The sequence below is a fragment of the Rhipicephalus microplus genome, chromosome 1, assembly GCF_043290135.1.
Source record: "Rhipicephalus microplus isolate Deutch F79 chromosome 1, USDA_Rmic, whole genome shotgun sequence".
NCBI classification, from domain to species: Eukaryota; Metazoa; Arthropoda; class Arachnida; order Ixodida; family Ixodidae; genus Rhipicephalus; species Rhipicephalus microplus.
Window position 1 is genome coordinate 218,349,359 of NC_134700.1, and position 144,179 is coordinate 218,493,537.

General features: G+C 46.2%; 1 protein-coding gene across 2 annotated transcripts; it reads right to left on the reverse strand.

Annotated features, from left to right (window-relative positions):
• Positions 1–47,722: 47,722 nt before the first annotated feature.
• On the reverse strand, positions 47,723–84,937 carry LOC142769254 (kin of IRRE-like protein 3). 2 transcript variants are annotated; one of them, XM_075872347.1, is made up of 5 exons: positions 84,713–84,937; positions 56,907–56,924; positions 52,020–52,230; positions 48,801–49,281; positions 47,723–47,773 (listed from the first exon to the last, which is right to left on the reverse strand). In XM_075872347.1, exons 1-4 carry the CDS (start codon positions 84,839–84,841, stop codon positions 48,827–48,829), a joined length of 813 nt encoding a protein of 270 aa, XP_075728462.1. In that variant the 5' UTR covers positions 84,842–84,937; the 3' UTR covers positions 47,723–47,773; positions 48,801–48,826. The 2 variants fall into 2 exon arrangements, with proteins under 2 accessions (XP_075728462.1, XP_075728467.1); XM_075872352.1 differs by lacking the exon at positions 56,907–56,924.
• Positions 84,938–144,179: the final 59,242 nt, after the last annotated feature.

Sequence of the window (144,179 nt, forward strand, 5' to 3'; positions counted from 1 at the left end):
TTTTCTATATCACGCTTCCTTGAGCTGGCGAAGACTCTGCGAATTGCCTTTATTTCAGAGAACGCTGGCGCGTGAACACACACACACACACACACACACACACACACACACACACACACACACACACGCGCACGCACGCACACATGGCCGCCCACCATCAAACCGAATTAGAAGGCCTATTATTGGTGTTTCCTTTTTGGTTTGTTACCTCTGCCCTCTTCATTTCTAAGCCCATACCACAGCGAAAGGCTATTTATACGTTTTCTTTGATTATTACTTATGTTTTTTGTCTCATTCATACCGCCTCTTCTTACAACCCATGCCGATACTCTAAATAAACATGTTTGGAAAGTGTGTTATTCGTCTGAAGTTTCCCATGCTAGCAGGACTAGCGTTCCAACAATGCGTCAACAGATGGTGTTTCACATGTTGAAAAAAATCGTGGAAATATGTGTTAATGTGAGATGTAGTTATTGAGCCATTATATTTCGCAAACAAAAATTCGGTGTTGGCTAGAGGGCGCTTCAAACGTAGGACATCTAAGTTTAACCCTCTACCACTGCGCCATTCCCAGTGCCGCCCGCCAGAGACCAACTGGCTGCCGATAGTCCTTTTTCGTTGACAACCTAAACTGCTCACGGACCTTTTCGTTTCGCGAACCGAACCCACTTGTATATATGCTCTCATTGTTTTCGTTCCGGGTTCACTTCTGCTGGGGGGAGTAATCTGTAGAGTCATCGTCATCAATATTAATCATCATCATCATCATCATCACTAATAGCAACCACACCATGACCCTGCGCGAGCTAGGCATAAAACAGAATGAGTTCACGCTCCTGGCGTGTCGGACGCTAGCAGCCGCCGCCACTCCGCTTCAGCCCTGAAATAAGGGGCGAGATTGGCACGGCAACCTCGGCCGCCTTCATGACGTCGTCTCACGTTTTCTCTACTCTCGCCCCTACAGTGTACTTCCAAGAAAGCTGTCGGGTAATCTAAGTGAATAGTTTAGAATTATGCAGGCTCGAGCAATATACCTACTTCCGGTATTATTCTTCATCGTCGTCAGCCACTGCATAAAAAATGCACTAAATTCCTAGCAAGGGTGTAGCGGATACAAAGCTTTTCAGAAGAATGACTACGGATAGCATAATGAATTTTTACCTTACGACAAAAAGTCTGATTATGGCATAGCGGGTACCCAGTAAGTGACAGCAGTTACCCATAGAGTGTTTACAAAAGGCTCTGCAAGACCGCTCTTCCAGCTTTCACTGTGAGTGTGCTGAGCGTTTCACGCAAGCATGGCATTTTCTTTTTAAAGACGACGAGGGAAAACTTTTAGTCTGTCTGTCTGTACATTTGTCTGTTTGTCCGCTCTAACGATACCTCAAACAGCACTAAACGGCCAACCCCATCCGCAGCGCCCACCAATATTGCTCAAAGTTTAGCGTTCATAGTTGTGCGATTGTCGATTCAAAAAGCAAATATTGTGCCTATCTGAGGCGCCATACACAACACGTCTATGTTTTGTATGTCTGCCTTTATACAAGAAGAGGCACACACAAGTAGCTCTAAGGACTGTAGCGTTTATGGTGCTGCGCTTACAGAGCAACGCGATGCTCAAGAAGGTGTTTCCAACACTTTGCTACGACGACACGGTGGTGGCACCTGCCCATCGCTTTGCATTCTACACCTTATCACCTCCGAGACTGGCGCACATCTTTCTCCGCGGTCGCGCGTGCCTTCGTTTTCGAAGATAACTGCCAGATGGCGCTTGTATCTAACGTGCCTAGATGCGCTTGTTCGCCTCCACTACATGCTCGAGGCACTCTACCGCAGCGCCTTCAGAATACCATCCACCGCTTTTCTTGAGCAGAACATCAAATAAACGTTTTGTTCACTTTCTCCAGACGTAAGACTATCGTCTTTCGACGACATTAGAGAGTTATAGTGTACCGGGTTTACCGGGTTACCGGATGTATCGTGATACTGGAATCAAAGTGCGCATGCGCAGATACGTACGTCACCCGTACCGCTTCCCGTACGCGCGGTATTTTTCGGATTTCACGTTACCGTGGTAGCGTAGGTGTACGTAGTGTACGTAAACATGGCGGCGCTCTCGGACGCCCGCTTCGAAGTGATTTTGGCGTAGTTGTTGAAGGATTCACCTTGTTCGCAGCAAACGACTGCTCCATGTGGCTTCGCTTGCCTTCAGTTAGCTTCGATGACCGAATATTACGGATAAGTTGGCGTAGTTTTTGAGATAGCTTCCCATTTAGAACGCGTCTAGGCCTAACTACAAGATTGATGTAAACAAATCGGCAACATAGATGTTTTCGCGTTTGGTACGTGGTTAATATTTATTTACTTTTACTGTCACCCAAATAAACTTCTAACAATGCTTCGCGTGGTGGCGTAGTCAAACATTCTCGTTTTCTTTTCATTTTAACTGCTCAACTTATTAACCACCTAATAGGTGGCGCCCCCATCCAAGCTGGGGCACGTAAACCACGTAAACGCTATCCCGCTAAACTATAAGACGCTGCCCACAACGAAAATTTGCTGCACTGTAACACCATTCCCTTAATCTACGCTATCACGCTAAGGCTAAACTATAACTGTCTATTTTCAATGTAACATGTAGATTCGGGCCAATTTTTTTTACATTTTCAACCAACCCAAAACAAAAAGACCCTTTTAAGAAACTTCTTTGATATGGTCTCGGAATGCGCGTTAAACTTCCCAGACGCTTTACGGAATTTCTATCCAAAGGGTAGCAAAAAGGAGGTTTTATCTGATGAATTTTTCAGGGGCTGCGTGACGATGGACACGTCGAAATTACTCCTGCCATCACGCGAGCGTACACTGGCTCAAAACTCGTGAGACAAAATTTCTCTGAGGCAGTGCCCTCTGCTACCATAGCCACCTCATAAAATTCACCAGTATCCTGGTAGTTGTAAAAGCTGTGTGCTGGCAGTCTGTAACCATCTCTTTTGTCGCTATACTGATCGTTTCTTTTCGGACATGCTGCCCATCCACATCAGTAACTACTGGCGGCAGCATCTCCGACTGTACACTCTGTGCTTTGACGAGTGCGTCTGCTCTCTTTTCCCACTCACTCGACAAAGTTGCGTTTATTCTACGCTGAGAAGTTAAATTTTTCTTTACGAGTGGGTCATCCACCGGATTTTCATCCATGCTTGTAAAGCGTATACATCATACTGGCCATGAACACTGTCCTTACCATCTAACTCAGGCGCGCGTTCAGTAATTCTAGCACTCGCATCATCTCGAGTTCCTTCTCTCTCTGCACACTGAACACTCGCACTTTTTGCCAGCGCAGACTGAAGCTCAAGCTGATTTAATCCAATCTCAAGCAATAGGCATTTTATTCCATCGGCACGCGTCTTTTCTTCACTTGCGTCACGAATTTTTTTGCTTCAGTTCAGTGCTTTCCATAGTTTACCTGGCACTGTTTAACAATTTTCTAAAATTCTTGAAGCTCGCTATCATCTACTCCTGAGGCACGTCAAGCTTGAATGTTGTACGGCTTCCGTATGGCGTTCCCCACGTCCGCTCCCAATTCCACGCACAGCAACAGCAAATCGGGCTTGCGCAGCGAATTGACATCCAGAACAAGCTCAGACACCAAACTCTTTGCCATATGTACTCTCGATGAGTATCACTAAGTACAGTGACACAAAGGCGCTGATTATTGATGAAGAAACCTGCCAGGTTCAAGAATATGTGGGTGACCACGCGCACCGGCTATCAGGAGATAGTGCCACGTGTTGCGCAGTAAGGGTGCGCGTGGACCACTTGCGCTCTTCAGAAAAGCCAACCTGCGCACACTCCGGGAGAAAGACGCCTTGGATGTCATGAACAACGGAGGCTGTCACTTGTGCTAGCCGATTGCTGCTGCCCGGAATCATGGTCGCTGAGTAGCTGTCTCGTCCCTAAGCCGACCCTACCGTATACCGTGTCTAGTTAAGTAAACAACAATTTTTTGTTTGTTTTTGACGTGAAGCTTCCACAATCCTTACTTTACGCATAAGGTCGGGGTGCAGCAAGCCAGGCATACTCAGTTGTCGCCCAACGTAGTTTTTGCTCCCCCCCTCCCCTGGGAATGGCACGGCAAACGTAGGTCCGGATTTTGGTTTTGGTTGCCGGGCTTTCGTTTGCAGGAATCTTTTTGTGCGTGTTTTTGTTGGGCAGTATTTGTTTTTTCTCCATGGTGCAGACAGACGAAAAAGAGCTCCGTTCCGGGACGATCTTGCCTACCGGCGACAAGGAGGCTTCATCTCTCAAGATGGCGGAACAGCTGCTTGCCCATCAGCTGGACACACTTCAGCGTGTCGCTGAGTTATGCAACTCGATCTTGGACAGCGTAGCAGTCTGGCCGTGGTGCCACAGAGGGTAAGTGAGCTACAGCACCAACCGCAGGTCGAGCTGCCTACGTATACGGGCTACGGAGACCCGAAATCAGTAGCTAAGTTTCTAGACGAAAAGCTACTGGCACCTCGGAAGCATTCGTGATGAATCTAATCCTACCGTTAGTCTTACGGGTAGCTGTAGGACAATGGTGGAGGCTACAATCGCCTTTCACCACGTGGGAACATTTTTAAAAGCGCTTCCGAGAGGAATTTGTGCCCCCTTTGTACGAGCGGTGAGTCCAGCACGAGCTGGAATTGAGAACCCAGCATCCAGACTCATGTTTGCTTGAGTACGTCCGAATGATGCAGGAATTGCAGCACCGACTGCCTCAGAAAGAGACAAAGTCCCTCGGGTCATTCGACAGTCATCCCAGATTCAGGTCATTTCTTTACGGGTGCACATTTGAAACCATTGGGCATCTCGCACGCTGTACAAGACATCCTGTTAGCTGAGCGCACTTACGTTCCCTCGCCTGTGTCTGCTCTTGAGCCGCCACTGGCTTGGCGTGCCCCCGTTTCCAGTCCCTCAAGCAAGATGCAGAAGCCAAGCGCAGTCACGGCTGTCTCCTGAAGCCCTTTCGCGTATGAGCAAAGGCAGCGCGGGGCCCCATTCAATACCGTATCTGGGGTCAGCTGTTCCTGGGAGCAAGTGTCTGCGGAGCAGAGCCCTAGTACAGAGCACTCGCTCCTTACTCAAGCTAAAGAGCGTAGTGAGCTGGACCCCCAGTCCCAATATGCCGGGTTCACAAGTCCTGCGCGAGCCTACTGCGACAGGCGCTCCTGCTCCGTGGGCAACTTCGCCAAAAGGCACAATTTCAATGATAGGCTACCTGGCCAACGCAGATTGCGGAAGTCGTATTCCACCAGTGCGGTCGAAATGGTCACGTGAGGTGGCACTGCTTGGCACGTCGTGGCGCACATAAAGGTCATTCAGAAAACTTCTACGGCCGGCGACACTAAACACTGGCGGGCGGTGAGTCGCAGCCCATGGCTATCAATGACAGAAGCGTGGAACGCTGCCCGGTACGTGCAGACGAGGAACAAGCTGGTGAGTCAGTCATATAGTTCCCTCTGTTCGCTGCAGGACACAGGCGCAGTCGCCAGAAACCACAATGAACGTGAAAGCACTAGGAATTATCTTACCAGCCCTTGATACTGGTTGGGGAATCTCTTTAATCGGTGACGCGTTGCTGGAACAGTGTAAAGCTAAAAAGCAGAAGCTTCGTAATGCAAATATTCATTTGAAAATGGCATCAAATCACCTGTCAATCGCTGAAGCTTGCGTTCGCTTGCAAATAAGCTTTAGTGAAACAACTAAGCGCCAGCTATCTGTTTGATTGCCTGGTCTATCAGCGCCAATGCTTCTCGGCCGGTATATATTCTTGCAGGTGAGGGGTTTCACACTCAACTTTCCGGAAAGAGGCATCCGCCTTCATGCACAATCCGAGACAACGCCCTTTGCTGAGAAAATAGACTCTATGCCGATACCGGTAAGCCCGAAAAACGTCGAAGCAGTGCCAACCACCCTGCTATCAGCCGTCGTGCAGTCCCTCGGGAACTTCACGGGCACAGTACACCAGTGGAATCAGTTGGAGGCCGTGGTGACACCTTTCTCGGGAATATTGACAAAACGTCCCGGGAGGACCGACGCTCTAGTTCACCGCATCAACACTGGGAACACCCAGCAACCTTGGCATTGTAACCAGAGACCGCCGAACAAGCACAAGCGAGCCCTTCTCGATAAAGCGCTCGACGAGATGCTCGACAGTGGATGCGTGCGACTCTCGGAAATCCGTAGGCCTTGCCAGTTGTACTGGTACCAAAGAAAGACGGTACGGCATGCTGAATCACCGAGCGCTCAACGCGCTCATGGTGAGATCCTTATCCTATGCCAGCAATATCGAGCATAACCGACGCGCTTGTACTGTGTCGTATAGTATCTTGGCCAGGCATGAAGCAGGACGTTTTACGTTGCACGCGTTCTTGTTCAGTTTGTCCAAGGCAACATTCAGGTGGCAGTTTACTGATAGGATAAATGCGATCAATTGAAAGTATGTCACCTTGGCAAGTAGCAGCATGTGTCACAATGGGCCCTTTTCCTATGAGTCCGCGTCAAAAGCAGTAACTGCTTGTTGTGACTGACCATTTCACGAAATGTGTTGCATTATTTCCTTTGCGCAAGCTGCCTTCTTAAAACCTTCAACAGGTTTGAATCGCCTGCCAATATGATTGTGAACAACGCAACGTACTTCACCAGAAATGTGTCGCAGATTGCTATGACGGCTTGGAATTCGTCACAAGCGCACGTCTGTGTATCACCCGCAAGGAAACATCGTAGAAAGAGTAAACCGAAATCTTAAATGTATGCTTGTCGCACATAAGTAGCATAACAAGGGTTGGGATCTGAATCTTAAAGACATTTGCCACCAGAACGACAGCGAAATGATCAACAGGTTTCAGTCCTGTGCAACTTAGCCAGGGCAAAAGAAAAGCTTTCCGCAGAACAATGCTCTGACACGTGCAGCCACTATTAGGAGACCTTATGTAAAGTTTACAGGTGTCCTGATGCAGTGGCTGACCGACGCGGTACAACAAGCTAGACAGCACTGTGATGTATGTCGCATAGAACAAACCGGACAATATTGTAAGCGCTGGAAGAACATCAATTTTGAACTTGGCGATTTCGTGTTACAACGCACACCCCCCCTCGAAGACACTTCGAAAGGTTTTTCAGATTCCCTAGCGAACAGGTGGAACGGGCCTTATAGAATAATTCGGAAATTCAACCTTTCGTACATCTTGACAGATTCCATGACTAATCAACTGTATGGCCCTAGTCATCTATCCGATCTCAAGCGTTTTTTTTTTGCGCGGCAATCTTCAGCTGCGGGGGGTCCAGACATCTTGCCGGAACTTGACCACCTATCGCCAACGCGGCCGAGCGAGTGTAGAATCTGCGTCCGCAGTAACGTAGCAAAGAGGAATGTGGGAAGGTGGCGCGTTTTCTTCCTTGGTGTTTCTTCTAGTTCACTACAGTGTTTTTTTTTCTTGGGCTGTTATTTCGCCTCGTTTTTTACCGCAAGGTGCAAATACTTTAGTTGGTAACGAAAATGAAATATTCATTGGTGTGTTTTTTCTCGCCACAGGGTCCCGCCAGCAGGACATTACCTGCAGACCTCCGGTATCCAGCCCGCCTTCGTGAGGAGGGGGGGATGTGGAAACCACGTGCGCCGGCTATCAAGAGAAGGCGCCTCGTGTTGCGCAGTGGCTGTGCGCGTGGCCCATCCACCTGCACTCTTCAAAGGGCCTTTTGTAGGCGCCGGCCTGCGTGCTGCCTGAGGAAGAAACTCCTTGGCTGCCACGAAGTACTGAATCTCTCGCCTGTACTCGCCGATTGCTGCTGCCCGGTATCATGGTCACTGCGTAGCTGTCTCGTCCCTGGGCCGACCCTGCCGTATACTGTGTCTAGTTAAATAAACGCAGTTTGTTTTTGGCATAAAGCCCTCGCCGTCCTTCCTTTACCTACGGACGGGTCGCAGCAAGGCAGATACCCACTAGCATTAAATCTATCGTTAAAAAGAAAGCCTGGCAAAGATTGAAGGAGTTAAGTCTGACACACTGCAATTATGGGTTCCGTTGCTTTGTCCACGTTTCAGCTAGCTGTAGTTGTAAGGTCTACTGCAATATCACCTCTGCCACCAGTTCTTACGAACAGGCCCTGCCGGCATATTGGGTAGCGTGTCGGGAGGGCCAACGCCGAGCTGGGAGCATTCAGACAGAGTAAGGCAGAAGGCAGCCAGAAGGCAGCCATAAGGAAACAAAACATTTATATTTAAAATGTATACAAAAGGTGGACGCCGATGCTAGATGCGCCGGCCTTTTGTAAGCGCCGAGACGCTCGAGGAGGAGGGTGCAGCTCCACGGTTCAGACACATCGGAACACAGGTGCATCGATATCGATCGAAAATACCTTCAAGGTAGTCTGGTAGCGCAAAACGACAAATCTTACAGGAATACGCTCAGCGTAAGCGTAAAAATTTGAGATGACAAAGTTTGCTTCATGACAAATCATGAAGCAAACCTGTCTGTAACTCCTTTTTTATGTTTATATGGTTTCGTAGAAGCACTCGGACAGTCTAATCAGAAAAATGCAGAGTTGTTTTGAACTCGGAATTGGCTTACTCGAAAGGTCCCATGAAATTGACGCACGTGAAGCAGTCTAGCAGGGTCTCGGAATGTTCCATATCTTCTTTTTACTGTTTTTTAATTGCGCGATTGAATATGCTGTTCAGATTTATTTAGTTCATGGGTGAGACATTCGCATGGGGTCCTAGGTTTCAAACACGACAGCACCATAAAACTTTTTAAAATTTTGTACACCACGAATTTGTTATGATAATCACGCCCGATGGCCATTCGCGCTTCTACAGCGCAATACTACTTCAATATTACATGTTGTAATGTGAATTTTGTATGCAGGACGCGTGTGCTTGTAAAGCATGAGCATTATTTCCACTGCATGTTTAACTATTCTTCCAAGCAGAGGCATGGCTGTGTGTTTCAATAATCAAAAAAGAGAGAGGCATGGCTGTGTGGTAAAACCCTTGCTTGCCACGCAAGTGGCCCGGGTTCGATTCTCACTGAAACCCGGAAATTTGTACTGTTTATATTATTTTCATCTTTCCCAATTTTTCGGTTACGCACAAGATAATTTTTCGCTCACAACCAACGACGCCAAAGCTGGAGATGACGGATGGTATAGGCGTGCGCATGGGGGGAGATCAGAGGGGGGGAGCAGAATCCAGCCCTATACATTGACATATTAGGGAGGGGAGTGAGAGGGAGGAGGGGCAAATTTAGTCCCATACACTGACATGATTGGGTGGGGGGCGGCGCAACCAACCTTCGCCCCCCCCCCTCACAAGTTGAACCCTGTGCTCACCTATGATGGACGGATAGACACAGACTTTTGTCTTGAGTTGGCATAGAAACGCTTACGAATTTTAAACGCTGATGGTACTGCTTAAAAAGAAAAAAAAACATAATGTAAGATTCAGTTACGCCAAAATCTTTGAATGTCATCAACGTAACCAATGAATAAGTTAATTAACACCATTTTTTTAATCGAGCATACCTCTTGATACTTCCTTCATAATTGCGCTTTGGTAGGCCCTCTTAGTCAGTTATCATCTTAAATGCCAACCTGACGCATATAAAGTTGCTTTTCTCGCTCTCTCTCAGCTTGATAAGTTTGTTTCCCCGCAAACTCTCACACCTTCGCCCTTATTCGCGAGAAGTTGGCTTCTCAGCAGTACAGATCGAAGGAAAATATTTTGGGCTATCTGTGGCACCTGATGAATGAAAAATATGCATAGTACATACATCATTGCATGATGTGACGTCAGACAAAAAGTTAACCTTATCGAGGGTAATAAGGAGCTCAACATTTTCGAGTGCTTTTCGACACTTCTTGCACTGAAGCTAGCGTATCAGGGGAACTTTTTGTTCCGATTGCTCTTATGCTCACAGTAAAGGTATGTTGTTGCAAGTTGTGACATCAGACAAACTTTGAACCTTATCACAGGTGATAAGGGCCTCAACTTTTTCGACTGGTTTTTGACATCTACTGCGGTGAAGCCAGCGTATCAGGGAAGATTTAGCTCAGAAAAGGCGCATATTGGTGCATCGCTACAGACTGTGACGTCAGACAAAGTTAAGCCGTATCGTGGGTGATAGGGGCCGCAACTTTTTCATGTGCTTTTTGACATGGATTGCGGTGAAGCTTGCGTATCAGGGGTGCTTTTTGTTCGGGTGGCCCTTATGCTCCCAATACAGGTACGTCTTTCCAAGATGTGACGTCAGACAAAAGTTCAGTCTTATCGACGGTGATAAGGGCGTTAACTTTTTCGAGTTCTTTTTGATAGTTGTTGCGGGGATGCGAACATGTGCGAGGACTTTTAGCTCGGCAAATGCGCATATTGGCTGTATCGCTAGAAGCTGTGACATCAGGCAGAAGTTGAGCCTTATCATGGGGGATGAGAGCCTCAGCTTTTTCTACTGGTTTTCGAAACTACTGTGGAGAAGCCAACGTATCAGGGAACATTTAGCTCGGAAAATGCGCAAAGCATCTCGGAAATGCCCTGCAATGCTACAAGCTGTGACGTTAGACAAAGGTTGAGCCTTATCATGGGTGATAAGGGCCTCAACTTTTTTCGACTGGTTTTTTCACATCTACCACGGAGAAGCCAACGTATCAGGGAACATTTAGCTCGAAAAATGCGCAAATTGGCTGCATAGTTACAAGCTGTGACGTCAGACAAAAATTTAGTTGTATCGTGGGTGATAAGGGCTGCCACTTTTTAATGTGTTTTTTTTACATGCATTGCGGTGAAGCTAGCGCATTAAGGGAGCATTTTGTTCGGATGACTCTTACGCTCCCAATACAGGTACGTCTTTTCAAGTTGTGACACCACACAAAAGTTCAGTATTATCGAGGGTGATAAGGGCCTTAACTTTTTCGAGTACTTTTTGGTAGCTATTGCGGGGAAGCCAACGTGTCAGAGAACATTTAGCTCGAAAAATGTGCATATTGGCAGCGTCGCTACAAGCTGTGATATCAGACAAAATTTGAGCCTTATCATAGGTGATAGGGGTCTCAACTTCTTGAGTGCTTTTCGACATCTGTTGCGGTGAATCTAGCGCATCAGGGGAATGTTTTCTTCAGATGGATCTTATGCGCACAGTATAGGTACAACATTGCAAAATATGACGTCAGACAAAAGTTTAGCCGTATCGTGTGTGATAAAGGCCCCAACTTTTTCAAATGTTTTTTTTTTACATGCATTGCGGTGAAGCTAGCATATCAGGGGAACGTTTTGTTCATATGCTCGCAGTATGGGTACAACATTTAAGGTGTGACGTCAGACAAAAGTTGAACCTTATCGTGGGTGATAACGGCCACCAAGTTTTTCAAATGGTTTTAGACATGTAATGTGGTGAAGCTAGCGTATGAGGATAACTTTTACAGTGAAATCTGTTATGAGATCATAACTCGGGTCACCCGCAGCGCCGTAGTTGTCCGCCGCCGCGGCCGCCAGTGTCCATAACCTCATCGCACAAAATTAGAAAAAAACATCAACCCCAAGGCACAGTAGGGTTCGAACCCGGGTCGACTGCGTGCCAGCCCAGTATTCTACAACTGCGCCACGCCAATGGTTGAGATTTGTTCGCAAACTTGCCTTAGGTAGGCTTGATATCGGGAAAGTAGTCGCCTTAATACGAGTAATAAAACGTTTTAGCACAGCAAAAGAAGAACAAGGCGTCACACAAGGCGAATAGCGTAACGAGTGGGTCGTCTAATTACCCAACCCAACACAAAAGTTTGAGAAAGAAAAACAAATCTTGAATAAAGAGTACCATAGTCATAGTCTGATTCGAACCCGGCTCCGCTGCATGCCAGCGCAGTATTCCACCACTGAGCCACGCTGGTGCTTGTAACTCGTGCCCAAACTGGCCTTAAGCTGGCTTGGTGTCGGGAAAGGAATCGCGTTAATATGAGTAATAAAGCGTTTTAGAACGTCAGAGGAACAACCAGGCGTCACACAATGCGAATCGCGTAACGAGTGGGTCGTCCAATGCTCCAACCCATTACAAAAGTTGGTTCTTGTTCAACTTTTAACGGTGGTGCATACCCACTTCTAGCTCGATAATTCATCGTCGTCAGCCACTGCATAAAAAATTGCACCAAACACCTAGCAAGTGTGTAGTGAATACCACGTGTGTTTAGAAAAAATGTTTAGCGATTTTGAGTACTTGGTACTGAACTATGGGAGATGCGAAGAATGATGACGGATATCATAGTGAATGCCTGTCTACTACACAAAAATTATGATTATTTATGACGTATTGGTTACCCAGCAAGTGCGCTCGTTGCAGTTACTGTAAGAATGTTAACAAAAGGCTCTGACAGGGCAATCATCCCCCTTTCGCTGTGACAGTGCTGCGCGTTCCACGCAGGCCTGGCGTTTTTTTTTTTTTGGTGGGGGGGGGGGGGGTTGAACCACCCAACCATTGTCTATGCCCATGATGCAGTGGTTGTCCCTAAAAAAAATTATTACCACCAGCTTCAGAACCAGCCACTGAACAACATGGAGAGCTGCGCAATAAGCAAGCTGCACATTTTATTGCGATAGGAATTATATGGACACTCTCTGCTGGATTTCGCCGGCGGCTCAATCACCGTCACTCGTCGTATATGTATACGTATCTACATTTACGAAAACACAAGAAAGAAAAGTTATCCACTAAAAGACTCCGGCGCGTGGAATGGAACTTGGGACCTCTGAGACATGAGTGCCTTTCTTTGGACAGTTCCTCGACAATGATTGACGTTCATTAACCCAAGGACCACTCTACAGTTGGTGCTAATAGCTTTGCGTCGCGCTAAATATGAACAGCTCGTATTCGACATTAGGTTTCATTTCCGTATATCACATGAGAAAGGGCGCAACGTGATGATTCAGTGGCTGTCTAAGTTTTTGTGGCGTAATACGGAACGAACGCGCCGATAATGCCACTCAGGCCGCTTTTGAAAGCATATAGGAAGAGAGTACACCACTTTCAAGGTCTGGCACTGCCAGAAGCCTGCGAGTGCTCGTACTTGAATTACCGTTCTCTTAATGAAGGGCGCGAAGCATCCCCACCAACCAGACTAATCATAGACAGGGACTAACCTGCTTCACCGTCCCCATTAATCAACGTCCTTCTGAACGATAAGGTGTGAGAGACTAGAGATATAAGACCCGTTTGTGAATCTGCATGCATGAACGTTAGTAACGCAGTGGGTGGAGAACCCGGAACATATCGTCGCGGACATAGAGGTCGTTTGTTCCGCCCCTAGTACATCCGAATCAACAACAGTTTTTCTTCGTCATCTATATTTTACTGACGTATTTCTCTCAGGGAAGCACGTCGTTACTATAGAGTCCGATATAAAAAATGTTTGGGCTGAAAAAATTAGCGGAGACTAGAATTTAAAACTAAGTGGTCCTAAAAGAATGCGCTCAATAACGTGTAACGTAGCTTCTTTCCCCTTCCTTGCGTTGCCTTCACCACACTCACTAGTACGAAAAAAAAAGGGAACAAGCTTCAAGGATGCGTCAGATACCTGCTATTTCGTTCGTATTTGACGGATCTTAAAAATGTTTAGGGTAGTCTATTCACGAGGCTGTAAGCTCTTTTAATAAAGCTATTAAGGCTATTACTTCAAGTGTCGCAGGGCCCTTTTGAAGAATTTTGTGTAGTGAACTTCATGAATTCAACTTCCCCGAAAAGCAAGCCTTGACGTAAGGTGAACTTGGTTCGACTTTGCTCCTTCTAACACATGCTTAGCATAACCTGTTAGCGCTAAAGAACTCGTCGAATGAAAGTATTTTTTTTACTTGAACCTGTCATATCGCGAGTGAACGGATCAGTAATCAAGCAAGAACAAGGTGTTTTATTTTTCGTGTGTCACGATTATATGCTAGGCGGTGACGTGATGATATGATAGTCGACACGCTTGCATGACGTAGGACATCTCTCTTTTTACCAGTTGAACCTTTGAAGCGTCCACCGTAGCCTGCTCAACCGGCGGAGTGGCAGTGGTGCCTCAGGTTGGCTAGAGGGCGGTGACCCCGCCGGCGTGGGGTCAGCCCTGCTGGCTTGCATGAGCGAGGTTTTGTTAGCGGGGAATGTTGTGGAGCACCCTGGCTGCAAAGTCTTCGTGTCTTTTGGGGAGCGCGGCAGCAGTTGGTCCGCATGACGCCGTTGCTCGCCGTCCAGTGTGAACACAGTCGCTATCCGAGCCCCTTGGCAACCCTCTCCCGGCAACCATTTCAAGCAATGGTAAAAACTTTTCAGCGACACCAGCTGTCCTGCACAGCACGGCATGGTAGAGAGGCGCTCTTCAAACGGCGGTTCATCAGCTGCACTCGAGAGGCAACAGTCTAGCCTGGCCCGTAGTTGGCAATTCAGCAGTAGTTCGGACGGAGACTTCCAAGCATTTACCGGTTGAAATGTTTACCGCTGTTTACCGGTGAGAAAGGCGACTTGCTTTTGCATGAACTTGCATTTCCCTCGCCGTAGGCGATGCCCATGTTGCCTCAGCTGCTGTAACACTTGGTCCAAGATCCTGCAGTCCTTTGCCTTTTCCGAAACGTTTATGTCGTTCAGATATACCTACACGCTGGGGATCCCACCGAGCATGGCCTCCATGCGCCACTGGAAAATTGCCGGCACTGACAACACTCCGAACACCAGCCTGTTGAAACAGTAGAGACCCTTGCGAGTGTTCAAAACGACTAATTTCTTCGAGCCCTCGTCAAGGAGCAACTGATTATAGGTGTTCCGCAGGTTCAATGTGCTGAAAACTTCTCCGCCGTTGAGATTCGCAAAGACGTCGTGAACCCGCGGCAGAGGATATTGCTCCATAATGGTAGCTACGTTGACCGTAAGACGGAAGTCGCCGCATAATTGCACCTGTCCATTCGGCAGATTGCACCGGCAATAACACCTCTTCGTTTACCAACCGATGTAACTCCACCGACACGCTTGTTCAAGCACCTACGGCACCATTCAATCCTTACAAAACCGGGGTCTTGCGCCTTCTTCGATGGTCAGGTGTACCGGTGGCCCTCGGAGCAAATCCAAATCTGAAGCAAATACATCACTGTACCTAGCTATAGCAGAGTTTCAAACATTTTGCCTGCATTTTCCTCTTGCACAAACGCCACATCGTCTTCAGTGAGTACCGGCACACCTGTCGCATTGAAGCTACGGATAATGTCACGGCCGGAAAGTACTGGTCCCGGACAGTCGATGACGAAGAGTCTGGCCTGAATGGTCTTTCCCATCATGGTGACATTCAGTTGCAATGCAATTGTCCTTCGATAAGAAGTGGGTTCCTGAACCATGACAGCTTCAACTGTGGCCCGCAAACGTGGTCATTTGCCACGGTGTTGCTCAAACACTGACCGCGGAATAACTCTCACAAGTGATCCCGTGTCTACCAACATAGTGAGGGACACTCCGTTCCAACATATCAGGCGAAAAATAGGCTTCACGTGCGTGTTCTCCGTCACTTGATGCGCAATCAGCGTGTACAGCACTTTTCTGCTTTCTTCAAAGTCAAGGAACTGCGTAACAACAACAGACGTCTTACGTCATCGTCTCGAACACCACATACAATGCGGTAGCGCACCATGTGGTGCAACATGTCACCGAAATTGCAATCTTCTGCCATGTGGCGAAGGGTGGCCGTGAAATCCCACCCTCGCTCACCTTCTGTCTCTGTTCGTGTGAAGAATCGATAGCTGGCTGCTGTTTCGTTGACATGCGGCTCGTAGCAGCTCTGCAGATGCTTGATAACCTCGCTGTAGGTGAGGTCATTAACACTTTTGGGGTGGCATAGTCCCTGAAGTACTTTGACAGCTCCATTAGACAGCCGCCCCCAGCAGGACTCGTCGTTTCGCCTCATCAGTGATTTCTTGTGCTTGAAAGTATGCTTACAAGCGTATACTGTGTGGGTGGACTAGCCTTCTCCTTCTTCCATGAATGCAGGCGCTTGTCCCGGTGCCATCACTACCTGCTTCAACAGCCGCACTTTGCAGCCTCCTCCCACCGCGTCGATTCGTGCCTCGTCGCCACAAATATGTCGCGAGTGAATGGCTCAGTAAACAAGCAAGTACAAGGCGCTTTATTTTTCGTGTGTCACTTTTATATGCTAGACAATGATGTCATGACATGATTGTCGACACGCTTGTATGACGTAGCAGAATCTACAGAGTTATTCTTCTATCATAAACATGGCATCGAAGCTAGGGGGCACGTTCCTAACAATGTGCTTGAGAATGCGATAACGCAACCTTCAACGCGAAGTCACGGGTCGGCATCCAGCCGCGTGGTTCATTATATGATTATCTAGCCATGTGCGTGCACTGTGCGTGCACTGTGCTAGCTCACCATCCAATTTACTGGAGCGCGCTCTGAATGATCGATGGAAGTGCGCAAACGAGCGTAATTTTCACTCGTCCCGTGTGTCCGCCTCTTACGGTCGGTTTTGCGCACTCTGGTGCATCCTGAGCTGGATAGTTCCTATACGCTTCACTGCGGAACGCTTTCATTCGATACCCCATTGATTGACGCGTGCATGTGATGCAAGCTAAATTGCCGTATGTTGCTGCCAGAGCCGCCATTAATAAAGCAGTGCACATGCTCTTCACTGATCTCTGATCGTTCACTGGCGATGAACAAATGACACCTTTTCGGCATGGTCCTGTGCGTAAACACGGTGATGAGTCGCCCTCGTCGCCCGGCCTAGTAATTGAAGAAACTTCTGCCTCAAAGGCACTCCACTCAACGAACGATACTCCTCATCGATCGTCCACGAAGCTTCTATCCACACCCCCTTCTCTTCCCCTAGTTCATTTCAGCGAGCCCTTAAACTCCGGAGTGGTTTGAGCTCGCCGGTGATCTGTGATGGGTGAACGAAAATGGTCATCATCATGAGCCCACACATGCTCTTTCAACACAAAGGCACTTTATGCCAGGGTTTCCTTAAACTTCAGTTACCTATTTCCGGAACGGAAATGATGCCGAAAAAACGCACACTGTGTTACGATTATATGATGCTATATTAAATTATGTTAACATCACCATTGACACCACCAAGGCTAAGAATGGCATGACCAATAACCTAACGCAATATTTCTGGTCAGGTCACCTGACCCGAACCTGTTGAGGTGCAAACAGACTCTGCTGAATCGGTTTCCGTCCCGGAAAGTGCATGAGAAGTAAAACGTATACGCATATAGAGGCACAAAGCTCGGCCGCTCTTTCAGCTATGCATGTCTGTTTGACCATGTCGTAAACAGGCATAGACAGCGGCAAAAGCATGGTCTGTGAGATGTATACGCTGAGCATTGCCTATCATCGAAGCGACGAGCCACAACTGCATAGACGTGGTAACGGTGACATGGATGTATACTAAGCTTTTCGAAAGCAAGTGGTCGCAAAATTGCCCGGCCTTTGTTTAAGTTGACGTCAGCTATAGCGATTCATTGAGGAGCATACCTGCGATGGTGTACGGGCTTTCTTGGGTAACGAAGGACATAATCCTGCGTTGAGTGCTCGTTACCCACCAGCCATCAGGTGCTTCTTGAAGAGTTACAAATGTTTCTTTTGTTTTTGTGCGCAGCTTTACCAAAAGTACACCAAATTAAACGGCATCCCACTATTGAAGGCTCGAATATGTCCTGAATACCCCTTACATTCTCAGGTGTAAAATTAGTGTACGGGCCCAGTTTTTACAGGGTAGCTGTCTTTTCAGTCCACTTGCTGGTGCCGTAAGCAGTCTTTAAAGGAAGTTACGTTAGGATGAATACAAATAAACATGAACGCGTCTTTTCACTGTGGCGCGTGGTTTCAAAATGGTTCTTCGTGGTCCGGACACTGGCTTCATAATTGCTGGGTTGTGCACTCATTACCGCGAAACGCACATTTCTGTGAACGATATGAGTGCGTCGTATACCAACAATGAAAAAATATAGTTGAGAAGCAGCCTATAGACGGTTTCCGTGTTTGTAAACAAACTGGTTCGCGCCGAACGGCCTACCCCAGCAGACTACCGGTGCGGCACTTCCGGCAATGCCTTTTCAATGGCTTCGGCCATGTTTTCGTGGTGTGTTTTAGTTTGCTGCTCTGTTGTTTCTGGTGCATTCATTAGGATGTGTTTGCAGCAACGTCTATAGCGGCTACATAAAGAAGCTCACTGCTCGCGTGGTCACTGGGCGCCACGCAAAATATCGTGGCGTTCTGATGAGCGCGGCCTCCTGCTCCGTGTTTCCCCTGAGAGCCGTCACGCCTATACAAACAGAAAATGCATAGACCGCAGGAGAAGTTTGTCCGCGAACTTAGTTGGGCCAGTTCATTCTGAATGGCAACAATCTGGATGCGCTTTGAAGACGCGGACCGAGAATAGACAACGCACACCTGTTTTTTTCCCCTCTCTGCGCCTTCGAAGCGCACCCACAACGTTGGCACAAGAGTCGCTCGATTCATTGTGAAGTTGTTCAATTAATCTTTTCGACTAGAACTGGAAACCTTCTTCCTGTTGAACATCGAACATATTTGTGTTTTCGTCTAAGCATACAACCTCAAGATAAAACACTTCTTTCCGCGCCTGTGTCCCCGCGGGCACTTTTTAAAGAGATCAGTGGCGACCGGAATCGCTCGTTATCCGAAGTGTTCATGTGACTAAGAAGTTATAGAATGTACTGATGTGATCACGTCAACTGCGGCTGCAGGGTCACGCGAACTAATGTGGCTTACTCACGAGTAAGCTATTCATGACTGGAACTTTCAAGTTGAAGCTACCTAAATTTACAGTGTATGTTCACACCCAAAAGATACATTAGCGAGAATGCAGTGATGTTCATTAGCAGCAGAAAGACAGGCGATGAGTCATTTGCTCGCACAGATGAGAACACACTCGACGTTGTCGCTTTCAAAAAAAAATCAAATGCAACGACAACGAAACGTGGACACCACGATGTACCCTGTGTGGCGATTCATGATAAGCGCGGATACATTGTGCCCCGTGTTGTTTCGAACAGTGCACATAATTTATATCGCCCAAACCATAAAATAAACACCTTTGCATTGAATTTTCAGTGTTAGCTTTCACGTTTTGCTGCCGATTTCAGGCGTCAGTACATGACTTATGTGCCACGGGTGGAACACGACAGTGGCTACATGATGTGTTCCCAGTAACCGGGCGCCTTCGACCAGTGTAACGTCTAAGTATCACCTCTGTGCCACCCGTCTGCGCTGAGATGTCATTGCCTTTGATGAAGTGCAAAACAAACCTACGCGCTCTTAGTAGGAATCCGGTTTTCTCGCGTAATCGCTACAATGCAGGCGCTCTTTCTATCGTCATCGGTCGGAAAACAGAACGTTTTGACTAGCATATAAAATTAATTTAGGCATGTTGACTGCATCCTGGCTTGGCACAGCTGTGCTCAAGTTGCCAGCGCTTCATCGCAGTAATTTTATCCGCATAAAACATCAGAACCCAAGCAACCGCGGCCAGCAACAAACGCTAAAACCACGCAAAAACAAGCGAAACTGGAAGTTTCCATGAGTGGTTTTCCGGAGAAGGCACGATGTTGCTGGAGACCGGCATGCTTTGGCGAAATCGTCTATCGCGAGAGGACAAACGAAAGAGTTCCAATGGCCAAGGGTGGAGAGGAGGTGTAACTGAATGGTAGAGGGAATAAACAAACAAGAAAAACAAATAAATTTGCTTGGTGATGCAGGTTTTCAACCCGAGTCCTCATGGTCCAAAGCAAGCGTGACAACCACTGGTTGTTTGTTTCTTGGTACGTTGTACTGGGAGACCGCCCCCGGCACGCAAGGCAGTGAGAGCATTGTCCCACATCTAAAGGATAACTGGCCCCGGAGACACACTCTAACCAGTGTCGTCTGTCGTATTATGGCTTTTTTAAAGACGATAGTTTTTTTGGGGGCACTTGGACGCAAAAATTTTGTTCTGTCTGTCTGTCTGTCTGTCTGTCTGTCTGTCTGTCTGTCTGTCTGTCTGTCTGTCTGTCTGTCTGTCTGTCTGTCTGTCTGTACACATGTCTGTTTGTCCACCGTAACGATACCTCAAACGGCACCAAGTTATACCTTAAACGGCCAACTCTATCAGCAGTGCCCACCAATATTGCTCAAGTTTGAGCATTCATACTTGTGCGATTGTCAATTAAAAAGCAATTATTGCGAATATCTGAGGCACCATAACAACACGTCAATATTCTTTTTGTGTGGATTTATGCTAGAAAAGGCGCACATAAGTAATTATAAAGACCATAGCGTGTATCACACTGTGCTCACAGTGCAACACGATGCTCAAAAAGACTAGTGTTTCCAACGCTTTGCTAAGACGACATGTACGGTGGTAGCACCTGCCCGTCGCTTTGCGTTCTACTCTTTATCACCTCCGAGACAGGCACGCATCTTTCTCCGCTAGCACGCACGCCTTTCTTCGTTTTTGAAGATAACTGCCAGATGTCCCTCATGTCTAACGTGCCTCGATGCGCTCGTTAGCCTTTGCTGCGCGGATCGAGACTCTCTAACGCAGCGGTTCCAGAATACAATTCACTAATTTTCTCGCACAGAACATCAAATAAACGTTTTGTTCACTAACGCCACATGCAAGACTATCGTCTTTCAACGACATTTGCAGTGGAAAATGCAGATACGGGTCAGAGGAAACATTTTTTTCCCTAATATTTCTGCGCCTGTTTTGTACCAAATCTTTTATCAGATCTTCCACTGTCCTCACCCGTTTTCTCGGCACAAGGTATCCAGCTGTTCTGATAACTGGCTAGCCTTCCTGCCCTTCCTTTCCTCCACTTCCTGCTCCATTCCCTTATTCGGAAGATGTTTCTTAAGCAAGCGATAATGTCGATGCCGTGTCCCGCGAGCAGTGAATATGAATAAACAACTCGACGAGTCGCGCCGCGCGACATCCATCCTCCATGCAGCTACAGAAACATGCACCGGGAACAGAGTTTCTAGCGTCAATGTACACGTAGGGCATGTCACTGAATTAACGAACACGTATTTGCACCCCCGCTAGTGCTTCAAAGCTTCTCAACGACGTCTTTCGGGTAGACTGCCGTCGAGTGCTCACATCGATGCCGCTCTGCAAGCTCACTACGCTGCCTGGTAGGTCTGGGTAATTAGTGCCAATAAATATTCACAGGACCACCGCCCGAATATTGCCACTCCATCTACGTAACTTATTAACAATTTACGCTGTAGTCTTTGGAAATGTGAGCTAAATATTAGAGGGTCAGGCTTAGGAATGACAGAACAGCGTATATAAAAGCAGACCAAAAACCTAAGAAAGGAAAGTGGTGCTGACAACAATTATCCTATAACATTATCAACTTATGGTGTCATATTCTTCGAGAATGATAGTGAAATATATAAAGTATGACAGCAGTATTAGGTCATGACTATACTTATTTTCCAAGTGTTCATGCCATTGCAACAAAATTTATTATGTGAGTGCTTGGACACTGATGAGACATAAGCAAAGGACACATGTAAATTTCTTTTTTTTAAGAACTTAAGGGCATGATCACAGGATCTAGTCATGTTCGCCATGGTGTTATAGTTATTGTGCTCACCCGTTGACCTGAAAGTCGCTGGTTTGAATACCAACCACAGCGGTCTCATTTCGACGCAAGCAAAATGCTAGATGCCCGTGCACTGCGCGGTGTCAGTGCACGTGCAAGGACACCAGATTGTCAAAATATCGGGAGCCCTCTCCTTCGGTGTGTCTTATAAACATGAAGTTCTCTTGTCAAGGAAAGCTTCATATAGTACTAAATGTGTTTAATGACTGTTTAATTTAATGACTGACTACTGAATCAATGAAGAGTGATAAAGAATTATCACTCTTCGATCACATCATGTACAGTTCTCCTCTAAAGAGAGTATGAATGAGAAAACAGGTTCCGGTGTACCATATATCCGGCCTTTTGGTAAATGAGCTGTGTTTGGCCTATACTAGATGTTTGCAATGTAAATTGCACATTTCCGATTCAACTCGAACAATGAATGCATGATTGTGACTGCATATGCGTGACTGCTACGCGAACTTACTACGGCTTTGCTTTCCTTTGATTTGCCACCACTATTACAAGGTCATAGATTGGCAATCCATATTAAATGACCATCTACACGAAAAATGCTCTGGAGCTATATCCCTGAGCCACGCACGGCTTGAAACAGCGAAACTAGACGATGCTGAATAATTATCTATAGTTTCTTCTATGCTGTTTCTAGTTCTTAGGTAGGAGGTGCTGCATCTTTGTAGGTTGCTTCTAGGCCATCGATAGGCTTCATCTGCGATCATAGGCTGTTTCTGCGCTGATTCTCAGCACAGAGAGGTTCGAGTGAAGCCGCAGACAGTCGCAGACACGACATGGATGTCCATAACTCAGAGGCAAACTATCGCACTGAAACAAAACATTCGCAACCTCTCATAGATCTACAGGCGTAACGTCGTTGGCGAGAGTCTTCCATCGCTTAGGGTTCTTGTCAGAGCTGTCATTGCCTTGCTGGTTTGGCTTCATAGTATTTTCTCGCTGTACGCACTCCAGGTTTTCGGTTCGCCGCCGTTGCTTCGCAGCCATTTGTGACGCTATCTGTTGCCTGCTTCCTTTTTAGTAGACCAGTGGTGAGTAGTAGGAGATGCACAATATTCGTAGCGCCTACCCGTTTATGAAAATAGTTTTCTGGCAGGCTACACACACAAATTATGGCTAGCCAAAACAGCTTCGCTGTTGCAAGATTTGGTAGGTGTTTGAAAGTGTACTCGACCAAACGAAACCTTAACGATGTGGATGTCTGTCAGACCAACCTTATTTGTTGGTACCTTATAATTCTCTGTTATGGTAAGCCCCTGTACTGGACGAAAAAATTGCAAACTTGGTGAACCTTTGGCAGAAACTCTTGCTAGCGTGTCGACCTGTTGACCTCGTGACATTTAATCAAAGTTTGTTCATTACACGATGTCTGCCGTCGCATTATCCTGACTCTTACAAAATTTACATTGCATCTTGTCTAGTTACAGCACCACGTACAGTTTGTCAACTTTACAGACATATGTCAACTTTACAGTTTGTCAACTTTACAGACCGGTGCATATACATATTGTCACGACGTCAAAAGAGAGGTCTTTCCGCAGAGATTGAGACACCAGAAGCAGGTAGGTCTTTTTATTAGAACGCGCAAGTGAGTTCTTCTTTTTCGTCCATTTCATGGTTCTTCGTGCCACATGCACAACTGCCATCATCTTTCTTGAGCAAGCACGTGACATATGCCTCTTTCCAAAAAAGGCATCGTCGCGATGCGCAACTTAGGCGCTCTACCAGGCGTATGAAGTGGTCGCAGCAACATGGTAGCCGGGGGCTAATTAACTCGATAAATACGGTTTCATACGCACGACGTGCACGACTTCGTGTAAATGCTTTTGGTGCTTAGAACTGCAATCACTGTCGGGAACAACTTCGTACTTCACGTCGTTCAAGCGTCGCGTGACGCTGTATGGGCCAAAGTACCGTCTTAACAGTTTTTCAGACAGTTCACGTCGACGTATCGAAATCCCGACCCAGATCTTGTCACCTGGTGTGTAGCTAATAAACTTGTGTCGGAGGTCGTACCATTGTGCATCTTGATGCTGCTGATGACGGATGCACACACACGCAAGCTGTCTGGCTTTCTCGGCGCGCTTAGTGAATTCTTCGGCGTCTACGTGAGTGTCGTCACACGCATGCAGCTACATGGCATCCGACGTTGTCGTGACTTCGCGACCATAGATCAGACTGAACGGTGTCATTCCAGTGGTTTCTTGCGAGCGGTAATATAGGTAAAGGTCACGAGCGGTAATATCCGATCCCAGTTTTTATGTTCCGTGTCAACGTACATGCTGATAATGTCTGTGAAGGTCCTATCGAGGCGCTCCGTCAGTCCATTCGTCTGCGGATGGTATGCAGTTGTTCTATGGTGAGCTGTACCGCTGAGTCTGAGAACAGACTCAAAAAGCTCTGCGGTGAAGGCAGGTCCTCTGTCTGTGATCACTGCTGTTGGAGGGCCATGCTGAAGGACGATGTTTTCGATGAAGAACTGAGCGGCCTCTGCAGCTGTGCTGCGCTCCATAGCTTTAGTCTCCACATAACGGGAGAGGTAATCGGTGGTTACAATAATCCATCTGTTCCCTGTTGTGGAAGTTAGAAAGGGACCCAGGAAATCCATTCCAATCTGGGTGAACGGCTTCGCTGATGCTTAAACTGCACGTAAAAGACCGGCTGGCTTGCCGGGAGGCGCTTTGTGTCTTTGGCAGTCGGTGCTAGTTCGCACGTGATGGTTAACAGCAGCAGGTAACTTTGGCCAGTAGTACTTGCATCGTAGTCGGCACAATGTTCGGGTGTAGCCTAGATGACCAGACGTTGCTTCATCATAGCACGCTTCCATACTTTCTTTTCGAAGAGAGGCAGGCACGACGAACTAGTGCGGGTTGCTGGTTGTTGAGTTTTTCTTATAGAGAACATCGTTTCGCAAGCAAAGCTACAGTCCTCTACCAAATAACCTCGGTATGTTTTTACGTCGTCCTTCTAAATATTCAATGAGTGGTAACAGCCCCGGGTCACTGCGCTACTCTCGTGCAATAGTGGCCGTATTGACAACTCCCAAGAATGCCGCATCGATGTTTTCGTCATCAGGAGCGACAGTCTCCACTGGCGACCGTGAGAGACAGTCGGCGTCGATGTGCCTCTTCCTACATTTATAGATGATGGTCATGTCGAACTCTTGAAGCCTTAGGCTCCAGCGTGCCAGACGGCCAGATGGATCTTTAAGGTTGGTGAGCCAGCACAAAGAATGATGGTCGCTAACCTCGAAGAAGCGGCCGTACAAATATGGACGAAATCTGATGACCGCCCACACCACGAGACACTCCTTCTCGATAGTCGAGTATTCTCCTCCATTCGAGAGAGAGTTCTGCTGGCGTAGGCTATTACTCTTTCACAGCCGTCTTGCCACTGCACCAGAACGACACCTAGACCTACATTGCTAGCGTCAGTGTGAAGTGCAGTAGCGCCTTCCTGATCGAAGTGCGCAAGGACTGGAGGTGTTTGCCGGCGTTGTCGTAGTTCATTGAATGCCATTTGCTCCTATTCACCCCACTTCAGGCCTGATAGTACGGTGTCCATGAGACGCTGGAAAGTGGCTGGCGCCGAGCACAACCCAAAAAGAAGCACCTTAAATTCATAAAGGCCATCGGACGTCACAAAGGCCGTTTTTTTTTCACCACCTTTCTCGTCGACTTCTATCCTACAGTAGCCGCTTCGGAGGTCCATTGAAGAGAAATAGCGCGCATGACGCAGCCGATCGAGTGAATCGTCTGTGCGAGGTAGAGGATAGACGTCTTTCTTTGTGACTTGGTTCAACTTGCGATAATCAATACAGAAGTGCAAGCTGCCGTCTTTTTTCGTGACCAAAATCACGGGGGACGCCCAAGGACTTTTCGAAGGTTGTATGACGTCATCCACTAGCATCTTGTGTACTTGCTTCTGAATCTCCTCGCGCTCTTTCGGAGCCACATGGTAGGGGTTCTGCCGAATCGGTCGCGTGTTGTCTTCAATAATGATGCGGTGCTTGGTCAATGGTGTTTGCTGGACCTTCGACGTACGCGAAAAGCAGTCTTCGAATTGGTGTATAAGTTCAAGCAGGCGCTTCCTATCAGAGGGTGGTAGCATGGAGCAGATGTCCACCGACAAAGTTGTCGGTGAGCAAGCAATTGGCAATATTCCACACCAAATTTATTTATGAAGAGAAGAAGTTACGTCATGCCTCTTTTTCTATGCGATTAATATTTAAGACAGTGTGTTTATTCTTAGACATGTTTTTTTCTATAACTGTGACGCTTAAAGCCCAAACCTCATAAGCGCGAAAATGCACGCGACAGCGACGAGTGACGCGACGTAGATCGTCTTCGCGCGATCAGTCGCTAGCGCAGGCATACCTCATTCACGCGACGGCTTCGGCGAGCGAACTCCACAGTTGCTGGCATGAGGCCGTCTACTCGCACCAAGAAAACCGCTTAGTGAGTGGTATGCAATTTAAAATAAGATATATTGTTGTGTAATGGAACGGAAAGTGTTTATGAATGCCTTGCAGCACTTTTTTATATGCACATGCGTAAAGATTGCGTTATTTCTTGTTGCGCATATGTGACTCGGGCAGGGTCACATGCACCAACGTAGTCTTTGTCTTTTCCGGTTTTTCGTTATTGGCTGCTTGATCAAGCCCAGCACTTCCGGGCGATGAGCGACGGTTTCCATATCTGGAGAACCGAGTGGTCGCGCGAAAACGAGCACGCGACACGTCGCGCGAACGCCCTGTTTCGTCGCTCATAGCATCGCTCGTCGCTGTCACGTGCATTTTAGCGCTTATGAGGTTTGCTCTTAAGAGTCCCTACATTTACAAATTATCATCGCGTGGAAACAGCCCAGACATCTTCCGCATGCTGTCAAGATTGACATGCTGTAACCCACGTCATGCACACTTGCTGCTGAACCCTACGCCCCTCACTCAAGCTCGCGTATAATAATAATAATAATAATAATAATAATAATAATAATAATAATAATAATAATAATAATAATAATAATAATAATAATAATAATAAAAATATAATGAAGGAATGATGACAACAAAAGGGAACAGCAAGCATCATCGCAGAGTAAGGCACCACGAGATCGGCGCTCGAGCTCCTCCATCTTCCTCGTCCTGTCGCTATCTCCAATCTCCTACTTGCCCGTTTGGTTCGCCCAATAAACCTCCTTACATTTGGTGGATAGTGCTGGGTAACCACATCGCCTACAACCTGGAACTCCGATCTCGCACCCTGCCGTCGACCATGCAAGCTGACGCTGCCCAACAAACAATACCTCTCGCGGCTGCTACTTGCCCCGGACCGGTTCATCAGTGAGACCCCCCGATCTTTGCCGGCACCGAGGACCAGGACGTCGAGGACTAGCTGTCGTCATACGAGAAAGTCAGTGGACCCAACAGGTGCGATGACGCTGCTAAGTTAGGCACTGTCAATTTTTATCTCACCGACGTGGCCAAGCTGTGGTATACGAACCACGAAACCAAGTTCGCAAATCGGTCCGCCTTCAAGGAGGCAATACGTGCCGTTTTTGGTCGTCCTGCCTTACGGAAGCTACGCGCCGAACAACGTCTGCGCACACGGGCACAGGAGCAAGGTGAAACTTTCACATCATATATAGAAGATGTGATTGATCTCTGCCGGCGCGTCGATGCTTCCATGAGCGAGAGTGCGAAGATACAGCACATTATGAAGGGCGTCGACGATGACGTTTTCCAGATGCTTCTCGCGAAGTCTCCAAGCACTGTGGCAGAAGTAGTGACTTGGTGCCAAAGCTATGATGAATTGCGGAGGCAACGAGCTCAGACGCGACGCTCATTCCAGACAATCCAACCAGTGACCGCACTGGACGCTATGACTGACCAGACAAACCTTCTCGCACAAATGAAAGACTTCGTGCGAGAGGAAGTGGCTCGGCAGCTTTCTCTGCTGCCTTTTGCTCAACGCTAAGAGCTCTCGCACCAACAGCCACTAAGACACCCACCACCACTGGCTCCCATGCTCCGACATGTGGTCCAGGAGCAGATTTCCGAGGCTATGTCGGTGCCCTTGCAGCAGCCCCCCGTCACCGCGCATCTTACTTACGCTGAGGCACTAAAGCGCCAGCAGCGACACCACCCCCCGTCGTTCCAGGGACTGCCGTATACCTCAGCCCCGACTCAGCCGTCCACCGCCTGGGTTCCTCCCATTGCCACTACAGCCTCGACTCACCCGTCTGCCGCATGGACTGGTCCCCTCGTCGCCAATACTTGGAGAACGCGCGATCACCGGCCCATCTGTTTTGCGTGCGGCGGCCCTGGCCATATCGCCCGTTACTGCCGTCGTCGCGTGCCGGGATACACAGACGCCCGGACACAGAACAGCTTCATGGACCTTTCTCCATCCCGTCTGGAAAATTCTGACCCTCAGTCAAGCTCGTCTTCACGGGAATGGCCGCGTACTATGTCTGGTCGCTCACCTTCACCCCGTCGTCGCTCCCTGTCACCCATGCGTCGTCGGCCAGCTCCTGAACACGAGGGAAACTAACCGCCGCAGTACAGGAGGCAAGGACTGCGCTGTCGAAATGCTCAAGTCCTCGGACATTGCCATCGAATATTGTCGAAGTTTTTGTAGAAGGTACTCGAGCATATGCTCTAGTGGATACTGGTGCTGCCGTTTCCGTGATAGACGCTAAAGTTTGCCGCAAGCTCCGAAATGTGACGACGCCTCTTAGTATGATGTCCTTGCAAACAGCGAATGGGGACCCGGTTCAGCCTGTAGCCGCCTGTACTGTCCGACTGATGATCGCGAAGGACCACTACACTGTTGAGTTTATTGTCCTGTCGTCATGCTCACACGACATCATACTTAGATGGGATTTTTTATCGCGTAACCATGCCGTTATTGATTGTGCAAGATCGGAGCTTGAACTTTTCCCGTTTTACGACCAACCAACCAGCCGCATTCAGCACGCCGTACACAAACTCGTCGTCAAAGAAGGCACTGAAATTCCTCCGACAGCAGCTGTGTTGCTCCCCGTGTTCTGTGACGGCATTAGGAACGAGTCTGCATTCTTTGAGCCATCAAGCCTCTTCCTTAGTCGAAGATCACTTCTTCTGCCTTATTCAACCCTCTCTATTTCTGAAGGAAACAGTGCTCTTTGCCTCATCAATCCCCTTCCGTATCCCGTTGAACTGTTTCAAGGTGAATCTCTTGGACACGTTCATGCCATTGATAAAGAACAAATTTTTACCATGCCGCCAGATTGTTCCGGTGACTACGACGCCATCAGTGCCCTCAACCCTTCCAATATACCACCTTGCGAGCTTTTCGATTCATCGATTGCCGACGGACTATCGCCATCTGAACGCTCTGAGCTCCTTCAGCTGCTCTACTAGTTTCGTGAATCCTTTGACGTTGCTCAGCCTACCCTTGGCCGAAATCCCAGTTTTTTCCACCGCATCGACACAGGTTCCAACGCGCCAGTACGACAGTGACCATACCGTGTTTCCGCCACGGAACGTCAGGTTATCACCGAACACGTTGACGATATGCTCAAGCGCGATGTTATCCGACCTTCCCAAAGTCCATGGGCATCACCTGTCGTTCTTGTTAAGAAGAAGGATGGTACAATTCGCTTCTGCGTTGATTACAGGCGCTTAAATAAGATCACTCGCAAATACGTATACCCTTTGCGTAGGATTGATGACGCCCTTGATTGCTTACAAGGTGTCGAGTTTTTTTCGTCGTTAGATTTGCGTTCGGGGTATTGGCAGGTGCCCTTAGCAGATGGTGATCGTCCAAAAACAGCATTTGTGACACCGGACTGGCTATATGAGTTCAATGTCATGCCCTTCGGCCTCTGCAATGCACCGGCCACATTCGAGCGCATGATGGACTCGGTTCTGCGGGGTTTGAAATGGAACATATGCCTCTGCTACCTCGACGATATCGTCGTCTTTGCACCCGATTTCGCAACACACCTTGTACGCCTGAAACATGTCCTCACGTGTCTGAAGAATGCGCAGCTCCAACTGAATCTCAAAAAATGCCACTTCGCTGCTCGGACGCTCACCATTCTCAGTCACGTCGTATCAAAGGATGGTGTTCTTCCCGACCCGGCTAAACTACGCGCTGTTGCTGAATTCCCCAAACCAACGACTGTAAAATAGTTACGCAGCTTCGTAGAATTGTGCTCCTATTTTCGTCGGTTTGTGCGCAACTTTGCCTCCATAATTGCCCCTTTGACCCAACTTTTAAGCAGTGCCAACGACATCTCATCATGGTCTTTCGAATGTGATCACGCATTTACCACTCTTCGCCGTCTCCTGACATCAGCGCCTATATTGCGCCACTATGATCCCACGGCTGCAACTGAAATCCATACAGACGCCAGCGGTGTCGGTCTCGGTGCAGTTCTCGCTCAACGCAAGCCTGGATCCCCTGAGTATGTCGTCGCCTACACCAGCAGAACGCTCAACAAGGCTGAGGTAAACTACAGTGTTACCGAAAAAGAGTGCTTAGCCATAATGTGGGCAATTGTGAAATTTCACCCATACTTATATGGCCGCACCTTTGCTGTAGTTACAGACCATCATGCCTTATGTTGGTTGTCGTCGCTGATGGATCCATCAGGTCGCCTTGCTCGTTGGGCTCTGCGACTTCAAGAGTATAACATCCGCGTCGTGTACCGTTCCGGCCGCCAACATGCCGATGCTGATGCGCTCTCGCGATCACCACTGTCGACTGAGGCTGCCTCTATATCTTCTATGGAACACGCGCTGTCCGCTCTTGACATCGACACAATGACCTCTGCACAGCGCGACGATCCATGAATAACTTCGCTTCTGGACGTCTTATCTGGGGTACCGACACTTCCCATCACTCGAACAACGCGACGCCAGGCTTCGCACTTCACCATTCGAGGTGGCCTCTTGTACCGGCGCAATTACTCAGCAGACGGCAGGAAGTGGCTGCTCGTTATTCCCCGAAAGATGCGCTCTACAATCTGTGCATCATTTCACTCCGACCCGCAATGCGCTCACGCCGGTGTCTTCAAGACCTACGAGCGTTTAAGGAAGCGGTACTACTGGCGTGGGATGTTTACTTTTGTTCGACAGTTTATTCGCGGCTGCCACGAGTGTCAGTGACGAAAACAGCCACCGAATGCAGGAGCAGCTCCACTACATCCGCTTGCGTACCCTGACCGCCCATTCGATCGCGTCGGAATCGACCTTTATGGACCACTGCCATTGACCACAACAGGTAACCGGTGGGCTATCGTAGCTGTAGATCACCTGACACGGTACGCCGAAACCGCTGCTCTAACTACGGCGACCGCTCAGGACGTCGCATCTTTCATCCTCCATCGGTTTGTGTTTCGTCACGGCCCTCCTCGCGAGCTCCTCAGCGACCGGGGCCGTGTATTTCTATCCGACGTAATCCAAGCACTTCTCCGTCAGTGCCCTATTGTACACCGGATGAGTACTGCTTACCACCCTCAGACAAATGGCCTGACTGAGCGGTTTAATCGGACCCTGGGTGACATGCTCGCGACGCATGTGGCATCTGACCAAACGAACTGGGACCTGGTTCTTCCATTTGCGACATACGCGTACATCACCGCTACGCAGGTAGCGGTGTTGTACCTATTCTACCTTCTATACAGACGTCAACCATCGCACACAATTGACACTTTGCTGCCATACGCACCAGATGTATCTGAGTGCACGACCGTGTCTGAAGCCGCCCGTCACGCCGAAGAATGCCGCCAACTAGCAAAGAAGTTTACTACGGCTGACCAGCAACGCCAGAAAAAGGCCCGCGATGACGACCATCCTCCGGCCGCAGAGTTCTCCCCTGGAACCCTTGTATGGCTGTATGTACCGCCCTCTGCACCTGGTTTGTCTACCAAGCTACTTTCAAATTACCATGGCCCATACCGCGTGGTAGAGCACACATCGCCCGTCAATTACGCCATTGAACCGCTTACGCCACCCGGTGACCATCGTCGACGTGGACACGATATTGTTCACGGGGACCGCTTGAAGCCGTACTTCGACCCGCTCGTTCCTACTTGTTAGATCGCCAGGATGGCTTGATCTTTCTCGACGGGGGCAATTATAATGAAGGAATGATGACAACAAAAGGGAACAGCAAGCATCATAGCAGACTAAGGCACCACAAGATCGGCGCTTGAGCTCCTCCATCTTCCTCGTCCTGTCGCTATCTCCAATCTCCCACCTGCCCGTTTGGTTCGCCCAATAAACCTTCTTACAACAACAACAATAATAATAATAATAATAATAATAATAATAATAATAATAATAATAATAATAATAATAATAATAATAATAACTATTATTATTATTATTATTATTATTATTATTATTATTATTATTATTATTATTATTATTATTATTATTATTATTATTATTATTATTATTATTATTATTATTATTATTATTATTATTATTATTATTATTATTATTATTATTATTATAAGATGTTGATGATGATGATGATGATGATGATGATGATGATGATGATGATGAGTACAGATTGTGAGCATGGTGGCGGTGGAGATGATGATTTAATCTCAGCATTTTCTTATGTGGCACGCATTCAATTTCTGACAGGCGGTCCAGTGACCTTTGTTTGTCCCAAGCGTTGAGCACCCGTGGGTGTCGGGCGAGTACTCTCACGGGGATGAGATAATATTATCTCATACAATTGGCAGATTTTGTCGGCGACAACCACGGTAGTCCCACTGTTTTGCCTTCTATCATTGAAGGCTGCTCGAATGCCAGACTGTATATTCAGAAAGGATTTTCCGGGGGGCATGAAAGCTTCAAGGGCTTTCATTTTTGTATCAAAAAAGTCACACTTTCGCCAAAAAGATGAAGCAATGAATGCGATAGCAACACATTCGAATGTTTTGCAAGGCAAGGCTAACATATTTAGGAACAACATTATTTGTAGTAAACATGCACTTGCTAAGTAGCCAAGTTTCCTGCGGTGCGGCCACAGTAGATGACCACAACAAGGTTTGTGCGTAGTGTCGGCGTTGTTATACGAAGTGAGGCTGGCAGTCAACTCATTTAGATCCGATCTCACGTAATTCTACGAAACGCTTGTGTAAGAGAACACAGCCGCTCCGGGTAAACTTTAGGCACCGCTATTTCGTGTTGAAAAGTGCGGCCTGTAGAAGCTCCCACCTACTGTGCAGGGCAAAAGGTGCGCACTGATCAGTCGCTGCAACCATAAGCGCCCCCCCCCCACCCCTGCTTCGACCCCATAATCGCTGGCGAGATAAGTGCGCACACATACGACCCCGGTGAAAAAGGCTATGTTTGCTCCACAGAAAGAGAAGGCTAGCGCATTCTTCCCTGTATATATATACATACATATACATAAATGACGGCGGGGGTGGCAGCGATGGTAAAAATTAGCCCAAAAAGTCCGGCATTATTTCAAAAATGCTAACACGGTTCCGGTGACGCCAGGACTGGAACTGAGGTCACCCTATACACGAAACAGGAATACCCTTCCACAAAGCCATTGCTGCACTGAAATCGTGGTCTGAAATAGACCCTGAGGCTTGGACACAGGACGAAAAGGCTCTCAAGTGAGCAGCCCAATAACGTACGGCCTATGTCCATGTCAGTTTGTGCGCTTAAACCGTAAGTGGGTAAAGGACACAAAGACGTGTAGAACAAAAAGAGACACGCAGAGTTCTCTGTGTGCTTGTGCGTTTTTTTTTTCCTTCTCGAAACTTCTGTGCGCTTTACCTACACTAGTTTTGTCATGACTTCCTTATGAATTGTCCTCTTGCCAGCTTTAGTTTGACTACAGTATACATTGAAATAAAGCTTCGACCGCAGCTGCAGCGATCAAAGGACAAACCACACAGCCCATCTTTTTATTTGTTTTTAGTATGTAACTTATCCCTTATTTTCACTTCCTGACAAATGCTTGAGACAGCAGATTACACGTCAGACCGGCCGCGGTGGTCTAGTGGCTAAGGTACTCGGCTGCTGACCCGCAGGTCGCGGGATCGAATCCGGGATGCAGCGGCTGCATTTCCGATGGAGACGGAAATGTTGTAGGCCCGTGTGATATGACTTGGGTGCACGTTAAAGAACCCCAGGTGGTCGAAATTTCCAGAGCCCTCCGCTATGACTTCTCTCATAATCATATGGTGTTGTTTTTGTACGTTAAACCCAAATATCAATCATCATATTACACCTCAGCTGTGGTTTCTCTTGACCGTTGCATTGACTGCCCACTGATAGAGAGTTATTGTCCCAGTATATATATCTATCCGTCTATAAGTGTAGCGGTTTATTATTTATGTGAAGAGGTAGGTAGGTAATAAACATTATTAATTCACGAAGGAATCATTTGAGGAGGGGGGGTGATAGGGGAAGTGGAATCAGGGTGACGATGAGCCCTCCGGCCGCTCTAGGTGGCCAGACACTGCTGTGCTTCGGCGACCCTTCTGGCCCAGCTCACTGTCCGGAGCTGTAAGAGTCTTTAGCCCATCGCCATGCTCAGTTTGCAGGGACTGTAATAACCTTCTGTTTTTATTACCTTTATTTCACGCTCCATTCCGCATGACTGTTGGCCCCTACAAACTTCGACCGCGCAAGAAATGCCTCTAAAATCGCATGCGCGCTCTAGAGCTCAAAGTCCATGCTTGAATTTTGTTCTTGATGACTGGAAGATAAGTAACCAGCTAGGCGCTTGACGTCCTTGCATATGGCAGGAGATTTCGCCCCGTTCTATATAGTGAGTCGCCACACTTCAGTCTTATTTTAGCCTGGTTTTAATTGTTTGTGTCATTTGTGCATAGTCATTCGTTGTAGCTCTTGAGTGCGAATACATGCAATATACCATTACTTACCCCTTATACGTTACCAAAGGCTTCTCTTGCTAAATTGTGAAACATAAGGGGTACTTACAGAACACTAGCAGAAAAATATAGAACCTCGAGGACACAAACTCAATGCAGATAAGACATTTATTTCATCTCCCGTGCACGGCGTCGTATACACAAAGGCCGTTTAGCACACGCCGCTTCGCATTATTGTTTTCTTATGTACAAACAACATGACCACATTCTAAGCACAGAGTTGCGTGAATGTGGACCACTACGTGGCGTCGTGGCTCTCTTGTTCGGTTCCTGACAAGTGAGTATTAACAATTTGTGACAAGTGGCACCTTACTGACGTTTCTCAGATAAGACTTTTACGGGTGGCAGCCGAGAACACGCATCTCGCATGTCTCATAATTCATTTTCTTTTTAAAAGATGACGTGCAATAGCCAAACACCAAAAACCAGTGCCAGCACCTTAGAGCGGCGCTTTAGTTCAACCGCTTCGGCGCTAATTACCCAGCCTTTCCTGGCTTTCGTGCGAGCACCTGAATAGATCCGTCATGTACGCCTCCACGCGACCATGAGCAACATGACCTCAGATACCGAGTCGCGTGCGGATACCGATCTCGGAGCCAATACATGGCGACTCCTGCAGCAGATCTTTGCGAGCGGACGCGGCCTTGAGAACGGAAAGGCGCGCTAGACTGCAAGGGTGCTCCAGCAAGTAATTAAAGTCTGAAAAATAATAAAAAGAATAATCATTTAGGGCTCTATATGCACGGCCATAACATGTCATTTAGAAGCGACACCCACATTTTTTTAAAATAACATAAGCCAATACGATGCACGAGCCTAGGGCCAACTAGAACATTCTTTGATAATACGGTGCTCACCTGCTGTCACACATGTCCCGTTTATTAGGGAGGCGATCGCCGGGCTAATTCCAAGAGCCGAAGTATCGGCCCCCCCGAACCGCACCACGAAAGCGTGGACAATTTTGAAGTGGTCCTTTTTGGTGCGCCAGCGGACGCCGGCCGTGGCCCAAAGAACAAGTCAGAGCCGAGCGTTGATAAACAAACAAATTATATTCTCAACAATGGCAGATCGAAAACAATACATAAAAAATGCACACTCCACAATAGTTGCATACAATATGTCACCAATCAAACCAATCAATCAACGTACTACACAATACAATCGGCCACACTCAAACAACGGACACAGACAACGATACGCACTATAATGCAGTCGCATGCATTGAACAACCAAGCCACTTAAGGACTAAAGAGATAGAAAACCTATTCAGTCCAAAGTCCTTGGAACAAAAGTCCGAATGATACTCTTCCGAGAATCACTCACTCAAAGTCCAGCGTTGTTGTCGTTCCGTAGCTCTCGAAGTTTCTCTTCCAGGAAACCTCACCGGAGTTTCTCTTCCAGGAAAACTCCAGTCTTCAATAGGCCACTCTCCAAGCTTCAAACTTCTTCGCCGGAAATCCGTCGGCTTCACACCCGCAGCTGTTGCCCGCGTCTTCGCTCGATAGCGGTAAACCCACGCTCTTGCCTGTAGCTCGAGCCGTCCCTACGGACCAAAAACTTCGCCGACTACACGGCGGAATTCCTACGCGCTCTGGCGCTCACTTCCGTCTCCTCCTGTTCTGTCACTACGGGCAGAACCTTCGCCGACTCCACGGCGGAATTCCTACGCGCTCTGGCGTTAACTTCCGTCACCTCCTGTTCTGTCACTACGGGCAGAACCTTCGCCGACTACACGGCGGAATTCCTACGCACTCCGGCGTTAACTTCCGTCTCCTCCTGCTTTCTCGTCTCGGCTGCTCGATTAAATACGTTCCGCGCCACCTTCCAGACTTTTCTCGTCCTTTCGTCGGCGCGATACGCAGCGAAAGCTGGGAAGAGGGCGAGACGGTTGGAATGCCCTCTCCGGAGAATGAGTCACTCGGTCTGACCCCACCTCCTTCGTTCTAGAAAGATCGCGGCCTTACTGGGCCGCCGATGTGGGGTGAGGAGGTTCATCTGCGAAGCCATGCTTCTGCGGGGAGAGCGCGCGCCCGGGAGCCTTGGATGTTTGCTTTCTTTTTTTTTTCTTTTTACCTCGCCGCGTTTCTGCCGCCCGTTGTCGCAAGGATTTGGCGGCGCGCTCTTTTTTTTTTTTAGCGCTCGTTCTGTGACACTGCCCCCCACTTTAAGAATATTATCTCATAATATTCAAAACCACACAAACGAGCGCGAAAAGTCACCACACACTCTCACAGACTGTAACCCCATCAGTCGCTCATAACACTTCACATTCACAATAGATCACGCAATACAATCTTACATGGTAGTTCAATTCCACAACGCATGAAATATAGCCACAGGTACATGCCTACAACACTTCATCACACATTCCAAACAATACAAACGTACAAAGTTCTGTCTATACAACAATTATACAACACTTTACATCACATCATCGCACAGAACACTGACTCGCTCGACATCCACTTGAGACACAGGATAACAAGAACATTAACACAACATATGTCACTCAGCCCTGCCAGACACATTCTGATTCCACCTCAGCACCTATCCTGTGTGTTTAGAGCTGCGCTTGCGTCCTTTCTTGCGGTGCTCGCTCGATTTCTTCTTGTTTTTCCACGTTCCTTTTCGGCGAGCCCTTTCCAACGACGATATCTGAGGCGGCGTCTCAGCTATCGTTGTCACTTCCGACACCGTTAACGGGTCATTACATTCGACGGGTCCTGTCTGTTTATTTACCCGCTTGATAATGCCTCTACATTTAGCCCGGCTGGCCAACTCCGTCTCCTTTACACTGTCGGTCGGTTGAGGTCGTGCCGACGTACGTCCAGTTGCTCGGCCTGTGAACTTATTCGACCCGATCGTCTTTTCCTTCGCTGTCTCTTGCGCCGCAGCTTCACCTTGGGCTCTAGTGAGATCCGTCACGGGATGTTCCTCCCCTGTATCTCGCGGCCGCTGTGTTGGCGAGGGCTCTATCTTCGGGTCTTCTCCCAAACATTCTGGATCACTTGGCCCTCGCGCCCCGTCGATGTTTCCGATGACAAGGTCATACAGGGGGGTCGTCATACATAAAGCAGTAACCTTCCCGCTGAAGTACGGGGTTTCAACCTCAATTTCTGCTTCGGGAAGCATCCGAACCGTACGGTCAATTAGGCAAACCGGTTTCGTTCTGCCTGTCAACTCACTTTCCCGTACCAAATTTCTCCGCACGATAACAGTGGAGCTACCGGTATCTCTTAACACCGTAATCTTTTTGTCCGCAACTTTTCCAGGCAGCGCTGGCATTCCTTTCGTGACACCGGTTGGCTGTTTTGACATTACAGCACCAACAATAGGAATTTTCTCCCCATTTTTCAATTCTACGAATCCGTCGGTAACGGCATTATTATCCGATTTCGGTGCTGCTTGCACACAGGATACCTGGTGAGTTTGACTCACTCCGTTCCGACAAGCATCTGCTTTGTGCCCAGTCTGACCACACTTAAAACATTTTACTGTCGTAGGGCTCGTGAAGATTGTTCGACAGTTTTTCGCGCGATGACCCACTCGGTTGCACAGAAAACATCGCGGAATGCTCTCTGGTGCACGCTTCTTTTCTTCGGAAGCCAATTTCTTCGAGTCATCGGGACAATCCTTCTTGACCTTGGCCAAATTAGTGCCACCTTGCGCTTCCAAGAATTGATCAGCCAATTCAAGCATGTCTTCAAGTGAGTTAGCTCTCCTCTCTTTCAAATACAGCGACAGGCTTGGGTGGCAACTAGTAAGAAATTGTTCTCTAATTAGGAGCTCTCTAAGCTCATCGTACTCCTGTGCTGTCCCTGAAAGTTCAATCCATCTGTCGAAATAATGGCAAAGTCGGGCGGCATACTGCGTAGCCGTCTCACCATCAGCTGGCTTTCCTGTCCGAAATCTGTCCCGGAAACCTTCCACGGTAAATCTAAATCGCTTCAGCAAAGCAGCTTTCACCTTTGCATAGTTGGCTGCATCGGTCGGCGTCAGCCTACCGTACACACTGAGCGCTTCACCACTCAAGCAAGTACTCAAAGCAGTTGCCCATTGCTGTTCCGGCCAATTCTGGCTCCTCGCAATCGTCTCAAATCTGTGGAGGTACGCGTCTAGGTCGTCCTTCCTTTCATCAAATGCTACGAGCAACTTGCTTGGGTTCAAGCGGAAGCCATGATCCTCTCGTTCGCTGCTTTCAACTCTAGCTTGGACGGGAGTTTCACTTCGCTGTTGCAAACGGAGCCGCTCGAGTTCCATCTCGTGCTGCCGCTGCCGCTCCCTTTCAGCCATCTCTGCTTCTCTTTCTTCTCTCGCCCTCTCAGCCGCCAGCTTTTCTCTCTCCAACTTCAACTGCTGCTCTCTTTCTTCCTTCGCCCTTTCAGCTGCAAGCTTTTCTCTCTCCAACTCCAACTGCTGCTCTCTTTCTTCCTTCGCCCTCTCTGCCGCCAACCTCTCTTTTTCCAGCTCGGCTGCTTTTTCTTCCTTGGCTCTCTCTTTTTCTTCTTTTTCCTTCTGGGTGACCCACTTCCGTAGTTCGGCGCCAGAAAGACCCATCTTTTCACCAAGAGCAACTAACTTTTCGAGATCCATTGTGTCTCGCAAATAAAACCTTGCCGCGTGCAAAAAGTATCTGCCTAGATCAGTCTATCGGAGCACTCCCCTGCACTCGTTAACGAGAACACTGAACAACACACAAAATCGTTCCGATAGCACTATCAACAACTCGAGGCTCTTTCTCACTACCTTGGACACACTGTGCACCAAAAGGTCCTGAATCGCGGACGCCAGATTAATTGTCACACCTGTCCCGTTTATTAGGGAGGCGATCGCCGGGCTAATTCCAAGAGCCGAAGTATCGGCCCCCCCGAACCGCACCACGAAAGCGTGGACAATTTTGAAGTGGTCCTTTTTGGTGCGCCAGCGGACGCCGGCCGTGGCCCAAAGAACAAGTCAGAGCCGAGCGTTGATAAACAAACAAATTATATTCTCAACAATGGCAGATCGAAAACAATACATAAAAAATGCACACTCCACAATAGTTGCATACAATATGTCACCAATCAAACCAATCAATCAACGTACTACACAATACAATCGGCCACACTCAAACAACGGACACAGACAACGATACGCACTATAATGCAGTCGCATGCATTGAACAACCAAGCCACTTAAGGACTAAAGAGATAGAAAACCTATTCAGTCCAAAGTCCTTGGAACAAAAGTCCGAATGATACTCTTCCGAGAATCACTCACTCAAAGTCCAGCGTTGTTGTCGTTCCGTAGCTCTCGAAGTTTCTCTTCCAGGAAACCTCACCGGAGTTTCTCTTCCAGGAAAACTCCCGTCTTCAATAGGCCACTCTCCAAGCTTCAAACTTCTTCGCCGGAAATCCGTCGGCTTCACACCCGCAGCTGTTGCCCGCGTCTTCGCTCGATAGCGGTAAACCCACGCTCTTGCCTGTAGCTCGAGTCGTCCCTACGGACCAAAAACTTCGCCGACTACACGGCGGAATTCCTACGCGCTCTGGCGCTCACTTCCGTCTCCTCCTGTTCTGTCACTACGGGCAGAACCTTCGCCGACTCCACGGCGGAATTCCTACGCGCTCTGGCGTTAACTTCCGTCACCTCCTGTTCTGTCACTACGGGCAGAACCTTCGCCGACTACACGGCGGAATTCCTACGCACTCCGGCGTTAACTTCCGTCTCCTCCTGCTTTCTCGTCTCGGCTGCTCGATTAAATACGTTCCGCGCCACCTTCCAGAATTTTCTCGTCCTTTCGTCGGCGCGATACGCAGCGAAAGCTGGGAAGAGGGCGAGACGGTTGGAATGCCCTCTCCGGAGAATGAGTCACTCGGTCTGACCCCACCTCCTTCGTTCTAGAAAGATCGCGGCCTTACTGGGCCGCCGATGTGGGGTGAGGAGGTTCGTCTGCGAAGCCATGCTTCTGCGGGGAGAGCGCGCGCCCGGGAGCCTTGGATGTTTGCTTTCTTTTTTTTTTCTTTTTACCTCGCCGCGTTTCTGCCGCCCGTTGTCGCAAGGATTTGGCGGCGCGCTCTTTTTTTTTTTTTTAGCGCTCGTTCTTTGACACCTGCTTATCAATCGTAACCGTCTTAATCATCACATGTCGCGCATCATGTATCTGCATTACACGCAGATTCTAAATAAGCGGCCCATGGTTCTGTCTTCTGCAATACTTCTCGTTTGAAGCACGTGCGTAATTACGATAGCCTTTTTTATAACAAAAAATAGCCGACTTCTCAAACATTTGATAAAAATAAGCAACATTTGATGCATCAAGGTTGCTGTTAGTGATATTCAAACAAATATTCATGTTCTAAATTTTGGCTGGTACATTTTTACATGTTTCAAAAATAAAATATAATCAAACAATAGACTCACAATGACTTTGGGGTTCTTTTGTTTCTGCCAAAGACTATGCAGTTTCGACCAAATATCTATGAACTAGCGTTAAGCCCACTGTATGGCAAACTTGAACACATCATAATGGGTGTTGGTCATAATGCTAGTTTCCTTGTAGGAACCCTAAAAAAATAGTATTAAGTTGAGATGTGTTAATAAATTCAAATTTTCAAAAAAAAAAACACATAAAACTGATGGCAGTAACCTGGGGTACTACCGAGAGACCCCAGTAACCTGGGGTCTCTCGGTACCGCAACGAGGAAACTTGACGCCACAGATTTAGTCAGCGCCAGTAAGCTAGACTGCTTACCAATGAAGGAGGGCCAATAGAACTAAATATGTATTTTAGCAAGTTTCTTGACCATTTCAAGAGCCAAAGTCGACCAGGATGCGAGAAAACACCCTGATATTCATAAAACATTTTAATGGCAGTCGCCAAAGTCGTCGTGCAAACTGGCAGACAACTAACATCGAGTAAGCGAGTGAATCTTTCCTTGAAAAAAAAAGAACTTAACAGTTTTCACCTGTATTTATCGTCCGTTTGTTGATGCCGCAAGGATAACCTGCACCCCGCACAGCAGGTGACAATGTTTCGATAGTGCGGGTGAAGTAAAATGTTCTATAAATAGTGGTCAGATGAATAACTTGAGACGCACACAAAACAATGTCGTGAAGTAGGAACGAAATGCTAAGTAGATGTGAAGTAAAAGATGCAAAACATAAAAGAGCAAAGACACTTATCGAAATTTGTTTTTTTATAAATAAATGAACTAAAATGCATGGCCCGTAGATATCACTATATCTACTTTGAGATGACGTGAACCTATGAAGAGAACATTTCACAGAGCTCAGAATGTCCCAGATGCAAAACTTTGGCTTAAAACTGAAAGTCACTTCGTTTGGATAACAATATTACATGTGGATGATAAAAATCGAACATGGTCAAAAAAAAACCACACGGAAAAAAATATAAACGACTAGTCTACGTGACCCGCCACGAAGATGTTGACCATGAGAAAATAATGAAGGACGTAAAAAATACTAACAGGCTAAGATGGAATTGAAGAAGACAACACTAGGAACAAATCCGCTGACTCAAACAATACAGTTTTTCTGTGACGCGGTTGATGACAAACACTTGTCCCAGTTAGCAGAAAGGGGTGGACGCGAACGGTTAATGAAAATTGCTATAAATATAAAAGAAACAAATGTTAGACTAGAAATCATGACCCCAACGTCGTTGGCTTACCCGTACATTACCGACACATCCCTGAGTGCACAAGGCATGCCGTGTAAGCTGCATGCAGAAGAGGACAGACTTCCTACAATCTCGTTGGCTGCGCTACACAGCTTCACGGTAAAGCCAACTTTATGCTAAAAGCAGATTTACGGTAATAACGTCCCTTTTTATGCCACCATAAATACATTCGTATTGCATATGACATCAACGCAAGCCCGCTAGAAAAGTTTTTCAAGTATTGCTCAAACAGTGAAGTAGTGAGCTGTACGGAAACGCTTTAAAATTTCGGGCATCATAACTATGTCCATTGAGTTACGATTGGCAATAGCTTTCGGACGGAGGAGCGGAGAAATACATGTTTGGCAAATGCACATCTCGGCCTTAGAAACAGTCATGCGGGTTATAAAGAAGAACTAGCTCCCCCTGCCTTATACGTGCTCTGGTAGAGACTTGATGGGATCTCTTTTAAAGTGCCAGGTATAGCCAGTAGAGCGGAAATTTTGGGCCTAATTTCCTGGGTATAGCCAGCATTTAGGCATGTCTTGACTAAGACTGTAGCACAATTTGTATGTTATGCGTAACATCAGACGTATAGCTTAGCAATACTGCTGTAAACAATGCATAAGCCTGTTTCCATTGCGAATATGCAGTTATGACCTAGTTGGGCGCAAATCTCAGCTTTTTTTCTTTCATGCTTAACAAAAATTTCAATGAAAACCAATGATAATTTCACGCCTAACTATACTTTTAGATATTTACTGGAAGAGTGAATTCATTTACTCCAAAGACAAACAGTAAAGCAGCTGACCGAGTTCGAAACCCTGATCATACTTTGATATAGTTAAGCCAGCAAAAACTTTGTGACGGAATGTGAATATGCTCGCCTCTAATGATACCATTAAAGGCTGAACCACTCTGTGTGAACGTAGAGGCCCTGTTAGATTTTGTTTTGTCGTAATACCACCTTTAGACATGTTACAGGTACACGAGACGCTTCAATATATAGTCGGTAATTTTGTTCGTTACTCTGTATTTTGGAAGTTCTTTCGCAGCGCCTGACTCAATCACACCTCTTCTTCACTTCGGTTCCACGCAGAATTCACGGCATACCTTGTGCACAGAGAGATTAGAGGCTACGACGCACAACCTTAACTAAATACGACTGAAGTAATGCTCCTGGAAACAACAAAATGCACACATATTTTCATTCTGGCACTTGTTTTAAAAGCCTGAAAGCATGTAATTACACTACTAGCAGGCGAACTTTGTAATAATTTCAAACGATACACACGCACAAACAGAGTAACAACCATCAAGTGATGAAAATTAAACCAATATGCTTGGCTTTGTGCACATTCGGGAGCCGTAAAATTGCTCCGCAAAGGAAAAAAAAACACCACACACACACAAAGTATTTCGCGATGGATAACTTATCCATGACCATACAATGACGTCGATAACATTGAAGAGAGTGCTTCCAAACTGGCTGGGAATGACGTCGTATGCCCACGCACCCTGATTCAGAGTTAGAACTAAAAATGACTCTTTCGACATTGTATAGCTCGTCTTCAGCGACGCAAAATCATTGACCCAATCGTGAAGCCCGCCAATTCATTTCCAACAGTACCACGTGCCTGTTGGTACTGATCATCGCTTACCCTGCTCATTGATTTTTCGCACAGAATTCCTCGCTTTTAGGGTTTCCCATCGGAGTCCCTTATAAATATTAGATCAGTGAGAATTCGTTTTAGCATCAAAAAAATTTTATCAAATTGAGTGCTGTCAAATAAAGACCCGTAACGCTTTGAAAATCATCTCGTTTTTATCCAACTGTAATTTCTTTTACTTTTCTCAGGCAGAATCTGCCCTTCGCTCTTTACACCCCCTCTTTTTTGTTTATTTTTTTGCTTTCAATAATAACGGGCCATGTGAATTCTGTAACGCTATACATAAGTTTGACAGCATCCAAACGGCCCTCGAGTAATGAATACGACTATACTGCTGGCCAACATAAAGCGGGTCACTCTCACGGCCTGAGAGGGGAATGCAGTACCAGCGGCGATTCAGCCGACTGTCGCAATGCGAAATAAGGAGGTAGTAGTACTATCAAAATAATGCTCCAGCGTACTCTGATAAAACGGCACTAAGCGAGCGTTACACTCTTCCAGTATACCCGCAGAAAGCAGAGATGCAAATTTGATCATGTCTCTAGCCAAGTATAGTGTAGTTATTAAAAATATACTCGTAGCTTGAATGCATATAGAGCCCACGTAGCGCCCGCGATTTTTGTGCCAATAACTCTACGCTGTTACGCCTTCCAGCGAAGCATCATCGGGAGACGCAGCTCCGACGTTCGCTACAAATAAGGAAACTTAGCTTCGTCCTCTATGAAAATATTAGTTTCCCGCTTTCTGCACTATCACAAGCGTCTCTTAACACGGCACCACGAGTCTTGTGCATTAGATTAACTTAGCACTGAAATCTGAAAAGATGCCCCAATGACGCACCTGTGATACACCGCGTGCACCAAGCACCGCACTTCAGTTCCGGGTGCATAATCATTCAGCTCGACGAAGATCTCCCAAGTGACGCGAACGGAAGTATACAGCCGAACAACAGAAACATCGCGGGCGCATTCAGGACAACACGAAGTGATGCGCCACCGACGTACACACTCACAGAATCCCGTTGGCCGGGCACAAAATACACGCAGGAACAAAGTTAGGCCACACTTTCAATATGCTCTATAGTACTTCTCGCGAACACTCAGCAGCTGACAACAAAACACATGATAAGCGCACGAGAACAGATCATCTGGGAGCGTTAGCAGCAACAACAACATAGTCGTGATCTCTACAATATGTACAACGTGAAGATGTGTACATCAAAGTGTCTATCTCTCGGTTCGATGTCCATCTGCCATCGTCCTCCACTGCGAGGGCTGGTGAAGTTCGAAGCACATGACAGTACGCACACTGTCTCCGACGTCTGTCGCACGTGGTGGTGCCTGAGTAGCGAGGACGTAAACGTTCGTGCGCCTGAACCATTGCGCGCGTTCACATCACACGTTGGAACAAGCAGTTACACTCAGGAACGAAACGAGAACAATGCCGAAGCGAAGCGAAACAACACACACACACGAAGGGGTTTGACAAGAGGAGTGTGACCGTGCTCGTCGGTGGTCCATGCCGACAGAGACGGTCAGCGACGGCACGCATCCCTGCAGCGTTCATCAATATATAGCTTCATTTGGTATAGGGCGCTGCTACGGCCACCACGATAGCGCAACTCTGAGTGGCCGCAACGTCAGGTCTTTCAGGCGACATGGCCAGCAGGAAGAAGACCTCGGTGTTACCAGCCTGTCTGTGGTCCGTATAGGTGGTTTGCACCGTTTCTATGGCTGTTCTTGTATTCTTGTATTCCTCTATCCACCGCTGGATTATGGTGCGATTGATGAGTCTCTCGGTTCCAGCCTGTTTGAAGGACCGGGATCCCGGACCATGAACAGAATGACAAAGTGACGAGCCAGTGAATACACCGTCAACGTCGATAACGTGTCTGCTTTGCAAAAGCTAGAGTGGTTACATCCCGAACAGATGTGTTGGAAAAATGTACGCACTTGTTTCACCCTTCCTATGTACGAATCATTAGGCGCACTGAAAGGCTGTTTTAGAAAAAAGAACAAAAATGTGGTAACTTTCTTGCTTGTAGACACATCAACCACGTAGTAATGCAGTACCCAATGCGTACTGCGCAGTTGGACACTTCATTGTGAGAGACCATCTCGTAGAGGTCGCCAAAGTTTGGTAAATGCACGCAAAGCAGATGGCAAAAGTTTCCGGAACAATTGGGGTTTGCCTTTAGGAGAACAACATGGTAGCGTCATCCGGCCTGCGACTCACTAACTGTTCTTGAAACATGTGCGCTCTCATGATAGCCATGTCTGAAAGCACGGAATGCCCAGCCAGGTGGCAGCACTGTATCTACGCCACCGCTAATGGTTATTGTGAACCAAGTGAAATTCGGACTTTTTATTTCTTGCATTTATCAGCACTTTTTGCTTACCAACAACGACATCGACGACGATGCCGACCCCCATATTCTCTACGGGACGGGCTCTCTAACGCTTCTGGCTTAAAATGCGCGTCCTCAACGAAATAAACTAGCAGGAGCTAGCGCTAGTGCCCTGTTATCCTAACCACTTCATTTGCAGCTGGGTCAAAGGTAGCTGTTGAACACAGCGTGTAGGCAGCTGTTGTATTACTGTTTATTTTTCACGCGATGTTATCGTGGCTTCGCTTTTCTTTTTTAGATGCGGAAGCATCTTATACTCGCGCCTTGTAGTGCGCCGTCCGCACCGCTTCTCGAACATTCGACAGCTGACGCGCGCGCATGCGCCGTCGCGCCGTCGCCCACCATCTGTGCCGCGCGCGCTTCTCCTTCGAGAACATTTGACAGCTGACAGCGCATGCGCCGTCGCGCCGTCGCCATCTGTGCCGCGCGCGCGCTTCTCCTTCGAGAACATTCGACAGCTGACAGCGCATGCGCCGTCGCGCTGTATATATACTCAAGGTCGGCGCTCGCTCGCTCAGTTGCCGCTCGTCCGTTGGTTTGTACGGCGCGTCGACGTCCGAAGTCGCCGTGAAACGAATGCCAACGAATCCACAAACACAATGATCGACGTCCCTTCGACCAGCGCCGCCCTTTCGCATACGTGTGTACGTGTTCACTCATTTAACACCCCCTCCTACAACCACGTTAACCAATTTAGCCATCGACCCAAGTAAGTCGCAATTTAACACCCCATTTCACAACCACGTTAACCAATTTAGCCATCGACCCAAGTAAGTCGCTCTTTAACACCCCGTTAACCAATTATATGCTCCGCATCCTCCTCAGTGTTCCCCCGAGGGAAGCTGCGGGCAATTTTTTTTTATTTGACCCATACGTCCTTTACTGTCGGTGCGCTAATCTTTTTTTTCATTATCCAATCATTGTTTTTCCAGCATAGTTAACAAGGACAAAAATAATCTAAACAAGGATCTCGTTGTGCTTTGGACTGTGTATGCCCGTTACTTTCGCACACTTTTTGCGACTTCGTGGTTGACTTGAAGAAACACCTGAGCGAAATCATCATGAACCGGAGTAGTTAGGCACCCATGGGATTTTCTAACTGACCACGCTAACCATCTCATTAGTGAGACCTTGTTGACAGCCTTCGCGAGAGCACTCGACCATGACGCACAGTTTGCATATTTCCGAACGCATGCGGAAATGTGCTACAGTGGTGAGTGAAGCGTGTGTTTACTGCGGGCCAGGCAGTTTAGTCAACCGTTATCACAATCTTTAAAGACCACGCTGCCTTCGTGACGAGATCCCAGTTACACTTAGAAATATAGAGCGCAAGTTGTTGGCAAATATGTTCGTGAAGAAAAAAAAAGTCAGGATACTCACTGTTGACGAGCGGGCACCGGACATGGTATGCCGCGAACCGCGTTATTTACCTGCGTAGAAGAAGGCGTACCCTTGAGTTGTTAGGTTTCTCTACACATACACGCGAACAAACAAACACACAAACACACACACACACACACACACACACACACTGGCCATGAAATTGTAAAACATGGATAAATTGGAACTACCAGTGAAAAATTGTACTCTTGCACACTGGCAATACTACGCACAAATAATAGTACAAATAAAACAAAGTGAAAATTGATGACTCGCACACACACGTGGTAATCATCGACCACAGAGGCTTCTTTTACGTTTACTGAAAGCGCTTCACTTCAGTTCTGAGACTTTCTGAGTTGTAGCAGTGTATCTCTAAACAAAAGGTAGTTAACGTGTCCGCTTAAGGAGGGTCTTCCTTAAGAGAGACAAATTAAGCTAGTTGACGCGTATTCATTTTTGAAGAAAAAGAGCGCAAATACAAAAAAACGAATACAAGCCGGAGAGGGAAGACACACTTCCCTGCACTTATAACTGAAATCGCTGCACTCATAACAAACAATTATAAGCTGTATCTACCATCTTTTTTTTTTGTTGCCACGTGTGTGTTTTTTCTTTTCTTAAGTAATGTATAACCCGATGCTTTATCACGCCACTGGTAACACGGCGAAGGCCCGGTTTAGTTAAAAAAACAATTATACTGAAGCAAACTTTCTGTCTTCTCACCGAGATTAAAACACACTTGCGTGCTCCACACTCAAAGAAGGAAAAACAAAGTGTTTTGACTCTTTTTTGCAAACTCCTCACTTGCCAAAAGTATGACTCCCTTTAAAGAGACGTGAACTCTCTTAGCAGATGTGTTCTCTCTCGCCGGAGAGTCTCCGAACCCCCAGAGTGAGTTGACTGATCTTTTGGAATAGAAGGAGAGGAGCATAGTGTGGGGGAGTTGGTGAATCATACAATAAATACTCTTTAAACAGAGTCATAAACGTGGCTAAGTCTGGACTCACCGACGAGAGTACTCTACATTGTTGTTTATTTAATGCCAGTGACTGAAGGGAGTGACAGTAAACTTACAGAGGCTGCGTCTCCGCCGTGGCTGGTCACCTGGATGCGCAGTGGTGGGCACAAGCCAGCAGCCACTGCACGAGCAGCGACACGATCAACGGCAGCAGGGAGCAGGCGGCTGCGCAGTGCGGTGTCGCGGCCGCCGTCAGTGCCATGCCGCCCGCGTCGTTCTGCACGGCGGCCAGTCGCCGGTGGCTCTCGAGAACGTGCACCAGCACCCAGGTGGCGTTGGCGTTGGCAGGCTTGCAAGTGTAGTTGCCCGAATCGGCGGCGTCCACGGCTGGCAGCAAGAGGCGAGACACGGCCGTACCGTTGGGACCCTTGGCCACGCTGACGCGTCCGCCGCGCTCGAAGTTGATCAGGCGCCCCTGGTGATACCAGAAGACGAAGGCCGGCGCCTCCGGGCTCTCGCTGATGCTGCACGTCAGGTTCAGCGCCGAGCCAGCCTCGACGTGCAAGTCAGGGCCGCCCAAGATGCTGGCCTTGGGTACTGCGACGCCATTGGAGAGTTAAAGTTGTGAACGCGCAAACACCGAATAGACGGATGGATATGCGCGTCCGCAGCAGCCATACGGATGCGGCCTGTCATTGAAAATGGCTAGCAGGCCGGGTCCGTACGACTGCTGCGGACGCGCAATTAAATCTGTCATAAGAACAGTTCACCGCGTGTCCGCGTGCGGAGCTGCAAATTCCGTCATAAGACAATGATCTTCTGCAGGCCTTTTTTCGTGCGTAGCATCGCATATTTAGCAAGGTCTGAGAAACACCGGGGCTTTTAGAATTACGTATCTACGTATTGCCTAGTAAAAGAACACACCACCTAGTACTAAAGTATTGCTGTTCCGTTCCATATATGCGTAATATTTGATTTTTGATTGACAATGTTCACAAGTTTGAAAGCAGCCACCAGTTGAAGATGGCTGGTCGTTCAGCAAGTGCTCAAAGTCAGCTCGGGTGGCGGAATCGTGTGACAGACAGACAACAGACAGACAGACAGACAGACAGATTCCCAAGAAGGACTACCGTTTCTAGTAATGTGGGTTGCGTTATTTCCCGTTCCTAAAAAAACCTCGTGTTACACCAAAGAAACGTGTTACTGAAATTCGGTACATTAATTTTTGTGCCCTGTTCGCTAGGGAATTTTAAAATAACGTACGCAGGGGTTGCTTTGTTGAAGTGAACCGCTATTGCCGTTACTTAACGTGTGCTAGCCAGAAGGTAGCGGACAACGGGTGTGAAGTGGCGACAAACGCTAACACGAAGCTCTGCGTACGCTATTCGAAAGCTGCCTATTTTCTGTATGATTAGCATGGTTATCGAAAGGACGCAAAATTAGGGTAAAATATTTCACTTGGAAGAGCACCTTTGTGTCAAAATTGCAGTGCAGGCTTACGTAGTGTTTGTATATCAAAGTTCTAAAAGCATGCGGTTGTTAGAATAACGAAAGATTTTCAACAACAATGTTACTGTTGAAGCATTGATGCCTTGAAAATCTATTTCTTTGCGGCATTCTAGAACAACGAAATTAAAGTAAAAAAGACGGAGATATTAACTAAATTACTTTTATAGGGCTGTGGCTGCTTGTGATCTCGTTTGCGTGGTTTAGGCCATGGGAGAAGCCTCGTTTAATTATGTCAAGCATTCGTATCAGTTGTACCAATGCAATTTATAAGTAGTTAGCGCATAAGAGTCTCCAGGCCTTGGGCATAGTGTTTAAATAAACTTTGTAGGTTCCTTGAGAAGTATGGTGCTTTTCGTTATTATGTTTCGTGTAGCTATAGCATATTACTGCGCAGTGTCGAGCTGACTATTTATATATCTCTTTCTTTCTCTCATTCTTTTCTCTCTATTTCTTTCTTTTCTGTTAATCCTCCTTTCCTCAACCACAAGTGTGGGGTAGCCAACTTGGTTACTCTTCCTGTCTTTTCTCTCTCTCTCTCTCTCTCTCTCTGCAGTCTACGTAATATTGTGTCTAACGTTTCTATCAGTGACACTAGCAGAATTTATTTAGTTTAAGAGCGCCTGTAGTGCTTGCGTATACAGGTCGGATAAATTTTAGTTTTTGGAGGGCATTGTGCTCTAAATGTTCAGCACTTTTTTTAAAGCTCTGGAATTACGAATAATGCGTTTTCTTTACCAGCATTCTGAATTGCCAGGAAACTACAAACATAGGTGCAAGGATGCAGTAATCATCTAGGCTCAGTCTTGTTATATATATATATATATATATATATATATATATATATATATATATATATATATATATATATATATATATATATATATATATAACAATTTTGTTTCATCTATGCAATGTTTTATTTTTTATTCTTCTTAATATATCTTCCACGTTCAAAATGTTTTTCGTATATAATATAGGAACCGGTTCATCTTCGATCTAGAATTTTTTTTTTCGAGCTATCAGCACAATATACCAAATGTGCTGACGCTTCTGAGTGTGTAGCTTCTACAAAAATATTCTATTGATCTTAGACTAGCCACACTTTCTTTTACCGACTCAATTTATGTTTTATATTGTAACGTTTGAAAGAGACTGGTAGACGTTGAAAGGGGCCGTTTATTAGGTCGCGAGGTGCAGCTCAGAAGCGGCCGACTGGTTAACAATCCTCCTGATCCTCCTCTTCCTCTCTCGCTCTGGGCGACAAGTGCGTTCACCGTATGCGCTTCTTTTTCTTCGTGCATGTACGCAACAATATGTTACTTCAGGTGTAGTCCGCGAAGTTGTAGTAAATAAATAACGAGAAATTAAGATTTCATGTTTTTTTTTGTTCAAGCACAATTCTACCTACGCTCGTTTTTAAAAGAGACTTATTGGCGGAATGCCGTTTCTTCACCTAATGCTATCAATATATAATTTATTCAAAACCGGACCGTATGCCGCAAATTCGTTTGTATAGTTGTAACACCATCAAATCTTCACCCATGACAAGATAAATCAATATTTCAGATCAATTTTGTTTTTGGGTGAGCAACACTTGATTTTAATGTATCTACAGTACCGTCCAACACGCTCTCCAGCTTAACACGACGACAAAGAACGACAACAAGAGTCCGTAGAGCGCGTTCGCTAGTATTGCAGATTCATGAAGTCAGTACTAACCAACGAGCTCAGCTAAACGCATTAGTAAACCTTTCCACGCACTGCTTTGTCAGTGGTTTATACGCGCAGTAAGCTAACTTGTAAGCAGAATCTGTATGGCTACTCACTGACAACACGGAGCGAGACGACCTGTCGAAGCGGCGGGTCCGAGTTGACCAAGCACTCGTAAAGTCCGGCGTCCCTGAGCTGAGCGTCGCGTATTTGCAGCGCCCAGTTGTTCGAGAACTGCATGTGCACCATCTGGAACCGCTCGTCCGACGTGTACCGCGTCAGTCCCACGGTGAGCAGATGGAAGTCGCGAAGTCGGATCCACGACACCTGTCGAGAGAGCAAGACGGAACGTCTCTTCTGAACGCTGACGTACAAGTCCACAAACGTAGCGACTTGAATAAGAACTCCCCATTGCGGACTCACAGCGGAGGTTTTGATTAGCGAAATTACTGGACCGGTGGTCATCAGGTATGAATGACAAACCAATAAAAGTGCTTCAATATTTTCGCTAAGACACTAATATTTGCGATGAGTATTGAAAGAACAATATTCCGAGTGTGCACCAGGCTCGCGTGTTTACAGTATAAAACGAGAACTTTTCAATTCATAAAATGCAGGGCTGCCTACGTAAATGTATTTATATTCTTTTTTAATTTTTTTAAACATTTGAAGCTTTTTCATCCTAGCAAGCAAGGGGACAGCGGAAGTCGTCACCAAAAAATAGTGACAAGTACGTCAATTCTTTTCTTTAATTTCAAAAGGCAAAAGTATTTCGTGTGCGCGTCTTTTGTATGAAAACTATAGCAGAATAGCTTGAATACAATATTGATTGATTTATATGTGGGGTTTATCGTCCCAAAACCACCATATGATTATGAGAGACGCCGTAGTGGAGGGCTCCGGAAATTTCAACCACCAGGGGTTCTTTAACGTGCACCCAAATCTGATCACACGGGCCTACAACATTTCCGCCTCCATCGGAAATACAGCCGCCGCAGCCGGGATTTCGAATACATTATTGAAATAGAAAACTTTTGTTCGTCACTTATATTCTGACTTGCCCCACTTTGACAGCTTAGAAGCCATGACGCTTCAGTGCTAATTAATTTCCGGAACACGGTTTTCATTACCGCCATGATATCCGCATTTTGATGGGGGTGAAACGCGAGGGTGCAAAGACATTAACGTTTCGGCGTACATTCAAGAACTCCAAGTCAACGAAATTATTCCGGTGTTTTCGGCTAGATCACGTGCCTCACAATAGAATCGTGGTTTTGACACGAAAACACCTTAAAAATTTGTCTTCAAAATCTGACAGTCACAGAAAATGGCCATTGTGTCTTCATGCCACACTCCTTGACACATTAATTTTAATAAACATTATTTTGTCCGTGAGTAAGACATTCACTGATAAGTAGTAAAATTCACCGATAGATTTCCGGGAACTATAAATATTTGTTTATCAATTGATATGAATTGAATATAAGCGTAAGAGAAAGAGAGAAAGAGGGGAAAGGATAAAGTAAAGACAGGGGGTTAACCAGTTGAAGGCTCCGGTTTGTTACCCTGTGCTTGGGAAGGTGAAAAGGTGAGTAAAAGAGTGAAAGAGAAGAAGAGATAAGCGTAATATCAAACAGCAAAGACTCTCCATGACAGACAGTGGCACATGTACGAGGTTCGCTTCGACAGGACTCTACACGACAATCAGTTCTCGACAGCGAAGAGCTTTGCCATAGATATGGAAGCACACTTCCGTTAGTTGCACGGACGTTTGTTTCTGGAAGTTGTGAAAGCAAACGGAAACTTACTATGTCTATTTTAACATAAGGCCGGCCAACCAAAGATAGGTAGTATATAGTCTAATGAAGCACGATGGCACTGCGTAATTTCTATGGGGTGAGCGGGTGCCCTTAATGTACCACATGTACTGGTATGACACAAGTACAATGTAGCTACAGCTCCACGAGAGGCACGTCAGATACCGTATGGCACCCACGGTGCGGATGGTAATGGGATGAAATTAAGCCACAACAAACCGGCCTCGAATACCACTTTCCAAACAGTGATTCCCGTACGCACTCTTCACATTTGGGCCGTCTCAACGATGTAGATGCCACTGCACATTTTTTTTCAAGAATACTTGTCCATGCAGCTAGCAAGAATATTGCGGTAAACAACAAGTTGTCAAATCCTGGCACTTCAACTTACTTATTAAATCCTATATTGCGTTCTATGCATACTACATAGAAAGAAATATACGTAATACTTACCGCTATTGCTTTATTAGTTCGACCTTTACACAAATTCATTAACATTATCCTCATGGGTTTTCTTTTATTATCTGCGTGTCTTTATCAGTTACGCCTTATTGTTCGAGCTGTAATCTGGTCTCTCTTCTCTCTATGTGACAAATGAAGCAGATCAGACAACAATATTTCCTTACGCATGCGCATGGTTCCCCATTGAGGGAGGGGTAGGCATAATGTCTCATCGTACTCCCTTCTCCCCTCCCCGTGTTGGTCGAATTCAAAGTATGTTCTATGCAATAACAAAATAACTGATCTTCTAACAATAGGTTGCGTCTTGTTCCGAAGTCTGCAGGTGTAATGACTGGAAGTGAACACTTGTTGGACTACAACATCCGGTGCCTTCGGCCACCAGGATTGTCGAAAGCCAGCTTGGCCACAATCCTGCTCCATAAACGAGGACGGAACAGGTCTAAGGGAGTAACATTATGGGGCGGACTCCATGCCCCCCTCTTATGTGTCTAAGGGGTGCGGCCACTCCCCATGCACACGCCTGTACCTATTCTAACAGTAGCATCAGGAATTATGTAATACCTAAATAGAACTATGCTTGTCGTGTTACGCTTATAAATTAGCATTTGTAGATAATAAGCTAGACAGTTGCCGAAGGACATCAACCATCTGTGTACATAAACTTATGTAAGGCACGTTTACAGACACGCGCACTCTCAATGGCACTGCCTTTCGATGTTGTTAGTTATTTTTATGATTTTTCTTCTGCAGCAGGCCACTGCAGAACAAACCAATAACTGATCTTGATATTACTTCTTTACTACTTAATTTTTTGTGCATCTTGGTGTATTACGGCAGCGCTGTAATGAATTCAAACGACAATATCAGGACAGGACAGCACATGTCTTCTTTTCATCTTGCCTTTTGTATTCGTTACAACGCTGTCGTCCATATTCCTTACTGCTCCAAGCCCGATTCTACCAAACACAATTGTGTTACCAAGTAACGTGCTTCAATAAACATAGGGAGACCAGTAGATGAGCAGACTGCGTTCATTCACCATTCTTGTCTACACAATTTAACAACATCCAATTGCTGGAATTGGTTAATTCTACAGTATTATTCGATAACAAGATACATTTAGAGGACGCTATTTGTCAAGATAAAAGATACCTATAGAGGACAAGGTGACCTTAGCATGCCGCCATGCAAGTTCGTGTGACAAGGTCATAGTTCTACCCGCCATGCAGGTATGCATCTACTGTTAGTGGCAAGCTGGTTTAGTACAAATGAACACAGCCACTATACCTTTTTAAAACCGTGTGCTTTGTGTTCCGGTTATCTACACTACCTTATAACTTACTTGTTTTATTTAGCTACCCCAGTGTACCACTGCTAAGTGTCCTGCGCGGCGAACTGGTGATGTGACATTAACCATGTTCAAGGTTACCCTATTATTTGTACGTACGCATGGTTCTCTTGCGTAAAATGTTTATCACGATTTTAGAGGACGTTTGGATGTAGTCGTTTACTGTATTGCTATCAGAAACGCATTTGTTGGGGTACACGTTGTGTTCACGTTATAAGAACGCGTTATGTTGGAAATGTCCAGGCATATCGCACAATAAAATAGAGACGATTCAATCACCTAATGGTTTCAATCTTGCTATTTCAGTCAACTAGTATATACCTTCTTCTTGTACATTGGCTGGAGTGTGCAGTTCCTTATCTAGGCCTGGTAAAGCCGAACCTCTGTCATGGAGCGTTGTTAATGCGAAAACACCACATCATCAAGGCGGGCACACAGACGATAAGCCAACGAATAGTTAAAGTGCATTGTTTGCTGTTTTCAACCACCGCAGATGTTTATGACACACAAAGAAGTAGGCTGCCTCGTATTCATTTCGATCGCTTGGGAGTATTTCAGGCAAGCAGAAAGCATAGGAGATAAGTGGACTGGTACGTGCATGTCACCGTCATAAAAATATAATCACACTCTATGGGTACGCGAATACAGGCACGAGTGTTTCTGCAAGAGGGTGGGCTTTATGTGTAGTGGCAGCGACGTCAGTGGATCAGCAAGGTCAGCAGATCATACGTATGCGCATTGACTCTTCTCTCTCTCTCTCTCTTTCATTTCGTCACTTAATACATCGCTCAGGAAAGGAAAAAAAGCTACAAAAAGCAGAAGCAAGTTCGTCTTCAAAAGTCGCAGATCCTCTCCACGCATTTTTTACGCATTAAATTCGATCGCTTCAAAACAAATGCAAAAATAACATTTACGAACAAAAAAAGAAACGAGAAATCTGTATGCACGCCGCCGTTTCACGAGAGACCACAAGACTATAAGCAGAACTGGGCCCGAAAGCTTAGGCAGTAATTTTTGCGATGTTCAAGTGGTTAGCAACAAAGAAAAGTGCTTTGAAATACGCAAATAAAGCATGCTGAACATATAACCTCCACCAAACAAATCCTGACCTACTGTTAGTAACTTAGAAGTGTGGCAGCTTGGGCTAGTTGGTATGGCATGACGATAGTTATAGCGCGAGAACAAAACGACGACGTCCTTCTTGCCTCTGTGTCGTCGTTTTGTTCTCGCGCTATAACTATCGTCCTACTGTTAGTATTACGGATGCGTGAGCGCATGCAACGATGGAGCAATCCAACACGTTCTCAGCTTCGATTAAAAAAATCGACAGCCCAGAGTTAAAAACGAGAAACAAAACCATAATGAGAGTAACTTACAATTTGTCGGTGCGCCTTCTGTAAAGAAAATAGAAGAGAGGGGGAATCAAGGTAAGTGAGCGTGTGTGACGAATCGGCATAACACCAACAACATAAAAGTACCAAGTTGAAACAAGCCGTATACACAAAAGTTGTGCAACATTCGAAGCGAGTGCTTATCCTCGACAGCGTGTTAACACCGCGAATCTGTGAGTTGAAGGACCGTAGCTTTAACAGGGAGGTTTAGAATAACGTGTGCAGGCGTTGCGGACATTGCGGACATAGCGGGCACCATATGAGTTATAGAAAAACGTTTGCCCCTCCTAGGGAACAATTTAGGAACTTTAGCTGGTCCGCAAACTCAAATGTACGGAAACTACACATAGCCTCGACACTAGCATTTCTGTAGGCCCGTGTGCTCAGATTTGGGTGCACGTTAAAGAACCCCAGGTGGTATAAATTTCCGGAGCCCTCCACTACGGTGTCTCTCATAATCATATAGTGGTTTTGGGACGTTAAACCCCACATATCAATCAATCAACACCAGCACTTCGCGGGCCTCGCGGGCCACAATCGAAGCTCGCTATTTCGGATTTTCTGCGGGCGGGCCGCGAACGCGAACTGCGCCACGCGTTATGACGCATGCGCAGTGGCAGCGACCGCACCGCAATGGCTCGGCGTGCGCTATTCTAAAACTCCATAATATACGGATAAAAATAGCAGCCTCTATAGTCGTAAGTTAGGGGCTCAGATGATGCGGCTTCAATGTGTACCTCGGCGCAGCGTGTCATACGTATAAGAATGAAACTTGATGCCAAAAGTTTCACGTATGTGTGATTGCAATATACAAGTTCTTAATAGTCAGCCACTAGCACACCGCGCAAAGCGCATCATGTACCTGCACAGGTAACACAGCCCGTGAATAATTCAGTAGCTACACATACGACAAGATATCCAACGTAAGAAGCCTTATAAGCTCAGCCCGTATAGGTACATTTTCACTGTGAAAGTTCTGGTCGAAAAACTCACCCATGAAAAACACCATCATCGTACATCGTCTGGTGCATATATTTCATGCCCAGATGTTGAAATTACTACAGGTGACCTCCACACAACAAAAAAATCATAGCTAATTAAATAGGCACTTAGGGTAGGAGCCTTAATAGTGCATAACCGCCACTCCTGTTTTCACACTAAAAGCTGGTCATTTTTGTTCCTTTGGCGGTCTTGTTACATGACAACGAGGAACTTCACTGTAGGGTTAATGCTTGGCTAAAGAGCTCGAGCACTTCGCATATGATCACACAGTCAAATTCTCTAGCATGTTTTTTTTTGTAATTTCCCGGCAGTACCCCACCAAGGTGTAGCAGTTATGCCGCTCCGCTGCTCTCCCGTAGGTATTGGGTTAGATCCCGGTCACGGCGGCACATCTTATCAAGGGCGACGTGCTAGAAGCCCGTGTAGGGTGCAACGTCAGTGCACGTTAGAAAACACCAGATGGTAAAAAAAAAAGCAAAAGCATTCTGTTTTCCTTCTGAGCCAAGTGTACACGTGCCTTAGCGGATGGTTCACAAATGATCACAAGTTTCAATGATCTCTCTCCCAAAGAAGCATCACCTGGGGGCTGTGCACTAAGGCAAAAAAATGTATAATAACTTTGCTGATATAGCACAAACTACAAGCATAATTTAAAAAGTCACCAAAAGCGGACCCACGAGGACCTACGGGCTTTCTAACTTTAATTCCACAAAAGCAGTCAAACAAAACTTGGTCTTCTATCGTGTGCATCCCACAGTGGATGAGCACGTTGATTCAGTGAGCAGAAACTTATGCGGGAAAAAAATCATATAAAACAGTACTCCGGCACAATGGAATGGTTTGAACGCAATCAAAGCCATCAACTTCTGTAATGCCTTCGTGATTATTTCAGTATATTTATTCGAAGTTACCTAAAAACGACTACTCAGACATGTTTCACCTGTTCAAATCAGTTCCGAAATTTTCGCAGCGCTTTCCGGGAGTTTCCGAACTTCTATAATGGCGCATGCGAACGCACAGGAAGCGTCATAAATCATCACGTTCAATATAAATCGACCGTACCGGGCCCAATGCGCCCGCGTCAAGTCCGACGCACGTAGTTATCATTATGCCAATACCTTGACTATTTCATTTTGTTGTTCTCCGAAGGCGCATTGCTTCGCGCAAACGAGCGAGCGTTACCGTTCGCGAACGACGTCGGTCGGAATCGCAAAAGCGAGTGCACTGCACGCGCCTTCAAATCTCATCAGCGTCACAGGCGATTTTCGAAACGCTATTCTCACATTTTATGCCCCTTCTCATTTATTATTTGTCAAAGAAAAACTCCTGCATCACAGTGCGAACATTGTTCAATATAAAATACCAGGCTACCTTCGTACATACCGAGTTTACTATGCAATGCTTCTGAATAATAATAATACTAAAAGAATAATTGCAGGAACGCCAGTTTGTAACGTGCTATTTTTGCGTTTACACAACTTGATGAGCACGCATACGAAGCAAGAAATTGAAGAACCGCGTTTTACTTGATAACGGAGTTGCAGAGTACACTGCTTTCCTCATTTGGAACTCATGTTTAGGGACGGCTTTATGCTCTCCCATAGTAGAATACGTCGTGCTCTAAATCGTTAAAAACGTTTTCTAAACACACTGCTATTCATTTAGCTATAGTGGATGTGAGGCCGATTAAGATCATAGCTTTCATAACTAAGAATCGGCCTAGATGGAATGTATTCATCTTGAAATATTTGGGCCCGTTTGTGTGTCTATTCTGTGTCTCTGTGTTCCTGCGTTAATATTTTAAGATGCATACCATGCATTCTGGCCAGGCTATGGCGGCCTTGAAAGCCCTCCAAAATGTCACATGATAGCGCAGTTGCAATAGCCTAACGACAGGGGGAAGACAGTGGTATAGCCATGCCAGAGCAAATTTCAATCTGATGCTTATAATACTAAACGCAATACTATACGTAAAATACAATATTATTTCGGACAAGTGTTCACAACGGCAAAGATAAAGAAATAAGTTTGTCCTATTTTCACGAAGACGCGTAAAAATAATTTGCATCCAACGCGCAACACGAATGGTCTTGGTTCTGAATGTTTCCGGGGACTTTGAGAAATGCACGGGAGAGTTAAAATGTAACTTATACAAAAATAAGCGTGATACCATGGATACTAGGTGCTCAGCTGTGAAATTGTTATCCGGATTTTGTGTAATACCTGCGTGATGAACGTATTAAAGCCAGTTTATTCTCATTATTGGCGCTTATATTGAATGTGTTGAGAAGAGACACCTGCAGCGTTTCGTCAGTTATTTCAAAGTGACTCAAACTAAAAGCGGTACTCCAATAAGAAGCACACTTCCATGCCAGAACAAGGCAAATACGGTATTTTTCAACGCATCAGATTTATGAGTTTCGCTCTGGAAAAGTGAGGTAATTACCAAGGAGCATATACTAATAATGGAAATCTGTAACAATGAAGAAAAAAAGAAGTTTTTTGTTGCTGTTTGCGATACGTACGAGGGAAATGACACATATTTAAATTTAAATTGTAGCTATAATCTGCATCCTGCATGCAACAAACAAGAAAATAAATGCTCCTGGATTAAACTTCGTCGTCCATTCCTTGGTCTGAAAAGGCCTTGTCTGTAGGACTTTTGTTAATAAAAGTTTTACCAATTACTTAATTCCTCTCCACACATATAACCTTTTCTCGAATTATTTAAAAGGCACGCATATTGGATGGTACTTGTTCACTTCTTTAGCCAGCCCACTGTCACGCGCAAGCCTTCGCCGCGTAACCACAGCACCTCTGTAGTAATCATGATAACGAAGTCACCTAATTATTTCGTTCTCGCCCCCCCTTTCCTTCATCCAAACGTGGCCTTCTCGCAGCCCTACAAAACCATGCTTCCAAATGCAAGGCCCGTTCTGTCTATTCAACGTGGGGCCACACTTGATTTCAGTCGCCCTACTTTTTAGCGCTCTCTTTTCGCGTGCATGTTTCTCCTATTTTAGTAGTAGTTCTCTCTTTACAAGTTCCTTCCTTTGCCGAAGTGAACGCGCGTATACACACTACACCAGCGGTCCCACACAGCTACCTCAATTTGGCGTCATTAGGTGCTCCTCTATTCAATTCTTCGCTTTTGCCATCCCGTTGTTTTTTTTTTGTCGTTTCACTTTCGTTGCTTTTTTTTTGAGGTTCATGGATGAGCAGGAGCCAGATGTGAGCATGGCACGCTGATTGAAAGTGGTTACGAGGCATCATTAGGGCAGCGTGGACAAATGGACTACCGCACCTTCTTTCCTTCTTTTTTGTATTTGCGTCTGTGCCACCTCTTTCACTCTGCCCGCTACCACCGCCATCCTCTTTCCGCCTAGGTTTCTGCTTTTTTGGGCTGCGTGCTATTTAAGGAGGAAGCCGCTGTACGACGCCCACGTGCCGAGCAACAACGTGGAACTCGAAGTAATAAAGAAGCTCTACTGCAAAACATGAGCCTGAAGTCTGCCTTTCTGCCCATGTAATTATGTGCAACACTGCACGAGCTGTTTAGGCCTGTGCAACCTGTGAACTATGCCCGCGTCGTTGATTCTTTCCAACAGTGGAGGTTTATGCCATTGTGTAAGGATTCAAATTTGCGTGTTTGTTTTCAAAGCGAGAGCGTTAAAGAGCTCGTTTCGCAAAAATTCCGGTGTCGGCGTCGTTATTTGAAAGTGAGAAATCATCATTTTGTGCGTGACCGAAAAATCGAGAAAAGCGCAAATAAAGTAATAAAGCATTTTGGGTGTGAACAAGGTTCAAATCCGGGTCGTTTGCATGGCAAGCGTCTGTTCTGCCACAGTAGACACGTGTCCGTTTGAAAATACAGTAAAAATGCCTTCTTATGCTTGAAAATGCAGTGCAAGTGAAGTAAATACTTCCCAAACACACGCATCCTGTATACCTGCTTCCACAATGCAACACGTAATATCCCAGTAGTAATGTGTGATACAAGTGCCCCGTTGCGGTGTTCTAGTGGCTAAGGTAGTCGGCTGCAGACCCGCAGGCCGCGGGATCGAATCTCGGCTGCGGCGGCTGCATTTCCTATGGAGACAGAAGTGTTGAAGGCCCGTGTGCTCAGATTTTGGGTGCACGTTATAGAACCCCAGGTGGTCGAAATTTCCGGAATCCTCCGCCATGGCGTCTCTCATGATCATATGCTGATTTTAGGACGTTCAATCCCACATATCAATCGATGTGTGGTACAAGCATACATTGAAATTGGGTGTCAGAACATGTGATTATCATGACTTCACGGTTTATAGCGGGCCACGCTACAATAGGCACACAAATTACAGCGCATTTTTTTTTCCCTAAAGGCCATGTAGTGGGTGCAGAACAAGGTCGAATAGATTTCACACACACAATTGTTCAAGGTTTAAACATGCTACTTATTACACAGAGTGAAGCCGTATTGAGAAGCTTCACTGACACAACCCATTTTGAGCACACTACGCCCTAGAGAAAAGATATCGCTATCGCGTTCAACTCTTAAACGTGAAGCTCAAGCATCTTCCTTTTTTATTATTTATTTTGCGTGGCAGTGATGCTGATGGTAAAAGACGGAGAGAGAGAGAGAGAGAGAAGGGTATAGAGAAAAAACGGTGGGGTTAACCAGGAAAAATCTCCAGCTGGCTACCCTGGAATGTGCATGTGGATAGGAATGCGAAAGAATGGAAGAGAATGAGTTTGTAACTACTGCGCAAAGTTGTGCCAATAGCACTGTTTAGAAGCAACTCATGAACGGCGTCAATGAACTGTATTGTTCATAACACAGAGGCCGCAGCTTACCTCCGAGGTGTGTTCGGAAATGATAGGCTTTTCTTGACAGCCACCTGCCGTTGTTTATTTAAAACGGCGTACCGGGGAATCAGGTAATTAACATATTATATTTAACAACACGAGGTGTTCAGATTAGATCAAGTAATTTTATTATGTTCATTGTGAATTGCTGGGACAGCCTCGGACAGCCTTGGCGGCTTCCTAGGCCTGCTGAGAGATGGAAGTTTGTGCTCCAAGTCCGAGCTGAGCAACGCAGACTACCAGCGCGCACGAGCGCTGTCGCTGTTTGAGACTGAATCACATCACGATTATTGTTTATCGTGCCTGGCAATCCCCATATGATGCGATATATAAGGTGGCTCTAGAATCAATGTCTGCACTTCTCTGTTTTGCGCAATATGGGTGTATTATGCGAATGCGAGCAGCAGTCGGGTAGGAGTGCATTCGCAACTGCCGCCATTCTAAAAACCGTTTCTTGCTTAATTTCCGGTAGGGCAGCGAAAATTCACGCCTGCGCGATTTATGGTGTGCTAAGAATATAGCGCAAGGAGGTGATTCTCAAGGTGGTCGGTACACACTAAACAAAAATGACCTGAAATAACCTCAAAAACTGGGTAAACCATTTGTCCTCTAGCGCACTACCTTTCCTGGGTTTTTTTTTACCACCTACTACCGAGGTAAAAATTTACTCTCGTGCTAACTGAGTTTTTGAACGCAGGGAGAGTAGTAAATATTTACCCCAGTGAGGTTTTCAGCGAGTATAGAGGGAGTAAATTTTTACTACCTTCACAAGGTTTTTGAGGTGATTACTGAGAGTTATTTCTGGTGGTAAAAAAATAAAAATTTACGGGTGCATTCGGCCAGAGACGACAAATTTATTGAATAGCAGAACTGATTGAATTTATTGAACGGCAGAATTGGTGACACATAGATTCACATACAGACAAACACGCACACACAACAAATGAAGAATAATACACCACTAGAACAGACTATAAATAAAGAAAAAAAAATGCACGCGTTGCTCGACTACACTTCGACAGTCCGGTATATATATAGGCACGACTTTTTGACCGGCCAAGTAGTACCGGTAGGAGAGCTCTTTTTTTCCATTGATTAACAACAACGCTTGAAGGTGCACGCGTAAGCTTCAGGTGGGCTGCAGGGCACACTAAATGTCACACCGACCTTTTATTATAAATCTACACGATCTCACCTTTTTGATTATCCAATAATTGCTTGGCACACCGGGCTCTTTGCCCCACGCGTGTTAGCACTGCTGATGCACAAGTCCATAAAATATACCTAAGTACACACAAACCACGGTAGCTCAATGATTTTAATAGAGCGACGGTGCACAAACACAGTAGCAGCACGTATTCATCACAACGGGCGTAGAGGAGCGGTGCACGCCTGCACACAAGCTTCTTACCGACGGCGTTCTAGGCCTTTTCGAGGAGCACGGCTATCCGATGAAACACAGCTGGCGATCACAGAACACATATTCTGTGCGAATTTCGTCGTCATTTCAGACACAAATGAACGCGTGACCGCTATCTTGCGGAGACGGGGCGGTGTATGCATACTTCCAACGAAAGACCATCATCCGGGCAGGTCCTGGTTTTCTTCGTGCTCACCGGCCGCCGCTTGTTGGTTCCGTATGCCTCTTATCGGCTTCGTGCTACATGTTTGAGAACAGTTGGTGCATGAGGTGGGCAATTCGGGCAGCACTTTACTCGTGCAGACATCGCCTACTGTGGAACAAAATATATGCGATGCTTCTTTCACCTGCCCCGGCGACACACTCCCACTGGTCACTGGTGGCCGCGGCTCGGTGCCGACGACAGAGTGAAGCATTTTGCTTATTGCTTCTCCAGCAGGCAAGCACGGACGACGACACCAGATTGATTTTGTTACCACTGGCAGATCTGGAGATATCCGCGAACTGGAGATATCCGCGACGTGCAGGTTCGGAGGCGCTCGGAAGAGCACGGTCGCTCGATGATGTAGGAAACACGTGAGATCCGTCAGCCCAACGAGACACACAGATACCGAGCTTCATGCACTGTCTGTCTCCAAAGCCACCGCCGAGCAAAAGCAACAATTTGCGAAAATATGCAGGACAACTTTCCACAGCAGGTTTTTCTTTCTTTTTTTTTTCTCTTTTGAGAGCCCCCCCCCCCCCTCCGTCTTTTTCTTTTTTTTTCTTTCAAAAAATGCTGTTCTCGCTTGTTGTGCTTATGCTGTCCCCAGTTCCAGTAAAAGTGCGCCGACTCGAAGTCAGTCCAGAGGCACGGCGATGCAAAAAAAAAAAAAAAACATCTGTGGGCTTCGCGTACCTTCAGTATTCACTGAGAGCGTAACAAGGGGGGTATGGGGCAAAAGCCGTCGAAGCAGCTGCATCTTGCAGTCACGTGGTAATAAACTCTGAAACGCAGGTTAAAAATCACGTGATCGAAAACTCCCTAAGTGGTAAAACTGGATTTTGACATCCTTTTACTACTTGCCTGAGAGGTGGTGGTAAAACTATGTCATGTACCATCTTTTACTCCTACGCGAGGTAGTAATTTTAAACGCGAGGGAGTTTTCAGAGGTCATGAGCCGGAAAAACCCCAAACTCGGATAGCTTTTGCTTACAGTGTATTCTCAAAGCCGGGAATGACCGGGCCGTAAGCCCTGCGTTTTCGTCCTTGGAATATTTTTGTTTCGCGCTGTTAATTCGAATATGCTTGCCGGTCTTATACGCCGACAGAAAACAACTTTCTCTGCGAGACGTCTTTTAAGCAATCAATCAATCAATTATTCAATCAATCAATGAACCCTTTATTTTTGACAGTTTTTTTTTCAACTTTTAGAGGGTCTTTCAGGTAAAAACTTGTTGCAAACAGCTTGTGAGTGCCCAAAGACCCTTTATGGCAGCACTAAGCACTACAGTCCTGGTTCTAGCTAAGGTGTCCTTGAGAGATAGATATGTGGGGTTTAACGTCCCAAAACCACCATATGATTGTGAGAGACGCCGTAGTGGAGGGCTCCGGAAATTTCGGCCACCTGGGAATCTTTAACGTGGACCCAAATTTGAGCACACGGGCCTGCCGCATTTTCGCCTCCATCGAAAATGCAGCCAGCGCAGCCGGGATTCAATCCCGCGACCTGCGGGTCAGCAGCTGAGTACATTAGCCACTAGACCACCGCGGCGGTGCAGGGTATCCTAGGAACACCGCCAAAGTATACCAGGCAATGACACGCTTCCTTTTTATACCTACTACTTTCACAGGCCCCACTTCCTTTCGCGGTAAGTTACTGCACAGACTTAGTCGCTTTACAACGCCGATTTTCGGTAAAGCAGCCACAAAACACGCCATAGGTACGGCGGGAAAAATAATAATGAAGCGTTCATGCACCCTACAACTGAAAGCATGCATTGAACGAGAGTGACGGTAGGAATGTTCAGCCAATGCAACTTCATATCCAAACGCAGTACAAGAAACCTCACAGAAATTGATGTTAGTAACTTCAGAATGCCTATACAGCCTTCCTTCATTTATAGACGCCTATTTCACAGCACTCGATCACGTTTCCAATTGATTTTTGTAATAATGCAGCTTGATATGGAATTTACAACCTCGTCCTCAACTATAGAAGTCTACATTAGGAGAAATGGCGCAATGAATGTAAGAAACAAATATTGTACAGAGAAATAAATACAGCTGACGCAACCCTACAAGTTCACATGAATATTGCGGAGTGGTGGCGTTCAAATTCGTCAGTACGCAGTAGCCTAATTCACGCTCAAGACTGCTTAATCACACTGACACCAAGAAAGGTTTTCTACAAATTTATTAGAATGTGGAACAGCCTCCTTAAACATATAATTACTTGTAGTAACGAAGATAACTACCTGTCACTCCTTCAAAATTACCTATGAGATTCCCAATCATGAACTGCTTGTACAGCACTAACTTTGCCGCTTTGATTTGTGTAATGAAATCATTTTCATTCTTTAAAGAGATATTCACACGTACATTACAAGCATTTCTTAGGTATACATATTTATTTATTTTTCTTCCTTTTCTCCGGCACGTGTTTTGTAGCTCTGCATAAGGGCATTTTTAGGACTCCTATGTGTCTTTGTTAAATGATTTTATGCTGAACTTGCTTATATTTGTCACTCTTGTATATCTTAATCTTATGTATGTCCTACCCGCAAAATTTCGCGTTATGAATTGGCAGTATGTCCGAAGTAAACAAAAAATAAAAAGTGTGGGGCGACACGCAAAAGTGCTTGCGTACGGCAGCCTGCTTGCACTCGTTGTCAGCGTACTTAAACCATCATCATTGTTAGCGATTTACGAACTCTAGCCTGTGCCACAAATGCCTCTTAGAAGAGGATAACACCAAGGTGTTTAGTTTTTTACACTAAAGCTGAGCTGAAAGCACCGAGAAACGGTGTTAAAGATGTCAACTAAGTAAGAGCAAAAGGTATCATCTTCCTACGTGCCTTTAGTCTTTAGCAAGTTTGTCCCATTGGTTTACTGTTCATTCAAAGTAGGAAAAAAAACGAATTGACATTTGCGTTTGCTTTGGTTGGGCAACGCAGGATATTGCAATACTGATCCCTACACCTTGGCATAAAAAGCGTTTCTCTCTCTCCTTCTAGAATTCGACTTATTTATAACTGCAAGACATGCATCAACGCTTTCGCAAATTCTTGCTTTTCTTGCCTTATCATTCACCCATCTTCGACACGAAAGTCCAGCATCTGGGATCTACTACATCACTTTGCACTGTAATACAGCGATACCAACGCAACTTTTTTCCGACTTCTTTCCTTTCCGTCGTACGCCCAGGCTCTTCTCGTAAGTCTCCGACGCCGTATCACCGAGCCTCGGGCCAAGGAACAGAAAGGCTCCATCATTTGCTCGAATATTCCGAGAGCCGCGCTTCCGATGTCGCTAGAAGGGCTCGTCTCGACTCGGCTTCTGTCTTAGCTTCCGCGTCGCACCAGACAATATATCGGCGAATCCAAATAGGGCGCGGGAGGATGTGAAAAGGGCCCCATGAATAATGCATGTTCACGCAGGTCCCGTCGGCTGCCTGCTTTCAGCTGACCCGGCAGACGGCATTGCCAAGGACGTTGACGGCGCCATTTTGTTTGCCAGACTCTCTGCGTGCCGCGAGTCGAGCTCGCAACGCGAATGAATAAACGATGCGTCGCTGCCGCACACGGACACGAACGCACGTGAACACAGGCGCATGCATAAGAGACGCGGCTAGGAGAAGAGAGCGTTTGTGCGGTAGTGAAAAGTATATGTGGCGTGACGGAGCGTTAAGTACGCGTAATGTGTGTTCTTCCAAGAGTGACGCAAACATTGCTGGTCGTCTCGACGTCGAAGCCCGCGACAGACGAGACGACGACGACGACGAGTAAGCTTTAAGGGCGCGAGTTCTCGGGGTCAGGCACTTGGTTAAACTACTTTAAATTGGGATTTGGATTTTCATAACTACACTCCTGTCTTTTATACCAAAGAAGTAGTCAATTTCGACACGCACCTAATTAAACGATGCGAGGAAAGCGGTTGTAGAGTGGTTATAATTTCGCCCTAATTTTGTCGTTGGACACGTCTGTTTGCTAACATTTCGTGACACATCTATTGTTATTTCAAGCGCAAATGTTTTCAACCGCCAAGGCATGTAATCTGTCTTCGGTTTTAAAACAGATGCAAACTTACGTTGCCGTTGACTTTTATGTTTGGTCGATACGTGGCTACTGCGATATAAAAGTGAATTTCGGGTTTTCACACGCCGGAAGCATGATAGTATAAGAAAAAAAAAGCGTGTAGTGGTGATACTCTAAAGTAATGTCGTTCCCGTTAGGTAGTTCACTATGTACTCTATTCCAACCATACGGATGTTTTTGCTAAGTTACAAGGCTACCCTGTTACCATGGCATATGTGAATGTTTTAGCACTGTGCGTGTTTTCTTTGTTGTTTTACTGTGCTATGTTTTTTTTCTGCTACCATTCTTACCCATGATGTCAGATTGCTCGCAAATACAAATATAGCCACCGTGACCAAGCATACAGCCCACGTAATCTGGCACATTTCACTAGAGAGAGAGAGAGAGAGTAAGAAAGGAAAGGCCGGGAGGTTAACCAGACATTGGCATCTGGTTTGCTACCCAGCGCTGGGGGCGGGGAAGTAGGGGCAAGAAAGAGGGGGTAGAAAGAGGAAAAAAAACGCACGCGCACTCATAAAAAAACGAAAACACACAGAGGAAGGGCGTCCTAGCTACAACCGTTCAGTAAGGCTGGTCGATCGCAAAAAGTGCAGTAGCGCTTTCAGGGCCCTCTTCTGTGAAGTGGCATCCTGACGATACTGCAGAATTCCCTGCTCCGACAGAGGTTCATCATCTAATTTGTTGAGTTCCTTGCGAAGGCATAGTCATTGTTTACTATACGCTAGGCAGTCACAAATAGTATGTTTGATTGTTTCCTCTTTGCCACAGTGGTCACAGGCTGCGGTGTCGGCCATCCCAATGCGGAAAGCGTAGGCGTTGGTAAACGCAACGCCCAACCACAGCCTACATAACAGGGTCTGGTCTGCTCGGCAAAGCCTCGACGGGACTTGAAAACTTAGCGTAGGGTCAAGCGAGTACAGTCGGGCATGCTTGAAGTGTGGCTGATTCCATTGAGATGTGGTTTGCTGGCGAGCAAGCCTGCGGAGCTTTCGTGCAGCATCTGTCCTAGAAAGTGGTAGTCGCAGTTTATGATCTTCTGTATGGGCTGAGCGGGCAGCTTGATCGGCCCGTTCATTGCCGATGATTCCGCAGTGACTGGGAAACCACTGAAATGTAATTTGGTGCCCTTTCTCAGTCAGGTGGTGTATAACCTCTGCTATCTCTAGTACCAGCTGCTCGTGTAGTCCACGGCGTAAGGCTGATAGTAGAGACTGCAGTGCCGCCTTCGAGTCGCAGAAAATAGTCCACTTGCGTGTAGGTTGATCAACTACAAATTGCAACGCGGCACGAAGTGCTGCCAATTATGCTGCCGTTGATGTCGTTGCGTGAGATGTCTTGAATTTAATTGTTGTGGCCAACCTTGGTATCACTACTGCTCCTGTAGAGCTGTCCGGCTGAACCGATCCGTCAGTGTATATATGTGTGAAGTCTTGATATTTCTCATACAAGAGAAGTAGTGTGAGCTGTTTAAGAGCCGGTGACGACAAATTGGCCTTTTTCTGAACGCCAGGTATGTTAATATTAATCATTGGTTGTCCGAGGCACCATGGCGGAGTCACAGGTCTAGCGGCAGGAGAGAACGAAGTTGGGATCGACTCACCATGTGCGGTCACTGTTTTGCAGTAAGATGTGCATGGTCGGACCACTGGTAGAGAGGCTAGGTGATGTCGAGGGGTTCGAGCAAGGTGTCGTATATGTGTCCTCAACACTTCCACATTAATGTGGGTCTTGATGAGGTTGTCCCTTGTGATGGCGATAGTTGCCGCTGTTGACGCACTTTGGGGCAAGCCTAAACATATCCGGAGTGCTTGAGCCAGGACATTTTGAAGCATTCGTATGCTTGTTTTACTTGCGTTAGTTAACAGAGGTAGGCTGTACCGAAGGAATCCAAGGAAAAGAATCCTGTATAGTCGCAACATAGCAGTTGTGGACATTCCCCAGTTCTTTCCAGCGAAGAACTTGAACAAATGACAGATGCCTGCCAATCGCCTTTTCATGTATGATACATGCGAGCTCCATGAGAGGTAAGCTACCACGGGGGGTGCCATACTGAAAACCGTGTGATCATGGTGCTATATTTAACGCGAATAAGGGCACTCCCTGAAACGGAGGCGGACAATCTATTGCTAAAACTTAACTACTAATCTTTCTTTGGTGAGATTGCTTTTCTTTCGTTATATTCAATAGGCTTAATGCATACTAATCAGCCTATACTAGCTGTTTCCTTGAACATGATCTAACCGGCCCAAATGAGCACTCTGTAGTAAAAGTTCAAAGTTCTGTGGTGTGCATTACATAGAGACCGGATTTCACCATAGTTACCAACATTGCCGGGTCAACACTAGTGTGACATTAATTACCACGGGACGTATCCTGTTATGTACTTCTCGAGAACAATAGTAAATCTGAACTAAAGAAGCTGGGTGTTGTTCGAAATGTCTGACATCCAGTCGCAATAATCCTGTAAAAACTAAATGGAGAAAGAGAGATTTCAAAGGTCATCTTAAAGATAAATAAAGCATTACATATTGCTGCAAGGTATCCCTGTAATGATATTTCATCAGCAGAATCAATCGTCCGAGAAAGCTTCTGAACCGAATCGTTTTGTTTCTGGCCCTGCTATAGCCAGAAACGTTGCAAAAAAGGAAATACAAAACTGTTAGGCTGCGCTAAAGTCGCGGAGCGCACTAACTTTGGAAAGACACATGTTGTGTTGTTGCTTCTTCTTTGTCCCGCATAACTGCATCTTTTTCGCGCCTTGTAATTTTATCAATTTTTAAACAGTAATGCAAAAGCAAGTAGCCCAGTACCTTACACTGTAGAAAGAAACACATAAAACTGAACGGGTAGGGTAGACCCGATACACGGTCGAGTAAGCAGAGGAAAAATCTGTCTTATAAATCGGATTTCGTTCTCGGTTTTTTAGAAAGCCAAGCAATCGACCATAGGGACTTTGCATTCCACGTTCAATTGGCTTTTCTTTGCTCCCTTGCATTCCCTCCTGCTGGCCAACGGCACTCGCCTTTAACTGCCACTTATACCGCAAGCTGCATCTCCGCTTTTCTGTTCTTGCTTTTTAAGCAATCGTGCGCGCACTGCTTAATGAACACGAATGAAAATTAAACAAGTTCCGAATGAAATACAAAAAATAAAAAATAAAGTCAAGTACGCAAGTGATAAATTAACGTTCTCATGCGATAGAGAGCAAGTGAGGTGAAAAACGTGATTCAACTGCCCAACTTGATATCTTTTTTTTTTCTATTGTAGCCCCTCATTTTGGCTGCAGCACCTAAGATACGCTCATCGAGAAAGACGTGGGCCTTCTAAGAATGTGCAAATCGAACTAAACCAATGTAAATAGTGAGAATAATAAAAAAACTGAAAGAAAGGTGACGCCCTTGTTTCTCTACTTTCAGTTTTCACAGGAAGAGCGAGTTCTCCCACAACCGACCCCGCATTATACGCCACAAATCCGGCGTGCGGGGGATTCTAAATCGCCTTTTAACGAGCGCTACGGCAATTCGTGAAAGAAAAAAAATAAGTGAACGGGGATGTGAAGCGCGCGGCAAGGCGTCACCGCTATGCATTTGGTGCAACGAAATTGAAACAATTGAACATTTCTTTTTATTCTGTCATCGTTATTCTTATTAGAGAAAAAGATTTTTAGTAGCCCCATTACAAAAGCTAGGAATACAAGTAAATTTACCAGTAATTTTATCACTTGGCGGAACTTCATTTGGTTACTGCCACAGGGATGTATGCTCCGCTGTGTTTGATTACATCAATGCAACTAAAAGATTACCATGCTAGTGAACCACTACCTTTTCAGATCTTTAGTTTATAATTCGTAGTTATGTCTTTCAAAAACAAAAGATGGTTTGACCGCTTGCTCAGCACACATTTTTTGTTTTTTTGGTAGTATTATTTTAAGCTTCTTTTATAGATTAGCTTCATTTTCAGTTTAGTTTCATTTAAGTATCCTGCCGCCCGGTTCTTGGCCCATCCCCCTTTGTGGGTAAGCGCCATCCATCAGAGGTCATCAGCATCATCAGCATCAGCAACTCTCCAAGATTCTACAATTCGTATACGCGAAATCCTACACTGTAATAGTGGTAAAAAAATGAATAAACTAAGATAGAAGTGTAGTGGATAGAAAAATAATTGTAGCTGTGAGAAAAGGGCTGGAGGCCTGTCCATGTATGTATGTTTTGAACCCATGACGAAGTGAACGATACCTCATCATGAATCCCCGCCCCCTTTTCTTTTTTTCGTCTAAAATCTCGTTTGCGTGTATCCTAAGACACTTCACATAGAAAAACACATGTTGCAGCCAAGCCTGCATAAATGTATAACTCACTGAAATACGGTACTTGGTTCGATATTACAATTCCTCCTGTTTGATATAAAACATTTAAATAATTTACGTTAATTAAAGCTAACAGACACGAAATCCAATGAAACTATAGGCGGTGCTGTTTGTAGTGATCCTGATGTAAACGTGAACAAATAAAAGTGAAAAAAAAAGAATATATGACGCTGGCACGTACCACACCTGCGACCTGCTACACACTATCTTGCTAGGGAGCCCACGATAAGCTGTCTGTGTGCGCAAGAAGTGCTAGCAAAGAATAGAATCTCGCGTATACATCCGTGAGACCCGTGCGCGGCCGCTTTGTTACGCGCATGCGCAATACTTACACGTAGAAGCTGTACGTATACGCAAAGTATTTACGTACGTGAAACAAACTATTTTCTGTCGAGTACGCGCTAGCGCAAACTTGGACAGAAAATTGCAGGCAGCTGCGGAACGTTTCGTTAGTGCAAGAAGACGTGTGAAAATGTGCTTTAACGTGTGAAACTTTATGAATAGCTTACTGTAAGTAAATTGACGCAATCGATTCCGAGGCAGATGGAACCAACGTGGAAAAAGGGCGTCTAGTGATGCGCACCTGTCACTACCATATAACGCGTAAATACATCAGCATTTTAGGGCAAATGTGCGACACCAAACCTCAGCAGCAGTTCATTACGAATATTCGTACGGCTAACTGTAACTTTATAGTTCTTCCCACGCCACTTGCAATGCATGAACATTCATGAACCTTCCACTTCAGAAGCAAGTCTACAATGAACAAAGCAAGGGCGGCTGTTTCGAAACAAGGCCGAGAAAATTCACTGCCGGAAATAAAACTAACCACAATTACCGTTTTGAAAACATGAAACATGAAAAATTCATTTTATTTATTTCAGTGAATAATACAGTTAGCCCTCAAGAGGGCCGTTACAGGGTGGAAGGTACAAGTATCTATCAGGCAATATTAGCTACAAGGATATGAGGTGACCTTGCAGTGTTGAATGCAAACAACAGAAGAAATATACAAGATGCAAAGGCATGGTAGAGGCACACTAAAAAGTACAAATAAAGAGCAGAATAAAGTGTATCGTGTTCGAAAACAAAGAAAAAACATGTATACAGCATCACGAGAGATTGTAAAGCATTACAGCAGAATAAAAGCTATATGCTTTTCATTAGTTCTTGTGAAACAGGTTGATTACGGAAGAACAGTTGCAACATTTGAAAAAACTAGGAGCTATCAAAATCAACAAACAAGCTTGTTTACTTTACAGCAACCAAGCCAACGCGCTGAAACGCAGTGTCAAAAAAAAAAAGAACACGATATGTGCGCAAGTTAATTGAGATGCATTCGCTTCAGATCAAGGAACCGAGCCTCTCCTTCCGTATTGTTTTAGCATTTCATTTCAGCAGAGCGCTAGGTTGGCCGGTGCCGTTTTGACGACGAAGAGAAACCAAGTCGCCGTGAGAAAAAAAAAGGCTTAATGACGGCGCGTGCAGCGTGAGCAAGACCGAGCGACTCCGATCCCTAATCACGCACTCGCGCTGCACGCACCCATGCAGTGTGCGAACTGCCGGCACCTCGTCCTCTTGACAAGCTTCACAGAGGGACTTCCTTCATGCACCCGGCAAGCATAGCAACGTGTAAGCCAAGCGTGGCTCCCTCGCCGGAGACATGCACGCGGTGAATGTTAGCTGCCGGCACTTGCAAAAAGGGGCGACACGCTGGCTGTTGGGGAGGAGAAAGAGAAGCACCCGGCAATATAAGGATCATCCTCTACAGCTCGTCGTGAATACCGAACCGTTATCACTTTTTTTTTCAGTGCTTGCAGTGGCGGCCAAACCGACGAGAGGGCACACGAGAACAGCAGCGTTAAGAAAAAAAAAAAGACACGAGGCATAAAGAAAAAACAACACGGAAGGAAAAAAGGAATGCGAGGCAAAACACAACTTGTAGGCGCACTTGTTCCCACGCAAGTGGCGCTTCATCTCCCGCGCTTTGTTTCATTCCGCTCGCGCCGACGTCACCAGCGATGCGATGAGAGAAGATCGCTCAACATGTGCGTCCCATGTGTCGGTCGACGACCGCTCGGCACTCCGCAGCTTCGAGTTGCTTCAGTATTTTTGTATATTTGTTTCCTTCGTTACGCCCCCTCTTCTGAGAGAAAGACAGTGCACGCAATTAAATAGCGCCGCTTTTGTAACTAGCTGGTGCCCGTGCATGCCTCTACCTGCGTAAGGGTTCATTATAGCATAAAAACAAAAAGCATTCCTAGTTATGTGATTTCTTTTTTTTTCACAATGCGATTCACTGCTGTTTCCGCGTGGGTTGTGAAACCACGAAGCGCAAACTGCTACCGGGAACCAGGAACTCTCTCGGGGTTCGAGCTTCGAGGAGCAGAAAGAGGAGGGAGGGGGAGGGGCGATGACTCAAAGAGAACTTGAGGATACAAACTACAACCCAGCTTGACATCCCGTCCATGCGACTGCGTTAAGGCAACTGTTGTAAATGGGGGCATGTGAGAGAAGAAATTGGCACACGAAGGCCCATACTATTCGGGCGAATAATCTCTTTGCGCGAATCCACTTTTGTCAGGGTGAGACTGCTTCATAAAAACTGAGATTGCATTTATCAATCCGTTGTTGATAAATGCCGGGTTAACAGAAAACTGGCATTATTTGTTTACTCAGTCGTCTGAGAATACCCTAGCATCATCGGATGCTGGATGAGTCTACCACCATTAAACATGCATGCATGTTTATTCTTGCTATTGAATAACCGCACACGCTTACGTAAGAACTAACCCAAGTAGTGTGCCTGCAGTACTTTGATGAAACGGTGTCCCAACTTATGCAGACTATCTCGATGAATAAACCTGCGTAATAGCTATGCCAATTCTGTGAGATATTGTGTAATAACTGTCAAAACGTAGAGCTGTGCGTAGCACAAGACTTCGTTCTTCCTTCATCATACTCATGTGATGTGACCTGCCAAGTTTACCACCAGCCAAACCTTTCCAATGACTATTAAAGACGCCATCTTTGAAGAACCAAGTGTGGGGCGAGTTGGCGTTCCATTGTGGACGACATTTTGCGCAAAATTTCATCCATGCTACTATCTTTTTCTACCACTCGTACTAGATGGTATGCAATTTTCCGTGGGAAAAAGCGCACGATGGGTAATTCACGACACATGTTTGCTTCAATGGAGGCTGAAAACGGAATATCACCCACTGACAAGACGGGTTATCTGCCACGCCGGTCTTCTCGAAGGATGGCCCGTCATATAAGGGGCTCCCGATAAATGACAGATCCTTGTAAGTTCTATTTGAGAAATTTTATTTCCGTAGATCTTCATGCGATAATTAACCAAAATATTGCTAACGCGAACCATTGTGCAACGCCAAGTGAAACGCTGTGTTCTGTGTTCCACTGATTACATATACTGGAGATTACGCATATGAATTTGCCGAAGTGTAGCAGAGTAGACTTGCGAATTTGTGGCATCTCGTATCACTCATGTGGACGCGCATATCAAACACGAAGCTGCTAATTGAGATGTAGCCTTTGTATTGGTTGTTACTATCAGGAAATGAAAGCCACGTGTCAGCATTATTGTCAAAACAACCACAGTTGCAACACCTATGAACATGGTCGCTGGTGAATGATGATGCTCGAAGTAATCAGGCTACAAAAAGTAGACACAACCGTACCACATAGTTTCTTCAGTACAAATTACTGTACGGCTTCATTAGCAAATGCGATGATTTGTGGTATCTCCATGGAAACGTGATATGCTATCATATATTTGCCGCCATGTACTGTACTTCTCTGTGCTTGATATTTCTTTTTTAATTGTGGCGATACATCGGTAACAGGTACGTAGGCGCTTACATAAGGTACACCACAGCTTATCCAGATTTGCACCTTTTGCCAGTCAAACTATAAGTTGATAAAAAAAAACCTAAAGCCCCATGCCAGCATACAGGCCTAAAACAACTACCGTCATGGCAGCCGAGAACACGGTCCTTGATGAAAAAAAAAAACATGTTCAACAAAATGCAAAGTTTGAAATGCGCAGGCAAAACACGCATGGATACCATAACAGAAGGAAAGAAACAATAAGAAGCACCAGCTACAGCTGCGTAATATCTTGTTCAACGAACATTGATATATGACTCCGCGGGCACAGCAGGCTCTGCATTAGGAAGAGAACAGGACATGCTATCATATGTATATGCTAAGTTGTTTTGAACTTGCCCTCTGTTATTTTTCTGTTTTCTTTATTGGTTCGAAGCTCATGAAACTTACATCGTATTGCGCAAGCGTGCATTATTCGCTGCAGTGAACACACAGGAGAGGCTTAGCAATAGTGTTATACTCGGTGACCTACTTTTTACTCATAATAAAAAAAACGATAAGACATGGATATCGCAATGAAACATTTCACCAACCATCGCTAAGACATAAAAGTCAGTGTATGTTATCCAATGTGAACTTTGAAGCAGTCTATCTTTTCATCCCTCAATCCCCTTATCCTGGTGTAGGATAGCAAACCGGATGCTCGCCTGGTTGACCTTCCAGCTTTTCCTTACACGCAGTAGTCGATATCAGTGAAGACGCGTGCGATTCAATTATTGTACTAGCCATCCCGGGTAATTTCGTCGCCCTCTATCTTGCATTTGATGTGTTGTCGATTTCATAATTGAAACAGACAGATTTCACCGATAAAAAAATAGGGGGGTACATGAGACACTGTTCGGTCGCAACACGCTCGCTTCAGTTCAGAGTCATATAGGTTGACGAAAATTGTGGAGCTCACGCAGACTAACTCATGGAATATATTGGGAGCTTAGAGCTCACTCGAACTCAGGCACACCAATTTTTTTTTTGAGCTAGACTGATTCGGGCTCACACTCACGACAACTTTCTTCAACTGGACACACTCAGACTTGATCCAAGTCTGAGTGAGTCGACTTATGAGTGAGTGCACCGACATAAGATCAGAGCTACTGCCTCGCACTCGTGTTAAGAGTAAAGCGTATAATTTCGACACCAGCTGGTCGTGCGGCCAGCACAAGTGCTGTAAGTTTCGTTGCGTCGCTGCTGATGGCGAGCGAACGGAGGCAGTAAGCATGCGCTGAGGACAGACCGGGTGCTTGCGTGGTTTTTAGATCCCCTTATCCCGCATGCACCCGGCAAAGATGGCCGCTTCTTGTACATGTGGCGAAATTAGTGGTCTGTACGCACCGTACACACACGTCCTCCAAGGCACTATAGTATACACGTGATCACACGCGTAGCGTAGGCACAAAGAGTGGTCAAGACACTATGGTCACACAAGAAGCGCATTTATACAGATACGGAACGCGTCGTGTAATGGCGCACCAATGTAACTGCCCCAGCATATTTTGCAGTGAAATCTATAGACAAAACGAAATAACATTCGCCAAGATAATGGCTGCGCCTTCAGTTACGTCGTTCTGTACGTCGCGCCAAAACGTGCGCGTCATTGGCAAGGCCGTTAGTGACGCCCTTCTCGGCGTCGTACCCAAGCACGCGTGGCATTGACTGCACCCTCAGGGCGTCGTTCATCCCTTCACAGCCGTGCCAATGTTTCCTTGCACAGCCGTTTCAACTAGAACTCCCTCGCGGAGAAAGACATGGATCTTATTGGAACTCCCGAACAATAAACAACATTCCAAGAACAGCACTGACATTTGATCCATTAGAGAATTAATGTTCGCCGGGCCGATGTAGTAGTCCGGGCACAAAACAGGTGCCAGTAACAAAGCCCAAGCAGCAGTTGCGCACCGAGGATTAAGCAGCCTTACGAAAAGAATGCAAGTGACAATGGTTAGCCAAGGAGGCGGCATGGCCGGTAGAGTAGCGATCACGTGGAAATACTGGGAACCCGTCCGACGAGGCCAACACCCACTTTTGGCGGGAGTTTTTTCAGCAGTCTTTGACTTCGGCTGCGACGTCTGCAACCATCTGTGACCACACGTTTCAGCTTCACCAGTTAGCTATCCTGTGCAAAGTGTTTGAATGTTTTTTTTTTCGTCCTTGATATTTCAAAGTGGTTTTGACAAGCTTCAAGAACATCTTGAATCTTGACACTGTATGGGTGGTTGGCATAGGCGTATCACCTGGGGGGGGGGCGGCAAGGGAAACGCTAGCCCCCCCCCCTCCCACTGAGAAAAGTTGGGAAGGCTGAGCCGCTCCACCTTCGACAGTGGTCACTGTCGGCTGCACGCTTCGTAAAACAACAACTAAGGTGAAATTTTCCTTCACCACTGTAATCACTCAATTATTTTGTTACGAGGGAAAGAAAATATTACGAGGACAATTTACAATATAGTGACAGTTTTCAAACATTTCAGCATTGACGATTTCTTTGAAGGCTCTTTGCGACGCTTTCCGCCCTGTGCTGCAGCACTGCAGAGCAGGCTAGCGCTGAACAGGGGCCCTTGTTCATTCATGTTTTTATTATGCTGCAACTGGCCGATACAGTTATATATGGGAACGAAAAAACTTTTTATGGACCGGTCAAAGCATTCACGAAAATAATTTTCTTTCATCGAAAAAATTACCATCATCGCTGCTTTGTCGAAGCTGCTGTGAGCACACGATTGCGACAAATTTTTCTAAATATTTTAGTTTTCCCGTACTAGAAGAGCGAATGAAGTTTTCCACTTATTCTCCAATTAATCTGATCAGCCTTACTTATGGCAACTTGAAGCGACGGTGGCATGTTTGCAAAGTGGCAAAGAATAAATCAGTGGACTCGAGCTCAGTGGGAAGCTAAGTAGATGAAAATGCTCATTGTTCCCTTTGATTCCTTAATGATTGCTTCACATTTAAAAACTGAATTCTTTGTGAGCTGTCTTTATTCATTTAGAGATTTCATTTAATGATAAAATATTTACTGGTGATGAGGACGCCATCAACTTAATTGTATTCATTCTGAAAGCTGTGAGGTAACCGTAATGCATAAAAAGCGTCACGTGTAATGTTATTACATGCATGACAAACATATATGTGTTGTACCAGGGCATGCTGCTTAAAACTGACTGTTCTTTATTGCACGATTAAAGGATTTCTGGTTGTATAAAAAATCACATGAAAGTGCGAGTGCGTCGAAGTTGCCTCTCTCTCTCTCTCTCTCTATATATATATATATATATATATATATATATATATATATATATATCATCATCAGCCTGTCTACGTCCACTGCAGGACAAAGGCCTCTCCCATGTTCCGCCAGTTAACCCGGTCCTGTGCTTGCTGTTGCCAATTTATACCCACAAACTTCTTAATCTCATCTGCCCACCTAACCTTCTGTCTCCCCCTACCCCGCTTCCCTTCTCTGGGAATCCAGTTGGTGACCCTTAATGACCAGCGATTATCCTGTCTACGTGCTACATGCCCGGCCCATGTCCATTTCCTCTTCTTTATTGCAGCTATGATATCCTTAACTCCCGTTTGTCCCCTAATCCACTCTGCTCTCTTCTTGTCTCTTAAGGTTACACCTACCATTTTTCTTTCCATTGCTCGCTGCGTCGTCCTCAATTTAAGTTGAACCCTCTTTGTGAGTCTCCAGGTTTCTGCTCCGTAGCTAAGTACCGGCAAAATACAGCTGTTATATACCTTCCTCTTGAGGGACAGTGGCAATCTACTTGTCAGAATTTGAGAGTGCCTGCCGAATGTGCTCCACCCCATTCTTATTCTTCTGGTTACTTCAATCTCGTGGTTAGGCTCTGCGGTTATTACCTGCCCTAAGTAGACATAGTCTTTTACAACTTCAAGTGAACTATTACCTATCGCAAAGCGCTGCTCCTTTCCGAGATTGTTGTACATTACTTTCGTTTTCTGCAGATTAATTTTAAGACCAACCTTTCTGCTCTCCTTGTCTAACTCCGTAATCATGAGTTGCAATTCGTCCCCTGAGTTACTCAGCAATGCAATGTCATCGGCGAAGCGCAGGTTACTGAGGTACTCTCCATTAACTCTTATCCCTAACTGTTCCCATTCTAGGCTTCTGAAAACGTCCTGTAAGCACGCAGTGAATAGCATTGGGGAGATTGTGTCCCCCTGCCTTGCCCCCTTCTTTATTGGTATTCTGTTGCTTTTTTTGTGAAGCACTATGGTAGCAGTTGATCCCCTGTAGATTTCTTCCAGAATGTTTATATATATTTCATCTACGCCCTGATTCCGCAGTGTCTGCATGACGGCTGATATTTCTACTGAATCAAACGCCTTTTCGTAATCTATGAAGGCTATGTATAGTGGTTGGTTATACTCTGAGCATTTCTCTATTACCTGATTGATAGTATGAATGTGGTCAATTGTTGAGTAGCCTGTTCTAAATCCTGCTTGTTCCTTTGGTTGATTGAATTCTAATGTTTTCTTTACTCTGTTAGCAATTACCTTTGTAAATAGCTTGTATACTACAGAGAGCAGGCTGATCGGCCTGTAATTCTTCAAGTCCTTGTCATCTCCTTTCTTATGTATTAAGATGATGTTAGCGTTCTTCCAAGACTCTGGTACTTTTCCCGTCAGGAGACACCTCGTAAATAGAGTGGCTAGTTTTTCTAACACAATCTGTCCTCCATCTTTCAGCAGATCTGATGTTACTTGATCCTCACCAGCAGCTTTGCCTCTGTGCATGCTCTCCAAAGCTTTTCTGACTTCTTCTATCATTACCGGTGGGGTGTCGTCTGGGTTACTGCTAGTTCTTATAGTATTAAGGTCATGGTTGTCTCGGCTACTGTACAGATCTCTGTAAAACTCCTCCGCTATTTTAACTATCCTATCCATATTGGTAGTTAATTAGCCTTCTTTGTCCCTTAAGGCATACATCCGCCTTTTGCCTATCCCAAGTTTCCTCTTCACTGCTTTGACGCTTCCTCCGTTTTTCAGAGCGTGCTCAATTCTCTCCATGTTATACCTTCTTACATCGCATACTTTAGGTCTATTAATCAACTTCGAAAGCTCTGCCAGTTCTATTTTGTCTGTTGTACTTGACACTTTCATGATTTGACGCTTCTTAATTAGGTTCTTCGTTTCCTGGGAAAGCTTGCCGGTATCCTGTCTAGCTACCCTGCCTCCAACTTCCACTGCACACTCCGTGATGATACTCGTCAGATTATCATTCATTGTATCTACGCTAAGGTTGGTTTCCTCGCTAAGAGCAGAGTACCTGTTCTGCAGTGACACTCTGAATTCCTGTACTTTCCCTCTCAGTGCTAGCTCATTGATTGGCTTCTTGCGTACCAGTTTCTGTCGTTCCTTCTTCAAGTCTAGGCGGATTCGAGCCCGTACCATTCTATGGTCACTGCATCTTACCTTGCCAACCACTTCCACATCCTGCACGACTCCTGGGTGTGCAGTCATTATAAAGTCTATTTCGTTCTTATTTATGCCATTAGGGCTCCTCCATGTCCACTTGCGGTTTTCTCGTTTTCGGTAGAAGGTATTCAAAATACGCAGATTATTGCGTTCTGCGAATTCTACTAGTAGCTTTCCTCTGGCGTTTCTAGTGCCGATGCCATAATCTCCTACTGCCTGGTCTCCAGCCTGCTTCTTCCCTACCTTTGCATTAAAGTCGCCCATTAGTATAGTATACTGTGTTTTCACCTTACTCATTGCCGATTCCACGTCTTCATAGAAGCTTTCAACTGAAGCATCATCATTGCTGGATGTAGGCGCGTAAGCCTGTACTACCTTCATTTTGTATCTTTTATTCAGTTTAATTACAATGCCTACCACCCTTTCATTAATGCTATAGTAATCCTCTATGTTGCCAGCTATGTTTCTGTGAATTAGGAACCCTACTCCCAGTTCTCTTCTGTCTGCCAAGCCCCGATAGCAAATGACGTGCCCATTCTGTAGCACAGTATAGGCCTCATCTGTCCTCCTAACCTCACTCAGCCCTATTATATCCCATTTAATGCCTTCTAGCTCCTCGAATAATACAGCTAGACTTCCCTCACTAGATAACGTTCTAACGTTAAACGTTGCTAAGTTCAAGTTCCAATGGTGGCCTGTCCGTATCCAGAGATTCCTAGCACCCTCTGCTGCTTTGCAGATCTGACCGCCGCCGTGGTCAGTTGCTCCGCAGCTGGTGGGGACTGAGGGCCGTGAGTTAATTGACGAATGCCTACGGGAGGGGGTGGCCGAATACTGCACCAGGGTGGCCAATCCTTCTCTGGTGAGATCCCAATCCTTCTCTGGTGAGATCATATATATATATATATATATATATATATATATATATATATATATATATATATATATATATATATATATATATATATATATATATATATATATATATATAGACTGATAGATTTGCCCCCCTCCCTCGTGAAAGCGTTGGCACGCTTATGGTGGATGGCAAGAGAGAGAGGAAATGCAAGAGCAGAATAGTTTGGTAGGTACTTGATTCCGATTTACTACCCTGAACAACACTGTACACTGTCGTCCTTTATCAAATGGAACACGCGAACGCGTGGCCTGTGCTGTGCGGCGGCTGTCTACAGCACCATCAATCGACAGGAAAAGGAAACACGTTCGCTTTCAGCATCGTCTGTTGCCGAAAAAAATAATAACGAGTTAGGCCAGTAGAGAAGTGCTGCTACATTGCACTCCATCTGTGCTCACGCCTACAGTGCGTATAGTCCACGGCCAGCATATCAAACGTTGTTCGCGACACCGGCGTGAGCTGCAATAATCGCCTGATATCGCTCGCCACGCGAGCGATCGGGGAACGTAATCTAGCAGCGCTTGTCTACCGGCCATAACTGGTTATCTTGTTTGGCCATAGATGACGCGAAAAGCGAACGTGCTTTCTTCACTTGTCGGTTGATGGTGCTGTAGGCAGCCACCGCAGAGCGCCGGCCACGCGTTCGCGTGTTCCCTTTCATAAAGAACGGCAGTGTACAATAGGCGGGGGGGGGGGGGGGGAGCGAATAGAAAGTCTGGGAACAAAGATACACAGCTCTTTCCATGGTCGTGTGATTGAATCCCGACCGCATTTCTGTTGAAGGAAAAACGCCCGAGGCCCGTATGTAGGTGCAAGTTACAGACGGGCTCGATATTTCCGGAGCACTCCACTATGGCGTTTCTGTAAACGTATCCTGGTTTGCGACGTTCACCTCCGCAATTATTGTTATTATCAACACAGTTACATCAGAGCTTTTCATCTGCTCCCCTGCCCTTGAACATAATGGTGCACTTGATGGTGGCGTTCCACAAAAATAAAACAAATGCTGAGGTGCAACTAAGATGTTTGGTCACCATTACCTACCCGCAAAAGCTCGGTTGAAGCCATTGAATTGCATAAAGGCAGGTGGTAGCTTTTTCTCTCTCTTACGTCGACATGAATGGCTTCACCAAAATAGCTGCACTCTGAGATTGCGCAATATTACTCCCTTACACTACCAGTGTTGAATCGGATAGGTAGGTGCCAAGAGACAAACAAGAGAGGGCGAGAGAGGCAAAGAAAATATGCAGGGCCAAGCACATGTTTCAATTGTTGCCCTACACTTGGAAAAGGAAAAAATGCGTAACAGTGAATGTAATAGAGTAAAAAAGTAACAAAGAGACACTTAATGCGAACACGCGTTCGTCTTACATCAACATTAGGCTTCCGAAGATAAAGTTCGCCACCCCAATAAACCGACTACTTTCAAAGATGAAAATTCTGAGACTTCTTAAGCGTATATGTACTTTCACGCACGAGGTCCCAAAATCCCCATTGCGCTTCCAAAACTTAAATGGACTTCACGAGCACACCAGCAATTGTTACCGCGTCGTGCCACAAGGGATTATGCAATACAGAAGGCCAGGGTGTGAATCACGTACCATTCGGTCCGAAGCCGAGTCAACAATGCAGTGCAGATACATTGTCTGTCCTAACTGCGTAGTGACGTTTCGAACGTTGGGACTCCGTAGGAGGTGGTCGTACTCAGCAGGGCTCAGACCACGGGCCATGCTTCCTCCTGGAAGGAGCAGGAGTCGACCCGGACCTCGAGCGCCGTGGGAGATAGGCTGCTGGCCGGTGGGCAAGCTGTTTCTGCCTCGGCCACCACCATCCATGGAAATAAATAAACGCAGCAGCGGTAAGAAGGTCACAGGCGCGGAAGAAAAGCCCCTGCAGTCGTTCACTGTTCATGCACCCAGCGTATTAGCTTTCAGACTAAGTTTTTGCAGGTCTGCAGGAGTGTACCCAACTGTGTTGGTCGATACACCAATAAGACCGAAACGAACAACGGGACAGTGAAGAACGACGGACAGGGCGGTGATGTGTGTCGTTATATCACCGTCCCGTCTGTTTTATCAGCACCCCGTCTGTCGTTCTACCAACATCCCGTGTCAAGCGCTTTTTGTTATAGTTGGAATGACGTATGGAAGTATGGACTTCGAAATGAGCATTGTAGGCGCGCTTTTTTTTTGTGGAAACGCCCGGATAGTTCTCATTTCCTGCTTTCATGCTCTCACGCCTGTCTGCATGCGAAAACACTGGCGCTGTTCAAGAAGCTGTAAAATCTTTTACGCGTCTGCACGCCACTTTCCAAAAGCCTTACTGGTCTAAAAATGTAGAAGCGTAGTATGCTAGTTCACTCGTTATTGCCGAGTGTCGCGAATTTGCAACACACCGAAAAACGCCGACTAAGCAAGTCATAAAACGCGTGCTCTCCTCAATGCCGTCTGGTACGTATTCGCGGATAACGTAGCATTCAGTCTGTGACATTTGTCTGATGTAAGTGTTCAAAGAAAAACCCAAGTTGTGTAACTGATAAGGGAGTACTCGAAGCACGTGCAGCAGTTCCATATCTCTGTTCTTTTTTTCCAGAGTGACTCAAATTCAATTTTCTATGAATCATTTTGGGTGCGCACACATCCAAGAAGTTTCACACTACTTGTGACGTTCATTTCAAGTACATTTTTATTCTCTCTTCTTCGGAGCATCCAGCCTTGGATATAGTCGGTGGTGACTGCCGCTATGACAAGTTCGCTTTTTACTTAATGGCATAATATAGACGCACACTCATTTTACGGGAAAATAGGGCTTCACGCGCACTTTCGGCAGGCAGATAAGTGTGATGATCGTTGCCTTAGGACAGCAAAAGCGACGATAGTGATTTTGATCCTCATGGAGAAGCACAACTGTCTTCATCAAGCAGCGACTTTGAAGACAAAAATGCGGTAGATTAAACAAGTGCATCTCTAAAACATACGCTGTGATGAAAAATAAGTACACACACTATTAAGAACAGCGGGAAACGTGTCACTGGAAACCTACTCACTGTGACGCTGTCCGACGTCCTATTAAATATCTCAAGGAATATTTTATGAACACTTCTTGGATCACCTTGTTGAGCACAGAAATCTTTTTGCGACGCAGACGAATCCTAACAAAAAGCTCATCTTGGCTCGGCACGAGTTAAATAAATTTCTGAGCACCATTACATTCAAGTAACTCTTTCGACTCCCAAGAAGTCGGCAATACTGGGCGGCGGAATCTAGGGCGCCCATGGTACCAGTCAAAATGTAACGTGATCGCTGCTGAAACATTCAAGTCAGACGTCCATTTCATTGGCGACAAGTCATCGCCCGACGATCCCCACTAGGATCGTCTTTTCGAAGTTCACCTTTGAACAAATACTCGTATTCAGCCGCATATTGGCCTAAGTACCGGCTGTCGCGAATCCATGAAATGCCTAAATGTATGCATTAAAGTTGCATTTTATGTATTTGACTGCAGAATAAAGAAAAGGTTAGTATTCAAGGCTCAAAAATGAAAAACAACTTTTTTTCATGGGCAGTTTTATAATTCTTTAGAATTTGGGAGTCTGCACTCACAACTGATCAGCCCAAAGAGCTTAAAAACTCTGGCTGCAGTCCTCGGAGGCAACGGAATTGAGCGACCTTCTGCTTGGTGCACCATGCATGCGTGTTGTAAAAAGTACGTGATGGTGGCCTTTCTTTTTATTTCTTTCGCTCTCATCTACCCTCTTATTCCCCTCCCCATGAGTAAAGTGTCAAACGGCACATAGTCCAGTTAAACTCCTTGACTGCCCTGTATCCATCCGTCCTCACTCTCGCTGTCTCAACCCCGTCTCTAGCACTCAGCAATGATAAACAAATGACTCCGTCCGCATCAAACACAGATACACAACGTATAATAAGGCGCAATGTGTGTAATAACGTCCGCATTACCGCCGTGCCGTGCCCAGTGAAAACGAAACGGCGTTGTTTACTAAGATCACCAAGATCACAAAAGGAATCCTCTTCTTCCTCATTGATCACGTTGCGCACTTTTTTTTTTCGTTTCCCGTTCTCCAAGTTAGCTTACATCTCCGACGCCGTCATCGAATGGACGAGAGGGACGAAGCAACGCTTCACCGACGAAACCCCTTCCAACCTCGCTCTGAAGCTGGGCTCTCTCCTTATGGGAAAACCAGGCGAAGCGGCGAAAAAAAAATAAGAAAGAAGTGGGAATACATTCTTTAGGAAGAGCGGGAAAAAAGCGTCTCCTTCGAGCCCAGATTTCACGCCCGCCGGCTCGCTCACTGGTCTCGTCCGTTCACCGAGCAGAGAAGAATCTCTTTTTCCCGAAAATTCATTTCCTCCTTGTCGTGAAGCGAATCGAGAGGCAGCGGAGGGTTAAAAAAAAGGGGGGGGGGGGGGTAGAACGCCTTCTAGCAACGGAGGTTCGAATCAGAGACGATGAAGGGTAAGTAAAAGGTGTGCCCCTAAGGAGGCCTAGTAGACGACGAAAACACAGATTACAAGAAAAATACGAGTCGGTACCGTCCAATCCCCGCCTACATTCCTACAGAACGAATCCGGCAAAGAATTCGACGAGATGAGACGCGAGGGGAAAGGCAATGTGTCAGGGTGTCTTCGCACAGCGGGTACATCGCGCACACAATCGAAGTATTTGCGAAAAAAGACACGTGCAAACCTCGTTTTGGAAAAAAAATACTTATCTGGTTCGAAGCGTCAGGCAAGATAACAGGACAACAGTCTAAGCCTAAGTGTCGCGCTGCCTGGGAATTACAATTACTTGTGAACATGTATAGCAGAAATAACATGTAGCACTACCCAGAGACGCGGTTCTTAATGTTCTTAAAAGCCAATACCGATGCTACGACCTGCAATGTCGCCCTTTTAGTGCCAGTTTTTGAGCATCTTACGACGTTTACAGTTTTTTGCCGCTGCTTGAGCGGCATCAAAATGAATCTGGCGCGACCGCTTTTGTTTGATTGAACACGAATCTCTCAGGTACGCGACGGCTCAGTCGATATAAGCGGCGGCCCCGTGGCGGTGGTCTAGTGACTAAGAAATTCGGCTGCTGACCCGCAGGTCGCGGGCTCGATTCCCGGCTGCGGCGGCTGCATTTCCGATGGAGGTGGAAATGTTGTAGGCCCGTGTGTTCAGATTTGGGTGCACGTTAAAGAAACCCAGGTGGTCGAAATTTCCGCAGCCCTCAACTAAGGCGTCTCTCATAATCATATGCTGGTTTTGGGACGTTAAACCCCACATATCAATCATCAAAAAATAACGAGGATAGCTTTGCACTTTGAGCAGCCAAGTGTAACGCGGAACAACCATCAGATGCCTGCCTGTATACAAGCCCGCGAGCAACTGTCGGGCTGCGTTCTAACGACTCTTCGTTTTTAAGTGAAGGTTTCAGGGTAAATAAAACAAGACATACAACAAAGCTTTTCTGAGACTATACAAATACTTTTGCGCTTCTGGAGCAACGAGAGCCAGAGATAAACAGAGATAGTGAAAGAGAAGTGATGAGAGAACGGCTATATCGGTTTAGCCACTGGACACGGTGACATACGCTGAACTGGACTTTAGGAATGATGAAGAGGACAGGCGAATAATAGACATAAACGTCTGGCATATAGCATCCACGTAATGTAGTGCTCGCCGATACATTGATCAGAATCGGTCATAAAACCTGGCGCGATCGAAGAAATTAACTGACGCTTTTGAGACTGAGTAGGCTGCGAATGCGCTGCAATGCAGTCCCAGACCTGTGATACTGAGCATCGATCAACAAAAAGCCCAGTAAATACGGAGTCACCTAACTAGGTCGCCGAGCTCAGTGGAGAGCAGACTAAATGTTTAGTTAGCCCCTTGTGAAACAAAGCGTTAAACTCATTAATTAGACACACATATTAATGCCCGCGTGTGTTGTGTCCTTTGCACGTGTGTGCCACGTGAGCACGAGAAGGAACTCAACAGCATAATTGGTATTCGCCATTGAATACCGCTTAAAAAGTATCTATGTCAGTGCCTCAAAGTTAATATCAAACCTAAAAAAGAAGAGATAAACAAGAAGAAACGGTAAACAACGCTTTTTGACAAAGACACACCTTTGATATCTTGCACGACGAATATGGCTAAGTATAAAATAGCCGTACTGAAATGTAAGCGTTTGATCGCATATAAAATAGCTGAAACATTGTCGGTTACACACATGCGTGTAAAAAGCCTTCATTTGGCAGATAACTAAAGAGAAACATACTTTTAGGCTGGTTTCATTTGTTAAGTTTAACGAAGACATAGCGCTGATAAGACAGGGACCAAAGAAAGAGGATGGGACGTGCGCTTTGACTTTGAAAAACCCCCTACGGAGCGTACGCCTTTGAACCCCATAGCCAATGAGAAGAGGTAAGAAGCTCTTAAACAGCGAAATGGACACACAGGAAAAGCAACTCTTAGGCGTCATTGCGACACTGATTGTAACAGTAGCAACGAGCCTCACTAAACAAGAAAACAGGATTCAAAGAACAATGTGCTCGTCCTCCCACCGGTTATTTGTTTACTTGTGAAATTGGGGCACAATGATCTGTCAATTAGGACTGAGTCACTCGCGGGCATGTGCACCTGAGAACACGTAGCATCATAGCTCTGCATCAAGGCGAACACAACAAAAGTGACGCGTGAGAGCCGAGTCAACGCAAGAGCGAAATGCCAGAGGATACGAAGGGCAACCACAGAATGAGAGAAAGAAAGGTGTGCACAAACGATATTGCCCTTGCCGGACGTTAGCAGGAAGTATACGCCCAGTTTATTTTACGAGCAATGTGCCAACACGCAGGTGCACAAACATTCGTTCTAACCACGCTAGAATCACGAGAACGGAAGGCTCGAGAGAAAAGAATAAAAAAAGAGATGGTGGTTGTGGTATACCCGAGGCGAGAAAATCGACGGGTAAACAGGGCTTTGCCGGGGGGAGCACCGTTATTAAGCGCGTAATCCTAGAGGCAGCAGCGGCGATTGCAACAGAACAGCGATTACGATGGCCATTAGAGCGGAGACCACAAACGACGTCCATCAGTGGTACGCGACTTTGAGCGGCCGGTGCTGAGCTGGCGAAACGGTGGGTGCCCGCAACCACCCGAGTTCAAACATATTTGGCGGTGTACGCATACATATACGCGAGGCCTCAGAGCCGTCGGATCCCCGGGCCAAACGAAGCGGCGCGGGACGGATGAATGGGCGCGGAGTTAAGTCGCAGGAGAGGAGAGCCCCGCTGGACGGAAAAGGAAGCAGCGGAGCTAGTCCAGGCGCCTGGATTGAGCACCGTTGCGGACCAGGGCTCCTGCGGAAGTACCAGACTGCGTGCCCGTCGAAGGGTCAGTGAACTTCGGAGATGGAGTCTCGACTGACAGAGGTCAATTAGGGCAGTATGACGAATGATATGGTAGAGCTTTGTCGCGCGTGCGTACGAAGCCCATGCGCACAATTACGCCGGCTCATTTGTTAACTTCTTCACTGGCGCAGTCGCACTCACGGAGAAACCGAATACAGAACGTCTGTAACCGCTGGTAACTATTTTTTATCTCCCTCTCGCTTATATATATATAGCACTGTTCTCTCGTTTCTTTCTTACATATAAATCAAAACTAAGCTTAGTTTACGGATAGTGAACGCAATGCACAATACCATCTGAATGAACAGGATCGAATGGGGATAAGGCCAACGCTCCCTGCACGCGTATTTAAAACTCGCATTTAACTCCTTTTATCGCTGAAAATCAAAACACGCCCCTCCAAGAAGAATTAGGAAGACTGTCTTACCGAAGTTCGCCTGTCGTAGTACTGTTTTATACACATGACAGCTATGGTGAATCACTAAGTATGTCATCACTTGTATAGAGTATACGCATACTGCTGTGCACTCTATACTGAGCTGCCATTGATGCGTATAACAGGTGTTTGAGTGATTTCACTTTTTCTCGGTGCAAAATCGGCCGCGAAAATTTCGCCGCACGATTGGGTATATAAAAGCGTCATTCACACGAAAAGGCTTTTTCTTGGTGGGGCCAAGATAGGCAATGCGTACTGTCACGGATCTTTCCGTACTCGACAGAAGGTTACCCAACGCACTAGCTTTACGATTCATCATGAATGTGCCTGGCATACCTGAGTTGACAAACATTTATGTTAACATGCACTACTTAGGCTGTGGCACTACTTAGGCACTACTCAGGCACTACTTAGCTCCTTAGGCTGTGGGTCGTTCCCTCCTCTGTAGTAGTAGCAGTAGTATGTAGCAGCTCTAGTTTATGAATTTCTCAATAGATTGCGTTGTGTGTCTATGCCCTTCGTTAATTATATGACTAGATGGCGTTAGTGGTTTTTGAATAGTTGATGATTTCGTGTAGTTCATCAACAGACAGACAGACAGACAGACAGACAGACAGACAGACAGACAGACAGACAGACAGACAGACAGACAGACGGACGGACGGACGGACGGACAGACGGACGGACGGACGGACGGACGGACGGACGCTTCAGACCACTCATCATCCTTCACTCCATGTATATGCCGTGAATATTTTTCTGCTTATCTATATTGTTTTGTCTTATCATTGTTTCGCGATTGTGCAATCAGAATGGTTTGTTATCACCCGCAACGACCAGGGATCGGCATGCCACTTACACAGAGCGCTGTATAATGTATAGCAGGCCAGGCAGAAATGAAATCGCGCGCAACATCCCCTCTGTTTTCAAGATTCCTTCATTTCACTGTTTTGTTCACCACATTATCTTTCTTTCACCAACTTCAATAATCACGGCAGTTTATATTCAATCCTTCTGGGCCATATTTGCCCAATTTTTTATTAAATGTCAATATGTCCTGTGTTAAGTGTAAAGACTCTGGCGAACTGATGTCGACAAAGACGACAATGGTGTAGCGCGACAGTGACACAGACAAAAAAAAAGGAAAAGAAGAAGATGAGAGATGCGGGAAGCCCTCGTGGCGCGAGCACTTGAGAGAAGAAAAAGAGAGGAGTGGAGGAGCAGCGCGGGGGAGGAGTGGAGAGTTCGGCGGAAGAAGCAGCAATGCGGAGATCTCGGGGCTCCTGCCAATTTTCGGTGCCTCGGAGCCCGTTGCTGTGAATGGCCAAGAAGAAGTCCACGGGCCGCCCCAGAGTCCACCCGAACGTGAGTCACCACGAGGCGCCCCGATAACAACCCTTCGCAACCCATTGTTTTACTCTTAGCGGAGCATCGAGTTTGACTCAACGCTTCGAGGTGCCGAATCTGGGACGCTCCGTGTTTATCTATCCACACGGTGAAGTGTGGTCTTTGACCTTGTTGCTTTCTTTTCATGTGAACTGTGAAATGGTATATAACTAGTGGCACGTATCTCTTTATTGCATAGAACGCGAGTGGCTTGTGTTTTTTTTTTCTTGGAATAAATATTTGAATGTGTGTTTGCTACCGAGAACACGCACTTTTTCCTTCTTATTTCTTGAACCTGACACGGTTAAGATAATACACCGCGACACAGCAACACTATTTTTTTTGTATGGAACGGTGATTTTTTCTATATTGGCTACCCATACAACCATCGCTCTGATGACAGCACTCTGCTGCTCAGCACAAAACGAGAGAGAGAGAGATATCAGACATAGTTCAATTAGTGCAGTACGCTATGACAGCTTACTAAAGTCGTTTGCCTCGACAAAACGCGGGTGGAAGCTGGATTAATTCAACATAAACTATTCATTGTCCGTAATAGTTTCAAATGGCATAGGCCCACATGTTCTCATGTTCACCATTGCGAAGGCGTTCCTGAAAAATAACGTAAACCGTGCCCTAATGTAAGCCTTCAATTATTCCTCGCAACTTTTGGAAAGAACAATTTCTTCGATACTGCGCCATAACACGTCTGTTATTTAGTCAACATCGTCAGGTATTACAATAGTATGCGTTCTTCTCGTAGTGTTCATTTCAAATGCAATTTATGGTTGAGTAGAAATCAGGCCCGCGGAGGCTGCGAAGTACTTGTAACTGGGAGCTTCCGGGGAAGCGTATTTTTGTTTGAAGCTTCATCGAAAATAAACGCACATAAACGGCAACGAACGAAAATCGGGTCTTTTCGAAGCATTAGGAGATTACATATTTCTCTCGGGTTCTGAGCGTTACCTTCGATTGACTGAGGCTTAAACTACGGCGAGGTATTTCAATATTGAGTATTTACCAAAATCGCCCGCGGTGGGCTCTTTGTTTTTTTGTTTTTTTTTCGTATGCTGAGCTGACATTTGAAGAAGAGGTCCGACATAATTCAGAACGCAACGCCTGGAGGCTTATTTCGCAGAATTGTTCGAAAAATCGAGTGCCATATGACCAGGTTATGCTATGAAATATTCATTAAGAGAGTTCTGGAAGTTCGTTGCTAATCACTCCAGTGTTTCTTCTTTCGAATAAATCCGCTTCGGAAATTACATACAGTCATCGCAATTCAACAAATTAGCTGATAGCTTGTATATGTACATCTTTTACCTAGCAACATATAAATTGTGTCAGGTGTGCAGGTATGTTGGAACTTTATTGGCATGTTCGCCTTCATCACATACTTCAACATTTTCCTGTGATCCAGATCAAATAATAGGAACTAAATAATGGCAAAAACACTACAAGCGAGATATCTTTTCTCCACTAACACATAAATATGCATCTAACAAGAATCAGTTGGGAAAAAGGGGGTGGTTCGGAATATAATGTATTGTACTCATAGTAAACAGGCAGTTTTCAAAATATAACAATTCAATGCGCGCGCGCGTGTGTGCGTGTGCGCGTGTATGTGTGCGTGTGCGTGCGTGTGTGTGTGTGTGTGTGTGCGTGTGAGTGTGTGTGTGTGTTATGAATTCGTAATATTTTCAAAGTAGATGCAGCACTGACACGTCTTCTGGATTCATGTAATGTGGTCGACACTGTCTCTACTCAAGTCCATTGCAGTACACTGGGTTGGTGACGGTAAAATGACTGCATCACACTATATTCACTCTTCCATCTGCTTACAAAATAACAACCACAAAAAAACGTAACAACAAAAAAACCAAGCGACAGATGTAAGACGACAGAAAGGCATGAATACGTGTCATGTGTACTATACCACACTGGAGATGGCAGGCAGTGAGAAAAGCGAAGAGCTTATCCGCGTCATTGGCCGGGAATCGTACCACGCCGCCTCTCCCGCTGTCCGACACGCCGTCCCTTATACGGACGGGTGACATCCTGGCAAACAACAGAACAAAAAAAATATCCTCGCCTTTGATCAGCGGCCACGTACGTAAAGGTCGTTGCCACGCAAAGAGCGCTCGCCATCTCGGTGTGGACTCAGTGAGTCAACCGTGGTTCGTGGACAGCCGCATTTTGACCGAAGAAAAACGTATCGCCGTCTCTCCCATCATCTGTTCCTCCTACTTTTTCCTAAGCACTTCCTCATTTCTCTTTCACCCTCGAACAAATTCCGCCATAAAGCGAAGCCATGTGTCTCATAAAACCAAACCCCTGCCTCTCACCCTCCCCTGCTTCTCTATAGCCAGCTTGCTACATTCTCCCAAAACCATCAACTCCACTTGTCGTCTCTTAACCGAGGCTTCTTATTTGCCGATCGATACACCGCAGGGCGGTTATTTGTGTCAAATATAAGGGGCGCACCCCAGCGATTTTCTTTTAACTTATGCTTTCATCATTTCTCACGATGATAGCTCTCATTTCGTTTTGTTTTTGTCAAAACGCGAGCCTCGATTTCCGAGGCGATGTTTACTGCTTCCGCAAAAAAATTAAACGGAAGAGCGCCGATATCTACAAGTACGTTGTGTTGCAACGAAGTGCTCATAAAGTAAGCCAAGCTCTTTCTTCAGTCACTGATGGTCGAGCAGAATTTACACACAACTTTTCGTCTTACGAGACATTTATTCTCACAAATCTCTTTCGGTCGAACGCTCGTTTTACGTGCGTGAAGGTGGCAGTGCATGTTCTCGTAGGCAATTCCTTAAGCATTAATGCTGACATTTTTTTATCCCGTGGTGTGGACCGTTCTCTCGATACCCTGCTGTGTCACAACGATGTGCAGTCAATAAACTTTACAGTTTAAGTTTGTCAAGTTTACTCTTCAACTACGGAAAGCGTTGCCACTGAGTGTCCTATAGTGCTGCATCTACTCAACGCTCACTACGTTTAGCCTTACTTCCGCCAGCCTTAAAAAAGCAAGAAAAGTTCATTGACCCGTAGCAAGTGGTAGCACGTTCCCTAAGTTTCAAGTTTATTTTGCTCGTCAGACCACTTGCTTTATATATTTATTTTCATTCTTTATTCACTTTTCCCACTTTCAAACTTGCATGAATGCCTTATAAAGACCGTACGGCCTTCGTTTTAAGACGCGTGTTCTGTTTGTGCCATTCTACGACCGATGGTTGTTAGCGTTTTCATCGTGGCCGCATCACCGCAACCTTTGGGCTGTTGTACTTTCGGCGGCGTGTGCTTCTGTAATATTGTTGTGCTGTTGGTTCACTTAAAACTTCGCCTACTTCGGGCCCTGGCAGACCATCATAACGACAAAAGCGCACACAACAAAAATGACGACCATAAATCGCAAAAGAGTGTTGGCGAACGTGGAGAGCTGAAAGCGGTAAATAGGCGTCGCTGAAAATGCTGAGGCACGAAAGCAAAATCAATGAAGAAAGTCCAAAGTTCGCCAACATTGTCATGCGCAACGGCCTTAGGGACGCGATGAACAAATGATCGATACTGGAAATCCAGGAAACACGCATACGCGCGCTACATATAGTCATAAAAATGATGCGCCCTACTTAGTAAAGAGGAAGGCAAGAGGCTGCAGTGGCAAAAGGTTCGAAGCAGCAGAGTGTGTGAGGAAAAAACGATCCGAGGGATGCTATCTTGGAAACTACCGGTGCTTTTGCGCCTTAACTGAAACGACGTCGTATTGACGCTGCACAACAATAATGAACGCCGGGCTTCGGGGCGGCGTTAGGCGATCGATTCGTGCGTTTTTATTGCCACGCGTCCCTTTCATCCTCTACAACTGCTGAGCGTGGCCGCGGGCGCTGAGAATATGGCTTTTCTTTTATTTTATTTTTTCGCAACACCTTCAGTCGTCACCGACGAACTGCAGACGTCTGTGAGTAACGCGCGCACAAGACGGTGGAGACGATTTCGGCATTGTAACAATGCTATATTTCTTTATTTTTGTCTGCGCTTTTATTTCGCCATTTTCATAGTATCTATAGCCTGGTCTTGATGCTCTTGGGAAATCTCATGCCCGAATCGAAGCGTCATGCTATATTTTATCAGATACTTTTACACTTAGGACTTTAAAAGTCACAGCCACGTTTTTTTTTATTACGGCTTGCAATGTATAACGCTGTGAGTGTGCTTGTATAAGGTGTGCAGGAGGTAACATATTTCAAGAAAAATTGGAACGCGCATTCTTTCTTTTCTGACTGTGCAGGCTAACTCAAATACGAGCTTCGCAGTTACCACCGCAGAAGTCGCTCCACGTGACCAGCAAATGTGGCAGATTCTGCTGACAGCATGTTCTTAGCACAGCTTTCGATGCCGAGGAACAAACGACGGTGTTTTTTTATTTAACGCGGTACATAGGTAAGAATACTATTGTGGCTTTTTTATAGATAACTAGGCCAACGAGTTCTCAAAGCATCACAAGAGGCAAGGTTTTTATTTGGAAAGGTAAAAAGAAATTATATTTCATGCTTCTTTTTTTTCTTTTTAGTAACTTAATCAAAAAAAGTTTTGCGATTCCGACCATCGCTAATTACAATAACTATATAAATATTTCGACTACGATATTACGAAAGACACTGTAATCTATATCTCGCTTGATTTTGACCCCTGGTGTTTTTTTAACGTGCCCCTGAGTTTATGATGGCAGTTCCTTAGCCCTTTGCCACCGTCTAAATGCGGCAGCCATGACCGGAACTCAATCCCGCGACTGTCAGGTCAGAAGCAACATTACAACTAGGCGACAGCGGCGGGTAACAACCGCTAATTCAGAACTACTCGGGCGCAACAGTTGTTTAGACTCGGCATTCGGAAATCACTTGTAAGCTATTCCGCCTGCCAAAAGCATTTCATTACCAAGGCTATGCTTACTTAATGGCACGAAAAAGAAAAAAAAAGCAGAAAATTGATAATAAAAAGAATTTACCCAATACGTAGAGCTAGCTTCTCTGTATAAAGAAAATGCATGTGGCAAAGCATACACAAAATGCGAAGGAAAGAAGTCTGTTCAATGGAGTCATATACCAGGAAACATTGCATTGGGGGAGCAGAGGACACCTAGCCCACAAGACTGTTTAAGAGCTCGGATGTATGCGTCTAGAATGAATAAGACTTGAATGGGTGTGGGCTGAGCAAATGACCAAGCTCTTGGTATGCGAATAATCTATAACAAAGATATATTGAAAAGAAAAAAATAGCGTCATACGCTATGCACAATTCTAGCATTAGACGGGCTGAGGGAACTTCATAGTACTCCATCTGAGGAATATCATTTTGGTTCTTTGTCGTAATTATCTATGGTGCGAGGTCTTATGAATGCGCACTTCACCCACTGGAGTAGCGCAATAACCAAATATTCATATGATGCCACAAGATTGTCGAAATCAAATCTACCGCAGCAATAAAGTATTACACGAACTTTGGAAAATATTTCGTAAGACCTTTACTATACATCGGCAAGGAAAAGTTTCTAAGATGCAATTGACTACTAGCGTAAGAGTGATTCAATAATCTGTGCTGATAACACAGGCTTTAGCATAAACTCTGCTTAGCGCCGCAGACTGTCAGTTTTAAAGCGATAGCTTTAAAGAGCTCTTTCACAGAATTTCCTGCGTCACTGTCGGTGTCAGCATCGCTTTGGGCGTCATTGGTTTTCAGCAAAAAATTATCTTGTGCGTGATTGAAAAACTGAGAGGGATGCAAAAAAATAAAAAAAGTATTACACCACTTCCCGCGAGTTGGAACCATACGTGGATGCGAAACAGTGGAGAGATAAAAAACGGCACCCACAGAAACTGATCTACGTCCCCTTCAGCAGGTGCACCACCATTCAGAACCTCTACCTGATGAACGCTGCTGGTGACCACGACTATAGCACGCTAAACAGCCGGTCTCCCGACGCTCACACCAAAAGCATCGAACGTGATCCCGTGCTAACCAAAGCGGGCGTGCTCGTTCTCACAGAATCATAAAACGCCACAAGACCGACAATGAGCGGCTGCGAACAAAGCAGACGCGCTCTGTCTCACTGAAACGTGGAAACATTTTCTACAAGAAGCGTAGGAGAGGAGAGGGGTAGGGGATGTGCATGCACATGCGCAATGGAGGTGCGGAAGGCGCGCTGTAGGGGAAGCGTTTCGTTGATCACCACACATACGGGAGAGAGAGAAGGGGAGCGTAGGACGGGAAAGAGAGGGAAGGGGACGCACATGAGCAGTAGGGGTGGTCACGCCGCACACCAGATTGAACTCCGTCAGAAGCTGTTTCGCATCTAAAACTTCCGGGTTGGAGTGAGGCCTAAACAAAGGTCATTTGCGTGGCAAGCAAGTGTTCTACCACACAGCCGCACGTCTGCTTCAAAATGCAGGTAAAATAAATTATTCTGCTTAGAAATGCAGTGAAAGTAACGTTCATGCTTTGCAAACACGTGAGTCCTGTACAGGGGCTTCAAATTACAACCTCTAATAATGCAGTATCGTTGCGTTGCACAGTTGTACATTGCCATTGGCCGTCCGAACATGTCATCATCCTAACAACTTCGGGATTCAAAGCCGACCAATCGTTACAAAAGGCACACGCGTTACTGTGCGTATTCCCTCAAGGGCACGTAGTGGATGCATAGCAAATTAGAAAATATTTCACGCGCATAATTGCTCGTGCCTTAAAGCATGCTACCCATTACGCAGCATGCAGCCATATGGAAAAGCTTCACTGACACAAGCCATTTTCAAATTTTACACTGTAGTAATCCCCAATATAAACTCCTCGAGTAATACCAGACGATAAACGTATGCACAATTGTTGACTTAACTACGCACTAATAACAGGATGCCGCTTTTGGCTTCAACTCTTAAAGACGAAGCTAAACCACCGTATTCACAAATGCTCATCGACTCCAATTTCGTCCTTCACTTGACTGAGTTGAGCACAGCACCACTGCTCTACTGAAACTGGCGCTGCGTTTCTCAAGAATCGCTGCAGGTCACCGCTGATATGCAGCGACTTTCTCTCCCAAGAGATGGTGCTCCCGACGACTTCATCGAGTCGAAGTGATGTGCCGAGTGAAGGAACGTCCTGCAAAAGGGCGGTAAGGGTCCCCCAATTTTCCCTCTTCGTTCCAAGCGACATCAAGCTCAAACTGCTCTGTAATATAAAGAAATCGAGTCTTTTTAGAATATCTCTGCCACATTGTAGTAGTTATCAAGCTTCCTCACGTTTCCTTTCTTGAAAGCACAGGCATAACTTTTTTTTTCAAATTTAAGCTGTTCATGTTCGAGTATTTCATGTCCGCAACGCTTTTGAGAGTCATGAACTGATATTCGCCACAGACTTTGGGAAAGACCCACTTCTCACCACTGAACCACAGGGCCACAGAGTTCAATAAAAGAGTGTGTTCATCAGAAATAGGTAATAGTAACAATTGTTGGTGTTTAACGTCCTAAAACAAGGATATATCTATGAGAAACACCGTAGAGAAGAGATCAGGAAGTTTTGACCACCTGGGGTCCTTTAACGTGCATCTAAATCTCAGTACACAGTGTGGAAGAAATCTGTGAAGCTCAGCAGAAAACTATGACCATCACAAACGCGAACGTGTCACACGAACTAGGTGAATCAGATTGCACACAACTTTCACTAAAAACAAAGAAGGCAGCGGTAAGCGCAGTAAACGGCGTTTCCATAGTCACGCCACTCTCACTTGATACTCTTCGTGATTATAAAATGTGGCGGCTATAGCACCACCTCAAAGCTTAACAAAGAGTGTTTAATAAAAAAGCAGTGCAGCAAAATAGCTCAAGAAGTTGAGTAACAATGAAATGTGACGACCTGGTGAAGGGCAAGCCACCCGATTTGCTATTTCGTCAGCGTTCGCGAAGCAAATCTGGTTAGTTTTCCCTTGTTTGCACGACCGAGTTCCACCATATAACGAACCGCCCAATATCTTGTCCTCCCTTACAAGTAGACAACAACGATACGCGCCAGAATATTATTTTTGAACACCGCGATACATCAAACGCAGATCCACCCCGTCTTCGGCTACGAGGCGGTGTAGAGTCTCCCCGCACGAACCCTGTAATCGAATAAAAAAACGCTGCCCAAGACAGCGCGCAATCCAGGCCAACCGCGAAGAGAGGTTTCGTGAGAAGCGGCGTCTGCGGTGGCGTGGCGGAATGGACCGCGGCCGCTGTTCAGACGACAGCGGGTCGAATCGATAGCCGCCGGGTTCACGTGGTGCAGCGGCGGCGGCTTCATGAAATATGAATGGCGCATGAATTACGCGCACACAGGACAAATAGCCACGACGCACGGCAGCATGACCGTGGGACGCGCGTCCTCGTCTCCAGCGACACCGAACGTCCCTCCGTCCTGCAAACGCTTTGTCTGGTACTTTGTTGCGGTTCGGCTGTAGACCAGAGGGAGTCGTGCGCCGGGATAACAAAGCGAGGGGCCGCATGGCATTATTCATTGTCTCTGTGCTCGTCTCCACGGTACGAGCTTCCATTATTCTTGTTTCTTTGTCAGTAGCAGATTTTTTTTCGTAAGGTCACTTATGGCATGTAGTACTTTTTTTTAATTGGTAGAGCTGCATGGGAGGCGGAATGAAGTCGCATTTCACGAGAAGTAAACAGAACATTTTTTTGAACCACCACCGTAATCTAGTGGTTATGGCGGTCGACCACTGACCCGAAGTTTTTGGTATTGAATGCCTTTGTGGCCGAATTTAAGATGAAGGCGAAAATGCTTGAAGTCCGTGAATCTGGACTTAAGTAGAGTAATACACCTGGTCTGAATTTCCGGATCCCTTCACTATGGTGTTTTTTTAGTAAGTAAGTCGTGGTTTAGGGATGTCAAACACCATGGAATGATAAATTGAACTTTTGACTAAATAATATAATGAATATTATAGGTTCTGATTCCCCAAACCACGACGTGTTTATAAGAGACGCCCGTAGTGGGAATTGCGACACCCCGGAGTCCTCTAACCTGGACCCAAATGTCAGTGCGTGGGCCTATAACATTTCACCTCCATCAAAATACACCCACCCTGGCCGGAATTGAGTGCCGCGACCTGCGGATCAGCATTAGAGCGCCAAAACCCCTAGTCCACCACGGCGGGTCATTCGACGAATAACAAGTTTTCTCTAGTTGACCTTTTAGTTACTAGGCACAATCCAATTTAAGACAGCGAAAGTCAAGTCCTCTTGTAACGAATTAAGAAGACGACACCAGTTTCGAGATGTGCGCTCTTAAAGTTTGCGTTGAAAATGTGGTTAGTTTCGGAGTGGCTTAGAAGCCTGACTATATAAAAATGCATTTTCGTTCGCCTTTCGAGAAAAATAAGTAGAAGTGTTACGCATACTTATCTCAGCTCTAAGAGAACTTCTCTCGAAAGTGATGCTAATTGAATTACGCAGAGTCGCCAATTGCTCTTGCGTCTTTACGATCTTAAAGAGAGCCATCAATAGTTACTGTTTTCGAACAGTGCAAGGATAATGCATTCACAATGCTCAGCTTATTTTTTGTTGTTGTTGTTGTTGCTCGATTCCTCTTCCAAGGCACCTCAGTTTTTCTCAATTTTTTACTTGTTATTTGGTCTTAACAAACGGCAAAATTATGCGGAGATGTTTAACTAATGGATGGGGTAGTTGTCAGTGTAGGGATACGCCTATTTGCGTTGTCACGAACTGCGTGAAGAGCTACTAATGGACCGCTCGGTGTCTGTGTTCCACGAGATTGATGAAGGTGATTTACTAAAGGGCATTTCGATGGAACGGGCATTAAGTAAGCATTAAATAACAATGCCATCTTTAACGAGTGCCTTCGGCTTCGTGTACTTACTATACTTACTGTGCCAATGTGCTCGTATCTCCTATTGTGTGTGTGTGTGTGTGTGTGTGTGTGTGTGTGTGTGTGTGTGTGTGTGTGTGTGTGTGTGTGTGTGTGTGTGTGTGTGTGTGTGTGTGTGTTGCTCCACTGTTATCACGTCAATTTCTCACAATGATAACGCATTAATAGCGCGACGTGCAAAAGTAAAAACGAGAAGTGCACTATTCAGGAGGTCAGCAGTACACGATCATCGCCATCAGAAATCCGGCATGGCGCAGTCAGCGCATGACCCGTGGTCGGAGTGGAGGTCCGAATTAGGAATCAGCGAAGCGCATCCGGCAAGGTACTCGCTCACGGCCTCCGAAGAACGACAAGCCAGGGGCGGAATTCTGAGCCCAGTGACGCACTCTTTCGCTTTGTTCTCGGCCAACTCGCGATCACTTCTGTGTTGGCACTAGTTGCCAGTTCTCTCTCTCCCTCTAGCTCTCTCTCGTGTTCACTCTCTTACGTCTTTTCACAGGCCTGTTCTTCGAGGAACCCCCTAAGAAGAGCTATGTGCTTTGCTATATTGATGACGTCCTTGACAAGGGCACAACGAAGGTCCTCCACTCTGATCGAAGGACGGCAGAAGACGACGCCAGCGTCTGTGAAGAGTGCAACCCTCCAGCCAGATGGCAGTTCTAGAAAGATGTGGGTGGGGTGGGCACCCAAGCTGTGGTCTTCTTAAAAGCCGTGGACAAAGACGGAGAGGAATAATAAGAAATCTTCAACCTACAACGTAAATAAATTGGTTCACGACAAAAAACACAAATCAAAGTGCTCTATACTGAGCTATTGCGAAAGACAACGATGGTTCAGCCTTAAAAAGATTGACCAAAAAGAAAGGAAAACCGCACGAAGGTGCTAGTAGAACGAAAAGGAAACAAGACAGTGCCCGGAGAGTACAGAACTTGGGTCGAGAGAAAAAAACATCAGAACAGTCAGAACGGGGGTGTAGAGATAGTGACCTGCAGACCCTAATGCGTGCCGCGAATTCGAGCACTCGTGGCATAATGGCGCACCTCTTATACTGAAGCGGCAGCAATGTAGCCACTCTTCCGTGATATTCTTTTCCCTCTCTCTGATATTGGGTCATTATTGGTCTCAATACGCCAACGGCCGCTGTGAAAGCGAAAGAGGAAGCTGTGGGAAAGAACCAATATAAAAAAATACCAGTTGTATGTGACCCTAAGGGCTGTGAAGGCCAAATAGGATTCTGCAGAATCAGCGGGTAAACGCGAAAAAAACTCGGGCCGACAAAAATAGAAGGAGCTGGTACGAAAGTAAATAACGAGGCGGCCGCACAGTGGAGGGGAATACGAGAAGCGATGGAGATTAATAGGAATACTTGGTCGACCGAGCTGATAGCGCGTTCGTTACCAAGGGAAAACGAGTGGCCCTCAGATAACGCCCTATATAGCGTGCCACTCATGCTGGGAGAGGGGGGGGGGGGGTCGACTTTAATTTTTGGAAGTGACCTCTCGTGTCTCATTACGACGAAGCGCTAATTAAAAGCCGCCTAGCACGGCTCGACGCATCCGCTACAGCATCGGTGGCTATATGGCGTAGTTCTCCCCGACGGCCGGCGCGGTCACTCTTGCTGCAGGGTGGACGACAAGAGTGAACAAAAGTGGGCCGTTTGTACGTTACGCGTGCATGGTTCGACGTCGACGGGAGTGTCGATCGGAAGCTAGTCACGCTTGATTATTAATTGCGGCCAGGGTCGCTCGCGTGCAGCATTATACCAAAGCAGGAGTAAGGGAGACCTCTCACTGGTTAGCCAAGCTGCGAAACGAGGAATCGGGTGGTCTTCGTGCATGACGCTGACTAAGCAAATACGATGACTGGTGTTGACTTCTAGGGCAGCGCTGCGACACCACGGTGTTTTTGACTTATATGTATAGACCTATTTAATGTTTGTAAACAGGAGTAGGCGCCATCGTCATACCAGGGCGCTTGCAGTAACGTCGAGGTGCGGAGGCTCTGCCCAGCCCAAAGCTCGCCACTGTCCTCTACGATCACGTGACAAATGGCCCAGCAGCCACGTCGCTACAAGCGCCTCGATATGACGAATGCCCGTGCCCGTGTTTGCAAACACGCAATAGGCCTATACGTTGAGACAAACTTACTGAACATTTGAGTTGTGCTGGCGCAAGAAGCAAATGAGAAAAAAAATGAACGGGGAAAGAAAAGGGGCGCTCTTCTTGCCTTTTTTTAGTGTATTTTTTTCACACCAGAACCTCATAAGCATGAACAAAATTTTCGAATATGGCATTCTGCTTACAGGCAGAATGTTTTGCACAGAATACCCGGAAAGCCCTGAAACCACTAGAAACGTTGTTCAGATGACGTGAGCGAAGAAAACGCAGACGTTTTACTTTTTTCATTGAGAAGCATTAAGGTAAACATAATTGAGAGACACTCAGCAAACCCAAATACCTTAATGCTGAAATGAAAAGACCAGTCATAAAAGAAAGACCGAAAGGTTAACCAGTCTGTACAAGACTCTCTACGTATCTATCCTCCATTGCAGGTACAACTAGTAGAGGCTGAAAGATGATAAGAGAAGCCCATGCATCGCATATCCAGACATACGCGATGAAGCATTTACGATCCACTTCTTCTCAAGCGGTTATAAAGGCTCATATCCCTGTCTCAAGAAGCCCAGCAACTATTCTGTACCGTTTCACATCGCACGCATGCCCGAGGTCATGGTCGGATCATACTCTATTTCATTGAAAGTCTGCCTAACAGACCTCACTGCCTGCTTAACCATTTTTGAGTGTCCTAACGCAGTCCTAGCGCTCGAAATTGCTATAGGCTCGAAAGTCACAAACAGCAGCATTTGCCTCCTTGAAGAAGACTAGGCCCAATGTCAAAACATTGGCTACAGCGGGCGCTGCAGCTAGCTCCATCATTCCAAAAAAGAGTGTAGAAACGAGTAGGCAACTCTTACGGTAGAAATAAGAGCAACTCTTTGTCTGAGGCCCAATGGCTTCATTGATTAGACGTTGAACGAGATTAGAAAATTGTGCTCTAGAGAAGCGTTGTGTTGAAACTATTGCGACAAATCATGGCGAAACGGAAATATAAAATGGTTACCCCAGCGGCTCTATTTCTGGTGATTTCTGCTACTTCGCACTTCGATGGACTACGCAGGAAGCACGAATATTAACAGTAGATGTGCGAGTACAATCTAATAAACAAAGTATCATGCCTTAAGGGCAAGCCTTATCACGATTTTTTTAAATTACGTTGATCTAGAAAACTTGGTAGAAGAGATTGAAAGAAAAAAACACCCATTCAACACACCAAAACGTCCACACAGCTGACAATAAATATGAAACTATCAAAGCCCTCATAGTTTATAATGAAACAAGCTACGCCAATCAAAGGAACCACATTATAGGAAGCCCTGTGTTACGCCGTGAAGAAGCTAAGCATGAACAAACACACACAAAAACGATATTGCCTATGTTAGAAGTCATGAGGGGGCATTCACATCTACATAGCTTTTATGTTTACACGGGCTCATTCTACTGCATTCCTTGTGGTCATAGCCAAGTTTATCAAATACAGATTTCTAAGCCTCGTTGATTCGATTAGGTAGGACTCAAGTGCGGAGGAAAAGACAGAAAGAACACTCAGGTGCACCTACCAATTTCATCGTTCTTATCACGCAATAGTGATCGAAACTGTATAGAGAAACCAAACATCCAACTACCCTGCAGTATTTTTCGTTTATCTCAATTATTTGCACTATTCTGCCTTCAATTTTGCTCTTTTTTCTTTCATTGTTATCGGTAATCCTTTACTATGATCGAACACATAAAACGTTACGATCGAAGCTGTGTACGCTAGCTCATACAACTCCTTGCTGAAACGATGCCCCCTTACACATGCATAATGGTATACACGGCACGTATTTCCTATGTCTCCCTCGCTCTCTTGTTATCGTATTCATTCGTTATTGTCTTGCGCCGGTGTTGCTCTGATCTGTTGAACTCCACAGTAAATACAGACTCGAATATTGTGAAATAGAGCAAAGATCTTGGTTTTTCATTCTTCTTTTAGTCTCCCTTCTCTTCCTGCATATTTCTTTTTTGACGTCTCCTGCAACTTCTTGAACTTCCAGGGATCGTTACCAAGAGTTATAAGCTATTTTGAAGTGCGTCGTCTTACGAGTGAATGCCCCCATAACCGTAAACAAGATAGTTGCAGACGTTTACAAATGAACGAGAAAACAAAGTAATAAATATTAACGCACTACACACGCCTCTCATATCAGATAAGTTCATTTTGCGTAGGACATATCAAGTCTTCTAAAGACGCCCTTGTTAGACGCTTTGATCATTTCAAAAGATAGGAACAGGTTAGATGAACGTTACCAGTTTAGCGTCTTCTGAAACCCATAGCTAGTTGGTTGATGCGATTTTGAGCTCAGTACCGCCGCGGTGGTCTAGTGGTTAAGGTACTCGGCTGCTGACCCACAGGTTGCAGGTTCGAATCCCGGCGGCGGCGGCGGCTGCATTTTCGATGGCAGCGGAAATGCTGTAGGCCCCCGTGTGCTCAGATTTGGGCGCACGTTAAAGAATCCCAGGTGATTGAAATTTGCAGAGCCCTCCACTACGGCGTCCCTCATAATCATATGGTGGTTTGGGGACGTAAACCCCGCCTATCAATCAATTTTGAGCTCATTATTAACAGAAGAAGTATACGCCGGATCGTGTTCTTCCGTTCTTTCTATTTATCTCTGAAAATATGTTCTTGTGTGCATTGTAGTACTTACAAATATCTGGGTTTATATATGCACCTGTGCGCTTTTTTTTGTCTCATGTGGGCTCATGTGAAGTGTTGTGTCAACCTAATCACTATCTGTATCGGGCTTTAAATTCTAGGACTCATCGATCAAGATACTATGTAAAGTTTTTTCAGCTCTTTTTCTGTAACGCACTGCTTTAGAACGCATCAAAGATGTTATTTATAGATCATTCCAAATCAAACGACTCAGCTAGTTTGGCGACCATAACAATGTATTCGAAAATTTTGTGATGATTTAATGCATTGAAACAGTCAACTGGAGAGAAAAACTTTTGCAGTCGCATCGAAGCTAATAGGCGCAGGCGCACAGCCATTGCGTGAGCTCTTGTGCCACACCATATTATATATATATATATATATATATATATATATATATATATATATATATATATATATATATATATATATATATATATATATATATATATATATATATATATATATATATATATAATATGTGTGTGCGTGTGCGTGTGAGTGAGTGAGTGAGTGAGTGTGTGTGTGTGTGTGTGTGTGTGTGTGTGCGTGCGTGCGTGCGTGTGTGTGTGTGTGTGTGTGTGTGTTTGTGTGTGTGTGTGTGTGTGTGTGTGTGTTATTGACACTTAACAACTTCGTACTTCCCAATGAGTAAAATACGCCTTGGCACTGGGTACTATATAACTATAATAGTACTTAACGTTTCGAGGAAATTTCGAAATCTTAGTTCCCCAGCAACCCTATAGGAAATGCTTCATTTTGCAAGCATTCAGCGGTTCTATATTTTCGCGCGTTTATTTATTGTAGAATGTTTCATTTCGCAAGCATTCAGTATTTATTCATTTTTGCGCTTTTATTTATTTTTTAAGGAAGGAAAGCTTGAAGCAGGTACGGATGGAGTTGCGTTCAAACGTGCGCCTTCTATTCTTCTAGATTTTTCCGCAGGCGTGGTCATCGAGAAGTTCCGTCGAAGCAGAGACAGAACCAATTCAAACCAATCTCGAAGAGAGCGCCGACATTTCTTCTTGGGCGCCTGTTTCCGCGGGAGGTGCAGCGTGGCTAACATCGTACTTTCTTCAAAAATAAATAAGTATTCACCCGCGTTTTTATATTCTCTCGAGGCACTCAGACGAACAATAAGCTCAGCTATAGCTGGAAGCTGGACTCGTGTTTGGTTTTGCCTTCGACCATCATAATGAAAACCACACGGCTGGGCACGCTTTGTACTTCTTTCTTCCCGCCGTTCTCTCAATTCTGGGTTTTCTGCTCGACGGACACTTCAGTGGACAGCGCGTCTCTGTGGAACTTGAAGAATTCCACGAATCGGTTCCACCACGAATAAATACGATGGCGTTTGAATTATGCATTAAAATCTTGCGCATGCCTCCCATACGTTTTAGTGGAGCAACGTAAAATTCCATTAGGCTCTCCGCTTTATATCTAGTGTGTCGCATTTTTTTTTCTTTACGAAGAGTGTCGAGCCACGTGCGAGTGCAGATCGTAAATACGGCATGAGTCAGCCAATGCGAAACGAACACTTATTAATGTTTGAAAGACATATCTTTTATGATCACAAAGTGAGCCCCCGCGGGCATATGCGGTGGGCATCGCTGTTACCTTAACCGAAAAAGTCAGGAGGGAGAAAGTAATACCTTCAAACTTACTAAAAGTATAAAATAACGGAGAAGGGACGCTTTGCGTTCACAGCAAACGCAAAAAACACGTACACCGTATATCTTTCCTTCCAAAGTTACCGCAACATTCGGTTTGCTGGACAGCCTTTCGATGCTTTCATTTCAATCAAGCAACGTCCATATTTAGTTTCCCTTGTTCCTCCGCACTACTTTTTACATTATATTCAGCGGACAAATCAACGAGTGAGAATAGTCAAGAAAGAGAGATAATTATTTTAATGGGGAGCTGGAGAGGTTTGCCTGGTTTTTCACCTGACAGGCTATTCCAGTTGCCGGGTGATGACAGTGACGTATACAATGATGAAAGACACAACACATACAGTGACATACACGCATAGCAGTCACAAAACACATAAAGTGAAATAGTCAAGAGAGAGAGAGAGAGAGAGAGATGTGGTATGAAGAAAGGCAGGGAGGTTAACGAGAAAGCTAGTGTCTGGTTTGCGACCTTGCACTGGGGAAGGGGAAATAGGAGACAGAAAAGGTAAGGAAAAGGTAGCGAGAGAAAGAGAGCGGGACGGAAGTGAAAACACACAAACACACTCAAACGTCACAAACGTTTGACAGTTGTACTGAGGGCACTGACACAAAATATGTTCGATAGTTTCGTCAGCGCCGCAATGATCACAAACAGCACTGTCTGCCCATTCGATGCGGCAAGCAAAGGCATTCGTGTAAGTGTAAGACACCCCAAGCCACGTGCGACAGAGAACGGTTGTCTCAGATCTGGATAACCCAGATAGAATGGAAAGTCGTAGGTATGGGTCCAGACGGTGAAGACGGGTGTGTAGACATCCGAGCGTGTTCCGCCGAGACCTGGTGACATCGTGCGTGAGCGTAATAATCCTTGCTACTGCGTCACTTCTTGACAGTGAAATGGGATCCAGCATGCCATTTTCGTGGGCGTTTTTTTATTGATATGATATATAAGGAGATGCTGGCGCACAATTATGGCACCGGCTACTCCTTAGCCCTTGAGTGAAACTTGAACACGTATCTTAAAATAAAACATACAACGTAGTGCATGAAAAATACAACACTCGGGCACAGATATGTAAAGACACACTTATACGCACATATTAGCACAAAATGATAAGGGAATGTTCGAAAGTCCACGAATGAAGTCTGTGATAATGTCCCTGATTAATATTCGGTCCAACCAGCACAAAACAGCAGAGCACGCGTCTGGTCCTTATGAAGATGTGTTCGCTTGTGTGTACATAGTGGTCTACACGTCATTCACTTCAGTACACACATATGATGGGTGTCACGTGATATCGCGCATAATAAGTACATATGTTATACAAATGAAAGTTCGTTATTTCTTAGTACATGTCAGCAATCTCGATGTCTCGTAAGAAATGTGAGCGTTCTTTGTTGCAGAGTCGGCATGCTCATTATCGATGATTCCGCATTGGCCTGGTAACCACTGAAAAGTTACATCATGTCCTTTCTTTAGTACTTGCTGATACAATTTTCTTGTTTCCAGCACCAATTGGTCTTGAGGTCGACGACATAGCGCAGTTCGAATACAATACAGAGCTGGTTTCTAATCGGTGAAAATGCAACACTTTATGGGTGCTTCTTGATCAATCTTGCGGAGTGCACAGCGGTGTGCTGTGAGCTCTGCGGCTGTCGATGTTGTTTGGTGAGACGTTCGAGATAAGATGGTTTCGGCTTTAGCTGGGAAGATCGCAGGCTCCTGCAGATCCGCTAACATTTGTCGGACTATCCGCATAAAGTTTAACGTGGTGTTTGTGTGCTTCATGCAGCATATGTAGAGTCAGCTGCTTCAAAGCTGGTGTCAAGACATTCGCCTTTTTGCGAATTCCTGACACTGTCAAGCGTAGATTTGGACGCTCTAAACACAAAGGCGATGTCAGAATTCGTTACGGAGGTGTGTGGCCTGCTGGGAGGCACTCACAGTAACTCAATACTCTCTTATGAAAATAGTCAAGGCTGAACAAATGCACACGTGATGCACAAAATCGAAGCGTGATGTACCAATATGCAAATTCAAGACGCACGTTACGATATAATATTCACAAAATTGCATCGTTCCCCAAGCTGTTTCTTCACTTTCTCAGCTCGCTAAGTGCAGTACGCCGAAGATAATAAATACGGGCAGTTTTAGGAGAAGCGACAGGCTGCCATTCATGGCAACTGCGATGTAGAGACAATATGTGTAGCTTGCTCTCTTGTGCACGACGCCAAATATATTCCGGCCTTATGAAACAGATTACCCTCTATCTGAGGTGACGCACGAGGGATATCGTGCTGTCAGAAATTTTGCAATAAGTAAGAACTGCCATCTCTTGTGCGTTATTTGTTCGTGCGAAACTTTCCAGCAGTCATTCTTACACATATATATTGCACGAGGAAGGTGAAAAATAGCTAACAGAACAAGAGAATAAATATAATTATGAAAAAATCTGTACAAATAGAGGGTTAGCGAAGAGGAGTGAAAATTTATCAGTGCTGTTACGACGCAAAAAAAAAGAAACGTCAGGAGCGAAAATTGAATAGATGGGCCAAGAAATGTGTAATGTTGATGAAACACGAACACTTCAAGTCTCGAGGATGAAGAACGTAGGAAAAAGGAAAGAAAAAAAGCAGAAATACCAATAGTTTTATATAGAATACGAGGAAGGAAGGAAAATAGAGGGAAAAGAAAGGCAAGGAGGTTAACCAGCCTATAGGCAGCCAGTTTGCTACCCTGCGCATGGGGGAGGGATGGGGGAGATGGAAGAGAGCAGAGAGGGAAGATAGAAACAGCACATTCGGCAGCACATGCGCGCACACTCAGTCATAGTCCAGTCTTGTCTTTCGCGGTGTGTGACATTGCTGTTACAGTCGCTTGTTCAAGTCGGTGTCGCGTAGGAATTTCAACAGAGCTTTCGTCGCCTTCTGTTGCAGTGTCTTCTCTCGGGCACTTGACAGAATAGTTTCCACAGACATTTGGCTGTTGTCGATGCGCGCAAAAGCAGATGCCAGTGACTGTCTCTGGATTTCATACAATGGACAGTCACACAGGATGTGGTGTAGCGTCTCTTCGCAATGACAGGCATCGCAGAGAGCGTTGTCGGCCATTCCTATGACAAAGGAGTAAGATTTTGTAAATGCCACTCCTAGCCATACGCGATGAAGTAGGGTGGCTTCTCTTCGGTCGAGTCCAGTGGGCATGCGAAGAGCCATCAAATAGGACAGGTGGTGTTGACGATTCGTATCGATGCCTGGTGGGCACCAGAGTGAAAACGTGATTTCACGCGCAAGTCGTCGAAGATTACTGGCAGCATCAGTCCTCGAAAGTGGTATGGCTTGTTTTCGTGTTCCTTCAAGGGCTGCCCGCGCGGCAGTATCGGCATGTTCGTTCCCTATGATGCCGCAATGACTTGGCAGCCATTGAAGCGTCACATGATGCCCTTTCTCGAGTAAAGTGTGGAGAAGGCATCGAATTTCGAAAACAAGCTGTTCGTACGGGCCGCGACGCAGTGCTGAGAGCACAGATTGTAGGGCAGCCCTTGAGTCACTGAAAATCGACCATTGTTGCGGTGGTTCCCGATTGACCACACAAAGTGCAGCGCGCAAAGCAGCTAGTTCCGCTGCTGTAGATGCCGTGGAGGGGTCAGTCCTAAAGCTGATGGTAACACCTCTTGCTGGGATAACTACTGCCCCTGACGAACACTGGTGGTTCGTGGAACCATCGGTGTATACATGTATGCTGTCTGAATATTTCTCGTGCAAAAGAAGAAGAGACAGTTGTTTCAGCACGGGTGACGAAAACTCAGACTTCCTCCGGATCCCTGGTACACTAAGATGCACTGTGGGTCGAATAAGACACCAAGGTGGTATGGATGGTTTAGATGCATGAGTGAAGCCCGAGGGAAGTTTATCGTTGTATTTCACGATAATTTTGGCGAACGATGCTTGGTGCCTCTCTGAAGGCAACAGTGCAAGGTGATGGCCGGGGGCACGTGCGAAGTGTCGGATGTGCGTTCTCAAGACTTCTACAACAATGTGAGTTTGTATCGGATAGTCACCAGCAATTGCAATTGTTGCTTCTGTTGACGTACATCTGGGCAGACCGAGGCACACTCTCAGCGCTTGGGCTTGTACTGCCTGTAAAACACGAACATTGGTCTTGCAGGTATTGCTAAGCACGGGCAAGCTATATCTGAGGAAACCGAGAAACAGGGCCCTGTAGAGCTCCATCATTGCGTCTACTGACATCCCCCACGTCTTTCCTGCCAGGAACTTGAACAGTTGGGAAATAGCGGTCAGGCGCTTTTTTATATAGGTCATATGCGGACTCCAACAGAGGTCCCAATCAATAATCATGCCCAGAAACCGGTGGGTTTCGGCGTGAAAAATCGGTCGCCTGCAGATTGAGATGACATAAGGGCTTTGCAAGTGAAAGCCACCAGCGCGCATTTTTCTGGTGATATGCTGAGACCTTGTTTGAACAAGTAGTTCGCAATCATAGTAGCTGCTTTTTGAAGCCGGGAACGTATCTGAGGACGTGTGACTGCCGATGTTCAGACACAGATGTCGTCTGCGTATATTGAGATTTTAATGGTGCTTGGCAAGTATTCAGCAAGGCCAATTAGTGCAAGATTGAATAGCGTCGGGCTAAGAACTCCGTTTTGAGGAACACCCCTGGAAGCGTCGCGTAGTTGGACCATCTTCTGTTACCAAAAAGATCTTGCAGCCAGGTAACTTGAAATTCACCGAAAGACTCGACCACCAAGGCCAACCACCGCAAGAGCATCCAAAATGGCTTCATGTCGTACATTATCATAAGCGCCTTTCACATCTAGAAACAAAGCTGCAGATAGTCGCTTACGGGATCTTTCGTGCTGAACGTACGAAACTAGATCAACGACATTGTCAATAGAAGAGCGGTCGCGTCGGAAACCGGCCATTGAATTCGGATAAATCTTGTAGTATTCAAGATACCACTCCAGGCGGCCTAGTATCATCCGTTCCATTATCTTCCCTACGCAGCTGGCCAGCGCTATTGGGCGTTATGAGGTTAGTTCGAGTGGGGATTTGCCCTGCTTCAAGATGGGTAACAAGCGGCTTACTTTCCAGTCATCAGGAACATTGCCATCCTGCCACGAGATGTTGTAGAGGCTCAACAGTTCTCTCCTTGCACCTTCCCCAAGGTTGCACAAGGCTCGGTACGGAATACCATCTGGGCCCGGAGAAGTTGAACGCCTGCAGAGAGCTAGTGCCGCCTCGAGCTCCTCCATTGTAAAAAGGAGGTCCATGTGGTAGTCACGGGAACGGGGGACGTCACCTCTCACTGGAGAATCTGGACGAGTGGCTTGGTTGGCGATCTGCGCACAGAAATCTTCTGCGACATCGATGTCTTGCCTTCTTTGAAATAGCGCGAGAGCTTTGAATGGAAAGCGCTGTTCCGTTGGGTGACGCAGACCTTGCACCGTTTTCCAAATGAGTGAGAGTGGCTTGCGAGGGTCTAGTGACTGGCAAAACGTTGTCCATCGTTCCGACGCTAATCTATCAATGCGACGCCGAATCTTCTTTTGCATCCTCCTGGCTGCCCTAAGATCGTGAATTGATTTTGTACGCCGATACCGATGCTCCGCCCGGCGTCGCAGTGCTCGGAGTCGCTCCAACTCTATATCAAAGTCGTTTCGTGTGGAAGATATCGTCACCGTGCGAGTGGCGTTTTGCATTGTGCTCTTAATTGTTTCCTCTAACCCAGATCGTAGGCCATCGCTGCAAGCATCTTCCATGTCAGATTTGAAGTTGGTCCATTGGACTGCTCGAATGGTCGTCCGTTGACCATAACTAGACAAGCCTTTGATGTTAAGGTAGATTGGAATGTGATCACTTCCTCGTGTCTCAACATCTGGAAACCACTTGACGTATCTCGCGAGGGAGTTGGAGACAAAAGCAAGGCCGAGACAGCTGCCGTATGTCACCCCTCGAAGAAAAGTGGGGCTGCCGTCGTTCAGGAAAGTAAGGCCATAGTTGTAGGCGATGTTTGCTAACCTGCGTCCTCTTGCATTTGTCCGCGTACTTCCCCATGCGTGATTGTGCGCATTGAGATCACCTATGAGGACCCATGGTGCAGGACACACTCTCAAAATATCCGCTAATCTCCTGGAATCGAGATTACTTGACGGTGATATATAAACGCCTATGAGAGTAAACATGAGTTGGTTCTTTTTCACAGTGATGCAGACATACTGATTGTCATCGTGAGGTGCAATTGGTTGCACAACATACGTCAGTTCACGACGAACAAAGACGATGATTTTGCTGCACGCACCGTTCGTTGAAGACATGACAGCTTCGTACCCCGATAGTCTTATTGGTTTCGACAAATTGGGTTCACAAATGACGATAATTGGAAACACGTTGGTAAAAACAAACTGACGAAAATCTGAAAGGCGTGATTTTAGTCCTCTGGCGTTCCATTGGATGACGGATGCAGCCTTGACTTCTTTAAGAAATGTTGAGGTGTGAGTAGCCATCTTCCTAGTTGAGAGATTCAAGCACTGGGCTTAGGGCTTCCAATAGTCCAAGTGCGCTTCGAGCAGATGGTGTCTTCATGTCGACTAATATCGCTCGGATGGCTTCTATAAGGGAACGCAGCACCGAGATCACTTGACGATCAGTTTTAGGCAAATCTTCCATGGTTGGGGACGGCTCTTGTGTGGCCACAACCTGCAGAGGTTCCTTGGCAGAAGAGCGCGTCGGGAGCGTGGGCCATTCCTCCAGAGAAGGAGGCTTCTCTGTTTCTTTCGTAGAAGTGGTGGGCCCTTTCGCGGCGCTACTGGATGGAACCGCTACAGAGTGGGAAGGAACGTCTCGGGAATGTGCCCTCTTTGAAGACTTTCGATGATGCCGACGTCGACGCCGACGCCGGACTACTTCGGCTGCCTCCCTGTGTGTTGAGTTGTCTCGGGCCATTTGTCTGAGAACCGCGCGCTCCTTTTCGATTCGAGGACAGTCTTTCGACGAGTCCGCATGAGGACCACTGCAGTTAGCGCACTTCAGAGTAGTCGCCCGACAGGCGTCTTCAGCATGAGATTCAGTGCAGCGGGGACACAGTCGTAAGTTGTGGCATACGCCCTTGACGTTTCCTAGCCTGAAGCACTGATGACATTGAAGTGGCTTTGGGATGAATGGTCGAACCGGATGTCGAAAATGTCCAACTTTAACGTGGGACGGTATGCAATCTCCCTTGAAAAACACTTTTACGCAGCGCGTATTTCCAAGGCGCCGCACTTGCGTAATGACAGTTCCCTCGTTTGCAGGCTTGATGAGGGTACACAAGTCAGCATTAGGAATTGCAGTGTCGATGTCATAAATTACACCGGCAATTGATTTGTCATCCATCGGGATAAAGGGGCGCATTTTAATGCCACCTAGCTCAGTCATTTGCTGCAGCTGTCCTAGCGCACTCACATCGTGCACGTCTATGGCGAGAATGTTCTTCCTTGGGTTTACTCGCACGTCCTTAATTTGATGTGGCACCACACATTCGAGAGCAACCGAAAGGGCTTGGCTGTTCAGGAGCCGTAGGTTGCTTGATGGATCTTCGGGCATGAAGATGATGACGTGCGGCCAGCGCGCAGGCCTTGAATGCACAGTCGCTGTGCTTGCAGGAGCTGATGCTGCTGTATTCGCCGTCCTTCTCTTTGCCCTCTTACCCCGGACAGGTATGAAGCTGCCATCGGATGTGTCGTCTTCCGACATAGAGTAGAGATCGGTGTCCTCAGTGTCACTGGGAGAGCCAGCTCTCCCACGAGGGCGCACACAATCTCGAGCCGGTGCTCTCAATTATTCAAATATCGAGCAAAACAAAACTTCATTGTCACCTCACACACTTTCTGACAGAGCAGCCTCTTTTCCCATTGTTCTTCGGTCCGAACGCCATCTTGTTCGGTTTTTATAGTATGTGTGCTGTGAAGAGGGGGGGGGGGAGGTGGATGATGCTGGCAGCGTCGGCCGTTTGCCCCCTTTGGTTTGATCAAAGTGTGCAAATTCTACTCACGTTTCTGAATGAAACGAGTATATGTAAGAAGAAGAAGAAAGATTATTTTCGTATAAAAGGATCATATAAAACTAGAGTTTCGTTCCGGCATCGCATTACGACGAAAGTTCGAACGCGCGTTGCCCCAGATATTTCGAAAGGAACGGCGGGGATTGATCTGTATGTTGCTTTTCTTTCGGTAGGGGGGGGGGGGGGTACGAAACATTGAAAGCAAATATAGGAATCCTATTACCACTTGCCACGTTGAAACATCGCTTTTTAAATTGATGCCATTTTTTTTTACTTGATATACATTCTTGATCTGTGGTTCGGGTTATCGAATATATAGTCTGAGAAAATGTTCTGTGTAATTGCCCTAGCCATTGAGAATGGTGAAAGAGTATTATTCTGTTCTAAAAAAACCTGCCTATATAAAAAAGGATAAATACGGAAGCTATCTGCTCCTCACCTGGGAGCGCATGGCAGTTTGGGCTGGTTGGTATGACATGACGATCGTTACAGCACGAAAATAGAGCGACGACAAAAAGACAAGAAAAAGACGAGCACTCGTCTTTTGCTTATCCCTTTGTCATCGTTCTGTTTTCGCACGATAACAATCCTCACATGGGGTTGCGTTGCTTCTGAGGTCGGCTGACAATTTAACAAGAGACCGTATATTTTCGAATAATAAATTACATTGAGATCTCGCGGTAGTCTCCACGAGAGCTGTATCGCATAGCAAATCGGCTAGCATGGAAATCACGGGCAGTGCATCAATTTCTTTAAACTTCTTTTTATCAGCTCTGTTTGTCTTCGTGTCACCTGCAGCCACCTTTAGTGAGAGAAATTTAAACAAAAGTAAAGCAGTCTTACTTTACGCCCTTGATCTTTAGAGGCTGATCAATTCAAATAATTCCACGAATCATTCCCCTATCCGAAATGAAACCCAAGCTGCAGCAAAAAAAAAATGTCATGAGTGCATTTGAAACCGCAAACACGAAGATTTGACTCATCTGTGACTCATCATTCTCATGGTGGCTGAACGATCGGGAGGCCAGAGTTGTATCTGAAATGATAGTAAACTGTGTCAAAGAGGCGATGTAACGTGCCCGTCGTCAGATGTCATCCTGATGACGAGACAAACTCTGGCGATTCGTGACTTCATTGAAGATGTGAGGTCACGTGACGTTTGGTACGCCGGAAGACAGGCATTCATTCACTTGAGTGTTCACGTGCTTTTGCACCAACTTTAGTTTCATTAGTATTTTTTTAATTCGCGCAGTCACTCTGAATCTCACAAAAGCCTCTTGAGTCATGGGACAGATAAGTTTTTCCCCTTAAAGATGAAAGCAACTGAATGCGGCAAACACACTTCTGTCCACAACGTTCGCATCTGCGCCATTGTGAGCACATGAACACACGCATGTAAGATTAAATCTCATCACAAACCTCCTCCGTGGCTTGTCGCTCCCCAACCTCAGTCGCGTGTATAGCCTACTTTATCTAAGACATGTGGATGCCTCCGTCTTGGACTGTTAATCCGGTGTTTTTGTTGTTTTTGTATATTACGATGGGCATTAATAAGTTCATGAAACATCGTATGCTCCAAGCCAACCATTATTATGCATATGCCGTTACCATAACACTGTTCGTTTATTTTAAAAGACACAAAACACAAATGTTAACAAGCCCCGCCGCGGTGTTCTAGTGGCTAAGGTACTCGGCTGCTGACCCGCAGGTCGCGGGTTCGATTCCCGGCTGCGGCGGCTGCATTTCCGATGGAGGCGGAAATGTTGTATGCCCGTGTGCTCAGATTTGGGCGCACGTTAAAGAACCCCAGGTGATCAAAATTTCCGGAGCCCTCCACTACGGCGTCTCTCATAATCATATAGTGGTTTTGGGACGTTAAACCCCACAAATCAATCAATCAAATCAATCAATCAACAAATGTTAACAACCCAATATGTTGGCACTGAAACCCATCCATAAAATAGTCCCTAAATATGGGAGAATACACACTGGCGCAGAGCCAGCGGGATAAATGAGGGGTGCTTCATGTGGCACCAGCGAATTTTTCGAGAAACTGAAAGCAAAAACCTGTGTGAGCTCCCTACATGCAACGTTACAGCATGGGAAAGAACAGTTCGTCGAAAAGAGAAACACTATTGTTTCCACGCACGCAAATACGTCGACAAGTCATGCTATACAACACTGTGCTATACTTTATCTTCTTATCTCCTCCTCACCTGACTTCTTTTTCCCGCCCCTTCCTACGCTTTACTATATACATGTTTACGCTTGTTCGTTTTCTATACGTTTTTCATGTGTCTGTTCTTTTTGTGTTTTACTTTCTCTGTCCATTTTTTTTCTCTGCGTTTCTATCTTTCTCCCGCACTTTCTTTCTTTCTGTTCTCTCTACTTTTCTTTTTTTCATTTCTTTTTTTTTCTCACTTCACTCGTTGTATCACCTTCAATATTTCCCCCCTCTTTCTACCCTTTATTTCTCTCCATTTCTTTATTTCTTTCTCTGCATACTCGTTCGCTCGCTCATCGGAAACACTACATACAACTCCCGACAAATCGACGCACGTGTTTTTGAGGGCAAAGCGGATGATGAAGCAGAAGACAAAGAGAGCGCTTGCCCGTTTATGATGATGATATAGCTTTCCGTTGTCGCAAACCGGCATAGCGAGAAGCTTAACAGTCCTGCCGTTGAATTTCGGCCTGTCACCATGGTTGAAATCAGGGGCTGTGAAAGGAATATTGACTGCAGGTGGACCGATAAACAGCGCTCTCGTTGCCAGTTTCCATTATTCGTCCTCGTTCCGTGCTCGCTGCAATCAACCATAATAAGTGCTGCGGCCTTTAGAACCCTGCCTGCACTTGCACCATCGGATATACAAGCGCCTCGCTGATGCATGAGCCTGCACGTCAATCGCTCACGCAGAAAGCTAGCTTTGAGCGCATCTGGAAGCGAAACGCATTTGCATAAACACGAACAAGTCTTTCAGACGGCTGCGTCTAAACAACGACAAGCAATACACCATGAAAGACGCATCCTGGTTTTTCACACGACTCGTAAATTGCTTGAGAAGCCGTACACATAGCACGCTTAATTTTGTTCAAGCGAGAGCCTGAAAGGCGCGACGAGCAATCTCACTTTGAAATTGCCTGCTGTTGTACCGTTTACCAGCAACCAAGCTGTCAGGACTGCTTTTCAAGAATGGTGGCGCCGCTTTTATCTGCGCTGCCGTGTGAATTCGGCGCATCCATGTGAAAGCGAGTACCTCTACCTGCATAACAACATCGCTTCTGTAAGCGATAATTGTCTTGTGTGAAAAACTAACCCGCTTTATTAAAGTCTAGCCTGATGAATCACGTACATTCGCTGTATTCTATTTATTGTTTTCAATTATCAATAGCTATCCTCATCGACAGACACTGTTCGCCAACTGAAGTTTTTCATTACATGCGCTGCACACGTCGTTGCTTATTTGGGGTCAATGGTGCTTTCTCAAGCGGCATTATACGCAATCTTTGTTGTCGCTTCGTTACGAGCAGATGCGATATAGTTGGCAAAACATTCATCACTCAATTGATTGATTGATTAATTACTTACAAAGCTAATATTACCATATATATATATATATATATATATATATATATATATATATATATATATATATATTGTTACGGAGCTCGCAAACACACGGAAGAGAGGAATGAGCGTATTTCCTATATTTACATGCCAAAGTGACGCTTCAGAGCTGCCAGTCTCTCGCGCGGCGAGTCCACTTCTTTTTCATCGAACTCTTGTCCACGACGGTAGAGCCATGCCCACTGCCTCGTAATATCACCCCCGGCGAACAAAGCGCCGTCACGGCGCCCCTAAGTCAATCAGGACTGGCAGTATAGTAGGGCTTTAGGCGCGACACATGAACAACATCAGTAGATGGTGTAGCAGAGGATGAGTGCGGTTGAACGGGAGTGATGAGGTAGTCGACGTCGGTGACCTTGCGGAGAACTTTGTAGGGTCCTGTGTATCGTGGGAGGAGCTTCTCGCACAAACCTTCACGTCGATACGGCGTCCAGAGTAGGACAAGAGAGTCATCAGGGTAGTCAACGTCGCGGTGCGAGTCATCGTAGCGGACTTTTTGTGCGGCCTGAGAAGCACTGAGCCGAGTGTGCGCGATTTGGCGAGCGACGCGGGCTCGAGAAGCAGCGTCCTGCGCATACACCGTTGGTTGGATAGTAGCAGAAGGAAGGAGTGTGTCGAATGGCAACGCAGGGTTGCAGCCGTACAAAAGAAAGAATGGAGAGTAGCCGGCGGTGTCATGTCTTGACGAATTATATGCAAATGTAACGTAGGGGAGCATTGCGTCCCAGTCACGGTGGTCAGCAGAGACGTACATAGACAACATGTCTGTAAGAGTTCGGTTGAGACGCTCCGTGAGACCGTTAGTCTGGGGATGGTAGGCAGTAGTAAGGTGATGTTCGGTAGAGCAGCTCCGGAGGATTTCGTCGATAACTTTTGCGAGGAAGCAGCGGCCCCGATCCGTCAAAAGCTGGCGCGGAGCTCCATGCCGCAGAATGACGTCATTTAGGAGAAAGTCTGCGACGTCTGTAGCGCAGCTAGTTGGCAATGCACGAGTTATCGCGTATCTGGTCGCATAGTCGGTTGCGACAGCGATCCACTTGTTGCCTGACACGGACGTCGGGAAAGGTCCGAGCAAGTCGAGGCCGATGCGGAAGAATGGTTCCGGGGGAATGTCGATAGGTTGGAGCAGGCCAGCCGGACGGAGAGCAGGACGTTTCCGACGCTGGCAGCGCTCGCAAGCAGCGACATAACGGCGCACAAATTTATACATGCCAGGCCAAAAGAACCGTTGCCGCACGCGGTGATAGGTGCGTGAAAAACCCAGGTGTCCCGCCGTCGGTGCGTCATGCAGATGTTGAAGAATAGTGGCACGCATGTGTTGGGGAATAACTAACAAATATTCCGGGCCATCAGACTTCATGTTGCGACGATACAGAATGTCGTTGCGAAGGACATATTGACGGAGAGAAGGGTCGGAATGTCCTGAAGATACTCGCTGAATGACCTTCTTGAGGGTTGCGTCCCGGCGCTGCTCTGTGCCGATGTCGTGCAAATCAGATATGGCGAGCACACAAGAATCGCCTTCATGGACAGCGAGGCTAGCAGGGTCCACCGGATAACGCGAGAGACAATCAGCATCTTGGTGCAACCTGCCCGACTTATAAATTACGTCGAAGTTATACTCCTGGAGACGTAGAGCCCAGCGACCTAGGCGACCAGTTGGGTCCTTGAGCGACGACAGCCAACACAGAGCGTGGTGGTCCGTAATAACTGAAAACTCGCGGCCATACAAGTAGGGGCGAAATTTCGCTACAGCCCAGACCAACGCAAGACACTCGCGCTCTGTTATCGAATAGTTTCGCTCAGATGTGGAGAGAAGGCGGCTGGCATACGCAATAACACGCGTTTGGCCTCCCTGGTGTTGAGCGAGGACGGCGCCGATTCCGTGAGCACTGGCGTCTGTGCGTACTTCAGTCGTCGCAGACGGGTCAAAGTGAGCCAGTATTGGTGGTGAAATGAGCAGGTCGATCAGCGTGGAAAACGCAGCTGCTTGGTCTTGGCCCCACGAGAAGGGCACGTTCTTTTTGAGAAGATCAGTTAGTGGTCGTGCAATTGTAGCGAAATCGCGTATAAAGCGGCGGAAGTACGAGCATAAGCCCACAAAACTCCGAACATCTTTGGTTGAAGAAGGCAGAGGGAAATTCTTGACAGCGCTAATCTTGTCAGGGTCAGGTCGGACGCCAGCAGCACTTACAAGATGACCAAGGATCGTGATTTGTTGTCGGCCGAAATTGCACTTTTTCGAGTTCAGCTGGAGTCCTGCTCGACGAAAAACGGCTAAAATGGTCGACAAACGAGTTAAGTGAGTTTCAAATGTTGGGGAAAAAACAATCACATCGTCGAGGTAGCAAAGACAGATGGACCATTTATAACCACGAAGAAGAGAGTCCATCATGCGTTCGAACGTTGCCGGGGCGTTGCACAGCCCAAAAGGCATAACCTTGAACTGATAAAGGCCGTCCGGTGTGATGAAGGCAGTCTTTTCTCGGTCTAAGTCGTCGACAGAAATTTGCCAGTAGCCCGAACGCAGATCAATAGATGAGAAGTATCGCGCGCCATGAAGGCAATCAAGGGCGTCGTCGATTCGTGGCAGCGGATATACGTCTTTGCGGGTTATCTTGTTCAAGGCACGGTAGTCAACGCAAAATCTCCAGCTGCCATCCTTCTTTTTCACTAAAACAACAGGTGACGCCCATGGACTTGAAGAGGCCTCTATGACTCCTTTGGAGAGCATTTTCTCGACTTCTCGTTGTATGACCTGGCGTTCGGACTGGGAAACACGATACGGTCGCCGTCTAACAGGATTAGCATCGCCGGTATGTATTTGATGACGCACGAAGGACGTTTGCCCTAAAGGGCGGTCATCGAAGTCGAAAATATCTCGGTAGGTAGTCAGAACGTGGTGAAGTTGCGCCAATTGACAGGGCAGAAGATCAGGGGCGATCATCATCGTGATTTCGTCGCTAGGTGCGTTTGCTCGGCTGGCTGCAGTAGGGGACGAACAGTCTTCAGGGTCCAATGCCACGATGCTACATGCATCAAGTGGGGAAACGTGGGCTAACGAAATGCCTTGCGGGAGAACTTGGGTCGAACTACTGAAGTTAAGGAGCGGAAGCTGAACGTAGTTGTCCACAATAGTCACGATTGTATGCGGCACAGCAACACTTCGAGCCAAGAGCACATCCACCAATGGAGACACTATGTAGTCACCGTCAGGAAGAGCTGGTGATATCGTTAAGGCAACACACGTGGTGGCTTGCGGTGACAGCCGAACATAATCAACAGCGCACAAGCGGTGTGACGGTGAGGACGGCACAGGTCCAAGTCGAGGCAGTTCAAGTTGAAGAACGCCGGTTGCACAGTCGATGAGAGCAGCATGGGTGGACAAGAAATCTAAACCAAGAATTAGGTCATTTGGGCACTGCTCAATAACTGCAAAGAGAACAGATGTGGGGTGATCGGCGATAGTGATGCGTGCTGTGCACATTCCTGTGATGGCAAGACTTCTTCCGTCGGCGACACGAATAACGCCAGGGGCAGCCGGTGTGAGCACTTTCTTCAGGCGGCGACGAAGTCGGGCACTCATCACAGAAATATGCGCCCCAGTGTCAACAAGTGCAGAAACAGTCAGGCCGTCAACGTCGACGTCGATCAAATTTCGTCGTGTCGGCAGTACAAGGAGAGGATTTGAGGTCGGTACCGAGGATGCAGCTTCACCTCCAAGAGCTGCACCGCTTAGTTTCCCTGGTGAGAATTGAGCGGGGAGGTCGGGCGTCGTCGTAGAGGAGAAGGGGACGACGGGCGACGTCCTGGCGGCGAACGAGACTGGTGACGTCGAGGCGACGGTGAGCGGCTGTGCTGCGTATCAGGGGCATCGCAGGCGTAGGAATCGACGGGCAGAGGCCGGCGGTAGTTGTCGGCGATCGGCTCAGGAGGTTGGAAACGACGGTAGCTATCGGTGCGGCGAGCAGTGTTATACTGGTTTCGGGACGAAGACCAATGGTTGTGGCAATACCGTGCGACGTGACCTATGCGGCGGCAGTTAAAGCAGATCGGCCGATCATCCGCAGTTCTCCATTCGGCCGGATTGCGAGAGCGTGGATAAGACCTTTCTTGGGGTGGTGACCTGGGGCGAGGCGGCGACCTTGAACGGAAGCCAATTGGTCGAGACTGAGCAACGGCGCAGACATCGAAGCCCAAATTGCTCAGTTCTTCCCGCACAATCGACTGTACCAAGCAAACCTGAGGTACTTGCAAATCGACGTGGCCGTTGGCGGGAAGAGTAGGTGTAATTGCTTCGATTTCCCGCCGGACAATTCGCGTAATTTCAGACGCTGGTGAAGACTGCCGATGGGAGGACAGTCCATCTTCGCAGGAGGACGTCGCTGCGGTGTTCGGCAGTCGAGTAAATGATCTTGAAATCCGCCTGCTTTTGGCCAGTTCAAAACGCCGGCATTCCTCAATAATTTCGTCGACGGTCGCACAGTTCCGGCACATTAGCAGGTTGAACGCGTCGTCCGCTATGCCCTTGAGGACGTGGCCAACCTTGTCAGACTCCGACATGTCGTTGTCAACTTTACGACATAGAGCCAGCACGTCCTGTATATATGAGATATACGGCTCTGTGGACGTCTGAGCACGTATAGACAACTCCTTCTTTGCAGCCGCCTTTCGACCGATGGGCTTCCCAAATAAGTCGCGAAGCTTTTCCTTGAAGGTGTCCCAACTGCCGATCTCCTCCTCATGGTTCTCGTACCAGACTTTGGCCGTGCCTTTCAGGTAAAACAGCACATTGGCCAGCATAAGAGTCGGATCATACCGGTTGAGAGCACTGGTGCGTTCGTAGTCGGCTATCCAGTCGTCGACATCAACTTGGTCCGTACCGCAGAACGTTCCAGGATGCTTCGGATGCGTCAGCACGTACGTGGGTGGGGGTGGGGCCAGTGGAGGCGTTGCCGTGGATGGTGCGGGCGTCGCCGAAGCCGATGGAGAGGTGGCCGTGGGATCAGTCCCGTGTTCCATCACGGAAACTCCGATTCGACGACCACTGCGGAGCTCCGTTGTATGGCGCTTCGTTACCCAGCACTCCCACCAATTTGTTACGGAGCTCGCAAACACACGGAAGAGAGGAATGAGCGTATTTCCTATATTTACATGCCAAAGTGACGCTTCAGAGCTGCCAGTCTCTCGCGCGGCGAGTCCACTTCTTTTTCATCGAACTCTTGTCCACGACGGTAGAGCCATGCCCACTGCCTCGTAATAATATATATATATATATATATATATATATATATATATATATATATATATATATATATATACCGTGGGTATTCGTCATGTGCTTCTTTTCATATATGCATCACCATAATCACCATCATCCGTCTGGGTCTCCGTCCTCATCTTCTCTGGGTGCCACCACAGTCATCATCAGGTGTGTGCAGGCTCGGTCTCAGACTGCCCGTTTGCTGCTGAGCCCTTGAACTGAATAAACGCTGTCTCAACCCAGACGTCATAATATATATAAGATAATATCATATAATAATAAATTACATATATTATATATGCGCCATGTAACCTTGCACAGATAAAATATCGAATCTTGCACTAAGCCGCGCAAGACGTGAAACAGCGAAACTCCACAATTCTGGAGAATAATCTCGATGCTTCTGCGGTTGTTTTCAGGTTATCGTTAAGTGCTGCAGGTTGTTTCAAGGCTGCTTCTTGGTCATCACAAGGCTTTCGTTATAGGTGATGGTAGGTTTTTTTCTACGTCGTTTCTCAGCGCCGCGACCGCAGACAGTCACAGACGCGACGTGGGCGTTCTAACTCCAGGGACGAAAATTGCACGGAAACCAAGCGTTCGAACCTCTTATATATCTACGGCACGCCATCGTTGTAGGCCTTCCATCACTTCGGCGTAGTCTTCTCGCAACCGCCGTAGCCTTTTTGGTCCCATAGCATTCTTTCTTTTCTAAACGTAGTCGAGGTATTGGGATTGGCACCGTCACTGCACAGCCATTTTGTTAGGCTAACTACTGCCTTGTTCAGGAGGGGGGGGGGGGGCGTTCTTCTGCGTACGTAAGAGAGAAGGGGGGTGGGTTCACAATGTCGGCCTGATACATTGACAATGCAGGAAGCGGGGACGCTGCGACAAACCTTCGTGCACACCCCCTCCCAGCTTTTAGGAGAACCCCGCGCACGTCCATGCATTTTTCTGACGATTATCTTCTTAATTTTTATTGAAACAGTGGCGAATACCAATATTTGCTTAATTTCTGTGGCAGATACCTATTTGAATTATGATAGTATTTTGATAGGCCGTGACTTACACTCGTTTTCTGACAGGCCTAAAAGATTGCGGCTAGCTGAAACATCTTCAGCGTTAAAACGTAAAGAATAACTATATCGTGATATATGGATTGATAGGCACAAGCCATACTGCAGTTGACTTTCTGCGGTTGGCGCAGCTGCAGAAAATATTTCCAACACTTGGTGTTCGAGATGACTTCGTGCACCGGAGAAATTACGAAAGGAGTTATTTATCATAGAACAGGAATTGTGAAATGACGTGCGAATTTGGTTACGCGGTCGCAAATTCCGGCTTTGCCAGAGTGCTTCTTCTAAACCTTTCCCTGTGTTTATGTCTCGGGATTAGGCCTAATAAAGCTCAAGCCTGCTTTACACCTCCTCTAGACGCATTTGAGAGTGAGCAATGTCATGCGTAATACCGGTTAGTGCAAATTTTGTAACTGAGTATATTTCACAAGAAAATAAACACCTGGTACATATAATTGAGCGAGAACAAGGAAGAGGGCAAGAACAGTAAGAAAGAAGGCAGGGAGGTTTAACAGGCACATGCAAGGTTTGCTACACTACGCTGAGGGAATGACAAGGGGGTATAAAGATGAGACAGAGAGAGATAAAAGAGAAAAGAAAGAGAGAAAAAAAGTATTCCGACGGCGCTTACGCGCTAGTCCTCTGTGGTGTTCATTTCTCGAATGCACACCCCTATGCACCGCACTCACCGTGCGCAATACTCTCATTAGGAACCATTCACCGTTCTCTGAACTGCAGTAAAGAGTAAAGGACACACTGGTGAGACAAATTATCTCTACAGCGGACTCATCCCCTGAACGAAGATTAAAGACATCGAGCCACGAAGATGACATGATAGAGAAATTGATAGCGTCTCATTTAGAGCCGCGAGGCTGCGACGCCCTCAGAACGAATACAAAGTACAAAAAAGACAGGAAATAAATTATTGTGGGGGAGCTAGATGAACGAAGCAACTTTCTTCTCGCTGTCGAGCATCTGCCGCGTAGGTCCCACTCAAAACGAGTGTGCGAGTCATCGCGACTTGTTACGCTTATCACGAGCAACACATTGCAAATAACACGCTGGCACAGATGCGAAGCACCCTGCATCATCGTGTGGAGGTGATGGTAGCACAATTTGCCTCAGAAAAAGAGCACACCGCACGAAGCCCGTACAATTATGGTGCGTGCCAGATGGATGTACAGAGACAAAAGAAAGGATAATAACGGGACAGTCAAACAAAAATATCGGAGGATGCTTGAACTTCGCTTTGGAGCGTAAGACATGCCTAGAGTAATTAGGTCCCATGCGCATCACCTTCCGACGCGTGGTGCAAGCAAAGTAATGTTCGGGCACGTAATATTGTCCGTTGCACACTATTCTTGAACGCATACTGCAAGTAGTGTTGCATAGTGTCTCCTATGTCATAATTCTTCGTTTTGCTAATTGGCGAATCGCGCACATCGGCTCCTTGAAATGTCACGTGCATCTCCATGGCTGTAGACTTTCTAATGGGAATCTAGCTTTACAGGGCCACTAAATTTTCTCTTAAAATCGGAAGAACGAGCACATTAGCCTCTCCCGGCATTTCTCGTCTTTGCGGCACAATTCATGATGCCAGCTCTTTTTTTTTTTTGCGTGACGTCACGACGACAAAACCTCTCGATTGGTCGATTTACACAAGATATATGTTCTGGATTGGCGCCTATACTACGCTTTGCCATACAGTCCCAAAGCCTTGTACTTCCCAAAGCATTGTACCTTGTACTTCATGACCATCGTGATCGGTAAAATAATTTCACTTTTTTTTTATTGGCGACTGCACAAGTTGAGACATAAGCGTTGAGACGAAGAAGTCTGTGCTGGTAATCAGTCTCATTCGCTAATTCCTCGAATGAAATAGACTAGCGTTGAACTGTTGATAATGAACAGGTCTGACATAGCCTGCAGTGTTGTACTGAGACGTAGCTACTACACACAACACAACGGGTTTCGCGATAACTTGTGTACCGTTTTCCCAACTCAAGTATATCCAGTCTTTTTTTTTTTTTTTCTTTCCTCACGTCGGTTCAAGAGGCACAGATGACCCTCCGTAGAAAACTTGTGCGGCGAAGCCGTCCTCGCATTCCGTTTCTCGGAGGCTATAGAACGAATCGCGCAAAGGATTACAACAGTACACTACACGCACAACACTGCGAGCCTCGAGAGACTCGTACTAATCATAAGGTGACCCTTTAATCAAAGAAATGACGAAGAACGCATCCTCCGCAGCGCGCTGTTTGATAAGCGCCGTGAAAGGCCCCATTAAGGGTTCACGCCTCGCTCTCTCTTGCATTCTCTCTTATTTCACATATCATAGAATGCAAGAGTAACGAGGAAGGTAAAGAAAGAAAGCGCAGCGACCACCCCAGTGTGAGGAGCGTCTCGACACGACGCTCTCTTTCGCTGTACCAACTTCGCGTCGGCTTTCACGGAGAGTGGCGTTGAAGAGCGAATGCACGACACCCGCCGCCCGCGTCTCGCTGACGACGTCGCAATGCCCCGGGGAGCGTGAGAACAGATCGCGGAGAGTTCTCGGAAGAGACGACGAGCTAGATGGCGAAAACGAGTTGCGTACTTGCGACCACGCCCCCTCACTCGATGTTCCGTTCCGCTCCCTTTATATAGTTTCGGTAATCTCTCACTGACACGTGCTGGTCACTGTACGTAAACAGTCACTCGCGCTCCCTGCGTTCCTCAATGCAGGTGTTTATATACGACCTTCAAAACAGCACAATATTGGCTCAAGCCTACATGTAGCGGTAGTTTCTTTTTCTTTTAGGGGCGAAGCTTCTTGAAGCGGCATTCGTTCGTCCCTCGTAGTAGTGCGTAACATGTCCTACGCTTTGATCTGCAAGGTGATGCCGGTGGGAAATTTCTCCTGTGCGTCGTTGAACAATCAAAAACTCGCGGCGTGCGCGTTACCTAAAAGCCGAATTCTCCTGACTCTCATTCCCTATTAGCAGCCATTGGCATATACATTGAGCATTATCTGACAAGAAAGGGTTGCTACGTTATACTCGCTGGGCGCAACCTCATTTGTTTTAAAAAGGTTTAGCGAGCGTTTGGCCGCAGGGCCATGACTACAGTGAGCAAGTATATACCATGAATTCGAGGTGGTTGAAAGTGGGAAGTATACACGAAGCGCAAGCCTAAGAAAGTGTGCGTGTGCCACCTCTCATTTAGTCCTTGGAATGTCCGCTGGATGGCGGTACTTCTATATAAGGAATATATGAAGAAAGGATGCGAGATGGTGGTACTTGAAGTGTTGACTAGATGGACGAACGAACACACAGACAGATGTATGGACGGACGCACGGATGGCTGCACAGACGGATGAACGCATGGACGGACGCAGAGGCGGATGCATGGACGAACGCAGGGACGGACGCATGAATGGACGTGCGGACGCACGAACAGAGGTACGCACGGACGGCCGGATGAACGCACGGACGGTCACGCAGACGGACGCATGGACGGACGGAAGCAAGAACGAATGGACGGACGGATGCTTCGCCCCACTATCCATCATTCACCCCGTAGATATGCTGCCAGTTTTTTAGCACCCTGAAACTCCTGTGTGAAAATTACATTTTCTCTACAAAATTAGTCAGTTCTTTATGTTGCAATATGTTCACACTGAAAACTCATGCACTAGTGAAAGTGTTACTTATCGCCACCACTCCCCTATTTAGTAGAAAAAAACTTAATTATGTTCTTTAGATGTTAAATAGGATAAGGTAAATATGCGCTTCACCGGCACTCGCTCTGAACACATCAGAAATAGCGAAATTGCTATATGTGTCTAGGCAGCTTCTCGCGAGCAGCTGTAACTCACATAACATTTGCTGTACAGGCAAGCAGGGATCCTGTTATGCGGCTACAACAGAACATCTCCGCAAGGCATCTTGGTCGAGGAAACTGTTAGTTACAATAAGTAGGTTTGTGCGAATACTTGAATGCTTCGAATACTCGAGCGAATATTGCAGCGTTTGAATTTTCTTTGAATCGAATATAAATTATTGATAACTTCAAATTATTCGGAACAAACGATAAAGTGCGAATTAATCTTCATGTGACATTTTGAAAAGGTGGTTTTGCTGCGGTATGAAGCTGCTAAACAGTGAAAACTCAGTGATAGGGGAAGTTCGCACTGCCACGAAGCCTCCATTCAAAATTAGATTAGGATCATATTACCTTCAAGAGATTAATTATTTTTAAGTTTAAAAGCTTGCTATACGAACTTATATGCTCGAAGTATAGCTAATGTTAAAAAGTAACATATATTACCGGCTATCACTTGTATTCTACCGAAAGTCAAATATTCAACGTTGTTTCCACTTCCTTTGAAGCAAAAAGAATGACATTTGGACAAGTTTTGTTTCAATTTGTAAAAAATACTCGGCTGGTTAGTAATAAAAGCATGTTCATCTTTCTTTATATTCTGCGATATGTATACTATTAAAATTCAATTCAAAAGTATTCTAATGAAATCACTATTCGCTTCAAACCAAAAGCTCACAATTTGCACAAGCCTAATGATAACCATGTTGCAGTGAACAGAAACTGCGGAAGTGTGTTACGTGGAAACGCGTCACTGCTTCAGTACATTCGAGCAGCAGAGACAGCACAACCACAAACAAACATGGGACATGGTTTTCTCAAACATGCGTCGCTTGTAGTTCGCACAAAAGGCGCAATTGGCACGAACGCCTGCAACTTGCGCTTTTTTTATGTGTACTTTGTTTTTGCATGTTGCGTGAGCAGAATGGCAAATATACACTACCGTCTCGCCTCCCAAACACTCTATGCTTGAGCTGCAGCCGATCAAATATCATGAAAAGATAGGACACATGACTACATTTTCTTATACGGCCCCCAAAGGTGCCAAAACACTGTATCTGAAATCCTCCAATAGAGAGAGAGAGAGAGTTTTTCTATTTAAAAGGAAGATATTTCGGCCGGAATGCATATAACTACTGTTATACTTACTCACAACGTCAATGGCTTGTATTCAGACGTGGAACAAGCTCATACACACATAGCCGCTATTTAAACTCCTAGTTCTGTAATCTCTCGGTCAAGGAAGGATCGTCTTGATTGCAGATGCTCACGCTGATGTTCATTTAGGACAGTGGCAGACAAAACGAACTGTTAGACATGTCCTACGCCCCCATTACCAGACTTAACTGAAGCCTGTGGTATGATGATGGCACTTCGTTCCACAATCCTCGCGTCTCGAATGAGCATGGCGTTTGGGAGGCTTAGCCGATGCGCGGAACTTGTACAAATAAAGCGAGCAGGGAAGCAGATTGTCCTGAATCAACACAGTCACCTTTTCCCCGAAAAGCGCCACGCCAGTGACGCCGCACTCAACGGGATGTTTATACAGGGGACAGTCCGCGACTCCCTCAACGAGCCACCATCAGTGCTCCCTATAGAGCCGTTTGACCGAGAGAGAAGATTTCAGATTGGCTATTCAGTGGACGCTCCGTGTAAACAACGCCCCGCAAACAGGACAAAACAGGCAATCCCACCGAAATCCCCAGAAACACGCAATTTCGGTTTCTTTGCCTATACACGTTTCGGCTCACTATCCTGTCGTTCTATCCCGCGCAATTGCTCGTACTATTACTCGCTTAAGCGTAACTGGGAGAGGAGACGTAGCGCGCTGTATTTGCACGCAGGAAAGAACTGAATGAGAATTGAATAAGACAAAGAATCGCTTAATATTTGCAATTGCGGGTGGGGGGAGGGGCAGTGTATCGTTATCTAGTGAGGCTTAAGCAATTCCCGTGTAACATACCAGATATCCTGCTCCTTAACGCATCTGCCACTCAACTTTGTTTTCAGCCTTCTTGATAAATGCAGTGCGTGTAATAGATATCTCTTAGGAAATACAAAAAAACTAAAGTAGTAATGTTGTTGTTTTTTGTTTTTTATTATTATTCTTTTTCTAAGTCCATTGTGTTATTTATCATACAGTATACATGTAAAGCTTTTCAAACAATTAATATGATCGCTAGGAAATATAAACAGTGGCTTGCAGAGGCAAAAAAAGGCTCTGCTATAGAACAAGGACAAATCTCTACATTACTGAAAATGAAGACAATTCGCGGCGTCAATGCGAAAAGCATGAATCGAATGTGGTTGCATCGGGTAGGGTAAGGCGCCAGCCGGAGCTGCAGTGAAGCGGAAGGTCTCGGGGGGAATGCATGGCGCTGCATTATCACCCAGCCATGCACACAAAACGCGAATGATCAGAAAGAGAATAATAAGTAAACGCATACAAAATAATCAATTGGTGAAGGGAACGTAGTTTCACGTGTTCGTTTGTCACGGTCGAAGTATGTTTCACAAGAGATGGCCAATGAAGTTAAGCTCGTATCGTTTAACATAAAATGAAAAAGAAACACCGACCGAAGGTGTCTTCGAGTGGCTTTGCATTGTACACCACATAAAAAAAAAAGCCCTGGGATTCATTCAAAAAACAACCCATTAAAGAAAGAAATAAAAAAAAGCCAAGACATTATGTGCCATCAATACATCAGAAAGACAACAACAAGAAAAAACACAAAATTACTACTCCTTCTTCAAACCCATCTCTCTATCAGCCTTATCTTTATCCGTAAATGAGATAAACTAAAACAATTTAACAAAGCAACGCTGCCACAACAACAATCAAAACCACCTTCTGTGCTTGCACCGACAACAAGCAAAGAACACTCGGAGAGTGAAGAAAGAGTTGTCAACTTGTTTAAAAAAAACGGCTTACTATCCTGCACATGCGTCAAAGGTGAGAGAGTTTGAATGTTAGAAGAGTGCAGAAAGCGATAAAGGATTCGAACCCGGGTCGTTTGTGTGGCAAGCGGATGTTCCACCACCCGGGCTTGCGTCTGCTTATGAATAAAGTGAAAATAACTCTGTCTTAAAATGCAGTGAAAGTGGCACATGCTTTCCAAACAGGCGCATACTGTTGTGATACTTCACAATACAACATTAAATATCGAAGTAATTATGCGTGGTACTCGCCCCATTGCCATTGGGCGTTGGATCATGTGGTTATCATAATTACTTCATGGTTTAAAGCGGGTGACCCACTACAAAAGACGCACACGCTACTGCGCTTGTTCTCTTAAGACCACGTAGTGGGTGCATGGCAAGTTCGAAAATGTTTCACACCTTCAGTGTTTGAAGTCCGCACTAGGAACAGGATATCGCTATCGCATTCAACTTCTAAGGGCGAATCTTCAGGGTTCACCTAATTCCTGTTTTGCGATTTCATAAACGCGCGTATTATTGTGGTTCACTTAGAAGTATCGCCAGATAACCAATTTAGCCTGGAGCGTCGCAGTAAAGCAGCAATAATTCTGCGCCCGAAGGCACGCTAACGTAGTGCCACCATCGGGGCAGATTCGCAAATTTGCCGCAAAGCGCCCAGCTACTCGTCAGTTCAGTTATCGGAGAGGAGACGGAATCCGAGGAATTTTTCAATAAGGGCAAGAGAGAGGAACATGTTCTCAAAGTCATCGGTATTAGTTGTCACTCGTATGAAAAGAATCGGAACAAAGAATAAAAGGAACTTATGTGGTCCCTCCAGGCTTTTCTCTCCACTGGTGCATCAGTGGAAGACCAATATTGACGGGTGAGAATGGTAATGCTTTACTGGAAACACGCGTTAGACTTAATTATCAAACTCCAAATCGAATCAAATATTGTTCAGGAACAAAACCAAACATACAGTTGAAACCGCCAGTAACCATGCTCCCGTGTCATTAAAAAATCATTATTATAACTGATAATTGCTATAAACGACTTATACGAAAAAAAAATCAAAATAGAAGGATGGCAGGGTGTTGCGAGGAAACTATATCAGATGACATGTGCCAACAGACATCAGTGACATGCCGCCTTTCCGGGCATGTCTGGAAAATCGGATGCTTTCACGAGACCTTCACAAGTTTCATGGCGCCAATGTATGATAACGTTTCAAGTTTGGGAGGCCGAAACTCTTCGCTCGTCACTCAAATCGCAAGTTTTACCAGAAGGCACCTCCACTCCCATGTGTTAGTAAATTTCAAAAGCCAGCTTTGCAGCAATTACGTTGAGACATGCGGCGAAACACACTGCAAATCCGAAGGGGTGTTGGGGTGTTATCGGGTTGTAGGCGGAGGTTCAGCATCTTGAATTTCTCGTTTTCTCCTCAAGAATTCCGCGTTCCATCACCTTTCGACAAGGACACCCGGCAACCAGAATTTATTGTTATAAACCATAATGCGGCATGCAGGAGTTGCTGTAAGCCGGTTATTTCACCATGAAAAACACACAAGAAAATCACTCCATCTTTCGCTAGACGGAACCATGTGTGGATGCGAAGCAGCGGGTGCTAACGCTTACACTGACGATGGCGTTGACGCTTGCGCTCATCGCGGCCTCGCGCAGGAGAGACATCTGGGGAGGGGCAAAGCACGCAGTGATAGAGCGGTGTTTCCTTTTAGAACGTGCCAATCGTTGCTAATGAGCAATGAGATACAGAAGGTTCCGATTGCACACAGAAACCCACAAACTGCTTTTAGTTAACGTGCATTCTGTGCGCTTTCATTGTTCAGCCACGCACGGGAGAAATATCCCAGCGGCACTACCTTGGGGGTCAAGATCCGGTGCTTATATCACGGTGCAAGAATACTTTAGGTGAGGGAAAGCCGGGACTATCCGGTGCCCGATAATGTTCTGCTTCGCAATGAGCCCGAGAGATGGCGCTACAAACTTTGCCCCAAAAACTTGTTTCATCTGGGGACCTTATGCCCCAACTACCCTCCTCCCTCTTAATGTGGCAAAGCCCCGTGCGTGGGAAAGTAGCGGCGATCATTTATCGTCGCCACAACACCCTCGCCTCACTATCAACCTCCTCTCTTATCAGCCCCTTTTGCGCGGCGTCACTTTATGCGTCCCGTGGTTGTTATCGCGCGATAACCCTGATTGATGATTGATTGATATGTGTGGTTTAACGTCCCAAAACCACCATATGAATATGAGAGACGCCGTAGTGGAGGGCTCCGGAAATTTCGACCACCTGGGGTTCTTTAAGTAAAGTAGCAGTGCTTTAGTCGCTTTCTACGCAACTGAGGCAGATGCCCAAGGTCCTAGAATCTTCTGCACACAAAATGGTCCGGGGTCAAGTTGATTTAAAACCATCCGGAGCTGGCATCGCTCTGTGTCGTAGCAAGCGCAGCTGCACAGGACGTGTTCGATGGTCTCTTCAGCTCCGCAGTAGTCGCATGTAGGAGTGTCTGCCATACCAATGCGAAGGGAGTACACCTTTGTGAATGCAACACCCAACCAAAGGCGGCATAACAGTGTCGAATCTGAGCGGGAAAGTTGTGATGGTAGCTTTATCTTGAGCGAAGGATCCAGTTCATAAAATTGACACCTTTGGAAGCTGGCAGACGACCAGAACGTGCGTGTAACAAACCTGAGCGACTGCCTGTAGACTGTGTGTGCTCCCCGAGTGTGCTCGTGATTGTGTGTACCTTCTCATCACTCTGCAACCTCTTTTCTCCCCTTCATCCCTTCCCCAGTGCAGGGTAGCAAACCGGATGTGCGTCTGGTTAACCTCCCTGCCTTTCCTTGCACCTTTATCTCTCTCTCTCTCTGGGGTTCTTTAACGTGCACCCAAATATGAGCACACGGGCCTACAACATTTCCGCCTCTATCGGAAATGCAGCCGCCGCAGCCGGGATTCGAACTCGCGACCTGCGGGTCAGCAGCCGAGTACCTTAGCCACTAGACCACCGCGGCGGGGCATCGCGCGATAACCCTGTTTTCTCAGATTTGGTAACCGTCGTCCTCGTGCCGGATGTGCTTTGCGCAATTTGCCAGCAGCCCGCCACAGTTCTCAGTCCGTCGAGCCAACGAGAACATAATCGGTCCCTACCCGCCAAGCGCTTAGCTTACCGGCGTTCACTCACCTAAAGTATTCTTGCACCGTGGCCTATATATACAGGGTGGCCAGTGAACGGTTCTGCAGCGCGAAAAATCTGTGATTGAATCAAGAAACTCGCTAGCAGACGCTGCCTGCGATGGCGTTACGAGGCGAGAGATAGAGGGGGGAGCGTAGGAGAGGAGAGAAAGGGTGGGGATGATGCCTGCGTCGGCGTTACGAGGAGAGAGAGAGAAGGGGGAGCGTAGAAGAGGAGAGAGTAAGTGGGGATGCGCATGCGCAGTAAGGGTGGTCGCACGGCAGGCACACTGGATTGAACTCGATCATAAGATGTTTCGCATCCAAATGCGGACGGTGCAGTAGCTTCTCATTGTTGTAAACGATATATTGTTCAAACCGACATCGTTATAAATGGGTTCGACTATATAACAGAAGCGGTGGGCAGTTTTGAGTGATCTTGTGCTACCTCAGGATTTCTTCAAATGCGCAGAACTCCCCTATCAATGCGGTATTTGTCCTGATAACAAACACCATTGCTATCACGGCATATTATCACCACCATGTAATAATGGTGCCGGGTTTTGTTAGGGAAAGTTGTTTTTTTTTCACTCAGTGGGCGTTTTCGTTTTGATATTCGGTTTATTACGTAAAGTACGGTCATTTTATTCCTTAGCAAATGATTGCGCCAAACATTGACCATTTCGTCATGAATCGGTTAAACAACACTATTTCTTCAGGCAAAATTATGATCTGTCATCGTCTTGCAAGAGTAAGTTCAGCTGGCGCAGTGATCCCACAGACTCACTAAAAAGCATGGTGCAGCACAGGATAGCAACCCAGTCTGAGAAAAAGCTAACCTCCCTGTCCTTCCGTTTGTTTGTTCTCCGCTAACGCCAGTGCCACAGCACGTAACTCATCTTTGCAACATAAAAGAATCAGAAATGTTCTATTTACTTTTTCACCAGACGAAACAGAAATGACACATCCCGAAATCATCAGCAAGGAGTCAACGGCTTCGCAGACATCATCCGTCCCGTATAATGCGATCCCGATCCAGTTTGCCTAACGGTCAGCATCGCTCAGGAGGGCCACCAGCCACCAGTCAGTGGCCGGGGTAGGGAATCACAATTACCGTGCCACCAAAACCCGCAGGCTCCGTATCAAAGGGGTATACGGTAAGGCATCACGGATTGGACGAGCCGTCATAATAGCCACAAAGCAATCCAAAGCCGTATCCGCGATCACAACGGTGGTTCCGTTTCTCGGGTGCCCCTTTCTCCGGGATAGATCCGAATCGAAACCGGTAAAGCGAAGCCTGCCTATATCGTGGAACAAGAGCGAAAGGCAGCGGAAGATCATGAAGAAGAAGAAGAAATGAGGGTGGAAGCCAATAGAAAACCCGCTCCTCCGAGCGGCGATCCGATGGTTGGCTGCCCGTCTCACAAAGAGCCCAGCTGCGACGGGGCTTCGGCACCAAAGGAATTCGTGCGCACCGATTCGGTGACGCGCAGCAGCGCACGCTTTCCCGCTGGCCTCCTTCATCTCGGTCGAGTCGACGGTGTTCCTACTCCTTCCCGTATAGCAAGGTTGCCTTATATACGCCCCTCTCCCCCAACTGAGGCTCGCGATAAAGCGTGGCTAGCAGCGAGGAGGAAAGGACCCTTTTGTCCGGTCCGGGGAAATTGCCTCCTTTATGACGGGTCCCGTTTCCTCTGAGAGATGGAAGTCACCGATACACGACGCTCACCCGCTAGCGAACCTCCTCGTTAATCGCTTTCTCTCGTCCTCTCTTTATAGCCTCCTTTCTCGACGACGGCTTGATTTCCTCGCCGAGACGACGACAGTGCGACGGACGTCAGTATGTTGAACACTGTATACGAACGCTCAGCGCCCGGACCAGCTGACGCAAAACTATTCAGACTAAAGGTCTGAATATGGTTACTATGAATGCTTACCATGAACTGTTATTGAATTCATCCAACCGATTCTGAATTTCTGTTTGTTTTCAGTTCATCAGCATTATCACAATTTTTTTTATTTGTTATGTGGACGAGAAGACAATGTTGCTGCATATCAACAGCAGTCCTAAGTTGCCATAACAGTCTATAATATATATGCTCTCAAGAAAGCTGCCTTTTAAAGGAAGAGATTGAGTTTCATGGCGTAATCTAGCTATGCACAGTCTTCCTAAATGGCTTTCGTTCTGTGTACATTATTTTCACCCCAACTTAATCGTCCAGTGAAGGGTGAGACACCCCCGCTACCGACCGCCAAAGAGAGGGAGGGCTACCGAGCCCCTTTCCTCGGTTCCCTCTTGGCTGCCATCTCAACCGATTCCTGCTGGGGCCGGGAAGCGAGAGACGCTACGAGCTTTTTTTAACTAGTGACGCATTTCCTTTAATAGTGAGTGTAAATGGAATACATACATACTGCCCGCATACAACAACCGCTACGCAAGATTATAACACATGAGTAAAACACTCGCGACGTGCGACCCAGCATACACGAGTATTATATCTGCGACAATACAATGGTATGATAATAAAAAAATTAACACAAGAGGACAATCCCGATGAAGTTACGTGTTCAGTTGATACTTTCGATTGTTGATTACGTTGTTTCTAACACTGTTTTACGACAATTAGCCCTCAACAGGAAGTCCCGAAACAGTGTTCTACTTTGGGACCTCCTTTTCAAATGCGAAGCATTTCTTTGCGAACGTCGGCGACTTTGAGCGAATCTATCTTTCTAGCCGCTTTGGTTTAGGTGCTTTTGTGATCACCCCTTTAACTTGGCGTGAGCCGAAATTGGCATGGGAAGGTAAGATCGTTTGACAAATAGAACGCGCTGGTCAAGACTATTAATGTCACCCGTCGCGTACGCCATCAAACACTTCCCGCCAGATAGTGGCACATACCCACGGGCGAGTATGTGCCACTGATATGCGGGTATGTACCACAGGTGATAGACACTTAGTATATACCGAGGAACGACGGGAACACACATGAGCAATTCTAACGCGCGAGCGTCAAGAAGTACCCTACATCGGTAGCGTCGACCCGTCGAATGCAAATAATAAATGTCAGTGTCCCAGCTGAAATTAAACCCAAGCATCCTGCGTGACAATGAAGCATTTTACCACAGAGCTACGCCAGTTCTAGGACGTAATTTTCCAATAGATGCTAATCTTCTTGAAAAGTCAATATTGATTGGAGTGCTGCCTACGCAATTTTATAAACATTACATATGTACTCCTTTGATACAGCCGTTACGTTGGGTTAACGTCAAGTATGGTTAGTTGCCATGCGCTGAAGTTGATTTATGTAGCAGTGTCTAGGGCCAGCATGCTCGTGAGCATCAGCACTTCATATCAGCTTCTGGTGTTGATAATACGCATGTTCCAGTTAGCATCCTTGCGCAAGTGCAAACAAGTGGTTATATAGACTCTGCAACTCTTCAACATATGTCTGCGCGTGTATCATTTGTACATATATTTAGCGTTATTTCATGACGTGTACGTCACTCTGTAAAAATATTGCAACGCGGTCACCTTCCCTCTGCTTGCTTCGCATAACGTCGATTTCCAGGTACGTGGGATCTGCCTTTTTTTTTCCAATTTATGTATACCAAACACATGTAACATTCGTGTAATCGTATCAATAGAAAATATGATATCTGAAATAAAATCATGCAATGCCTCAACGCACCACATCCCTTCGTAGCAAAGCTCGTCTAATTAAGGGAGATGAAAGTCGTCTCACGAAAGGTCAATATTGTCAGAGGCTTCAGGGCTGGCTGTTCGAATCCAGACTCAGGGTTTGTTCCTGGGGTCACTCTTCGATTCGTCCAGGTCTTCATTGCCTTCGTTGTTGTCGCCTGCGCGGTATTTCTTCGTCATTTTCATTTTAGTCGTCTTTCATAACCTCCTAATCATTCGCCTCATCGCCTCTAACTTTTCTTCCTCGTCCAACCGTCCCAGCCTCAATCATAATCTGATCAACTCTCATCGCTTCTACTTCGCATCATAATATCTTCCTTTTCCATTCCGTCTCTCTACCATCTCTATCTCATTTCACCGTCTATTCTCGATCGTGGTCTCTTGGTCCCTTTCCACAAGACTCAACTCCGCCCCTCCATAGCACTTCCGTGGCACCTAACCAATTGCCACTGTTGATGCGACGCATTTTTCTGTCAGTTGGTGTTGCGTTGGGCTTCAACGGCCACCCCCGCTACGCACACGAGTAAAATGCCCTCTCTCTTGCAAAGTATAGAGCAGGCAAAACATTTACAAGCTCCAAATTTTGTAGAGGGAAACAGGCAAGCTGTTTGACTATACGTGAATTATGGGGGCGACCCGGGAGTTCCAACGCTAAGACAAAGCACGCCGTCTCTAAAGGCCGACGCGCAGAGTTTCGAGTGCTGCGCCGAAAAGCCTCTGGCTGCCCCCATCGCCTCAGTTTCCGGTGCCCGACGACCAGATGTCCAGGTCGGGTTTCGACACCTTCAACACATGTAGTGTCTCCCGCACAATTCTCCGCAGTCGCCGCTTCTTCTTCCTTGAAAACCGCAGGCGGTCATCCGACAAGAACGCATTAGTGAGCCCGGGAGCCTCGGCGGCTAACGGAATTTCCGGCCCGGCCCAGCTCAGGCGCTACAGCAGGGTAGCATGAATGGAGCCAACAAAAGGCGCTCCGCTGCCCAAATGCCTTAAAACTGAGGGGCACGCGCACTGTCCCTCGCCGCCGTCGTGTCCGTAGCCAGTAGAAGCCACCACCCGGTCCTGGTATTTGCACGGTGGGCCCACCAGAACCATCGACGGATTCATGAAACTTCACTTTAAAATGGGCTTTCGTAGCCACGGGGGTTCTTTTTGCCGGTGCGTGGTTTGAATAAATGGACGTAAACATCTCCAGATGCCCGGGGTGCAGTCCGCGTTTGTGGGGACGTCACAATTAAGGGTAACAAACTGGACGTACATCTGTTTAACCTTTATGTCCTCTTCTCATTCTCTGTCTCTTTTTTTTTTCTCGCAGACAGTGGTGCAATTCAGGAAGAGAAAACACAGAGACGTAGTTTCAAAGCAGTTTCTGCATCTTATCTGTATGTTTCTGCATGTTGTGTTTCTGTACGTTTATCTTAAGGCACATAGCTTAGGGATATGTACAGAGTACAAAGTATATATTTGAGAATTCATGTACTGTATCGGCCTCACCGCATATGGTCGAGCCAAAGGCTTACTTGGACAGAGTCATGTTATCTCATGGCACGCTGGACAGATATGTACACGTTAATGAAGTAGGTCAACACGCTCGCACTTTTTATAAGCTGCTATGCTATATTACCGAACTATAAGCCTCATTCCTACGTGAATTCGCGAGTCGCAACGCGATTCTTTTAGTCCTTGAAATGCGAATTCATAAATAACAAACGCTCAGCGCTGAATTAAAATAGAGAAGTTAGTTTATTTTACGGGCGAATACAATGATATTACGAGTCATGCCAAAATGAAGGACTCAATAGTGATTTCGAGCAATTTTAGTACCTGGATCCAACCCTCAATCTGAGCACACGAGTGCGTTTGAACTTCCGCCTGCATGGAGATTAGTGCACCTGCACCTGAAATCAAACCTACATCGTCAATCAGAGTATCTCAGCACCTTAATCGCTACGCCTTAATTAATTCACCTCAATGACCACGCCTTTATAGTGGTTCACACTTTAGACTATACGATAACTAGATGCATCTACATGAATGTGAGCAAAAAGAGGAAAAATGGCAAAATAAAAAATCTGCTAGACGAGAATCGATATTCCCTGCTCATCGCGGAACGTTCGAGCCTCAAAAGCGCCATAAAAACAATATAGTGCGATGGTATTTGCGCGAAACTGCAGAAGATATAATACACAAGAAACGCACGAAATCTCAGTATACTATGCATGCGAAAACCGCAGGTGACTACTGAAAATAAAACTTCGCGTGTATGCGCGTTTACGTCCTTTTCTTAATTTTTTTAGAGGGTTGCCATGGTACGGGAGAACTTATTGTCTATTTTATTTTTGTTGTCTGCGTCGAGTGTTTGAAACGCACCAAAAAAAAAAGCGCAGTCGCCACTGTTACCAGATTACTGTAATCAACGCTGTAATAACACATCGTCAGAACGCGCACAAAGGTGACATTTAAAGATTCCACCAGAAAGCAGCGACAAAGTAACTCCATAAATTTGGCGTGCCGGCCTTGCAGGCCGCATAGACGCAGTCATAGCATACGGACGTGTACGCAAGCCGCTTTTCAAGTAAAGACGCCGTACTTCAAATCGACCTCTATGCTTTTGTAGGATTGCTTCCTTCTTCCTTCACCTAAATAAAATAACCTTGAGAAAAGATGATGACCTAATGTCAATCTTTCTCGGCCTCGTGTGGCTAGTACCATGAAGCTATACGCAGAGGTAGTGATTCCAAATTGTGAATAATTTACGCACATTTATTTCATTTACGCACTACATCAAAGCAGAGTTTTCAGTGACCTAATGCTGGCACCAGTCCCCATCAGAACCTCCCTAATTATATTTAATGTTATCTTTAATTATAGATGACGTTGAACGTATAAAGAATGGAAGTAGCATAATCTATTCTGCTTTCTGGATAGAAAGCATTCCAACTAAATTGCACATGTTCATGCTGGTCTGCTAGTTTTTAGCTTTTCGCACCCTTTAAACGGCGCAGCTACACTACAAATGTCGTATACAGACTAAATCATACAAATGCACCTGATCATGCATGTTAATTCATTTTAAATATGTAACGTGCCTGGGAAAAGTTCGCCAGAATATTACACACTCTATAACACTTGACGGTTTTCCAGTTGGTCATGCATTTATACTTGTACAGCCGGCAACGAGAGTTCTTGCAAGGCACAACAAGCCACACGGTGAGAGACACGCCCTTAACTACCTGCACGTTTTCAGGCTGCCAATTGCAGAATGCCCGAAGCTTTCCCCACCTCAATCGGTATTACAGAACCTCCAGCATATGCACACAATTGACCAATCGACGACGCCATGTGATGACGTAATACGCGATGTCATCGCAAAACGTTCCCATCACGTCACATTTTGCGATCTGTGACGTCAGTGTGCCACAACATGACGTCATCAGTGACATCTTAAACTCTCGCTGTGAGCGACCGCTGACATTCAGTGCTGCCGACAAGCGTCAAAGCGAAACCGGCGAAAACTCCGAAAAAATATTTATTAAAACCGACGCACGTTTTGTACCTTTGCCTGACCCGCTGATGACGATGACTAATACCAGTAACGTTATTGTAAGTTTGGCGACTGGCACTCGAATTCGCAGCTCCGATTTTCAGGCTCTCGACCCGAACGAAACACGTAATGGGGAAAGAACGAAAAAAAAACTATTGCCTCT

Bases quoted from the DNA above. Each gene is read 5' to 3' on its own strand.
- LOC142769254 (XM_075872347.1), bottom strand. From the start codon at position 84,841: ATGGCCCGTGGTCTGAGCCCTGCTGAGTACGACCACCTCCTACGGAGT. The intron at 49,282-52,019 runs GTGAGTAGCCAT...ATGGCGTCGCAG, and splicing joins CGTCTCGCTCCGTGTTGTCA to TACCCAAGGCCAGCATCTTG.